The sequence below is a fragment of the Pituophis catenifer genome, unplaced genomic scaffold (assembly GCF_029215685.1).
Source record: "Pituophis catenifer annectens isolate HBS135680 unplaced genomic scaffold, rPitCat1.0.hap2 SCAF_4, whole genome shotgun sequence".
Taxonomy (NCBI): domain Eukaryota; kingdom Metazoa; phylum Chordata; class Lepidosauria; order Squamata; family Colubridae; genus Pituophis; species Pituophis catenifer.
Genome location: NW_027256884.1, coordinates 115,517,474 through 115,647,422, shown reverse-complemented (window position 1 = coordinate 115,647,422; position 129,949 = coordinate 115,517,474). Strand labels below are relative to the sequence as shown.

The window sequence follows — 129,949 nt, the reverse complement described above, 5'->3', positions numbered from 1 at the left end:
TGGGACAGTCTCTTCTACTGTGTTCCCTGGATCCACAATTGTGGCATCTAAAGGCCTCATTATATTTATCTTGAAAGACTACTTTCCTAAAAGATTTGTGTTCTGTTTGGTTACTGGAACGATTTTTTCTTGAATTGTCTTCTGCTATCAATTTGTTAGATAGACTTTCTATTGATAAATATCCCAAATTAATGGTATCTAAGTGTGACATAAAGCTATCCCATGATGGATCAAGTGAATTGATAATAACACTTTTCATTGTTTGATCTGAAATCACTTCCCCCCTCAATTGCAACTCAGCTCTTATTTTGTTTAGATGTATCAAATGCTCACTTATAGAAACCCCTGGTTTCACTCTAGAAGAAAAGAAATCCTTAGACATTCTTGTGGTTGTGGCTACGCTATCGCTGTGAAATAGATTAAACATGCATTGAATTATTTCTGATACAGTTAGGTTTGGTTTGATGCTATGATACATTGCAGGAGACACGCTAGAAATTATTATGAAAAATGCTCTATGATGTAAACAATCTATTTTTAAAGTCCAAGGTCTTCTTGGAGGACTAGTTATAAAGAATAGTAAATTTTCTTTCATGAAAATAACCTGAAGCTGTTGGTACCACTCTTGTAAATTAATGCCATCAACTCTAAGTTTTGGGAAGTCACTGGGTAAGTTCCCCACATTATTTTGTCCATTACTTACAACCTGAGGCAGTCCGTGGTCTCTCAAGTGCAGGAAATTACAGAACGGCATTGGGATGCTTGTAACGAGTCTGCGCGGTTCTCTGGCCAGTTCAAGTCTTTCGGGGCCGTCTACGTAGTTTTGCACATGCGCGTTGCTCATTTCTTCTTTGGCGCCGTTATGGAAGGTTCTCTCCATTTCAGCTCTCTCGATCCGCTCCTCTTCAGATGAGTCGGTCTCTGGCTCGGTTTTTGGGGCTTTGGTGATGGCGACGGTTCTTCTCTTTCTCTTGTGTGCGCTGGCACTCGATTCTGTCTGCGGTGTAGGACGGAATCGGCATGGCTCTCTGGGCTCGGGTGTCGTCGTTTTCGAAGTCAGGATGGGAGCGTGCAGGTCTTGAGTTGTCGGTTTGATTTCTTGCTTCTTCGTTGATGTCTTGGAAATTTTCAATCTTGGCCCAAAAGCAGCAAAAAGCGTTTTCATTGCTGACTTTACTTGAGACTTTGTTAAATCGTCTTCACTTTCTGATTTTGATTCATCTGAAGAGTTTGAGACTTCTTTTTCACTTTCTTCGTCTGATAGCGTTTTTCGCGCCAGAAATTTTGAACTGAGCGTTTTGATTGGCTCTGCTTCACTCTCTTTTGAAGTTCGTTGAAACCAAGATGGCTGCCATTCAAAATTTCGCGCGAGGTCACATCTTTTCTTTTTTGCAACTATTTTCTCAGTAGTCATTTCACTCACAGTTTTTTGATCTTTGGGTTTTTCTTTAATGACGTTTTTCTCTCTCGCTGCTCCGCTGTTCCTCAGCATCTCTTGGAGGTCCGCGATGAGGCTTTCATCATTCTTTTGGCTTTTTAGTATCTTTAATATCTCTGACCTGAGTTCGTTATTTTCTATCTCAATTTCTTCCTGGTCGTTATTTTCACTCATCAGTTCTTCTTCTTCTGTGGTGTATTCTTCGGATTCTCTCGAAATCGCATTAGTGGATTCGTTGATCATCTCTTGATCAGTTTCTATTTCTTTGCTGTAGGCCCTGGTGTTGGGCCTATCTTTCTTGGACATTTTTAATTACTTATCGAGTCAATTAACCATCCTCTGCTACCAGCTTGTTGCAATATTTTCAGGATCAGACTCAATAAAGATAATAGAAGTTAGAGATTTAAATATATTTCTCTTTAATCATAATAGGCATTCTATATTCGCTGAATATTCAAGATAGAAGCAAGGAAAATGGGGAGGATGGCTCCTTATATATACAAGGGGTGGAGCCAGGAATGGGAGTGGTAAATTATGAATACATTAAAGTCTAAAGAATAAGTTAACCCCTGATGTTCCATATATACATTATTTACATATTAGAGAATAAGGCATTTACATCTGACAATTATTTACTTAAAACATACAGTTGCCCATCTTGTAACCGATCAAAAGTTAAAACATGTTAAAGTTAAAAGTTAAGACAGTTAAAGCATGCTGTCTGATTTTCACCGATCAGGGGTATACCCCCTGTGAGACCTTCCACCCTGGTTTGGAAGCTCTCACAACTCAATAAAGTATGTTTTCAAGATGCTGAAACGGGTCAGGAATCAAATCACTTTCCCATTTCTTACAATAACAGTGCTATGTCAGACAGATGCTGATTGTGGGAACTCTGGATCCAAGCCAGTGTTTTCTGTAGCAAAATGCCGGAAATGTGGAATTAGCAGGAAGCATAACTACAGTACTCCCTGGATTCAGACTATTTATGAGATATGAATGTGCTCACAACTTCAGAATATTTCTGGGTTGCTGGCTTTCAGATTACCAATTAGTTTATCTTCATTTGGCTTGCTATGAATCTTGTTCTATCACTGTTTGCTTTTGTCACCTTCAGACAAGATTAATTCAATATCCCATAAGGGGGACTATAAGCAGGGGACATTGTTCCATCTGCTAATTGATTTGAAAATATTGTTATATTTCAGGTCACGTAAATTGCTGCCAGTTTGGTACAACTTTGGTTAGATCTTAATTTTATAGGCTTGAGAATTTAAGGATTCATCCTGGGGAAATCTGAGTCAACTAGCTAAAGACACATGTCACTACTGTATCTGCCTTCGATTATGTTCACTTCAAAATAAAAGGTTTTTCAAAAGGAGGCATAGCTAATGTATTTAAATAGAATAATTGACTCAACAGAACATTAGAATATTTTAAATAATTTTATTTCTATATCGTCAAAAATGGGCTGGATTTTTTTTTTTTTGGTTAAATCTTTAAGCAGAGGCTGGATAGTCCAATGGCAGAAGATGCTGTAAAAATGATTATCCTACATTGGGAGAGGGCTGGATTGAATTATCTTTCCAATTCTGTTATTCTATTAATATTTAGGCATGTTGAAAAGATGGGCCTTCATATTTTTGCTACAGTAAAATATTTTGGAACTCTTACTTGTTTTGCTTTCAGAACAAGCACAGCATTTAAAACAAAACAAAACTGAGATTTCCTGGCACAGTGTGCATAGTTTTGGGCACCTTGTTTTGTAGCACTTCATAAATTTTATGAAGTGAGAAGGAGAGTGAGAAAGAAAAGATAAATCTGCAATTAAGTTTTTTATGTAAAGGCAAAAAACCCACAAACCCTTCTTTCTCTTCAATGCCAGACTGTTTGAAGTATCCCACCTGATTATCTTCTAAATATTTTTTGGATTTTGGCTGGGCTTCTATTAATTGTACAGTCCACTTGATCCACAGTCCTCTATCCTAACAGCCCTTACAGGGGTGTCAAACTCGGACTGGATGCATCATGCACTGGCCACCCTCACCCCCATTTTAGCAAAGAGGGGGGAAGTCATAATCATAATCATAAGTTTATTTGTCAAGCATATATAAGATAACAGGTAAAAGTATAAACATAATTTGAAGACATGAAAACAGTAAGTAAAAAAGGAATATTAGGACAGAGATGGTAGGCACGCTGGTGCACTTATGCATGCCCCTTACAGACCTCTTAGGAATGGGGTGAGGTCAACAGTAAACAGTTTAAGGTTAAAGTTTGGGGAGTTTGGGGAAGAAACTACAGAGTCAGGTAGTGCATTCCAGGCATTGACCACTCTGTTACTGAAGTCATATTTTCTGCAATCGAGTTTGGAACGGTTTACCTTGAGTTTGTATCTATTATTTGCTCGTTTTATTGTTGTGGTTGAAACTGAAGTAGTCATCAACAGGAAGGACATTGTGGCAGATAATTTTATGTACCATGCATAGGTCAGACAGAAGTCAGCGTAGTTCTAAGTTGTCTCAGCCCAAAATTTGGAGTCTGATGGCATAAGGTATTTTATTGCGGTTAGAGGAATGGAGGACTCTTCTCATAAAATATCTCTGGACTCTCTTGATTGTATTTATGTCCGATATGCAGTGCGGGTTCCAGACAGATGAGCTGTATTCAAGAATTGGTCTAGCAAATGTTTTGTATGCTCTAGTTAGTAGTATAACATTACCAGAGAAGAAGCTATGCAAGATTAGGTTAACAACTCTTAATGCCTTTTTGGCAATGTTGTTACAGTGGGCTCAGGCACTTAGATCTTTAGAAATGAGTACTCCTTGACAGAGTGAGGGTCATCTATAAGGTCATGTCAATCTAATTGGTATTTTATGTTTTGATTTTTTTTGCCAATGTACAAGACAGAGCATTTGTTGGTTGAGATTTGAAATTGCCATTTGTTAGACCAATCTGACACATAGTCAAGGTCTTTTTGAAGGGTAGTTGCATTGTCGGTGCTGTTGAATAGTTTAACATCATCAGCGAAGAGAACACAGTTGCTTTTAATATGATCACAAAGGTCGCGATACATCACGTGACAACAATGTGACGACGCGAGTTTGACACCCCTGTTGTAATGGAATGAAAGCATTGATATAAGTAAGATAAGCTTCTATCACTGCAGAAGAACAAGTTGAAAATCTCCTTCCCTAATGTCACAACATCAAGGTCATCTCTGACATACTAAAGCCTCAAATATATCATCACAATTACAGGTAATCTTCATTTAACAACCGTAATGGGGACTTTGTTGCTAAGGGACATGTTAGTTAAGCAAGACATTATGTGACCACAACAAATGTAATGACTTTTGTCTGCAAACATTAAGTGCGGTCATTAAGCAAGACACGTTACCACAACCTGCAATTTTATCGCCAGTTTCTCCATTGATTCTGCTTGCCATAATATATCAGCTGTGAATTGCATAAATGGCAGTCACATGCCTGGGATGCTGTAATAGTTGTAAACTCTTCCCCCATTGTACAGCACCTGAATCTTGATCACATGATCCCAAAAGGACAATGCAAAATTTGTAAATGCGAGGTCTGATTGTAAAGTTACTTTTTCACTGCTGTTATCATTTTGAATGGCTGCTAAACAGGGCAGTTGCTAAGCAAGGATTACCTGCTAGTTCTAACAGTGATCAAGAAAGGGGTTAAGTTCTCTACTTCTCTACTTATGGTCTAAAAGCAGCTTCTATAACACTTGAAACATCGTCATCCTTTGGATGTTATCCATGTATACCATCAACAATCTTGCATGCCTGCTTCAGTCAAACTTCAGCTACCTTTGATGTGCCTTCAATCTATTGTTTTCACATCTAATGCCCTGAGGAATAAGGGCAGTAGAGCGTTTCCTCTTTCTGAGGGTTTCTGGAATAACTACTTTGCCAGATCTGAAAATGGTACCTTTTCTTTCTATATTGTTTGAACAGGAGTGAAAACACCCTCTGACTTGAGTGGTAAGCTGTAGCTAGCTCTTCTGCCCAATTATGGTAATTTCCTTGCACCGCGTTTGAAGTTAAGGACTATGTAAATTGTCCCTTGCAATAACAGGTGTGGATTCACCTGCATTTCCTGCCAACACCCTCTAAGTGCCTTTCCTTGCCCTTTCCTCTCCTAAAGAACGGGAACAACCAGTCGGAGAAGTGAACACACCCTCAAAGTCTTCCTTACTCAGTGGTTGAGCTGGCAGCATTGCAGGGTCTGAGTGGGTGGATCTCATGCAGAGTACATGATCCATGCTTAGTCACTTATTTATTTAATTTTACTTCGTAGGCTTCCCATTCCCTAAAATGATCAGGATGGCTAATAGTGTTAACGTGGAACAAAGCATCAAACTCTTTAAAAATACATTTTTCAAACTGAAATAGACATATATTACACCATATTAATGGGAATAATTATTACACAACTATACTTACTAGGGTTGCACTAAAAACTGCATTTTTAAAAAAACTTTCACAGATTTTGGTGAAATTGTTATGGATGGCATGCACAGTTCAGGCGCATAGAAAACAATGATCTTTCCATAGGCTACAGGTTAGCATGCTTAGTTAAATCTCATGGACACCCACTATGACATAGTTCTTCCAATAGGGCCTTTTTAAATCAGGAATTATCATTTCTGTAGTGGCTGCAAAATGATGGCGCTGCCTAATCAAAGAGTAGAAAAAAACAAAACAAAACAAAGCAGTGTTTATCTCAGCATATAACAGAATACAATAAGCTCACAACTACCATTAAAGAAAATTTAAGGTAACTGAGAAAGATACAAAAAAACAGGAGACTTTTACCTTGAAAGGAACATTTGGAGGAAAGGACAATTTTGACAGACAATCCCTTAAAATTATTTCTATAGAATATAACGTTTCATTGACAGCTAAAGAATAAGGAGCATGCCTATCAGAAGCGCAACTTCATCCAAAACAGGCTGAATCACTGATCTCAAATTCAGTTTTCTATTTATCAATAATATCTTCATCTTTGGTTTCATTTTCTTTGGATTTAATTCCAGGGTGGCCTCCCTTGTTTAGCTAATTGTTGAACACAAATATCATTCAAGGGCGCTGTTGATTCCTTGGAATTGAATATAAACAAGAACGGAGCTGAGTGATATCAGATCCATCACAAAACTTCAGGCAACCTCCTGTAGGGTTTCATGTAGATGCTGAAACAGTTTGAGGACAAGACAAAAACCCTGGCACCAGTGCCTTCTAGATGACTGACAGATAAGCTTGAACCACAGGTGTCCAGTACAAACTGCAGTGACACAAAAATGGCTATGTGGTCATAGCTGAACCCCTAGTCTTTTGTCCTTGCACTATAACATTGCATGCAAATGTTGTGATTTGCATCATAATGATGCCACACATCATTTGTCATGTTTCCCCTTGCCCCTGTGCAGAGGTCTATGATTAAAACCTTTGTAATAAAGTACCTCCAAAACCCAATTCCACAAAGCAGTTCAGAAATAACAGAATAAGAGAGTTGGAAGGGACCTTGGAGGTTGCTGCAACCATTCTTCATATGTTTTAACCTCCATCTCTCTAATCATCTTTGTTATTCTTTTCTGCACTCTTTCCCGAGCCCCAACATCCATTTTTTTCTACACTGAATTTCATTTTGTTAGATAGGACCCAGTATTCAAGTCTGTAGAGATCCATCTGGATCTTAAGCCTATCTTCTACAGTGTTGGCTATTTCTACTAGTTTAGTCTTGTCTGAAAATTTGATGAGTCCCCCTTCTATTCCCTCATTGAAATCGTTTATGAAGACATTGAAATGTACTGGACCTAAAATGGAAACTTGGGATACCCCACTGCTTCCTTCCATGTAGATGTAGTTCCAATGAGGACCACATTTTGAATGTGTTTTGTCACCATCAAATCCATCTGATGGTGTTACTGTCAATGCCAGATTTTTTAGCTTATCAAGAAGTAGGTTATGGTCTACTTTGTCAAATGTCTTACTGAAATCCAAGTATATTATGTATACTATTATGTATACTATGCATTTATTTTTAATTTTTTGAAAGTTAGGAAAGATAAGTTCCAAATATATTCAACTTTTTACAAATATTTTGGGAAACCTGTGTGACATTTAGTGGCACCAGATAGCTATCTACCAGTTCTATTTGTTCTTTTGGCAGGTTTCAATGCCATCTATTATGATATCTAGATGTACTTCATTGGTTGTGAAGGGCATTATGTTATGGATGTTTTCTTCCTTCCAGTTTGTGTTGGTAGAGGGGAAAGAGACTGAGTCCTTGGTCTGTAGGGTTTCTCATGGCCTGACAAACTCCCCATTTTTACTTAATAACTACATGAGGTTGCTAGGTGAGGTCATCTATTGTTATGAGGCAGGTATTACTAAGTAGTTGATGATGCCAGCATTATAGCTTGACCTTGGGCAAAACAAGCAATACAGATGAGGTCCTGTCTCTAGGGATTATCAGAATCTGGATAGGAGAAATAAACTTTGGCTCATCTTCTAGCAAGACTGAATGGCTGTGGATTCAAGGACTTTCTGATTCCAGGAATTTTAAAGCTTTAGTTCTTGATGAGGTTTGTATTTGCCCAGCCTTATATATAATTTGTCGCTCGTCTTGGACTGTCAGCAATTGGACTGCTCAATGGGCCTGTAGGTAGATTTGTCTATCATGCCAATTATAACTTTTCCTGGACTGAGGTTAGCATTGTCTGAGGTATTTTTTGAAAGCTACTTCTTTGACCTGGACATAGGTCACATTTATCTGATCGCTGTTTTGGTGTTGGGTCTTCCCTCTGTCATCAGAGGCCATCCTTTTTACCCACTGTGAACTATTATTTTCCTGGATTGGAAGGCTCTTTTCCTGATCAATCTCCCCCTTGTCAACCTCCCATTCAGACTATTATTATGGACCCAGTCTGAAAAACCACTTGGAAGCTACAGTGGGTACATACTGTTATATAATTTTGCCCATGTCACATTATGTCAGTCCTACCTAGAAGGTAGACCAAACTAAGAATCAACTGTTTGCAAAATGTGGTTGGCAGCCCTAGGATATCCACAAGACCCTTTCGGGGCTCTGCAAAGTCTAATAAATCAATACTTTAAAATTTCTCCATTTTAATTTTTAACATTGATAGATATAACCATTACAAACCAAAGGTCTTTGGGGTCTTCTATCACTTTTAAGAGTGCAAAGGGTTTTTGAAACCAAAATCTTTTGAGACCACTGCTCAACTCTAAAGTTGAGTTTCTAGTGTTCTGATCTACCTCGTAGGGTTGATTTCTACAACCTCCCTCGTGTGCATTGTATGCAGTTTTTTGTTTTGTCAAGGGGAATGCTAGCAGTCTTGCAGTTATTGCAGCTATGATTTGTGTTTTTTCCTCCTCCAGGTTTTAGCCTTAATTCTGCCTAATATGTTCACTGCTTAGAAATATTGTGATGGAGGCAACCTATATTGATCAAATGTGAAGGCTCTCCCCATCCGTAGAATGCTTTTCATGTTACTTTTGTTATGTCATGGGTGAATTCCTTTTTTTCTGAACTAAAATTATTATGATTTTAAAAACTTCCTGCTGTGAAAAATGATGTAAGGGGGAGAAAATAAATGCGTAATAGGAACAAGATACGATGCAGCCCTAAGAAGAAGAAAGTTCCATCGCATCTAATGCATCTTATTCCAAAACAGGAGAGACAAAGAGGTTTTCTTCGACCTAGAGCTTTCGTCGAGGGTTGAGCCCTCCCTTCTGTTACTCCGAGACCACTTGGTAGTGGGGAATATAACCCACCCTCAGCGAAGACAAGGCTGGCTTCACCGCGTTTTTCAACCTTCGCCTCCGTCTCCCCATTGAAGGGACGCAAACGGAACCTTTGTCTCCGGAACGCTTGTTCCGGAGGGGCCCCAAAATAAGGGGCGCTGAGGGGGGAAAAAAACCCAAAACACTTGTTCCCATGGTAACCGCTGGCGCGTCTAAGCGCTAAGGAGCGACTATGTCGGCTTGCGGGGATCAAAGCTCAGAGTCCCCCTATACTTTCCATTATCTCCGCCAGAAAAGCTTTCCAGCCCTGGAGAGCAAAGGCACACGGGAGCGCCTACTCAAATGGTGGGGAGGGCCTGCTACCGTTTGTCCCCTTCTCAGCAGGACTGGGGGGGGGGGGGGGAGGAAGCAAGAAGTGGGGATGTTTATAGAGAAATGGGGGGAGGGAGGTTTGGACTTCGGTGAACGGGCAAATCGCCCCCTTCGATCCTACCAAGGTGGAAAAGAGCTTTAAAAAAAAAAAGAACTCACACAAATACATCTTTTTTTTGGGGGGGGGGGCTTTTATTTTTTTAAAGTTTTACAGGCTTTATTGTAAGTTCTTTGGTCGTTCTGAGCTGCCCAGCAGAGTTGGGAGGCATGCAAGTTGATTGCACAGTCAGCCAGATGTTTAACTGGATTTGGCATTTTTTGTCCATCTATCCGGTCTTTCCTAAGGGCTTGGGATAGGCAGATACTGATGGTGTTGGAAGTATCACGGCAGGATGCAAGCTGTTCTAAGTAAAGCTGCCTTTTGCAATTGACTGGTGGTAATTTTGTCAATGTCTTTTTTTTTTTTTTTTTTAAATTTGATTTATATGCCGCCCTTCTCCGAAGACTCAGGGCGGCTTACAATGTGCTCAGCAATAGCCTTCATCCTTTTGTATATTTATACAAAGTCAGCTTATTGCCCCCACAACTGGGTCCTCAGTCGATGGTGTTCAAGTGATACTCCAGATGTTTCGGGTTTGTCACCAAGGCACCTATTACTATTGATACTATTGGGTTTTTTTGTTTTTTTGGTCAAAGTCATTCTATTTGCAGATCTTTATATTCTGTGATCTCCAAGTACTATAATGCCTGGATAGTAAATTATCTGGATAATTTATGATGCTGATGCTGATTATAATTATCATTTTGAAATAACAGTTCAAGGCATGGGCATCAGGAGATGAGTTTCTCTTTCTCTCTGTGTGTCTGTGTTTGTGTGTATGTGTGTACACATGGAAAATTGCTATAAGATTCTAGTTAGGCTCGCAGTCAGAACATCAGGTTTGGAAATGGCTACGCTACAATCAGAATTTTGATGTGGAATTGGGTCTGGATGTGGAATCAGAAGAGCAGATTCTGATTGGTACTTACTGCCTGCTTTTCCAAAACTATAGAGATATATACATTAAGATAATAATTACACTACAATTACGTAGAGCAGGGATCAAATAATTTGAAATCAATAGATTTTGATATTTTCATTTTTTCTTGCTGAAAGCACTTATTTAGCCCTCCAAAAATCTTTCTCAAGAATTACATTGTTCAGCTTGCATGTTTTTCAATTGAAGATTTATGATGGTCGATCTCTAATTTTACAAACATTGTTTACGTCTTCTGGGTTTACTGGATATTCTTTGTCCTTGTTTTTGTTTGCATTAGCTCAACTTCTCTGGGTCTTTGCTTGTTCACTTTTGAACTGTATTGATTTTTGTACACAATCTCATCTATTTTAGAAATGAAGACAGTTACCTTTTTAAATAACATTTTTTATTTTAAAAGAAAATTCATACTCTGATACTTATATATATCTATACAATTATGTTAGACTTCAGAATAAGACATTCCAAATTTAAAGATAAGACACAATGCTCAATTTTTTAATAAATAAATAAATAAATAAATAAATAAATAAATAAATAAATAAATATTGAACAGAGTGAGAACTGAATAGACTCGGGCTGTGAGAATAACCTTTTTGCTCCTATGTAACAGATGTTATGTGACAATATAAGTGGCTGTTTCATACACTGAATTCAGAAACCTGTTCTATACGAATAGTTCCCAAATTGGAATGCTGTAATTTGACCTGTTCCAATCATTTATAGAAATAATACAAAACCCATTGCACACCAGGGATAATTATCTTAATATTTTGTTTGCAGTGCTAATACTTTTCTTCTTCCTAGGCAGCTTTTGCTGTATACTCAAACTCCTTCCTTTTCAATAACTACAGTGTTAGTTGTCCATTTACTGCTTTATTAGACATCATTTATAAATTAATATTAGCATTTCTCTACAGGTCCATGGATGGCAGAATCACGGCACAGGCATTCAGTTTTGATCAGAATCTCAAAGGCTATCAACGGGATGATTTTCTAATGGTAGTTACCCAAATTTTATTTATTATTTAAAGGATTATTCTTTTATTTATATTATTCAGTGGAAACTTAAACTGGCACATAACGGGATATCCCCTCATTTTATCCTCAGAATAATATTCCTATAAATTACAAAATGACTCAAAAATAATCCAGTGAACACCATGAACGGGTGACTTGAAGCTAGATCTCTTCCAGTTACTTCATTACTTTTCAATATTAAATTAAATCATTCAGAGCAGAATGTCATGAATATTAAAATGAAAGCAAGTATATAATCAACTGTCATACCCCTGAAGGCAAGTTAAGAATTATAGTGTATACTAGATATGCCTCTGTAAACTATTACGTAATAGCAGGGGAAAATATTTGCCTTTGAAGAAAGGGACATACTGTCAGAGGTCTGTTTTCAGCTATTGTAGAAACCTGCATGGCTTTTAGTTAGCTGTAACATCAAAACTATGAGTATTTTTCTAGGTGGGGAGAAGAATTCTCTGCATGCCATCAATGGCCAACAAATGTATGTCCCGAGGCTGGCATAGATGTAATTAATAGGAAAATACTCATAGAAGGACCTTCTTTTCTTTTTAATGAACACTTTATAAATGTGTTTCTGTATATGTATGTGTATAGCAGAATATTTTCTTAGGTTTTGTATTAAGTTTGTATTGATAGATTAGATTAGATTAGATGGATAGATAGATAGATAGATAGATAGATAGATAGATAGATAGATGATTGATAGATAGATAGATAGATAGATAGATAGATAGATAGATAGACAGACAGACAGACAGACAGACAGACAGATAGATCAGGGGTGGGATTCAGCCTCTTCGGACCCGTTCAGGCGAACCGGTATTTCTGACAATCAGATGGCCCTGTCCATCCGCCCCCACCCTATCCTATCCTATATTTCCTTCTTTCTGGCTCAGCTGATTCATGCTGCATAGCTGATTTCCGTGCCTCCACTGTTCTCTTTACCGGGGCTGCCTTAGAAGTAAGCAGCTGAGCTTCAAATTGCTGTATTTTGAGTGCTGCGTGCAAGCGCGTTAGGTGTGCATGCACACGAAGCCCACACGTGTGTTCGAATCCCGCGCGCGCAAAGCCTGCACTCACAGAACCAGTTGTTAAACCGGTTGCAGCCAACCACTGAAAGAGATAGACAGACAGACAGATAATATATTTATAACAATGTAATAGTGAACTTATTAGGGCACTGTGCTTCTTAATTGAAATGTCAGTTAATAGTAAGTAAGCTCCCCAAGAAGATAGTTAATGTGTTATTTTTTTAATTTTCTGAACTCGGTATGCTCTGGGATACTTTTATGATTAGTGGCTACAAGATGTATGTAGCCACTGGACTGTTCTTTCTTTGAGAAAGGGACCTTGAGAAAGGCAACTGGACTGTTCTTTCTTTGAGAAAGGGACCTTGAGAAAGGCAACTGGACTGTTCTTTCTTTGAGAAAGAAGAAGAAAACATTTTGCTTCTAATCCGAGAAGCTCCATCAGTTCTGATGTAGGGAGAATAGAAGGATAGGTTCTGACAGTTGAGACTAGATGATGGGGGGGATGAAAGGATAGGATCTGATAGGATGGTGGTGGAAGGGTTGTAAATACAATCCTTTGGAACTGTCAGGACTTATCATTACTGTCAGAATCTATCCTTCCAACCCCCCCCACCCCCCACCCCCACTAATCAGTCTCAACTGTCTCGGTACCTATCCTTCCATCCCCCAACCATCACAACTGATGAAGCTTCTTAGATGAGAAGCAGAACATTTTTTTTTCCTTCCTCAAGGATAAAACAATCCAGTTGCCTTTTGAAAAAGCACCTTTGAGAAAATTATGACCTGGATGATTGAGAATCTCCACAGACATATGTACAAGATGAGATTTGGGTGCTCATTTTCACAGGGGAAGTTAAACATGTAGACAAATCTATATATTTTATTTTGTTTTCTTTTACTTTGCTTTGCATTATATACAGTAATCAGACTCTTGGTGATATACAAACCTATGACAATATCCATAAATGTGCATGGTACACTTCTGCGCATGTTGAACCGGGACAAACCGGTAGCAACCCACCGTTGGATCGGATGCTATAATAAGTCAATCATCTATAAATATCAGAATCACATAGGAGATTATTTTCCTATGAGCTCTATGGAACTAAAAAAGCAGAATAGAAGGCATATTATAATCTCTGAACTTCAGTGGTGGAGTAGTCTTACGAGAATACCATGGGTAGCCAAATAAACAAATAAATGGACCATCATACAAATGAATCTGGAATTCTTTGACCAGGCGTAAATTATCATATTTTAGACACATTATGCAAAAATCTAGCTCTCTTGAGAAGTCTATTATACTAGGAAAGGTAAAAGGAAAGAAGAGGATACTAACAACAAGGTAGATTACAGCAAAAATGAATGCAAATTTGGAAGTCCTGAAGGTTAGAAAAAGGTCATGCTGGAGAAAATCTATTTATGGGATACTGATTTGAAGGCACATAATCAATAGTGATTAATATGTAGGGTTGTTTTTGATCTGGGATGGGAAGCACTTTCAAAATAATAAGTTGTGATTTGGAGCTTAGAAAATAACTTGAATGTTATATGTTTTTAAATAATTTCTGTGTATTTTTATTACTGTACTCTATTGTATCAAATATTAATATACTTGGTTATTTCATAATTGTAATAAAGATTTTTTTATTCATAGAAAAATCATGCTTTTGTCATGACAAGATTTTGAAGCAAATAGCCAGATTTTTCTGATTTATAAAGAGACATGGATATATATCTTCGCATTATAGATTTCATGAGTAGAGTAATTGCAAGTCTACTCACATGAGTAAAATCCAATTTGGAAAGCAGTCCCAAATTCCAGACATTTGGAAGTTCGCAGCATCTGATAGCTGTCACCTAATTTAACATGCCTGTCAGATATTATTTCATAACAGAATCTAATTAATGACTTGTCATTGCCTCTATACTTCTAGGCTTTTTTAAATCATCCAGAGGTTAACAGCAATTTGAAATTGCTTTCATCATCTGGACAGTGGACTACATTAAGTAAGTAGAGAATATTTAAGATAAGTTTTTCTTGTCTTTTAAATCTTCTTTCAGTGTAATTATTTTTCTCTTGCAACTACTAGGTTTGTAACTGATGTTATCTCGATAACATAATTACAAAGATGAAAATGTTACTCTTAAATTGATATAGGACTATACTGGATTTTTTCCCCTTCAGAACGCTTTATTATATGCTTTAATGTTTTGGGTTAATGTTTGTGATGTTGATTTTGACTTACTGTAAGGTACTAATTCTGTTTTTTAAACAGTTTTAAAAAACTGATACCAATCAAATGGGAATGTAGTAACACCTTAAACATTAGAACGTTTTGAACCAGATTCTAGAAATCCATAACGTAGCTTAGTGTATGACTGAGTGGCAGGTCCTCAGTCCAGGTTTGTAGATTTCTTGATATTAGAGTTGATTGAGGATGTTCTGTTCTGTTCTGTTCTGTTCTGTTCTGTTCTTCTTACCAGATACTTCTTCAATTATTTTATTCTCACAACACAATAAAATTGCCTGCCTGCCTGCCTGCCTGCCTGCCTGCCTGCCCATCCATCCATCCATCCATCCATCCATCCATCCATCCATCCATCCATCCATCTATCTATCTATCTATCTATCTATCTATCTATCTATCATCTATCTTTGGAAAGGGGAAAGTGTGAACCAGGTATTAGACATTGGTCAGACAAAAAGAGCACGGTATCCAAAAAGAGAAGCCATGGGTGGAAACTAATCAAGGAGAGAAGCAACTTAGAACTAAGGAGAAATTTCCTGACAGTGAGAACAATTAATCAGTGGAACAACTTGCCTCCAGAAGTTGTGAATGCTCCAACACTGGAAGTTTTTAAGAAGATGTTGGATAACCATTTGTGTACGGTTTCCTGCCTGGGCAGGGGGTTGTACTAGAAGACCTCCAAGGTCCCTTCCAACTATTCTATTCTATTCTATTCTATTCTATTCTATTCTATTCTATTCTATTCTATTCTATTCTATTCTATTCTATTCTATTCTATTCTATTCTATTCTTCTATCATCTATCTATCTATCTATCTATCTATCTATCTATCTATCTATCTATCTATCTATCTATCTATCTTTTAAATGAATTTTCCAGTTGCCTAGGTTTGCCTCACATATTGAGACATATAACTAACCGCAATGGCTAAATTCTTGCAATTCATACACCACAGACCAACCAAACAAATTTTAGTGTAGTAAATGTACCAAACTTTTGTTTTGTTTTGTTTAAAAAAGAGCTATTGGCTTCAGGCCTGGTTGGACTTCAACTGCAATTTAAAGTATTGGTGTTTACTTATTAGTGCTGTACGTGTCTTCGGACTGGAGGAACTGTTCTCATTCAGTCAATTTAGCTGTAACTAACATCTTCAAAGATTTTACAATTTCACTCTCTAGGCATTGCCTACAACTGACAAAAGAACATTCTAGAGATGTTGTCCTGAATGTAGAAATTTCTTCTCAGATGTGTAATTTAATTTAATTTTACCTGAAATTATTCTCAGTGCTGGTTCAGTTATAGTTTTGTTATGCTGTATTTGCATTTTATAATATGTTAAATTTCCATGAGAGTTTACAGCATAAGAAGAACATTAAACTGTTTTATTTCTTTGTTCATTTCACTCATACATACACATGGAAAAATCAGGAAAAAATTCCAGTCGATACCTTTTCTTTACAAGTATTGCTGGATGCTTTTAAATCTATTTTCTTCTTTCAGCTAGCATTATATTGTTTCTTTTTGTTTTTTTTTTCTTTTCCATCTGAGCTCTAACTTAGGAAGTAAAGACATGTACTTGCTGTTCAAAAAACAATTATATGTAATTTTTTGAGTAGAAAAATACTTGGGAGTGTTTCCTGTTCACTTCAATAGCACATTGACAAGAGGCTTTTAAGATTGAGGCTGTTTATTAATATCCAGATTATATAACTATTTATTAGAATTCGATAGAGCGGAGGAGGTGGTAAAAGAACCAATGATCGCATGTGCCAAAAACATAGGACAAAATATAAATTTAGACGAATGGGAATGTATTTGGAATAAAAACTATAAATTAACAAAATCGGTAGCATACAAGGAAAATCAATATAAAATGCTATACCGATGGCATCTAGCACCTGCAAGACTAGCGAAGATTTTTCCGAATTTAAGCCCTAAATGCTGGAAGTGTAACCACCATCAAGGTACCTTCTTTCATATGTGGTGGCTATGTCCTGAAGCAAAGAGGTATTGGAACAAAATACAACTTTGGTTACAAGAACTAACCAATGATAAAATTGAATTAATCCCCAAAACTTTTCTCCTGGGGGTACTAAAAACTAAATAGGCCAAAAAAATAAGATACTTGATTTTACACATACTCACAGCTACGAGAATTGCCTATGCACAATATTGGAAAGAAAATAATGTACCGTCAGAAGGATTAATTATTCAAAAAATATTCGAATGTGCCGAAATGAATAAATTAACTTTAGAATTAAAAGAAAAAGAGAATTCAGAATACTATGCGGTGTGAGATAAATGGTACAGGTGGATTGATATTCGAAATAAGAATAAATAATGTTTAGAAGAAAGTTTTTGAAACAGGAAACCATAATAAAAATATTTATTAAAAAAAAAAGATTGAGGCTGTTTAAAAATACATATATAGTAAATAACGATAGTGCATTTAACAGAAAAACTTGACGGTCTGGTATTTGAGCTATAATTTTATAATATATGATTAATTATTACAATGTATCTATTGTCCTTCTAAAGAAGTAAAGACAATATTTTATTCTGGTGTTAATTTGAATGATAATGGGTTATCCAAAGCAATCTATTGAGGACATAACCGTTCTTAGGGCAAACACAATGGATTGTGTATGGATGATCACAATGAAACAGTAACCCTGTACTGAAATTGTGGTATACAGTATCTTCCTCTCCCTTCCCCTCCCCTCCCCTCCCCATCTCTCCTCTCTTCTCTTAGAAAAGAGCTAGGCTAGGGTTAAGGTAATGGCCTAGAAACCAGGAGACTGTGATTTTTTTTGTCCTCCCTAAGGCATGAAAGCGAGCTGGGTGACCATAGCCCAATCACTCTCTCTCAGCCTAAACCACCTCACAGGGTTTTTATCGTGGGGAAAATAGGAGGAGGGATGAGTATTATTGGCTACCTTATTTATAAAAATAATAAAGGCAGAATAAAAGCCCAATAATAAATAAAATCAGCCGTGATATTTTGCTCATGTAAGATACTTATAATGATACTGTCAAGTTAATTATTGTTATTTTCATATATGAAAATATAATCTTGAAGACCTGCAAGTGAAAGATCCATGCAGATGCTTCTTATCTTTCAGATACTAAAGTGAAAAAAGTGGACACCAAAAATATTTTGTGTACACAAGTCTCTATGTCATTTTTTGACCGATTATACTGTGAAGGGCTTGTTCGAGAAAATGGGACTATTGTAAAGTGTTTTGATGAATACCATGACGAAATTCTTATTGCAGATGAGTTGAGAAAGGTTAGTAAGTGTATTTTTACTCTCCTGCCAATGTGCACATGTTGAGCCTTGTGAGTAATTTTTATCATCCATCTATATTTTCTTAGAGTTGTTGTCTTAGAGTAGAAGTAGGAATTATCAACTTTCGGGGGGGGGGAAGGAAATAAATCAAAAATTGGTTCAGCTGCAGTTCATCAGTAGGAGGTTTTACAAATAGCACTGAGTTTACTTTTAGTATGATTATATAAGTAGTTCTTTTTGTTTCAGTGGACGGTTGTTAGTAATTAAGTCCCCTGAAATTTTGCAGAACAATTCTTTAGATTTTAGATCTTTATTTTGCAAACCACACTCAGCTGTCATGTACCTATGCTATGGCCAAGGCGTAGCTTTGAAAGAATATGGGCCAAAAAATCATTTTCCTCCAAGGCTCTTAACTGCAAAGTTTTCTAAATTGGAATAGCCAGGCTATTGCAATTGTAAACTTTCTCACTCCATTATCTTCATGGAAGCAGAGACTTTGGCAGGAAGGGGACCATTTTAACTGACCTCCTCCAAGAATCTCATCAAGGCTAGGAAAGGATATTCATCTTTTGTGCATGTGTACCTGTATGATTATGTATGAGTGAATGCATAACAGAATAACAGAGTTGGAAGGGGTCTTGGAGGTCTTCTAGATCTAGTCCAATCCCCTGCTCAAGCAGGAGACCCTACACCATTTCAGATAAATGGCGGTCCAATCTCTTCTTAAAAATTCCCAGTGATGGAGTACTCACAACTTCTAGCTGTTCCACTGATTAATTTTTCTCACTGCCAGGAAATTTCTCCTTAGTTCTAGGTTGGTTCTCTTCTTGATTAGTTTCCATCCATTGCTTCTTGTCCTGCCTTCCGCTCCTTTGGAAAATGAGTTGACTCTCCTCTTCTTTATGGCAGCCCCTCAAATATTGGAACACTGCTATCATGTCACCCCTAGTTCTTCTTTTGAATACACTAGGCGTACCCAATTCCTTCGTTCTTCATCTGTTTTAGCCTCCAGCTCCCAAATCATTTTGTTGCTCTTCTCTGCGCTCTTTCCAGAGTTTCAACATATTTATGACGGTTGCAGTGTCCCAAGGTCATGTGATCACCTTTTGCAGCCTTCTGGCAAGCAAAGTCAATGGGGAAGCCAGATTCACTTAACAGCCGGGTTACTAACTTATCAATTGCAGTGATTCATTTAACAACTATGGCAAGAAAGGTCATAAAATGGGGCAAAACTCAATTAACAAATGTCTTACTGTCATTCAGAAATTTTGGGCTCAAATGTGGTCGTAAATCGAGGACGACCTGCCTATAATTGTCTCTATCTGCCACTTCTGCAAAGACCTTTTTTGAAAGATATCTGTTACCTGCTATTTTCAAATATATTCATGTTTTTGAAAATAAAAGAGGAAGATATGAAAGACATGTAACTCCTGTTTGAGTCAATCCAAAGACTTTTATTGCTGTTAATAGTTGGAATAGTTGGACTTTATAAATATCCCTTTCTTTGCGTTGAAATAAATCACACTGTACAAAGTGTATTTGTGTACTCCCCTATATTACTGGACTATTAATCATGTTTTAGGTTGTAGCAGAAAGTTACATTAAAACCAGTTCTAGTCCAGTAGCACATGGAGCCAAAGTTGCTTTTTCCAGAAATAAAGTGTGGACTTTTTCTTTTCCATCGAAGATATAAACAGTATAATTAATATGAGCGAGCAGAAAGGGAAACAATGACACAATTGTTTTTCATCCTACCCTGTGAAGCTTTTTTGGATATTTGACAATGAAAGGAATTCTGTGCTGGATCATACCAAGCTGCATTTATCCTAGTCCTGCAGTTTAGCTTCCTTGGGAAGCTTATGCACAGAAGCTGAAGGTGCTGCTACGTCTTAACATATTTGATCACAGAGTGCTCTTATTCCTAGATTGATCGGCTATGTTACGAGGGCCTTCTGCACATAAATCTAGTACAAAATTCTCAAAATCCTTTGCTATTTGATAATGATGTGAGAGTATTTCGTTTCATACAACTGTACTTGGCAATCATATTATGACATCTTGTAAGGGCTGCAGTGAACGGATGAACGTATATGCTTGAAGCATCATGTTTTTATATTCCTTCCATTAAGAAATGTTTCGGCAACTGTTGTTTCATTAAGGGAAGGAGCCAGAAATGATTTTTTAAAATACTTCTACAAAATCAATATTTCTTCTCTCTTCAGTGAGTTTTTCCTGAACTTCTTGCTGCCCTCGTTGATATTTAACTGCTCCACTTCTTTGATAACCCAGCTTTGCAGAATGGAACAATAGGTCCGTTTGTCCATTTTTCTTCCAGCATGATCCAGGCAACGTTCTCTGATTCAACGGTGGATTATATGTCTCCTAGGGTTATAAATGTACAATTATAAGAATCAAGGGAATATATTTGTTTCAATACGTGCAATCCAAGTGTCAGTGATAACGTTTCTAGGAAAGGTATCGTTCAGAATTGCTTAGCACAGAAGAAATAGGACTCGTTTCCATCTTAACAAGTAGATTGTTTTTTCAAACACATGTACATATCTATCATGTTATTCCCTTTCAGAGTAAGCAATATTATGCAAGCACAAAAAAATGGTAAGAAATAGGTCAGAGAAATTAAAGACTGATGAGGGAGGAAAAAAAGGAAAAGTAGATAAATCTAGTTTATATCAACAACATTCAGTATCCAGCTCTGTATTTTTCTCTATATACTTGCAAACTGCCTGTGCTTCCAACCATGACCATTTATTTATTTATTTATTTATTTATTTATTTATTTATTTATTTATTTATTTATTTATTTATTTATTGGTTCGATTTATATGCCGCCCTTTTCCGGAGACTCAGGGCGGCTTACATTTGCCTTTTTTCATTGCCTTGCCATATTCCTTCTTTGTATTGAACCAAAAGTTAAGCATTTGATTTATTCTTACAAACAATGGCCTTGCATCATGCAGACAACCAGCCTTCCATCCTAGATTCATGTAAGCACTCAATGAGTCAACCCTATTCAGTTTACCACATAGTTTGTCTGAATCAACAACCTGTAGTAAATTTTCTCATATTCATGCCTTTCACAATGACCTGTCGAACAGAAGTTTGGTCTGCACATCTTCCTATCATAAAGCCGCAAGTGCACTTCTCTGATTTTGTGCATCAATATCTCTCAAAATTTTTCAATCAAAATTACAAGAAATATTTTTCCAGATGCACTTAATGACCTCTTTCCCTATTAGTTCTTTTTATTTACTTCTCGGCAAAAGCAGAAAAAGAGTGTGTTGATCTTCTGGCTCTAAGATGTCAGGATAATTGAAATAACAATGTCAGTAACACTTAGATTTATATAGGAGCTGCTGATACAGTTCTATAGAGGAAGTATTGAATCTGTCACTTGTACTTCTATAACTGTCTGGTTTGTCACAGCAACCGAACCGGACAGGTACAGATTTCAACAAATAGTTGGGATTGCAAAAAAAAACAACAACAATGGCAACCAGCCTTCCTTCCTTTGAGGACCTGTATACTGCACAAGCCAGAAAAAGGGCTGAGAAGATATCTACAGACCCATCACATCCTGAACATAAATTGTTTCAATTCTTCCCATCAGGACACCACTATAGGGCATTACAAACCAAAACAACTAAAGACAGCTCCCCCACTCCATGCCATCACTCTGCTAAACACCAAATTCCCATAGCACTGTCTTATCTCTAAGGATATTTATCCATGTAGTAGGGCTGTATTACTATTATCCTTCTCATCTTTCCTATTACCTTGCTCCTACTGGTATCTTATGACTACCACTTTGTTGGTTGAATCTTATTATTGTAGCTTATGATTTATGACGTCATTTTGTTGATTGTATGCATACTGACAGCTTATGCACCAGAGTCAAATTCCTTGTGTGTCAAATCACACTTGGCCAATAAAGAACTATTCCATTCCATTCCATTCACTCTACTCTATTCTACTCTACTCCTAGTCTAGTCTAGTCTAGTCTATTGTAGTCTAGTCTAGTCTAGTCTTCATAGTGCTTTACAGCTCTCTCTAAGCAATTTACAGAGTGCATGCCTCTTTGAAAGACTGAACATCTACCACAGAGTCATTTCTTCCTCTTTTAATCTGTTTCTTGTTCCCTTTAGCCAGATGGTTTGTAAATATATTTTAATATACATTATATGTTTCTTTCATCCTCATTTTTTCTAGCAGCCACTTTCATATGTGTGCTTTCCTCCATCTACGGCTTTTTTCACTTTATTATTCTTTCAGGCATTTTATATACTTCCCATTAATGCATTTGCACACATTTCCATGACACCCTATAATGTTCTTTTCATCAAGCAACTTCAATATATTCTTTTCCCATGTCTACTTTGCATTCCATCCGCTATTCTATTATCATTCTCCTCCAGTCTTTAATTGCCCAATCATTTTTTCTGAATTCTCTCATCTTATTCCAACCCATCCATACATGTCATTATATTGCATGTTAATGCTGGACTTATTATTTGCATTCTGCTCTAGTTCTATTTTTACTTTAGTTTATTTCCTTTCTTCTAAGTCCATTTGCCCCTAAGATATACTGTTGATCATACCAAGAATTTGTTTCACCTTCAGGGCCTCTCTATTACCCTGAAATCTTACATTGATTGTTGAAGATTTTATTAAAAGAAACAAAAAAAAAAGTGTGTGTCTGTCTGTCTGTCTGTATTTTTTTTCATTCATTTGCCACATGTATCATGAAAAGTTTTAACTTAAACCACATAGTTGAAATACATCTTTTTCTACGCAGGTATTCATCCATCAACATTCTCATTCCTAGTTCTTCAAATGCCCCAATCTGGTTTATGTTCTCTCTCATATCTACTCATCATTCAGTCAACTGATGAATAATTTATCCTTAGATGTCATTCATTCAGAATGAGGTCCAGTTTACCTAAAACTCATTTCTGGTTCTTCCGTTGTCACCATTCATTGGAAGATATTTACCACTTCATCAATGTACAGCTCCACTATTCTGTTTGCCTATATAGGAAACACTTTGGGAATCCAGGTGAATTTGTATACCTGAGGTAATTAAAATATTTCCCACCTGACTTTGCCTTTCGTTTTTTTGTTTCACCCAAGGTACTTCTTCTGGATGATTCAGACCACTATGACTTATTCAGTCATTTAGACCGTGAAGAGTTTCTTTTTTGCATCTTTAAACACCTTTGCCTTGGAGGAGCTTTCTGTCAATATGAAGATGATCTCGGCCCATACTTAGAAACCACAAAATCTTTATATAAGGATCTAGTAAGGTTTGTTCCTTATATGTAATCAATTTCCCCATCTATTTTTCAACTGTTCACCCGGATCTTCAGGTAAAAACTCAACGTTTAAATTTTTTAAAAAATGTAACAATTGTATGAAAAGAATATAAAAAAGTAAATGGATACAATATAGAATTCAGCATTTAAAGTGTCTATCCCAAGAAAATGCTTTCCTACTGCTGGAAAAAAAAATCCAGAATTTGTGCCAGGCAAGTGTCCTTGGAAATTCAAAGTCAAGATACAACAATATAAAATGCCCTAGTCTCACCGCCAATGGAAAAGGCACTTAAAATGTACCTGACAATGCCAGGTTTGGTAACTACTGCAGTTGATTTAAGGCTAGCTTGTTGGAGAAGACTCTAGGGCAGGGGTAAAATCCTACCGGGCGATTTCGGGCAAACTGCTAGGGATTATTGGCATCAGTTTGCCGAACCAGTAGTAATCACCCCTCATTGGCCCCACTCACCCACACCCAGCTGGTTGCCGCTCACCTCTTCCGGATGCTCGATATTCCACAGAATTCAATGTTAAATGCAGCAGAGACAATGCTAACTTCTCCCTCCATTCAGAATGGAGCTGCTGCAGCTGTCCCTTTAAGGTAGTCCCCAGGAGGGAGGGGGCCGGGAGGGAACCATAAAGGGAGCAGCAGTTCCATTCTGAATGGAGGGAGAAAAGTTAGCATTCTCTCTGCCACAGAATTCAATATTAAATGCAGCAGAGAGAATGCTAACTTTTCTCCCTCCATTCACAATGGAGCTGCTGCAGTCTGTCCCTTTAAGGTAGTTCCCAGGAGGGAGTGGGACGGGAGGGGGGAGCAGCTGGAAAGGAGCAGTTTTCGTGAAAGGCAGGAAAATGGGGAAGGGGATTTTCCTGCCTGTCATCCATTCCTCAATCTCAGCACAGACTGAGGGAAGGGTGGTAGGCAGGAATATTCCCCTCCCCATTTTCCTGCCATTCGTGATAAGGAGTGGCTGGGAGGGGAGGGGCCAGTGAGGAGCCCCTTGATGTGAGTGATATTGAGTTGGCCATGCCCACCCAGTCACATGATCTCCCCCCGACAAGCCACGCCCACAGAACCGGTAGGGGAAATTTTTTAATTTCACCATTGCTCTAGGAGTCCCTTGGACTGCAAGGAAATCAAATCAGTCAATCCTAAAGGAAGTCAACCCTGACTGTCAGTTGGAAGGACAGATACTGAAGCTGAAGCTCAAATATTTTGGTCACTAAATGAGAAGAGAGGGCTCATTGAAAAAAAAAATCCTGATGTTGGCTGAAGCTCAAATACTTTGGCCACCAAATGGGAAGAGAGGACTCATTAAAAAAAAAAACCCTGATGTTGGGAAGGCAAAAGGAGAAGGAGATGGAAGAAAATGATATGGTTAGATAGTGTCATCAACACAGTAAGGGTTGAGTTTAGGTAGACTCAAGCAGACAGTGGAGCACAGGGGTGGGGGGAGGGCTGGCATGCTATGGGGTCACAAAGAGTCAGTTACAATTTAGTGACTGAACAACAATAAGATGCTAGCTACACTCCCATCCTAGTTCACTAAATTGTTGAATTTTGTATAAACTAGCATTTCTAAATAAAGCTCATAAATAGTACCATGTACAACATCTATCATGGAGAACCTTACATAAATACATGCTACTCTTCAGGAAAGGCTATAGCAGATATTCTGTCTTGGTTGGTGAAAAGTACGTTCTAATTATATCCTACTTAACTATTTCAGACTTTTCTTCTGCACTTTTTCCTTTTCCTTTGTCTAATGTATTTCATGATCCCGCTTATAATGTAGAAGTTTTCTGCTGTTGTTCCTGAAAACCTAATTTGATTTTTTTAAAAATTTGATTTAATTTGATCATCTTGTTAGGAATCAGTTTAACTTAAGAGTTTGTTTTATTTTTTTTAGACCTTGGATAAATATCCCAAAGTGTAAAGTGTAAGTTTTAAGTAGCCTAGCTGACTTTATTAAAAAACTGTTTTGTATTTTTTATGAATTTCAGTGTACAAAAGGATCCTGAAACCAAGAACATTAACATAGTATCTACTGTCTTTAAAGTCTGTGCATATGTAAGTATCTTGTTAGAGCAGTATTAAATGCATAACATTTTTCAATATAATTTGAAATAAGATTACATGTAAGAGTAATGCAAACAAGTATCATCGTTATTTTTAAACTGAATCTATCTTTGGTAACAAGGTTAACAGATTGATGTATAATATATACCAACACACAAAACACAATCACACACATTTATTCACGTCTATGGAGGTTCTTAATCATCCAGGTCATGGTTGTCCCAAAGGTGCTTTTCCAAAGGAAAACTGGATTTTCTTGGTTCCTTGAAAATGTTTCAATTCTCATCCAAGAAGCTTCTTCAGTTCTAATTGACTGGGGGGAATGGAAGGATTTATATTCTTTGCAACTATCTGGTTGTTACCTTTCTGAGAATTGTTGAAGCCATTTGGAAGTTTACCTCTATCATCAAAGTCACCCGAATCAGAGGGCCAATGGGTGTGGGACTTCTTGGGATGGCTGAAAGGACTGTGTGGTAAACAGGAGATAGGTGGTGCCGTATCCTTCCACTCTGCTGAGAGAGGGCCGTTCAATTTTAACATAAAATGATGAGAATGTTATCACTTAAAAATAAATTGTATTATGCATTTAATTTTTGGAGATTATGATGATATCAGTGGTGGGTTCCTCCCGGTTCAGCTCAGTTCGGCCGAGCCGGTAGCAGTGACTATATGACATCACTGAACCAGTTCTCTTTGTTCGGGAGTTGGGCCCTCCCACCCCCACCCCCCATGTTATTCTTACCTTTTATTTGGCCCCACCCCCAATCTATTCGCTGCCTCCCGAGTCCCAGCTGATTGGCTAGAAGGAAAAAAACTGTTTAAACACTTGCCGTGGGGCTTCAAAGGGCCGCCTTACAGCTGATCAGTGTTAAAAGGCAGTGTGGTGGTAGACCAGTGCCTCCAAAAACAAATGAGTAGACCGGTGTCTCCAAAAACAAATGAGTAGACCGGTGCCTCCAAAAACAAATGGGTAGACTGGAACACTCCAAGAACAAATGGGTAGACCAGTACAGCTCTGCAAGCAGTAAAAACCTGGTAGACCAGTACCTCTGCTAAATCCTAAATAATTGTCACATGACCATCAAGCCACGCCCACAAAATAAGCCACGCCCATAGAACCGGTAGTAAAAAAATTTAGAACCCACCCCTGGATGATATCCCTATTCACTTTATATTTTTCTTTAGTTAATGATAAAAAGTAGCTTTCTGGATTAATGTGGAACAGATATGAGAATTATGTTCTGCTTATGATTTAAATATTAAAACGTCTGGGAGTTCTTAGGCTTTTTTAATGACAAATATATGAAGTGAAAATTATTCCCATTTTACCAAATGGAGAGTTAACTGTGCAACTTGATTACAAATTCTATCAAGGTTCATTTGGGAAATCTCTATATTTTATGCAGAACGCTTTTGTGTGAGGCAAATAGCCTGATTTGTGTTGAGTCAGGGTTCATCCTCATGTTGCAATAACTGCAGCACAAACATGTTTTACTAATCTTAAATGACATGTTTTTATGATACTGCTTTTGGCTCATTCCCAGTCTGCAGTGTAGACAGCTTAAAACTGTCTCAAGCTGTTACAGTTTTGAAGTACTATTTTCTCTCTTCTCAGTGTTTACAATGAATATAATACAGGGTGCTTCATTAACAATGTACCTGAGATTGGGGGTTTATTATATGGTGTTGCAGGAAAGTTCCTTCCCGTTTCACCTCACAGCTACCCTGTGCCTATCAGTCAACTTTAAAACTCCATTTGAGCGGTGTGAGATACTTCAATTGACGGAGAATGGTCAGTGTAAAAATAAAGCAATCTGGGGCACGTATCCTGACATGATTGCATTCCCATCATCTCATTTTGATTTTTGTGTTTTTGAACTGTAGAGATGAATGTATTTACGAATAAATAAGAAAGAATGCTTAATTTAGGAAAAAAAACCCCACATGGCAGGTAGGATATCCAACCAAACCATAGAAAAAGAGGAGATTTATGAATTCAAATCATATTCATATATGACTCCTTGAAGTCTCTAATGATGATAATGATTCTCTTAAGATTCAAGCTGCTTACCCACCTATTCTAAAACAAAAAAAATGTCCCATAATAAGGTAAAGGTAAAGGTTCCCCTCACACTATGTGCTAGCCGTTCCCGACTCTAGGGGATGGTGCTCATCTCTGTTTCAAAGCCGAAGAGCCAGCACTGTCCGAAGATGTCTCCGTGGTCATGTGGCCGGCAGGACTAAACGCCAAAGGCGCACGGAACTCTGTTACCTTCCCACCAAAGGTGATCCCTATTTTTCTACTTGCATTTTTATGTGCTTTTGAACTGGTAGGTTGGCAGAAGCTGGGACAAGTAACAGGAGCTCACCCTGTTACGCGGCACTAGGGATTTGAACCCCTGAACTGCCGACCTTTCGATCGACAAGCTCAGCATCTTAACCACTGAGCCACCGCATCCCATATAGACCAGTTCTAATCCAACATTCACTTAGTAGACTTTGGGATACTCATAAAGAGCACTTAAGCAATGTAACACCCTTCTATTCCCTGCAATCTGATCATGGGGGAGAACTGATTTAAGCAGAAGAAGACAATTGCCCAGTGAAGCAGGAGAGCACCTCCTTTTTATCAAGCAGTCACCACCTATTCCACAGATCAGTTGTCTTGGGACCATGTTTTGACAGATGGCTAAACCAAGTGCTTTCCATGATTATAAATCGTGACTTGGTGATTACTTTTCCTATATGAACATGATCTTGATGAGTGGGGAAATTGTGAATCAGGAATTTCCTCATTACTTTCCACCACCTTTCCCATGCATTAAGGACAGTAGCATTATGAAGGCAAACTTAAGACTCAGCAATCAGGACAAAACAATTGATGCCAGCATACTTTTGTACAGATTTAGGGACCAAAGGTTAACACAGTTCATGCAGTCGTGAGAAATGTGTAAGTGAAATTAGTTGACTGAAACACTTGTAACTTAGCATAGAACTACAATGGATAGATGAATGGACGGATGGACGGCTGGCTAACTAGATATTTACAACACGTACTGTATCTGTATGCCTGAAAGAATCTGCTAGGAATATTTTATTTTTCATTTATGAAGCTCACAGTGCAGCCTTTACAATATTAAGTTAATAGTTAAATTTGTGCATTGAGTATAGCATATTTCAGAGGAAAAGAACAGAGATCATCCAGATTACAGAGTTTGCTTTTCCAAAAGAGCGAGTTGATGTTTTCTTAATGGGGTTTTGATGCCTTTGTAAGAAACACTTATTCTGATATGCAGTTTTAAACCTTTCAGGCCAAGTTATTTTCCTATTTAATTTGCAACTCAATCCCTGCACAGAGACCACACAGAGAAAATTCTCCCATCCAACACAAACATAATCCCAGATCTGGGGGAAGGGGTGGGGAGGGGAAGCACATTCTCTGCTATCTCCCTCCATCAGGCAAAAACAAGGTTCTGGAGATCTGTTTTACCTGCATGCATAGGTCTATAACCCTGTGTGTATATGTGTGTGTGTGAGAGAGAGAGAGAGAGAGAGTTAAAGAGCCAGGCAGTTGTCTGGCTGCATTGTGATGATGCACATGCATGCAGTGTTGTCAATTTCAGAATTAGAAAATAAGTCTAACTGAAGTTTGTTTTTGTTTTGTGCCTTTGAGTCACTTTTGAGCCACTTTGCCTGGACAAGTCTGCAGTTTTCATGGCAAGGTTTTTCAGAAGCCGTTCGTCCTTGCCTCCTTATTCCTAGAGCTTCATGGCTAAGGTGGAACTAGAACTCATGGTCCCACTGCCTGCTGCCTTAACCACTACCCCAGATTGCCTCTTGAATTGAAGCTAGTGAGGCTTATAGTAAATGTTTATCACATTTTTAAAATTGTCCATCTCGCTCACATACAAAAGTGACACACAGTTTTCACTTTGAAAGCACTAGGTTAATAACTGCTACCCCCACCCCCGTAAAAAAAGCACTAAGCATGTTTAATACTATGATGATGTTTGGCAAATATATCCAACTATGGCACAATTGACAAAGCTAAAGGATTTGCAAAGTATGTTCCGCATAAAAGATGAAGTCTCACTTTCTGGCATTAAAATAAATGTACTTAAGAACTAGCTAAAGAGGTAGTGTAGTGTCTTAATAGTTTAATAACAGCAACAAAACCCTAACACCCATTTTCAGGAGAATACCAATTCATTCATCTATATACTACTACAACTTTCATTCCCATAACCTTTAGCTGGGCACCATAGGGACAACAGTTTTTGGACCAAAGTGCCTCAAATGGGCTACCTTACAGAATGTGTCCAAAATCGTGGACCCATGACTCCCATTGAATTGAAATTTGGCAAACTTTATAAAATATGACATAAAAGTTATCATAAAACAGTTTATAATAGAAAAAGTCACGAAACATTTTCTACACTGATGTTTGATTGTAGATTATATAGTAATGTAAGTACTACTATATAGTTCTGCTGTGCCAGTGGTCCCCAACCTTTTTAGCACCAGGGACTGGTTTTGTGGAAGAAAATTTTTCCATAGACTGGGAGGGGGAGAAGGGAGACAAAGCTCGCAGCCTAGATCCCATGCATGTGCAGTTTGTGTTCACTTTCTCGCCTACCACTCACCTCCAGCTATGCGGCCCGGTTCCTAATAACCCACAGGTACCTGTTCATGATCTGGGGATTGGGGATTCCTGTGCTATACGGTTCAACATGGGCTACTTTCAAGGCAGATACACCTTTGAATTTCTTCCCGAATTTTAAGAACTTTTCAAATACATTAGAAGTTCTACCATTATTGAAAGTATTTGAGGTAATGAAATAGGCCCGAAGGAATGCCCAACAGGTCACAGGTTGTCTAGTTATAATTAATAATCTAATAATATAGAATTCTCTGTTATTCTTAATAATTATGAGAGAACTAGGTCTTTGAAACTATATTTGAAGAAAGCAAGTAACAAATAATTAATGCATTGGATATGGCCAGATGTTATAGGAAATAAAATCATTTCTCAAACACTTCCTATGGGAGAAGCAATTGGGTAATAGCTCAAAATGTTGCTGACTTTACATTCTCAGTCCCCCTCTTTTTTTCTTAACAATAATTATTGCTATTATGAAGTGATTGGAAAAAATTCTGATAGCCGTGCTCTGTATGCTTTATCTAGGTTTTTATATTATGGTTTTCCAGAATGTTATTTATTATCCTGTTTTCCCCAAAATAAGACATCCCCTGATAATAAGCCCAATCTGGCTTTTAAACTTTTAAATGACAATAAGGCCAAGCGCTTATTTCGGGGTTCAAAAAAAATATAAGACAGAGTCTTATTTTCAGGGAAACAGGATATGTGCCAGCAAGTCAATTTTGAATGTTGGTGATCAGAACATTCTTCCTATGATAGTATGCCGTAACCTGGTCCTTTTGATCTTCACCACTGTAACTGAGTCCAACCACCCTTGTTGATGGTTGTCCTTTTCTCTTTCCTGTTTAATAAACTAGGTGATTTCAAAGGTGAAGTCACTCTTTTTTAAGGAAACTTCTACCGCATGAGGATTTTCCATCTAAGTGCTAGAGTGGTCAGACATACACACGTGGTGACTAAAGATCAGCTAGGAGGTAGTAAACAATCCTGATTCGTTTTGGAAGAAGAAAAAAATGATTTAGAATATTTTTAATTTTGTTAATTAAAATTGTAATACCAGGGCAGTGCTTTCAGCTAATCTAGTTCTTCTAAAGATGAGCCAAACCTTTTACATTTAAGTTTTTCTTATCTTTTTAGATTTGTGGTTAATCAGATAATTTTGTCTTGAGTTTTTAAACAAGTTTTGGGATCTTTAATTGATCATAATAAAAGTTTTAAGTAGACCGAGTTGTAACTCATGGAAAATGCTGTGTCTGTTTAGTAGAATTGAATATAATTGAGCTCTGATACTGTTCCAGGGATCTGTTGGAGTCATTGTCCCAGCTTAGGAATCACAGCCCCAAGGGCTCCTACCACTACTTTGATGTTTATTTTCCATATCATCTCTAGTTTCTCCTTCAGGCTCTAATACTTTTCCAGCTTCTCATTCTCCTTTTTCCTGATGTTGCTTCACTTGGCACTGCTACGTCCATGACAATCGTTGTCTTCTGGTCCTTCTCTACCACTATAATTTCTGGTTTATGTCTCCTGCATGACTCCTGGCAGGGAATGGGACAACTTGCCACAGCCAACTTGCTGCAGCCAACTCACCATGGCCAACTCGCTGCAAGACAACTCTCCACTACCAACTCACCGCAGGACAATTTAACAGTTCTAGTTAATTATTTAAACTAAATAAAAATTATTTTAATTTTTGCCATTCACATTTCATTCTGTCCCTCCTTTTGCATCCTTTATTTAATGATTCTATCCAACCATTTCTTTGATATTAGTGTAACTCTTGTCCCGCAGTGAGTTGCCTTGTGGTGAGATGGTCATGGCGAGTTGGCTGTGGCAACTCCATGGACAAGTCCCTGCATTTTTCTTAACAAGATTTCAGAAATGACTTGCCATTACCACTTTTTGAAGGCTGAGAGAAACTGACTAGCCTAAGTCACTCAGCTGGTATTTTTACCTAAGGTGGGACCAGAACTCATGATCTCCTGGTTTCTAATGTGATGCCTTAACCATTCCACCAAACTGGCACTTGTTTTAGTTAACTTAATAGAAATGCATTTGCAGTTCCCCTGAACTTAAAGAAAAGAATAAATGTAATTAAAAAGAATGTTACTGCACTATTGATTTATATTTTTAGAGGATTTTCTGTGTAAATTCACGCCAAGTATTTTAAACCTACTGGTAAAACACTCGAAAAGTATTAAAGGAAGGTCACACCATTAGGTTTTCTTTATCTAAATTACAATTTTCACATTGTATTTGTATTTTCTTAATACAACTCGGCACATATTTTTGACTCCTATTTCCTCATGAAATTTAAGTGATTATTTCAAAATTAGAATTAGAAAATGATTATTTTACCATCTTAATATATTCACTGCGTTATATTAATGATTAATGTTTTGTCTTCTAGGATGCAGATGGCCTTTGTTATCCTACATCCAACAGCCATGAACAAAATTTTGCCTATTTGATTGTGAATCCTTTGAATCGTCATATCTATGTTTTGTACCATGTTTTTGGAGTACCTTCATTCTGTGAGTGACTGCTCATGTTATTCAATTAATTCTGGTAAATAGAGGATTTTGTTTTAAGTATTGATTGTTGGAATTCCAATATTGTTAGAGCATTAGAAATTACTTGCAAACTGAATGTAATTGATTTTGTCAGAATGTTGTTAAATTAATGTTACCAATGCCTGCGTATAGTACTTGAAATGGGCTATTGTTAAATTAACTTACATTTTATCCTTAGACAACTTTAATAATTCTTTTATTGTAATTATAAAAATAATAAATTATTGAGCAGAAATCTTGCAATGATGTGAATTCATGTCCTCATTATATAATTTTACAATGTTATTTCTGGATCGTTTTTTGATCCTTGAAGGATGGCTAGGTGAGTTATAATTTAAAACCTTAAAACAATTGACAAAGTTTAGAAGATAACAAGCATCAAAATTAAAAGTAAGAAAAATAAGTCTTACAGAAGGCAGAAGTGGAAGAGCAATATTAACAGCTCTCTTAAGAACCTGACCAAATTTTCTAGGACATAAATATAGGCTGTTGATAGAGAAAAAAGACTCTCCAGCGTTTGTAATTTTCCTAATAAAATGAAAGAGATAAGAAAATTTCTGAAATACGGTATATGGGACAGATGTGTGGAATACATCCTTTATTTTGAGACGATTCAATTCAAAGAAAATATATATTTGTAATTCTTACAGAAGACTTCCATGAAGAAATTTACTCAAAATTTAGATTAACAAGAAAAGGAAATACTGCTTAAGAATATTATTGCAAACATGCTCCTCCTCACGGGGCTGCCTTTTCAAAGTGTCCAGAAACATTCGTTGGTTCAAATGCAGCAGTCCCCATATTATTGTGCAGGCCTAGATGTGCACGTGTCATCTCTCCTGCTGGAATTGTACATGACTGACTGATTTTATGTTTTTTTGCAGTAGTTGTTGAGGAAATCACAATAGTTGATAAGTGAATTCACGGTTAAGTGAATGATGTGGTTGTTAAGCAAAGCAAAAACTGGAAGTGCAAGACTGATAAAGCATGGTCATGTGACTGGTGAATCCTGCTATAGGCTATAAATGCAGCTGTGTCGCCAAGCACCTGAAGTTTGGAGGGGGGGTTGACTGTTGGAGCTTTGAATCTGGGTCATAAGTCCTGTTTTTCAGGTTGGTTGTAAGTTTGATTGCTAAGTAAGCAACTGCAAATCAAGGACAACCCCCTACAATTCTTTCACTTTTTATTTATCAAGTTTGTATCTCCACCCATCTCACAAAAAGTGACTCCAAGTGGTATACAACATACAAACAAAACTATACACACACACACACACACACACATATGTATATATATGTGTGTGTAACCATTGTTAAAAATGAAAATATTAAACATCAAATAATTATTCTTTTGCCTCAAATATAAGAAGTGTATACATTTTAGGAATGACATGTTCAGCATTTGTATACATTTTTATTTCAAATTCAGTCTTACAAAGTTTAATTTTAATTAAAATGTAATTTTTAGAAAAAAAGTAGGGAAGTTGAGTCCATAGAAGGGGAAGGGTGTTCCTGCCAATGAGCACTATTGTGTATATTAGCTTTAAATAGTGAGTAGAACCATCAATCACATGCAATCATCATTTCAACAATTAAATTCAAGAATAGGTTCTAGGGAGATAACATTCTGGAGTGGTTGACAGGATTAGAGGAGTGGACAAGAAGTTTACCTCTTAATTTTTTCTTGTATTTATGCCTATTTATTTTAAAAAACAATCCTAAATCTTAAGTAGTTTGTGATGTGTATCCTAATTATGTGTTGTTTGGTATTAACGTGCCTCTTTTTTGAACCAGTGTCTTTTTCGTTTCTGTTCTGTTGCCAAAAATTGGTAAGGTTATGTCCATTTTAATCACCAGGAATCAACTTGAGGATTTATTTAATCATGCTCAACTAGGGTCTATTTGCCACATTTATACAGTTGCCCTTCTGATATATATATATATGACTCTGCAAGGCTAATTAAAAATATGAAAACACAAAAAAACAATATAATAACGTAAGAAAGAAGGGAAAAAAAGCATTAAAAAACTTATGAAAAGCTAAAATGATCCCATCTAAACAATAACACTCATACAACCACAGTGCCATCTCTACCACATTCCGATGTTGTTGTTTTTTATTTTACGTCAGTTACTTGTACTTTTATTTACACCTGCGTGTTTTGCACCCGTGTTTTTTTTTTCCGACAAGCATTTCTCTTCTGCTGCCAAACGAGTCCTGCGCGGTGATTTTGCATGGGTGGCAGGCAGAACTAAATGCAGGTTACAATCAAAAGAGTTTTTTGCGCTGGTCAGGACTTGCATCCAGCCCGTTTGGACTACAACTCCCAGCACTGCCCTTGGGATTGTGAGAATTCCAAGAGCAGAAATCTGCACAACAGCAAGTGGAGTGTGTGTGTGTGGCAGAGTGTGTATTTGGGGGGGGGGGGAAGAATCGGTGACAAAGGAAAAGTGTTTCCTTTCTCTTTTCCCCTTCCTAAGCCTGATGGGTCGGGGTCTAGTTGCTATTTCCCCTTTTCTTCCAGTATGGGGGAGGAAGAAAAAATAGTCCCAACTGTCCCTCCTCCTCCTCCTCCTCCTCCCCTCTCTGGGAGGATTGGAAAACTTTTTGGAAAGGGGGGGGTGGGAGGGAGAGAAGAGAACCAGAACTATAAACCCCATGTTTCCTGTCCATATCGGCGACGGTGAATCCTGCACGGGCGGCTCCAGGAATTTAGAAAACAAGTTAATCTGGAAGCGTCGAAGAAGCAGCCGTACCAGTTAGGAAGAGAAGGAAGTGGGAGGGGAAAAAAAGAAAAGAAAAAAAACCACTACAGGCTGGACGGGTGTGGAAAGTAAACTCGGGAACCCTCCGTGGCAAAGTTCGGCGCCGTTCAATTTCAGCGCGGCCGGGCGCGAAAAAAAAAGAAGAAAGGTGGCGTCCGCGGCGGCTCCCTAAACCCGACTGAGTGGAATTAAAGCTGCTCGTCGGGAGTCGGGGCGGGCGGGCCCGCGCTGGGCGGAGCAGGCTCGGGCGGGCGTCTTTCCGAACTTTTGTTTGGAAAGGGTTGGTGCGCGAAGCGACGGATTTTATGCCCCTGGCTTCGCGTCCGGCGGAGCGAGAGCGCGGGAGGCCCCGAGTGCCCCTCTCTCGCCTGCCGGGCCCCCGGAGCCCCCCTCCCGCGGAAGACGGGCGCGGGGCGAGGCGAGGGAGCGAACGACCCCGGCTCTTGGGCATGCGGGGCGGCCAGCCCGACGCTGTTGCTTAAGCCGAGCGAGCGAGAGATCGCGGAGGGGAGACGGCCATGGACGCCGCCGGGCAGCCCCAGCAGGCACCGTCGGCGGCGCAGCCCCAGCCGTCGGCGGCTCAGCCCCAGCCTACGGGGCAACAAGCTTCGCCGCCGGCGCCTCAGCCCGGAGGGGGAGCCGTATCCGGGCCGCCTCCGGCCGGCCATCAAGTCGTCCACGTCCGGGGCGATTCGGAGACGGACTTGGAGGCCCTTTTCAACGCCGTCATGAACCCCAAGGGCGCCAACGTGCCCCACACGCTCCCTATGCGGCTCCGCAAACTGCCGGACTCCTTCTTCAAGCCTCCGGAGCCCAAGGCCCACTCCCGCCAGGTGAGGGGGAGAAGCGGGTGGGCGGGAGGGAGGGAGAGAGAGAGGGGAGGGGGTGTCTCCTGGAACTCTCTCACACACATACACACACACAACACACTCAACACACACAGATACACACTCACACCCACCCACCCCCCCGCCCGCCCGCCACTAGTGGCTGCGCTGCTTTGGAAAACTTTCCCGGGGAAAGGCGAGAGAGACGGAGCGCGTCTGCCTTTCTCCTCTACACCCCCCCCCCCCCGTCCCTTCTCCAGATTGTGCAGGCTGGGAATTGTAGTCCGGAGACATCTTGAAGGAAGGAGAGGCCAAAAGCTGAGGCGAAGGGACTTTAGAAAGAGGAGGTCGCAAGGCCAGCAAAAGCTCTCTCCCCCCCCCAGCCCCCAAGCGCCGCGGGAGTTTGCCCTGGCGGTGGGAGGGAGGGAGGAAGATGGGGAATCGGGCTTTTTTGGAGGCTGTCCCGACTCCTCTCGCCCGTGGCAATGCCGGAGGGGATTTGGAGACCCGGGGCACCTTCTTTTACTCCGGGAGGCCGGGTGGAAAACGGGAGGAAAGGAGCGCTGGAGGATGCCCTTTTCAAGTGTTGGAGGAGGAAAAAAAAAGCGGGATCTAAATCTGTTTCCAACTGCGGGAGAAAAAAAAGTGGGATCTAAATCTGTTTTTAGCTGCAGGAGGAAAAAAAGTGGGATATAAATCTGTTTTCAGTTGTAGGAGAAAAAAGTGGGATCTAAATCTGTTTTTAGCTGCAGGAGCAAAAAAGTGGGATCTAAATCTCTTTTCAGCTGCAGGAAAAAAAAGTGGGATCTAAATCTGTTTTTAGCTACAGGAGAAAAAAAGTGGATCTAAATCTGTTTTCAGTTGTAGGAGAAAAAAGTGGGATCTAAATCTGTTTTTAGCTGCAGGAGAAAAAATGTGGGATCTAAATCTGTTTTCAGTTGTAGGAGAAAAAAGTGCCATCTAAATCTGTTTTTTGCTGCAGGAGAAAAAAGTGGGATCTAAATCTGTTTTCAGCTGCAGGAGAAAAAAAGTGGGATCTAAATCTGTTTTCAGTTGTAGGAGAAAAAAGTGGGATCTAAATCTGTTTTCAACTGTTGGAGGAGGAAAAAAAGTGCGATCTAAATCTGTTTTCAACTGTTGGAGGAGGAAAAAAAGCAAGATCTAAATCTGTTTTCAGTTGTAGGGAAAAAAAGTGCCATCTAAATCTGTTTTTAGCTGCAGAAGAAAAAAAGCAAGATCTAAATCTGTTTTCAACTGCGGGAGAAAAAAAGTGGGATCTAAATCTAAACCAGCAAAGGAACATTTCCATAGCAAATATGACAGATGAGTGAAGCAGCCATTTCCAGTCAGGTCCGCTGGATGGGGCAACTCCTGGAACAATATTGTTACAACACTCCAGCCAACATGCTCATTGTGTTGGTTGTGCCTGATGGGAATTGTATTCCAACACAGCCCGAGAGGGACAGGCTGGGGAAATCCTTAAATTCAGCTTTTTGGAGGTTTGTTTTATTCAGATGTTTGCAGTTACTGGAATACTATTGAGATAAATCTGGGATTTAGGGCATCAGATTTTAATTTTATTCATTGATTATGATGCTGGTTACTATCATCCCAGACTGGGATGGCAGCTTTTTGTGTGGAGGGCTATTTTATCTCACAGTTAAAGTTTTTGGGGACCACATGATGGATAGAAAACAGTAGGTGGGGATAGTGATAAAAATGGATGTTCCCACTCATTATTTTCCTGAAATTCTGTCCCCCCCCCTTTAGTCATAAGTCCTCTTTTGTTTTTTTTTCAAGCAGCAGGCTGCAAGGAGATACTTATACCAGGGGTCTGAATTGATCTTTTGCAGATGGGTTTAAAAGTAGGTCAAAGATTTTGTGAAATCAGCCTGAGGGCTGCAGGTTTCTCATCCCAGACTAGCATGTATTTGATATTTGCAAAGTTGTTTTGGTTAAAAAAATAATGAGGATTCCTCTCCCAATCTAAATATAAATAGAGAGAAGTGAAAATTCAGAGAAACCCCCCCCCCCGCCCCCAAAATACATGGTTAGAGGAATCCTGCACGTCATGCCAGAAGGAGGTCCAAATATGGATGAACCACCTCATCCAAGTTCTGACAGACTTTTGGTGGGAGGGAACCATTTCTCGCCTTTCTTATTTTAGGTTTTTTTTTCCTTTTTAAATGTTTTGCATGTTACTGAAAACAAAAGTATAATTTATATATGCAAATTCCCAGAGTGGCATACATCTCTGCCTGTATGGAGGGTTTTTTGTGAGTGTGAAAATTGGGTAGCCTTAGATTTATGTAGCTCTTCAACAGAATTGGGAGTGTGATCACTGTGGCCCTTCTCTTAACCGCTTTGAGTTAGCCCATAATAGGATCATGAGCAGGGCTTCCCAGCTGTCTTAATATACAAATTGGATCCTAGTGGGGGAGGAGGAATTTTAAGTACCTGGGTACTAAGCCCACTGTAATTTTCTGTTCCTTCAGAGATAAGATTCAAATTGGTTGCTTGGCTGACATCCTCTTAGAAATCATTGTGGTCTTAATTCTCATTCAGTAAAAACTACTGAGTTTCTGCTTCCCTCCTTTCTTTAAGTCCTGTGGCTGAAATGGGCCATCACAAGCCATGTCTTCTTGTACCCTTTGCATTATATGAGTAAAATGTGCGTATGATAGTTGGTATTGCTAATGATGGAATGTGCCATAAATGGCTAAATAAATATGCATGTTTAGCAAAATGAAGTTTGGATTTCTTGGTGATTGCATATATATATATTGTTTCCTAGTATGATTTGCTTGCTTATTTGTATCCTATGACTATCATTAAGTATTGTACCTTATTATTCTTGACGAATGTATCTTGTCTTTTTATGTACACTGAGAGCATATGCACCAAAGACAAATTCCTTGTGTGTCCAATAAAGAATTCTATTCTATAATTTATGCCAATATAAGTGGATGCAGAAAGCGGTAAAACTGCTTTGGCTTGGGAGAAAACTATTTTATCAAATCAGAGGGCATGGCCTCTATGCAGTTTGATTCTGCATCTTTATAATTATAAAATAATGAATTATATTAATATATGATATTATTTTATAATAATATATTTTTATAATTTTTATTATTTATTTATTTAATTAAATTTCTATACCGCCCTTCTCCAATAGGACTCAGGGCGGTGCACAGCCTAAGTAAAAACAAAGCATACAAAATTTAAAAACAGTATTAAAATAATTAAATATTTTGGCCGTAATTAAAACAACCCAATTTAAAATCAATTTAAAATTTAGCTCAAGCCAGCCCAGCTAGTTGAAATAAATAAGTTTTCAGGGCCCGACGAAAAATCCGGAGGTCTGTTATTATCCGTAACTCTGGGGGAAGGTTGTTCCAGAGGGTGGGCGCCGTCACAGAGAAGGCTCTCCCCCTGGGGGTTGCCAGCCAACATTGTCTGGCGGACGGCACCCTGAGGAGGCCCACTCTGTGCGAGCGTACTGGCCGGTGGGAGGTGTATAGATTTCCTATACACTAATTGCACTGAGTTGAAGAGTTCCCTTTAAAAGGAAAAAAGTATGGAAAGCATTTTCTGTTTTCTATTTCTTTACACCCCAGAGTATTCTTTTGTTTCCCAATTTCACAGAGAGGACAATTGTTTTATGTCATCAAATGTTAAAATCATTATTCAGCATATTTTAAAGTAGTGGAAGTGATGGCTGTTGTTTCCATCTTATCCTGATTTTAGTCTGTGAAGTTGATTAGGATGTGCAGGAACAAGTGGATTCATGAATGGAAATTGGAAAATTTCACTCTTTTCTTGAATGTGTCTCTCTGGGAAGCAGACTGTCCCTTCATTTGCATCTTCTCTGTGGTACTTATAAATAGGTGGTGTAGGGTGCCATGTTGGCAGTCTTAACATTTCAAGTAGGAAGAAACCAGTCCCAGAAATATGAGTTTTTTTTAAAAAAAGCTTTTCTTGTTGTGATGAAATTCTGACCACATTAGAGATTACATTTCTTATCCAAATTTCCCTCATCAAAGGATAAAATATATACTGCTCTTTCTTCATTTTAGGAGGAATAATTGTTGCATGGTGGGGGGTTGGGCCCTTTTCATGTCTTAAAGGTAGGATTCACCATATCTTGCCTTAATTCCACGTACAGATTTATCCAATTCATGTTATCTATATTTCTTTCAGAACTCATCTTTAGGAAAAGCTACTTCTTTCCTTGTCTGTTCTTTATATCTTGGTTGTGGGAGAGTTCCTTCAGTTTTCTTCATTTACATATTTGTTACAAAAAAAGTTTATTTTTGCTCTCATGTTATTTTTTTCTCTTGAAAAGTACCTTGAATTAACTCATTCATGTTCCTTCTTTCATAGTTTGTTTTCCTTAACTCTCTCTCTGTGTGTGGGCTAACAGGAGTGGTTGTAATAGTAACCATAATACATTTTACACCCTTTGCAGACTCTGTTCTGATGGTGGGGAGTATACTTTGGCCCTTCAATCTTTCTCAGCTGCTTGTGATAATCCCTGTTCTCTTTCTTTCTTTAAGGAAGCTAATAACAGGGTGGGAAGTAGAGAAGAATTAAACCTCATGTTGAATTAAGTGATGTGTTTACCAAACTTCACCTACATTCGTCTTGTTTCAAATTTGTGAAATCTGGAACACTACTCTGAAATAGAGGACATCTATGCTTGCCCCAGCTCCTGACCACCTATTAATTTGAAAGCATGGAAATGCGAGTAGATAAATAGGTACCACTTTGGTGGTAAGGTAACACCGTTCCATGTTTCACCACACGCTTTGCACTATGGCATGATGTCATGCTGGCCATATGACTATGGAAACATCTTCAGACATTGGCTGGCTCCCGCAGCTAAGAAACGAGATAAGCACCACCCCCTAGAGTCAGACACAACTGGATAGAGGACACCTTTACCTTTTATTAAAATGCTATTCTAATCTTCAAATTTGCTGCAATGGCAGTCTTTACTATCTTATAATAAGTTTATAATAAAAAGATCCTTAAAATCCATAAAGTTAGATTTGGAATGATATAGAAGACCCAAGAACTTTGATAGCATCATTCATCTCAGTTGAGTTGAAGTCACAGAAGGTTGGGTGGGCAAGAGGGCCCCCCAAACTCCAGATAATTTATTTATGTCCTTCCTTTATTATTATTACAAATAACTCAAGATGCTGAACATAAATAACACACTTTTGTCCTATTTTTTTCCACCACAGCAACCCTGTGAGTTGAGTTGGGCCGAGAGAGAGTGACTGGCCCAAGGTCACCCAGCTGGTTTCATGACTTAAGGTGGGGACTAGAACTCACAGTGTCCTATTTTCTAGCCTGACCAGGGGTCCCCAACCTCTGGGCTGTAGCCCACTACCCGGCTACAGCCTATTTGTAACTGTGCTGCATGAACAGAGAGCCAAGTGCGCAGGTGCGTGCAGCTTAATTAATGAGAACGGCAGGCTGGTGTGCATGCATTGAGCTGTGTGCACATGCGTGTGCATGCCAGCCTGATGCTCGCGTGTGTTGAGCTGTGTGCGCATGCCAGTCCAACACTCAGGCAGCCCAGTTCCCCTCCCCCGCATTAGCCAGACCGCCAAGCCGCAAAGGTTGGAGATCGCTGTCCTAGACCAAGCTGGCTGTGCCAAATTTATTTATGTAGAGCTTCCTCCAGACCATCCCATTTGCCTCTTCTGATACTGGAATGCCACTATGAGAAAGGGAAATGCTAGTCTAAGATGCTTGATATGAAAATAGATTTTCTTTATTTTCCTGTGGTCATCAAGTCATGTATTAATTCTCGAGACAAAATTGGAAAAAAAAATTAAGTTCATTTGAAAAGCGTTTACATTCCATTTATCTTTTATTTTAAAATGCATATTTAAGTCATATTCTGTAAAATCATTTAATTATTAGCTATTGTTTATATAGCTAAAAGGAGTGAGTGCTCTTCAGTAACTCTGTCAAATATTTCTGTGACTAGTTATGTCTTTTTAAGAGGCTTTTGACAGCACGAGTACTTTAAAAGGAAATATTTTATTTGTTCAGTTGTTAGATTTATTTGCCTCCCATCTCATTTTGAAGTGACACTGGGTGGCTTACAGCCTTAAGATGCTCAAATTGTAGTTCAAAAAAATCTTTGGCTTAAGTGTTAATTCACTTGTCAGTTACAAAATGGAAAAAAACTAGACTCTTAAATCATGGAATTGTAAGTGGAGACTGTTGCTTTATCACCTTTGAACTTTAGCCTAATAAAAGCCTGACACATGCTTTCCATGTGGGCAGAGTTTCTCAGTATCTGCTGTGACAACTCTATGAAAAAGAAGTTATTCCTTATATAGAAGCAAAAATACCTCAACACAAGTATACTGCTTTTCCCCCAAATAATTCACATTTGAAATGTGAGGGACATTCAGTTTGCTGACAATATAGGAAGGGGAAGCAAATTGTTTGGTTTGGGTGAGAAATTGCTTTAAATTAAATTTAAAACATGTGAAACAGATAAAAATTGTTGCCTGAATGGTATTAATTTTGTATGTATTATTGAAAGGATAATTTAATTCTGTGTTATGCGCCTTAAAACCTACAGAAATGTATGTGTGTAGAGTATTTTGTTGCACAGGGGTGGCAACATTTTCAAGTGGCAGGCGCACTATTGCACAATTTCATTTAAATACAGTATTCAAAATTGAACACTCTCCTATGAAGGTAGAGCCAAATCCTATATAAGAACTCAAATAAATAAATAAATCATGTTACAATTTTAAAAGTCAAGTCCTTTAGCACCATCTAGTGGTTTTATAAATGCAGTAGTGCCTATAGGTGCTGCATTGTTGACCCCTTTTCCTAGGACCTAGGTAATCTACCGGGGAGTATTTACACACTAACACTGGTTAAAGATTATCTGCTGAAATGCACACTGTGGTTTCTGGATTAATTAAATCTGATAGAAATAATAAAAGTCTGGTTTAAAGGCAGGAGTCTCCTTACATGTCTGCAGTCAAGTTTTCTGATTTGCACACATCAATTGTAAAGACTTTCAGTTGTGCAGGTAGTCCTCGACTTACAACCATTTGTGTAGGGACTGTTTGAAGTTAAAACGGCATTGAAAAAAGTGACTTATGACCATTTTTCACACTTAACAACCATTGCAGCATCCCCATGGTCACGTGATCAAAAGTTGGACGCTTGGCAATTGGCATGTATTTACGATGGTTGCACTGCCCCAGGGTCATATGATCACCTTTTGTGACCTTCTACCATGTGTCTCCAAAAAGAAGGCTGGGTCTTATTTCCTTTTTACCCCCGAAAAAACGGCTAGGCCTTCTTTTTGGAGGGTTCTGATTATTGACTCACCTTGCAACGGTGGCAGCGACAGCTAATAATAGAGCTCCGGATTGATCCAAAGCTCTGTTATCAGCTGCATATGCCTTCCAGTAGGCACCTGAAGGCGAAACGGAGGCCGGGATGATGCGTGTGAGTGGGGGCAAGTGGTCTCAGTAGAAGCGGCCGCAGAAGAAGGCGAGGCAGGTGTCGGGTTGTGCAAGGCCTGGTAAGTAGGGCAGCACTGCCCCATTCCCACCCTAGCTTATTTTTTACCTGTGTGCCTTGCTCTACCCCCTGACCCTGGGGTGAGTGGGATCTTAATTAGGGCTAATTTTGTGGGTGGGCTTAATTTGATTGCATGCGCTCAAAAACGTGATAGGGCTTCTTTTCAAGGTGGGTCATCTTTTTGGAGAAACATGGTAGCAATGGAAATTTTTGGGTCAATTGTGGTTGTAAGTCGAGGATTTAATTAATTTAATTTAATTAATTAAATGTATATGCCGCCCCTCTCCAAAGACTCAGATTACCTGTATATCAACTTTAGGCTTATATCCAAATACAATTCCCCTTAGCCCTTGTTTGTTTTTGAAATTATCTTTGAAAACTCCTTTCCTGTTCAGTTGGCGAATTCACTTTGAAGAGGTTTCTACAAAATATGTTTTGTATAAACAGATGTACTGTATTTATGAATTTGAATAATACCAAGAGACAATTTCTTGCCTGTAAAGTCAGACAATAATGTATTAGTAATGGTGAATGTGTTGCTTAGCATTTAAGATTTCCTCAATTCATCATACAATAGCAAGTTATTTTCATGGTGTAGGTATATGTCTATGCAATAATATGATATGAATACTGACACAGAAAAGTTAGTAAATATGTGTTCTACTTGTACGATTTAACATGATTTGCTGTGAGCAGCTGTCATCCTTAACAATTTCCAATGCATTTTTTCCGTAGTTATCCATATTGTTAATGCGGTTTAAGAGGCAGTTTCATCTTTCTTCTTTATCTTAGTGCCTACGTATAAAAACAAATATGTTGTAATATGTTTGTCCGATATGTATTATTCCAATGTTTTAGACTGTAGTTAATACTTTTCTTAGACAATTATTGCTGTCAAATGATGATGGGAGTTTTAATCTAATAAAACATAAATGGATGGTAGAAACTTCAGCGAGGCTTATGATATGATAATTCTTTAGCATCTTTGGAAGAAAAAAAAAAAAGATAAAGTAAGCTAATTTTCCATAACTCTTCTTTGGAACAAATATGAATATATTTTTAAAATATATTCAGTTCCAGAATTCCTTAGGTCATTATTAATTTTAATATTACGGTTTGTTTTGTTTTTTTTTAAGGAAAAATTCAATCCTGTTGCTGACAGTAAGAATAGTGTACAGTTTACAAATGTGGCTTAGTATCATATACATGAACATAATATTTACATTAATTTAATGGGTTGAATGCATTTGCATTCTTCCCTTTGGTTGAAGAGTTCTTGATCCTGTGAAAGGCCCCCCCTTGTCTGGAGAAAGTTGACTCTGTTCTCACCAATTTCCTCTGCAGCCCTCCAAAATCAGCTTAGGGGGACTGGGAGTCTTTCCAGAACAGTATGGAATGTGGCACAGAGAAAAGGGTAATTGATGAAAATTGCTTCCCTATCTCTTCTGCTAGCTGAGTTCTCCATTGATTCAAAGAGTTGTCTGCAAACAGAAGGATTCCTTCTGTTCCTGGAAGGGATTGTTGGTTATAGTTCACAGCTGTGACTTAATCCCCCCCTCCTGAGATTTAAGGGAGGTGAGGGTCCTTCCAAGACCTTTTGTGCAGATGTGAAAAAAGTTTCCCTAAACAGTGTCCAGGACATCTGTTGAAAAGTGGCAGAGGAACAGAGGTGCTTCATTAGATATTTTTAGAGCTATTTCTTTTATTTCTTCTTGAGGCTTAGTTTAGAGGTATCTTTTTTCAGGAGAGTATCTGATATGCAGATGGCTACTGTGAAGAATCTTAGAGAATCTCTTTAACACATTTTCTATGGCGTAAGTTTTCATAACCCATAGAAAATGGCGCACTATCCTAGACAAAAAATAATAATACTCCTCTGTTGGATTCTGATGCCATATGTTGATAAAAGCTACGCCCTAATATATTTATTAATCACCATAATATTCTGTTGTTGTTCCTGCTCCTCTTCCTCATTGTGATGTGAAAAAAGTTGTGTGGATTATTTTCCAAATAATTTTTTAAAAAGGCAACTTTTGTCCATTTTAATTCAAAATGCATAGTAAAAGGAGGAAAGTCTGAAGAACAAAATGATTTGCCCTGCCCTGCTTTAAATCATGCTTTGCTTTCTTTTCCTCCCCCTTTAAATCTTTTGTCATCTGGAATACATTTTAGGAAAACCAGACATGTATTACTGTTTGCAATGTGGACCTCGTTTGTCCTATTCTGTAATACTGTTTAAATAGCTTTCACAGCTGTCTCTGAAGTCCTTGATAAAGATGTGGGACAAAGAAGGGAAAAGCAGTGGGAAAGGAAAGAAAAAAGGAGATTGACTCAGGTATTCTGAGCAAAAAATGAGTATTTCAACATTCTAAAAAGCAGTTATAACTATGTGGGTCCATGGGGAAAAACCCAAAATCTAAAGCTGCATGATCCCTTTATTAAGAGCAACCAGATTTTATTTCTGTTCCCTTCTTGTGCCTGACAGAATGCAGAAATAAAGAAACATTAGTGTTTTTATCCACAAGTCTGGGGAATAATTTGGCTTGTCTGTAAAATGAATGAAACCGTTTCTTAATGATTGGAAGAAATTTTCACCCTCAAAATATACAGTATAAATTTTCAGAATCAATTTTTCTAGTCTATGCAAAGCATCCTCCCAAGTTCCATAAGAAGTAACCGTAGATATCATTGATCTTTGGTAACAATAAACAAATCAACCCAAAATACATAAAAGTTCTATATAACTCAATAGTAGTGTTTTTGTAAAACATTATACAATTATTATTTCCATTCTGTTCTATTTATTACTTTGTCTTATACATATTTCAAGATTAGTGTGCAGTGCTGGGATGAGTATTCATTGGTCTTTAAAGTTTAAGTCTAGACATTCATTGGTCGTTAAAGTATAAGTCCTTGAAGGCGAACCTATGGCATGCATGCCAGAGGTGGCACGGAGAGCCATCACCAGCTGCTTTTCTGGTTTCTGGCACGCCCCGGAGCACCGGAAACTGGAAGACCAGATGGCCAGTGCACATGTGCGTGTCGGCCACCTAGTATTCTGGTTTCCGGGGCTCTGGTGTGCGCGAAGACCAGGTGGCCAGGGCATGTGCATGCCGGAAACCAAAGACCAGGTGGTCTTCTGGTTTCTGGCGCTCCGGGGCGTGTTCCGGTTTTGGCACTCGGTGCTGAAAAGGTTCGCCGTCACTGGTATAAGTCTTGTTGCAAAATATTTCAAATGAGAGACAAGTGGTTCTTTAGCATGCTGTTAATGTATTGGGTATCTATAGATTAAAGAACTGTTTAAACCTCTGTTTTAACAGGCCAGCACGGATGCAGGAACGGCAGGAGCCCTAACTCCTCAACATGTTCGTGCTCACTCTTCTCCAGCTTTGTTGGGAACAGTTTCTCCAGGCGCCCTTACTCCATCTGGCGTAGTTCCTGGAGGTACACCCTCTCAGCATCTCCGTCAATCATCTTTTGAAATCCCTGATGATGTACCCCTACCACCAGGTTGGGAGATGGCAAAGACACCTTCTGGCCAGAGATATTTTCTGAAGTAAGTAAAAGTATGAAAGATGGGGAGGGGAAAAAACGATGGTGCTGGCAGTTTTTGGAACAGCATTTGATTGAATTCTTCTCTTTTGCTGAATCTGTTCATCCAAGATGTAGAAAATTACACTGTCTGAAAAAGTTGTGCTGAAGTAAGGTGGTTACATGATTTTTATATTTAAAAGCCTAAATGATGTGTCATCTGGGTTCTTGAAGGAACCATCTTTCTGTTCAACTTTTGGTTTGCTTGTGTGGTCCCTGAGAGAAATGCCACCATAAATGTAGTTTTATTTATAGGCTTAAGTACGAATGAAAAGATTAAAATGCATCTTAGAAAGTATGAATTGGTTGTGGTGCATATGTATGAAAATAGGAGTCTGTAGGTAGGAATCCATTTTCATTTGATTATAGTCGCATGTTATACTGATGGTGAATCGTGAATGAAAGAATCAGAAGTGAGTTTGGAACTTTCTGAGTGAATGTGATTCAGGAGAGAGAAAAAATACTCTGCTAGGTGACAGAAAATAGACTTATTCTCATTGAGCGTGGGGCCAGCAGTCAGGAACGGGTTAACTCTTGTCTGATGTCCATGGACTGAGTTTGCAAACTGATAAGCTCCTCCTCTTCCTCTCGCTCCCCAGCTTTCAGACTCGGTCTGATTTGGACTAGACACACTTTTCTGAGCTGCCCGTTTCTGATCGTTAACTCCCAAATTGGTTGAGTTTGCCTCGTTTGCTCCCTGTTATCTAGGTTGAGCTTTTCCAGCGTGCATCAGGGCTGGGGGCTCTCGGCGCTGGTTGAGGGCCCCCCCCATATCAAAATAGACTTATTCATTATGAGCTAGATGAGCAGAATCTCATAAGATGCCTGAAGTATCTTGCAAAAACATCTTGGATTTTTTCAAGAGTGATTCCTGAGAAAATTGACAGATATCTCTAAAGGATGAGCTCCAGCCAATTGAGAATTAGATATTTGTCTCTCTTGAATGATGTGAGCCCAGAGAAATTATTGTGGCATAAGTGGGGGTGAATATGTCCCTGGCAGAGGGGATGGTATGGCTCAATTGAATAGTAAGTAGTGTTTCTCCCTCAAAAGACAGCAATTTCTTGACTTCTGTCTGGATATACCAGCTACTCTCCAAATCAGTATGTCTTGTTAAGGTGATTGAGAAGGATCCTGGATGAGATAGATTTTCCTGTCTAGTCTTTCAAAGTTGGGCTTGGGATGGAAATGACATTGTCATTATGGCAGGACTTGGAGAAGTGGTAGCTTTTTACTTCTTGTCTTAGTCAACCTCAGTGCCTTTCTTCATTGTATCCCTTTGCGTTATCTGCAGAGGGTGGGGATTAGAGACATTGTTCTGGGCGAGAGCCTTGCAAGAGATTGGCAGGTTCGCACTTGGAGAATTACATTTTCAGTAGCAGCTTTTCATTTTTAGGATAGTATGGGATCATAGCTCTCCTTATTATTTTGGACAGGGCAGAGTTTGGCGTGAAAGTGATGAAGATATCCCTTTCTGTTGGGAAAATTGGACTATAATTGGACAGTAATAATTTGCCGAAAATTCTGAATTGCTTTAATGATTTTTTTTTTAATTTTGTATATTGTAAGCTATCTAGAGTTGCTTGAGTAAGTATCATAATCTTGTTAAATAAATAAGTAAATGAATGAATGAGTTAGGTAATTAATGAATGAATAAATGAATGAGAGGATATGAGAAAGCAACACAAAACGGTATAGACAGTTATTGGGCTATTTGGAGACCCCAGGATGATGGAGAATAATAATTCTTGGGTAAGAATAAAAGATGATAGATATCCTTTGCTTCAAAGACATGGCTTATAAAGGAAAAAGATCTAAAAGCCACTTAGTCTATATTAAAAGACAATAATTTACAGAGTGCCACAAATGTATAGAAGTATACGGAAAAAAGATGCTTGATGGAATGAAGAGGATGCTTGATGGAATTACGAAATGAAAAAACTTTGTGGAAGGAAAAATAGATCTATGTGTAATTATTACAAAAATGAGGATTCATTTAGAGAAAGTAGCCAAGAATGTTGTCATGGAAAGCAAAGAATGGTTAAGATTGGTCAGCTATTTTTTTGCATTATTTCCATTATATTTGTCACCTTTCTTGCTGTAATAGTTTTCACATACATGCCAGTATATTTAGCCAAGTGATAACTTAAAGCTAGCAGAGATAGACAATTTATAGTTATGGTTTGCTTTTATTCCGCATAGATTCCTACAATTGCAGGAAGTTGTGCATAAATTAGTGCCCGGTTGAATTTGTTGTGTGCAAGGAAGCACTTCCGTAGATTAATAATTACCTTCCTTATAAGGGTATTTGTATTGTTTAAGTCATATCACAAGAGTGTTTGATTTGTGTGTCCTGCCTGGGATGAAATTAACACATAGAAATATTTTTTGGTAACTGCCTCATTGTTTCTTCCTTTCTCCAGAAGTTATTGATGGACTCAATACTCTTTCACTCTCTGGTTCTGAGACAAAGTGACTGAGCCAGGGTCTTCCACAGCGAGCTTCATAGCTGACTGGTGACTTGAGACTTGTTCTCCCTAGTCCTAATTCAATTCTATCCAATGCATACATTGTGTCTCAGTAGGTTTGTATTGTTTTGGTTCCCTAGGCTCAACACTTCACTTAAAAAATGTAGCCGGTATGCACTGTTACACTGAACAGTCTTTTGAGAACATTTTCTGCTGGTTTAAACTGTTTGCATCAACTGCTAATATGGCTAGTTGCAGATAAACTCTTCAGCCTGAACTAGAAACAATTTTGGGCTGTAAGAAAGTTTAGTGGAAATAATGAAAGGGTTATGGATGGGTATCCAAATGATGCAGCAGAAGGGGACAAAGAGGGAACATTCAGTTGGTGCAAAAATGTTAGAAAAAAATACAGGATACCAAGAGAGAAATAGTAAAAAGTCACCAAAAAGTCAATAAAGGATGTAATTCTAAAAAGGCTAAGGGATGATGGATAGAGATAAAATATTTTGTAATATGGTGATTGTGTTAAAAACTAATAGAAAAAAGTAGAAAGTATAAATTGGGAAAATAGCACACCTATGGATATATAATAGAATTTATTATAATTACAAATATACTAAGGTTAGGAGGTGAAAGACTATGATTAGGTATACTTAAATGTATTATTATTAACAGTGTGTAAAAATATATATTGAAATTTATAGCTTTTAAGGACTAAATTCAGGGGGCTTGGAGATATAATCTTGGGACATTAAACTTTATCAACAATTGGTTTTATTGACGTTTATAGAATATTGAGATAATGGAATTATGGTGAAACATTGAGTAATATCTAAAATATTAAATGTTAGTGATTCAGCAGGGGTCAACAAATACACTGTGAAGAAATGTTATTGATGTTTAAATATATTTATGGAGAAAGTGATAAAGAATTATAAAGAGAGAATGGTATTGTTTAAAGGCAAAGATGTGAAGGTAGAAGAACCCCAACAAATGGGGGTGGGGTGGGGGAAACAAGCACAAATTGGGAAAACAATGTTATATATATTGATACATAAAGAATCTATTATAATTACAACGAGCATATTAAGGTTAGAAGTTGGAAAACAAAGATTATGTATATTTTATTGTATTATTATTGTTAGCACTGTGTAGAAAATATATTGACCCAGTCAATACACTGTCCACAAAATATGTAAAGGAAAATTATAAATAAAACACACACACACACACACACACACACACACACACTTTAGTGGAAATAAACAGTTCAGGCCTGTTCAATTTATTCTACTTGGTGATAGGTCACACAGTTGAACAGGACATGCTCTACTTGCAGAAGAATCAGGGCATTGGTACCTCCAGTTAATAAGATTAGGTAATAGGTAATGGAAAATAGCTTTACTTAAGTCCTGGGTAAAGAATAATGGAGCAGATAAAGATGCTTTATAATATACAGCCATTATATAGCTAAATAACAAGTTGAACCCAAACAATACTGCAACCATTAAAAATCCATGATTCTAGAGACAATACAGTTCAGTGGATTTGAAGGCCAGCTTAGGCAAAATAGGGAAAGATATTTCTGAGTGAATTATAAACAATTGTGAACAAGATAAAAATAAATTCTGAAAGTCTTTTCTTGACAATTTGAGGTGGAGACTTCTACCTTTGTGAGCAATTCAGTCTTAGGAGTTTGCCATATCTATTACCTATGCTTTAATCCGTGCTTCTTGGATACAGTTTTGTTGGCGGATTCCTGGAATCTTATCACAAAATGTTTAAAATTTCTGAATTATCTAGACTACAGATTGTTTTGTCTTAAAACACATTCTTGGGAAGACCCAGAAAGGGGAATGGAACACCAATCATAATATAAGTAGTAATATTGTATTGTTCAGTGCTTACAAACATGTATAACTCCTAATCCAAAAGTTAAATCTATTCTGATAGACCTTTTTTCTTGTTAGCTTTATTACATTGGAGAGAAAAATATGTATTTTTATCTGGAGTATCAATATTTTGTACTGCATAAATAGAAAGTACAAAGAAAGTTGACTTTTGCTATGATATATTTCTGTCATGATGTTTGACTTTCACATGACCTCAAATTAATATCACCTTTTACTAGCCAGATAGACTGACCTTCTCCATAATGATCTGTACCACTGTGACTCTTAAGGATTTCCAGCTTTACATCCATTACTGCAGCAATTACATCTGTCTATCTTTGTATTGGTCTTCCTCTTCTCTCTCTTTTCATTTTTCCCATTTCATGGGCTTCTCAGTGAAGCTGTGATCCCCATAATGTGACTAAAATATGTTAATTTAAACCTAGTCATTCGGGCCTTGTGTGACAATTGAGAAATGATTTGTTCTAGGATCTATTTGTTTTGTCTTCTTGGCTGTCTGTGGTATTCTTAGAAGTCTTCCTCAACATCAAAGTTCAAAGATGTCAATATTCTTTCTATCTTGATTCTTTAAAGTCCAGCTTTCACTTCCATACAGTGTCACAGGAAAAACGATTGCATCCATAGACATGTTATGGCATCCAAATATTTTTTCCAACATTTTCTTTGCTACCCTACCAAGCACTTGTCTGCAGCAGATTTCTGGACTACCAGTTTCTTTACTGTTGATAGTTGATCCTAAAGGGCAAAAACTATGACTTCATTGTCTATTCTGTCTGTCTGTTGTACCCATTGTCATCAATATAGTGTGTTCTATATTTAACCTTAGTTGTACTTTTTCACTGTGCTCCTTGACTTTCATGACTAGAATTTCTAAACGTTTTGCATTTTCAGCTATCAGAGTATCGGAATAATAGAGCTGGACGGGACCTTGGAGGTCTTCCAGTCTTCAAACAGGAGATCCTATACCATATATAGAGAGAATGAGGTGGCTGGATGGAGTCACTGAAGCAGTAGGCGTGAGCTTGAATGGACTCCAGAGGATGGTAAAAGACAGGAAGGCCTGGAGGAATGTTGACCATGGGTTGCGATGGGTCGGACACAACTTTGCAACTAACAACAACCACAACGTACCATATAGAGTAGTATCATTGATATAATATAGGGTATTGATGTTTCTGCCTCCAGTTTTAATATTGCAGTTCTTTAAAGTCTGCCTCCTTAACTCTATATCCAACATATAGGCTGAATAAATAAAAAGAGGGCATACAGTTTTGTTTCATACCTTTGCCAACCTGAAGCAACTGGTTTCACTGTGTTCCATCCAGACTGTAGCTTCCTGTTGTCTGTATAGGACAATGAGATTTTCTGAAATTACTACTTTAATAAGGACATTTCACAATTGGACATGATCATGACAATCAAAGGCCCTTCTACAAAGTATAATAAATGAAGCTTGTTTTTATTCCTTTTTGGCATTCTTGGGCTTTCTCTATTATCCATTATGTGCCAGTAAGAAATTTTCTTGTGGATCAGATTTTTATAATATGAAATCGAATATCTGTCATTTCTCCTTCTATGTAGGGCTGTAATATGCATTGAATTATCCCAAACATTATTTTACTAATATATGAAATTAAGAATTTTTTGTAATAGTTTTCACATTATGATAATTGTCCTTTCTGTGATAATGATCTCTTCTAATCTGTTGGGGGCATTTTTCTTTTTTTTAAATTTGATTTATATGCCGCCCTTCTCCGGAGACTCAGGGCGGCTTACAATGCGCTAAGCAATAGCCTTCATTCTTTTGTATATTTATACAAAGTCAGCTTATTGCCCCCACAACTGGGTCCTCAATTTACCTACCTTAGAAAGGATGGAAGGCTGAGTCAACCTTGAGCCTTGGCGAGATTCGAACCTGCAGTAATTGCAGGCATCTGGTCTTAATAACCAGCTTAATAACAGGGTGCCTTAGACCACTGTACTACCAAGGCTCTTTTCCAGTTTTCCTTGAATAATTTGGTTAGAACCGTTACCAATTCTTTTTCTAGTGCTTGCCATATTTCTATAGATTCAATCAATTAATGTTAATTTTAGTTAATATTAATTTTAATTCAGTGCTATTATTTACTGTTTTAAATGTTGTACCTTGTTTTAATTGATTGTAGATGAGATTTGTGTAGCTTTCCAACTTGGTTATGATGAGAGTGATTACCTACCTTCATTTTCCAGTACTAGAGATTCTTATAAATACATAATGTTTTCCTAGATATCTTGGATGCTGACACTACAGAATTTTAGTGTACTGTTTCCATCCTTCTTTGATCTTTTTTTGAATCAGTTACTATATGCCCCTTGGGATCTTTAACATCTTCTGAGTTTGAACATCTTTTGGCAGATATCCTTTATTTCTTGTCTGTTTCCATTTTCAGATGTTGTATATAGCTCCTTGTCTTTTCTACCAGCTGTCTGAAATAGCACATTTCAGAGAATTGTTTTCTGAGATCTTTGCCTTTCTCAGCTTTGATTTGTTTTTTCTTCTTAGAAATTTATTTAATTTCTATCCCATATTTATTTGATTTATATCTTGAAATCCACTTTGATTTGTACTATTTCTTTGTCTGTGACAGTCTCTTTTTACATTCATCAGAAGTTTCATCTGGTCTAGAGTGCAGTAGCACTCTAGACTCCATGTAATATTATTGCTACACAGAGTGGATAAAAATCAATGATTTTTTAAAAAATAAAATCATTTTTTAAATTTAAATTGGATTTTTTTTATTTTTATCAAATTTATTTTAATAAAATGCTTTTGGAGTAAAAATCTATCTCCGCCCACCCGCCCGGACCTCATAATGGGCGATCTGCGCATGCGCAGAAGTGCGGGCATGCTTGCTGCGCTCGTGCACGTGCTCCTGTTGCAAACCGGTAGTAAAGGTAAGTAGAACCCACCCCTGATCTAGTATATATGTTTTTATCAGCCACATATTAGGCTTTTTGGTCAGGACAGTTGCCTCCTTTTAAACAATACTAATTTTTGCACGAAAGAAGGAAAGCAACCTTTTTAAACAGATTTTTTTTGTTCCTTTTTGAAATTGTGGTCCTGCTAGTGAAATCAGAACACATTTTATTATGGCTAGATTGTTTTATTATTGCTACTGAAAAGATTGCTCTCCAATCCTCAAGAGAGGTGAGTTTGGTTTTTATCCTTCCCCCTCTCTCTCCCTCCCTCCCTCCCTCTTGTTTTTTTTTTCTTCATATCTACTTCAAAGGGTCATGTTTCAGTAAGAACAATAAAGAGAGGGAGACTGGAAAGTACACACAAGTCTGGCAAACTCATCTGCATGAGCATGATCATTTGTTCCCAAGCAGACATCCAAAGTCAATGATTGAAAGAGCTGCTAGCTATGAAGGATGTGTCTTGAAGGGAGGTGGAGTCGGGGGCGTAGAAACAAACCTGGTTGTTAGGAAGAAAAATAAAGACTGTATTTTTTTTTTTTAATCTCTCCCTGGTGGGTCACATGCTATTATAAACTGGGTTTTTTTCCCCCTGCCTTTGCTTGGGGGCTGCTGTGCTTTGAGAGAACGTGAAAACAACTGTAAAAGTTTTACTAAGGCTTAAAGAACACTCATAAATCTGTATAAACTATAAGTGATTTCTGGCTTGCTTTGAAATAAGAGCTAGATAATTCAAACAAGTGATTAATTTAATAGGGTCTGTTTTTTTTGAAAATGTTTATTAGTATGTGTCAGGGTGGATTTGATTTAAATCGAGTTGATTTAAATCACAATTTAAATCATGATTGAAATCACTAGTAAAAAGGCTTGATTTAAATCAACTCGATTTAAATCATAATTTTTAAAGAGCATCTGTCATCTCTGCTACTCCTTTGACCCACTGTTGACTCACCGATAGTCCCAGTGTTGCAGAATATGCAGCCTCATGCTACATAACTAAGCTCCATTTCATGCTGAATAAACTAAATTATTTATGTATCCTAAATAGAAAACTATCTTGCGATAGATTTTTACCCCAAAAGTTTTTTATTAAAATAAATTCGATTTAAATCAAAAAAATCCGATTTAAATCAAAAAAATCTGATTTAAATCAAAAGAATCTGATTTTTTTTTATTTTTTAAAAAAAATCATTGATTTTTATCCACCCTGTATGTGTGCATCTCATACAAGATACCGAATTCTCAGTTTGTAAACTATGTTCTTCCTTGTATAATCAGTAAAATTAATATCTTTTCATTAATTGGTGTCAGGTCTTTACAGCTTGAAGACATTAACTAAAACAGTGGATCCTTTTTTTGGGTCATTCTCCCCCATCTCCACTCCCTCAAATTACCAATTGTGGCTCCATTGACTAGATCATTTTGGATCTATACAGGGTTCTGCTCCTATTTCACTACCATTGCTAAATAACAGTGATGCTTAAAATGAACGTTGGACTTACCTTGAACGTTCTTTCTATGTGCGCTGCAGGAGAGCCCAAGCATGGGTTAAATTTGTCTGATTGGTCAGAGACTGAGTTGAAATTCTTTGGCCACGCCTTCTTCTCCTGTCCGAGCCTCAGTTTTTTTCAACAAAACTAGGAACAGAAGAAGGCGCAGTCCAATTGAAGAACCGACCACTCCTGGACCCCAGACCACAACAAGCCAGAATGGGATTGGACTCTCCTGCAGCGCACATAGAAAGAACGTGCAAGGCAAGTCCAACGCTCATTCTCCTGTGCGCTGCTTGGAGAGTCCAAGCATGGGATATACCCCAGCTAAATTGTTACAGGGCGGGAGACAGATTGGTCCAGGGTCCCCTTGGCCGGCAGGGCTCTCTGCAAAACACGTCTCCCGAATGCTGCTTCCGCAGATGCGTACTGGTCTAATTTGTAATTCTGCACAAATGGAGAAGGAGAAGCCCAAGTGGCCTGCAAATCTCCAGAATCGAGGCTTGTGTAGCCCAGGCTGCTGTAGTGGCGGCACTACGGGTAGAATGTGCCGTGATGCGACGAGGCATGGGTCGGGCCTGTTGTTCATAAGCTAAGCCTTGAGCCAACGTCCAATGGTGGATGGTGATACTTTCTCCCCCATAGACGTGGGTGGAAGGATACGAATAAGGATTCTGTACGTTGGAAAGAGGCCGTGCGTTTAATGTACCTCTTAAAAGCCCTGCGAATGTCCACGGAATGCCAGCGTTTTTCACGCGGATGTCTCTGGGGCAGTGGAATAACTTCGTGCGCCCGGTGAAACCAGGTATTTATCTTTGGCACAAATGTTGGGTCTAAACAAAGAATGAACCTGTCCGGGTGAAAAATGCACAAATCCTGGCACACCAAAAGAGCTGCAAGTTTAGATATTCTATGTGCAGATGTAATTGCAACCAAGAAGGCAACTTTAAATGTGAACAGTCTGAGAGTGGTGGCCCTTAAAGGCTCGAATGGTGGTAATGTGAGAGCCTGTAAAACCACTGATAGATCCCAGGTTGAGTATCTGTGGACTGTTGGAGGTAATAAGTTGCCAGCTCCTTTCAAATAGCTGCGGACCCTTGGATGTTGAGACAGAGGAAGAGGTCCATCACCTGGTAAGACGGTTGCCAAGGCCACAACCTGGCAACGGAGGGTATTGGTAGACAGCCCTTTCTCCAGGCCCCGTTGCAGGAAATCCAGGACCTGTGGAACAGTTACAGATGTAGGGACCAGGTTCACTTTGGTGCACCAGCAACAGAATGACATCCAGTTGGTATTACAAAACCGGGTTGTCGATGGTTTCCTAGAAGCAAGAGTTGATTCGCCAACTCTTTTTGAAAGTGGCATAGTGCCAGATGGGCTGCTCTCAGCTCCAGCCAATTGATGTCGTTTAGCAAATCCTGCTGAGACCACTGCCCTTGAATCACACTGGAATTCAGATGAGATCCCCAACCGAAGAGGCTGGCGTCCGATGTTAGCACCAGCCTGGGAAGGTCTCGAAATAAGCAGCTCTTGTCCATGGCTTCCGACTTCCACCAGTTCAGGTAATGAAGAATCTGTGGAGGAATCCTGACTCAGCACAGGGAGTTGCTGCGCCCTGACCTCTGACTGGGCAGAAATAGCCATTGCAAGGCCCTGGTATGTAACTGAGCCCACGGAACTATTGCTAAACAAGAAATCATTTTTCCTAATAGCTGTGAAAGAAGCAATAGGGGCACTAACCCCAAGGTCTGCACCTGATCTACCATCTCCCTGATACTGTCCTTTCTCTCCTGAGATAGAAACACTTGTGATAACTGAGTATCGATCACCGCACCCAAATGGGTAACCCTGGTGGACATTGTCAGATGGCTTTTCTCCCAGTTCACGGAGAACCCGTGGTCCTGGAGTGTCTGGGTCGTAACTCGCAAATCCCGTTCTGCATGCCTGAATTAGGACATCGTCGAGATAACACTGCAGGCGTATGGAGCGCTCCTTCAGATGTGCTGCTACTTGGTGAAGGTTCTTGGGGCTGAGGAGAGGCCAAAGGGAAGTGCCCAGTATTGCCAATGGCGGCCTGCAAATGCAAATCTGAGGAACCTCCCTGTCTGAGACAACCCAGGATCGAATAAAGGGATTGCATTTTGAACCTCCTGTATTTTATATGAACGTTGAGTTCTTTCAGGTTCAAGATAGCTCTTTGGCCGCCCGAACTTTTAGGAATTAGGAAGAGTATGGAATAAAACCCCAACCCCCTCTGCCCCATTGGCACCGACTCTATGGCCTTGATATCCAGCAAGTGCTGAATCTCGGCATCCATCATAGCTTTCTTGGTGGAATCTCCGGGTATGGGACATTGGATAAATCATTGTGGAGGGCTGGAACAAAATTCCAGGGTCAGTCCAAGGTTTACAGTTTGTAAGGCCCACGCATCTGTGGTTGTCTCCCTCCACTGGTCGGCAAACATCTTTAACCTGCCGCCAATAGGGATCTGAGTCCACGAGTCATTTCAAACGACGGTAAGGCCGTCCCCCGGATTCTCGATAAGGTTGTCTGGATTGCGGTTGTTGAGATCTGCTCAAAATCCTGACCTGTCTTGTGCCCTATCGAAACTGTGGGAATATTGTCTGTGGAATTGCGAGGCGGAGAACCCTGCCTCAGTATTCCAAAAGGGCTGCTGCGGTAATAAGAAGTAGATCTCCTGTTTGATCTCCTAGCTGACTGAGGCAGGACCTTCCTTTTATCCTTACCTTCTACCAGGATAGGCTCTAACACCTCCCCAAACAGCTGGCGTCCTTTAAAGGGAGCAGCTGCCAAACGCCATTTGGACGTCATGTCCGCTTGCCACTGGCGTAACCATAACAAACGTCTGGAAGTGATATTGGAAGCCAGAGCCTAGAGGCAAATTTTGCCGCATTAATGGTCGCATCAGCAGTGTACTCTATTGCAGCTATCAGTTTACTGATGTCTTGTTGGAGATGGGTATCCCCTGGAGAAGCCCTGGCCTGCATCTTGGTGAAGGAATAACCCTCTGGAGTCCTGTTCTCTCTGCCACTGTGCAATTGGCAAACCATACAGAGGTGCAGTAAATTAAAATACTCTTTATGGTGCAGCGGTAGAAGGTCACCAGCAGTTTTTCATTCAGTTGTTGTTTCCTGAGAAGTCTCAGGTAGTATAATCTCTGCTGGGCCCTTTTGACCAGTGATGCAATGTGAGTGCCCCAGGTCAGGTCCTCTTTTATGATAACACCGAGAAACTTAAATCTAGCCACTTGCTCCATTCGGTCTCCATTGATAAGCAAGGGCTGGATGTCTAATCTATTCCTTCTATAGTCCACTATAAGCTCCTTGGTCTTATTGGTGTTAAGGACCAAGTTACTGTCTCCACACCACGAAAGCAACCGGTTCACCTCATCTCGATAGGCAGACTCACCCACCCACCCCCCGGAGATGAGTCCCACGGCTGTTGTATCATCTGCAAATTTAGTAATGGTATTACTAGGTGAATGGGAATGCAGTCATGAACATAAAGAGTATAGAATAAGGGACTCAACACACAACCCTGTGGTGTACCAGGGTTAAGAATAATAATAATAATATATTAAGATATAATTAGAAGAAATTATTCAACAACATATTGACTTAAAACCTGAGCTATTCCTATTGGGTATCCTTCCAGAGAAAATTAGTAAAGAAAATATATATTTGATTAGACATGTGATAACTGCAGCAAGGATAGTATTTGCACAAAGATGGAAAGCAGAGAAAATCCCTTCGGAAGGGAAAGTGATTAAAAAATTTTTAGATTGTGCAGAAATCAATAGATTAACTTTGAAAATCAAAGAAATGGAAGATACAATATATTTTAAGATATGGGGACAATTCTATCATTGGTTAGAAAATAGATATAGATGAATAATTTAATAATTAAATAAGAAAATGATATAATAAAAATATTGTATTGTGAGAGGGATGTTGTAAAAAAGAAAGAAAAGAGGAGTAACAAGAGGAAGAAGAAGTCACTGAAGAAACACCGAGATGACACACAGAATGACTGATGTATTATTATGTGTTTGTGTATAAAACAGTAAAAAACTTTTCACACACAAAAAAAGAAGAATATGAGATTTTCATGCTGTATGACTGGTCATTCTTGACTGTTAAAAATGACTCTTCAGCTATAGCAAGCAGATAAAAGTAGTACTTTGTATGGTGCTCCTGAATTATTTGGACTTGATCTGTTTTCTTCAACTTGAATTCCGAATGCAGTTTAGTTCATTAAATAGATCATAACTTTATTCACTTTTGATCGGTGGTCATCTGCAGCTACATTATAACTGATAAAAATGCAGCAGTAGTTCACTATTTGTTCCTGTGAATTCTTTTAAAGGGTGTGCCAAAAATTCATATATAAATGTTTGGGTATTTCAGTTCTATTTAGAGAGAGTTGGAAAGAAAACATTTCATGAAAGTAATGTTTCCTGGAATAAATTAGTGCAAAATAGACCCCAATCTTGAATTTGGATGAAGACATTTTCATGAAAAAGATAACCAATGTTTGAAATACGTAGGCAATTTTCTTTTTCTTTTTAATTCATTCCTTTCAAAGTAGAACCTACTTTATGCCTGAACTGGGGGGGGAAAACTATATTTAAACAGAATGGAAAATTAAAAGAACTTGCTTGGAGACTACCTCAGTAGGATTTGTCTTAGCTGCTGTTGAACATTATCTAATAATACCTATAAAGCCTGGATAATAATTCAGTATGAAATGGAGTTTAGTTATGTAGCATGAGGCTGTATATTCTACAATACTGGGATTGTTGGTAAGAACAGCGGGTCAGAGGAGGAGCTGCTGTGGGACAGAGATGACAGTTGCTTTTTAAAAATTATGATTTAAATCAACTCGATTTAACTGATTTTACTGGTGATTTAAATCAAATCCACCTTGCTGAGACAGGTATCATTTCTATTGTTATTTGGAATTTAGTCTCACATTATCACTCCCATCATGGTTTTGATCCAGGGTATGATTTTAAAAATACATGAAGCAGCCTTATTTAAGATATGCAGATCCAGTATAAATCTGGTTGGTACCTGAGTAGGAGACTTCCTGTACAATCCGTCTTTCTTGTCTTGAACTCTATCTTGAAGGTAGCATAAAGAACAACTATGTAATTAAACACAGTAAACAACAGACAAATGGCAATTTGCTATTTCCCTTTTTATTTATTACAAACAGCAATTGTTGCCCTATTCAAAATCAATTTATGATGTCCATCACTTTTTCTCCCCTTTATAGAAATTATGCTGTGATTTTCTAATTACAGCATTTAGTTTTATCTAAGAAGTTGGATAAAATTAATTTTAGAATTCCAATTTCACTTGAAGATTCTAAGGATGCAAGTTATTAGTTACTTCTGCAACTTCTGACATCTTTGTTGATGAATAAGTACTGCCAGATGCACAGCTTTTGTTTTGGAGAGCTATTTCCTGTTTTTCCATAGCACACTCGTTTTGCATATTTCTCTTATGCTGATGTGAGATAGTTGGCTATTGCACAGATGGGAGCTTTGTGAGAATTTTGTATTTGGGATCATAGTATGACAGGAAGAGCAAGACATAAAGCTTGTTAGCAAGTCTCTTCCTGTTATGACTGCTTACATAGCCTAATCTAAGTTTAATTTCATGGTTGAGACTTGCAAATGAAGCTATCGGTGTAGGAACTTAAATGAAATTCATCAAATGATTATTGAACTTTTATTCTTTTTTGGCACACAGAGCACAGTGCATGTTAATTTGGGTCTCTTTTGAAGATTCATTGTCCTTTATTAGGAAATTAGTGTTTTAAAAAGTCTAGAGGTCTACACCAGGTGTATGACGAATTGAACACAGACATATATACTACTTTCAAAATGCTTCCTGCTGGCCAGCTGTGGGTTGACATTGCGGTGAACTATGAAGTGCAGTTTTGGCTTCATCCTGCATGGTAAAAAGCAGGCTTTAATTATCAACAGATGATTTTTCAGAACTGTCTTCAAGAGAAGTGAAGTTTTTTTTTTCCTGGGTGAATTTATGTGTATTTTTTAAAGCAATCCAAATTGAATGATTTGATTTCATATTTTCATGACTTGAATTGCACATTCTTACAAAGCTTGCTTAATCATACACTATGATGAGGAAATGGTTACTGATTATCCCTGCTGTTGTTAGCAGGAAACTGTTCTTCCAAAGAGTTTGTCAACAACTTCCTTTTTTCTTTTTTCATCTGGTGTATAGCTTCCTAAATGAATATCTAGGCTGTCTTCAGTTGATGTCTGGGTTTTCTTAAAGATGTTGTTACAGTTCTAAGTACATACTAATATAGTGTTGGATTGAACAGAAGACATTCAGACAGTCTCTTTAAAAAAAGTAAACTATTTAGTAGAATAATTTCATAAATAGGGAAACTCACAGTTCTATGTCTGGAAAGGACAATGATTGGGGCATTATAGATCAGAATTTTGTAGCAAACTGATTTATGATGTATAGAAAATTGGCATCTCAGGTTAAAAGCTGTAGCCTCCTCAAAATGTTCAAAAAATAATTGTGGAGGAGTCCATAATGCATTTTGTAGTCCCATCCACTACTTTCCTGGTTCTGCTGTATTAGCAGAAAACATACTCACTGGTTTCCAGATTTTTTTTTTAATAGCTGGAAATGCTGGTTTAAACACTGTTCTCCCATTTAATATATAAGCAGCTCCTTGGAAGGTTGTGTGCCAGGTATCCTCATTGTGTGTGTATGTATGTGTGGTATTGTGTATCTCAACCCCGGATCAAATACAGGTAAACATGGACTTAGAACCATTTGTTTAGCAACCATTTGAAATTAAAATGTGCTGAAAAGTGACAATCAACCCTCGTACTTACGACTGTTACAGTGTCCCCGTGATCACGGGATCAAGATTCAGGCTCTTGGCAACAATTGCACATTTGGGGTGGTCACAGCATCCTATGGTCATGTGATTGCCATTTGCAACCTTCCCAGCTGGCTTCTGAGAAAGAAAGTCAATGGGGAAACCAGCAGGGAAAATTGTGGTCACGTGATGTCTTGCTTACTGACCAAGGTGATTCACTTGGTGACTGTGGTAGAAAGGTTTTAAAACTGGGTGCAGTCACGTGATGCCTCACTTAGTTATCACACTGTTTAACAACAAGTCTGGTCCCTATTGTGGTTGTAAATTGAGGACTACCTGTCTCAGTTCATAAAGGTTTTTAAGGAAACCTAGGTTAATGCTTAACTTAATCCAAATAATTGGGATCCCAATGGGTATGAGTCTGAAAGCATTCTGATGCCAGATAGACTCCACATTTGGTTATGGATGGGGTTAGGGTTAAATTTAGCCCAGTCAAAAGAAGTTTGTAACACGGGGTTCTCTTGGATTCTGAGTTGCTGCAGAAGAACAAATGATAGATGTGACTAGGAGAGTATTTGCAGTTACATCTTGCATGACATTTTTGACTCTTCCTAGATTGGGAAAGCCCTAGTTAGTGTTAGTAATGCATTGGTGATTTCTTGTTTGAACTGTTGCAATGTGTTGTATCCTGTTTCCCTGAAAATAAAACTTCCCCTCATAATAAACCCAATCCGGCTTTTGAGTGCATGTGCTAAAATAACCCCCCCCCCGAAAATAAGTCCTCCCTGAAAATAAGCCCTCCCCAAAAATATTTAAACACATACACAGCCGTCCCTGCCATTTCCTTTGGTTAGGGTTAGGGAGACCGAGCTGGAAATCAGGTAAGGTGATCTTGCTCCAAGCACTCCAAAATAATAAGACCTTCCCGAAAATAAGGCCAAGCACTTATTTCAGGGTTAAAAATATATAAAATAGGGTCTTATTTTTGGGGAAACACCGTACATACAGCTGCCCTTAAAGACAGTTGAAACTTTCAGTTGGTCTTGAATGCAGTAGCTTGTGTAGGCTTTAGGTATTCCAACGTAAGACCTCTAGTTCATGGACTGCGCTGGTTACTACTTAACTTCTGGATGCAATTCAGAGTTCTGGTTTTAAAGGCCTCCATGGCTGAAAACCTGGGAATTGCCTAAGCCTGCTTGGGCTGCCTACTTCTACTGGCTTCTGATTAAGGTTTGGAAGAGTAGTTTCTCTGGATTCTTCTCCCTAGGGAGTTTCATTATTAAAGACCAGAGGGACAAGACTTCTCAGTCTCAGCTCTACATTCTTTGGAGGATCATTCCCTTCCCTTGTTGACCTTTTTTTAAAGAATGCCTTTAAAAAACTGTTTTCAGAGAACCTTGTTTAGAGTAATACAGAGATAATCTTGAAGAAGGAATGCAAGAACAGATATGCAAACATCAGCTCATCCCTGAGAACGAGGAGGGAGGTAGAAAGAAACTCAAAATTTCCCTGCTTTGATTCTTGATGTAAAAACAGCAGAGAAAAATTCGGTGAGGCTGTGTCAGCCATTCCAGGTAAGCCATGTTAGGATTTGAATACCAGAAGAAGAAGAAGAAGAAGCCGTCTTTACTCTTGTAGATACAATACAGTAACAGTATCCTTGGGAGTGGGTTAATTTTGAGTGATAGTATATTATTACAGGTAGTCCTCAATTTACGACCGTAATTGGGACCAGACTTTCCATTGCTAAACAGTGTGGTGGTTAAGTAAGTTGTGGCTAATTTTATAACCATTTTTGCCATGGTTGTTAAGTGAATCAGGCTGTCCATTAAGTGAATCCAATTTCCCCCATTAACAGTGTCAGAAGCCAGCTGGGAACATCGCAGATGGTGATTACACGATCCGGGGATCCTGCAACCATCATAAATACATGCCGGTTGCCAAGTATCCAAATTTTGATTGTGTAACCACGGGAATGCTGCAGCTGTCTTAAGTGCAAGGTCTGGTCATAAGTCATTTTTTTTCAGTGCCATAACTTTGAATAGTCGCTAAATAAATGCTTGTAACTCGACTACCAGTAAGTATGTGTTTTGTGTTTGGCATTTCTCTAGTGTGAAAGCTTATTTTAAAAGTTAATTACAATGGATTTTTGTAACCTGCTTTTTAAAAATTTTCTGATTTATTGTTTTGAACTTTATTGTAGAGGTGCAGGTAAACTGTTCAGACTTTTATGTTTGGAGTTGCATGTAAAGGTTGTTGTGGCTCCGTTGCCTGAACCTGGGCTATCGACAGATGCAGACTCTGAGAGTGAGGGGGAGGAGTTGGCAAGGCCTCCCTCTCCAGGACCCTCCTCTTTGGCAATGCCTCTGGAGGACACCGAAGGCCAAACGATAGGCTCAGAGCCAAGCACGTCCCCTCAGCCACAGGTGGACAGCGACAAGGAAAATAAGTGCTGGCTGGACCCTCGCAGAGGCGCAGGGAGAAGCGTGCGCAGCAGAGGGGAAAGCATGTCAGAGATTAGCTGAGTCACTGGACCACACCCCACAGGCTATAAAAGGGAGTGTGGTGGCCATTCAGACTCTGTGACGGACAAAGCTAAACTCTGGCGAGGCACTTTGCACCTTCGGACACAACACCTATTTGCTGTGGATTTAATTACAAACTGGACTATTCAAACTGTGTGTATTTTTCTCTGTGTTATCGGAGTAAAAGTTTTTGGCAGGCAGCCACGGAGTTGCTGCCAAGTTCCTTATCACTGACATTGAGTGTTTCAAGAGTTTATTTAACCCTTGACTGGCTGGTTGGGTGTGTGTGTGGTATGGGGACAGAACAAAGGTAAAGATTCCCTTTGCACATATGTGCTAGTCATTCCCGACTCTAGGGGGTGGTGCTCGTCTCAGTTTCAAAGCCGAAGAGCCAGCACTATCCAAAGATGCCGTGGTCACGTGGCCGGCATGACTAAATGCCAAAGGCGCACGGAACGCTGTTACCTTCCCACCAAAGGTGGTCCCTATTTTTCTACTTGCATTTTTTACGTGCTTTCGAACTGCTAGGTTGGCAGAAGCTGGGACAAGTAACAGGAGCTCACCCTGTTACGTGGCACTAGGGATTCGAACCGCTGAACTGCCGACCTTTCGATCGACAAGCTCAGCATTTTATCCACTGAGCCACCACATCCTATATGGAGTTGCATGTAAATCCTAGCAAATAAATTAATTTTCTCTCTGTGTGTGTATATATATACACACACAAACACATGTACATACATATATTAATAAGTAATTATATATATTAATATAGCATATTATTGCATTCTGTTTATAGTGAAACCTAATTTTAATCCATCAATTGCGGGTAAGGGTTATGCAATGTCTAGTAAATCAGAGTATATCATTATGATACAAACAACATAGGCTTAGTCTATGGTCTGTGGCATTGAAGTTTGAAAAATTATGGTATCATTGTACAGTGTTGCTGCAAACCTCTTAATCAACACAGAAACTGAGATAAAGGAAGTGTGATTAGACTTATTTCTACCCAAGTGAGATGTTAATCTCTTTAAAGGTTTTATCTTACCATTGCAAAATATATTTGTGTTGATATGGCATTCATTTTGTTTTAGCTACTATGCAGTGATCTCTGATTACCAGCAAGCATAGGTTAGCAATTCACTAATTGTAAACCTGTGCCTTTCTTCAGTAGTTATCAGGTGAGTTTAACCACTGATGAGTTCCTAGACACATCTTTGCTTTTTTGGCAGTATAGCAGAAGTGATTTGCTATGATCTTTTTCTGAAGGGGTGGGGGGGAGAAGAGAAATAGTGTTTGAAATAAATGTTGCCACTTATTTACTCTTTACATACGTTTCTGCTATCATAATTTATGTATTGAGCAAATGTTTTGTAGATGAGCAAGTCTTTGTTATACTACACTTTCTATATCTTGCCCTAAATTGTACAGAAGGGATGCAAAATATTTTGTTTTTTGGCTTGCTACCAAACTTCTTGGCTAGAAAATGATGCACCTATAATTGTTATATGCTGCTTTTCTACTGATACAGGAATGAATAAATGTTGGCCTTTGAAGTGCTACTGAATTAGAATTTTCACTAGTCCCAGCAGATGCAGCTAATAGTAAAGAAATTGAAAGTTACAGTAGATTATGGTGAATGATACTAGATGTGATTGCCCACCTTCAGTGTTGTTCTACATATCTGTTTTAAAAGGTTATTCTTAAATATTTATTTGTTTATTGGATTTGAGTCTCCTGAAGGACTCGGGGCGACTCACAACAATAAAAAACAGAAAATACAAAAGTTAAGAGACAAATTAAAATAGAATATCCAATAAATAAGGTTAAACGTGGGAATACCAATCCAAATTTAAGATTTAAGATTTAAGAATTTAAGAGGCTACAAATCAGTTTAGAGTCAACCCAGGCCCGCCCGTTGGAAGAGCCAGGTCTTCAAGGCCTGGTGAAAGGTTCGGAGGTCGGGGATTATCCGGAGCTCCAGGGGTAACGTATTCCAGAGGGTAGGGGCTCCCACAGAGAAGGCTCTCCCCCAAGGGGTCACCAGTCGACATTGTCTAGCCGAAGGTACCCTGAAGCAAAAAGTTTTGCTGTAATCTCTTCTCTTAAATGTGCTGTGGACACTTGAAATAATGGAAAATATTTATTAAGTGTAAATTAAGTACAGTTTTCCAAAATTATTGTTCCATCCGTAGAAAGGGGCATTTGCCTATTTATGTAAATTTTCTGGTAAGCGAGGGTAGAGTATTGGTCAGCAGGGGAGGCTCAAAGAATAGACAGTGGCAGAAAGATTAGCATACTAAATAACATGCTACCTTAAAAAGATGTTGATTAATAGCCTTAGTGGGAATTACTTTGCTGTGTAACTGCCTAGAAGAAAAGAGAGCAAAGAAACAATTCTGAAGAAATACCTTCTGGATTCTTTAGGTTATATGACGGAAAGAAAAGTGAAATGTATTGTCCCTTTGGGGAAAAAAAAACAATGCTAGGAAGTAAACAGCATTGTTTGTAGTTTGTATAACATCGTTAGGTACAACTTGTTCAGACTGAAGAAGTTACTTAGATGGGCAGCGAAATGTTTCAAACCATCAAGAAAATAAGTCCAGTTGCCATGACAAAACTTCAAAACAACTCTTTCCTGGATGTCTGAAAAACTTAATCGACATATTGCCATGCACTTTGGGGAAGAACCCCTGAGGTTAGTAGGGATGTTCTACCTGGATGACTGAGAATCTTAATTGACACACTATAAAGTACAGTTTAATTACTTAAACTGTAACCTATTTTTGCCATGTTTTTAAAGTATACCATAAGTAAATATGAATGTAATATTGTTTTTCTAAGTAACTGGTTATAGCAATGATGGCTAACCTTTTCCGGACCGAGTGCCCAAAGCGTGCGCAAGTGCGTATGGGTTCTGTATGGTCTTACAGTGAAATTGATGTGCAATATCTTTATTATATACCAATGATGACTAACCTTTTTCTCATCGTGTGCTGAAAGCATGAGTGTGTGTGAAACCGTGCGTGCATGCCGGCACCCATAATGCAATGCGCGCATGCGTGCACAACCCCCCACGCTCCCCCGTGCATGTGTGTGACCCCCACCTCCTGTTTTTGGCCTAGCAGGCTTCCCTGCGGCTCCCTGGGCCCAAAAATGGGCCATGGGGGAGTGGGCCACACCCCCACGCCCTGTTTTGGGCCTAGCAGGCTTACCTGAGGCCTCCTGGGCCCAAAAATGGGCCATGGGGGGGCAGGCCGCACCCCCAGTGCCCCATTTTGGGCCTAGCAGGCCTACCTGCGGCCTCCTAGCCCCAAAAATGGGCCACGGGGGGGCACGTTCCACCCCCGGCGCTCCACCCCGACCCCTCCGCGCATGCATGTGTGACTCCCATGCATGCACATGATTCCCCCCCGTGCATTAGCTCGCGCCTCCTGCATGCAGCCCGCCCCCCACGCATCTTGAAAATCAGCTGGCTGGCTGGAGGTGCGCACATGCGCGGTGGAGCTAAACTGGGTGACAGCTCACGTGCCCGCAAAGAGCACTCTGCTTGCCAGCTGTGGCACACGTGCCATAGGTTCGCCATCACAGTTATATACAATCTCTTGAAATTTCAAACATCTTGAGTTTTTTGCTAACGAAAGCTGTCAGCTTAGTAACTGCTTTTAGAAAATTCAGACTTGTAAATTGCAGGGGTACAGAATCAGTGAGCCACGGATGCTCTCTTTCTGTCCCATTTATGATCCTGAGAGCCACAAAAGCATAGTGAATTTTGCTGGCGTGGCTTTTTGATCCCCCAATCCACCCCAAACCCTCCAAACTGGAATTAGAATGATCCATCAAAAATCAATAGTAAAATGTGTTAAGGATTGGAAGGTGAAGGATTGGATCAGGTTTATCACCTTGGCCTTGGCTGCACTTTTTCCCTTCCTTTGAATGTAGGCTTCTGTCTACATAACTAAGACGGTCCTTTGGGGAAAATAGGAGGAGGAGAGTGTGCTGGGTATGTTTGAGTTAGTTGTAAAAATAATACAGGGGGGATACAAATAAATAGAAATAAATGTTCTAAGCCATTGAGATGAGGCACCATACTCATAAAAGCATGCGATTTTGAAATGGTGGTGGGTGGGCTTGGTGTGCTTGTACCTTTTATCTAACCCTAGCAATAATACCCATAGTATTGTTGCCTACCTTTAAAAAAAATGATGTGCCTTATTTTTTTTAACAGTGAATGGTTCAGGAGAAACAACAGGCAGTGGCCTCTCCCATGTTATTTTCTGTGTGGACAACAATACTATTGGCCTCATTTCTTAATCCTGTGAGAGCAATAGTTTTTAAGTGGCATATTTTCTTCCTATCTCAAGAATGGGGGGGGAGCACATTATCTTGAGTGTGTGTATAAGCCCTGGAATCACTTCAAATATTTTTATTCAATATTGTTCACTTGTGCACCAGAATAAAAAGACACAGAAGGTTACCATTATAAATCCTTATAAATCCTAGCACTGTCCAGAAACCTGAAACCAACTGCCTAATTTTGTTAATGAAAAAAATCCCTACTTCTGTGCTTCCTACTAAAGCACAAAGCTAATTGCAAATTGGATACTAGAAGTATTATCTTGGCAAAGTGTGTGCATTCCGAGTGACTCTATACAAAGCCCCCACCCTCATTTATTTCAAGGTGGTATAGTCTGCAGCAATGTGAAACGAAAGTCAACACAGCAAGGAAACTGCGATTTTGGTAGCCCCACTTTCTTGAAGGTGGTAGTGCTTGAAGTCTCTTTATTCGGTACTAGAAAAAAAATCCCTATTCTATTCCATCCCCAGAAATTCTGTTTTGCTGGTGCCACCTTATAGGAGAGATGGGCAGCATAAAAAATTAATTAGTAAAATAAAAATAAATGTAAACTTATATTTAAGCTTGATTTTTTTTGCAAGTCATGTGATCATTGATTACATGGAAGCTCACTTTATTGCTTGTTCAGCTAAATGTTTTAATATTTCTAAGGTAGATGGAGTTATGAATATTTTCAGTGCATTTCAAATTGCAAATATACTTGATTATCTTTATTGTATGTCCCTTGGTATTTGTTTAAAAGCATTTCATCCTATTAAGATGTTAGTGCTCAGTCATGTTTACAAATTATTTTACAGTGAATAATAATAATAAATAAAATAAAAATCAGTGAAGTCTTAAAACCTTTAAACGAAACTATATATACCTATCTTCTTATGACAGTTCTTCATAAAATACTGAGATGAGGAAACCTTCTCGTGAGTTCAATCAAATTTCTCGAAGGCGCGAGGAAAGTGACGGAGCTTGAAAGATAAGACCTGCTTCTCGCCTGCCCCACCTGCCACCCCCAAATTGCATCCCTAAAGGGGACGGGTGGCTAAGGAAGGGGCAGGAACCCTGCCATGTCCGGCGAGGGGTGGGGAGAAGAGACGGCAAGGGGAGCCATGTCTCGCTCCATGTGTCTTGTTTCTCCCCTGCCCCACTTGCCACCCCTCTCGATAAAGAGATGGCGGGGAAGGGAAGCAGCCAGGCTGCTGTTGCCATTGGGGTGGGGTGAGATGTTGGGCCGTGAGACGTGTGTCTTATTTTTCAAGCTCCTTCGCTTTCCTCGCCGTTGTGTCCAGGAAAACACACTGTGAAAGAAAACCTTATCGCGAGTTCAAGAAGTTTGATTGAACTCACGAGAAGGTTTCCTTTACAGAGTGTTTCCCTGGACACAACGGCAAGGAAAGCGATGGAGGTTGAAAGGTAAGACCTGCGTCCCACTTCTCGCCTGCCCCACCTGCCACCCCTCTCAATAAAGAGATGGTGGGGAAGGGAAGCAGCCAGGCTGCTGTTGCCATTGGGGTGGGGTGGGGACGTGTTGGGCCGTTCGGCCGGTGCAAAGAATAGGGAGGGGAGGGCATGTCCCCCCTTCCCCCCCCTCCGGCCTCACCTCAACTCATTTTGGTTGGGCGGCAAGCAACCAAAGGGCCTGGTGGCTCAGCAGACTGATAGCATTGTGATTAACACCAGCTGTCTGCAATTACTGTAAGTTCGAATCTCACCAGGCTCAAGGTTGACTCAGCCTTCCATCCTTTCTAAGGTAGGTAAATTGAGGACCCAGTATGTGGGGGCAATAAGCTGACTTTGTATAAATATACAAAAGTATGAAGGCTATTGCTGAGCACATTGTAAGCCGCCCTGAGTCTCCGGAGAAGGGCGACATATAAATCAAATTAAAAAAAAAAACCCAGGGGAAATGGCGGAACTGGTTGCGTATGTGTGTAAGTAGTTGGTGGTAGGGGGCTTATTTTGCGGGGGTGGTTTATATTATCGCATGCACTGAAAAGCCCGTTTGGGCTTATTATCCGGACATGTCTTATTTTCGGGGAAACACGGTATATTCTTTTGAGACACCATTTTTGTATTTCCATACATCTATCTGTCAGCTCTAAATTGTCCATCATTTCGAAAAATATTATGAGCCTTACGAGGAACAGTTATAATTCTTCTCATTCAGCGCCATTGTAACTTTGCATAGTGGATTCCTGTACTGTCACCCAGTAGTTCTGTGTAAGGTTACTAATTCACTTTTAGGAAGGTGTCTTTAGAGACACCACATCTGGCTGATGTGACCAATCTGAATTCACAGACTTGGTTAGGTGGATTCTATAGTTTTGCCCTGTTATCTGGAAATTTTGAAATCTTTGAACAAGAGGAAATGCATAGAATGCTGTCTGTAGTATAGCCATTTCCCCTTTCTTTGTCCTGGCTCTTAATGATTGTTTATGTGACCAGCATTGTTAGATATACTCTGTGTGTATGTGTGTGTCTCTGTGTGTGTATCACTCACTCACTCACTCACTCACTCACTCACTACTGCCTCTTTTCCACCAAAGTTTCAGTTGATCTGGTCTGATTGATCTTAGAAGTGCTGTTTTTATTTGTTCTAATAATCTGCAGCAGTACGAAGATAACCTAAAAGTCATGCTGATTAATTCTATAACATTCTATTCAGTTTGAGGCCAGTTTGATTAATTTTAAGCACTGGTAGTGTGTATAGCAAAGAGTTGGACTTGAGCTAATGTTTTCTGTCTTTATTAAAATCCACAATTATATACTTTGAGAGAAGGGGAAATATTTCAACACTAAAAGCCAACCAGTTAGATCAGTTTGCACTTGGATGATTCATCACTAATAAATTACAGTTACTAATAAATAAAGTGAAACAACTTTCAGATCCGAAATCTTACGCCAAGCATTTGCTAGGACTAAAATGATTTTCCAGAGTTCATAACCTAATTAATATTTAATTATTCATATTATGCCTAGTGTGGCAAACATACCTGTGTTTTGCATCTCTGATGCCTTGAGGAATGCTGGAAACTGATTTCTCTGCTCCCTTTAGTATTTTACTATATTTACTTTCAAACATTCAGGGAACCTATGAAGGATGTTGTTATTCACCATGCATAACTGCAAGACTAAAATATATAAAGTAGGATTGTAAGATGTATTTAGTTGGTTGAATCAGACCTTCACACCCTGCCGACCAGTGGTGAAATGTAAAATTTGTTACTACCGGTTCTGTGGGCGTGGCTTGATGGGGGGGGTAATGTGACTGAGTGGGCGTGGCAAACTTTTTTTAAAAAAACTTTTAAAAGCATTTTTTCTACGACCTCTTTGGCCGAAGAGGTTGAAAAAAAATGCTTTTAAAAGCCTCTGACGATCAGGCAACTCAGCTGGGATTGTCAGAGCCTTTTAAAAGCATTTTTAAAAAATCTTTTACCACCTGCTGCCATCGCTACCGGATCGGGTGATCCGGCCCGAACCGGGAGCATTTCACCCCTGTTGCCGACCTTCCCATGCATTGGGTTATAATTTCAACTATTACTGTCAGTTTTACTGTTGACGGTGCTGAATTTGGACGAAGGAAAGTATAGAAGACATACTTATCAGGCACCAAGTTGTGGAACGTATAGGTAGAGAACAATTTCAAGTAGAGCTAAAAGTTAAAAAGGAAACTCACAATCCTGTCTTTCAATTGTTAGAATCATTAAAATAGCATTTATAAATAGTGCCATCCAGATGTTGACAGGCCATTGTTTTGAAGAAGAAAGATATGTATTTAATACTAATGCAGAAAATAATTAAGACGTTGATGTGAGTAGTTGTAGAATTTCTGCATTTTGGAAACTCAGAGCTTATTGCCCAATTAAATATTTAAATTAGGTTCAAGAAGCCATCATTTTATTACTACTGTTGCTTGGTCATGAGACCTTACATATAAGATCTTGCTCTATAGCAGAACTGGGAAAACTACATCTTAAGAAATGTAATTGCTCAATACTGATGGCTTGAAATAAGTTCTACATGTGTTTCTGCATTCTGATCCTCCAGTCTATTCGCTATTCTTTGCTCTTCACTTTTTATTCTAGACCAGAGTCATTGATTTATACTTCATGCATCGTACTCTCACATATTGTTTGCATAGATTTTTCCCTCCAGTACATCCCATATAAACGGATGACTGTAAATTGTTATGACTTGGTTATTAGTGCAATGTCTAGTATTTGTTTCTCTGCCACTTGTCTTAATTCTATCCATATTCCTAAAATATTGGGCACAAAGCTATATCTGTCCAGATGCAGAAACTTTGGAATTTAGCTAAAAGGTAGAACTATATTTAAGATCCCAAAGCCAAAGCAGTAATAGTAGTCTCTTCATTTTCCCTACTCCTTGAAACCAAGAAGAGAATAATGGCAATTTCAAACAGTTCAGATTCTATGCTTTGTATTGATAGAGGACTGTAAGCCACCCACAGTTTCTTTGAAACAAGATAGGGACTACATCAGTGGTGGGTTCCTCCCGGTTCGGTCCTGTTCTGCCGAGCCGGTAGCGGTGACGATATGACGTCACCGAACCGGTTCTGCCTCCCCGCCCCCCCCACCCCCACGTTATTCTTACCTTTTATTTGGCCCCACCCCCCAATCTATTGCTGTCTCCTGAGTCACAGCTGATGGGCTATAAGGAAAAACTGTTTAAACTCTTGCCGCGGGGCTTCAAAGGGCCGCCCTACAGCTGATCAGTGTTAAAAGGCAGTGTGGTGGTAGACCAGTGCCTCCAAAAACAAATGAGTAGACCGCTGCCTCCAAAAACAAATGGGTAGACCGGTGCCTCCAAGAACAGATGGGTAGACCGGTGCCTCCAAAAACAAATGAGTAGACCGGTGCCTCCACAAACAAATGAGTAGACCGGTACAGCTCTGCTAGCAGTTAGGAAAAACTGTTTAAACTCTTGCCGCGGGGCTTCAAAGGGCTGCCCTACAGCTGATCAGTGGTAAAAGGCAGTTTGGTGGTAGACCGGTGCCTGCAAAAATAAATGGGTAGACCAGTACAGCTCTACAAGCAGTTAAAAGCCTGGTAGACCAGTATCTCTGCTAAATCCTAAAGAATTGTCACATGACCATCAAGCCACACCCACAAAATAAGCTACACCCACAGAACCGGTAGTAAAAAATTTTAGAACCCACCCCTGGACTACATGCATACATATATACATACATACATACATACATACATACATACATACATTTTTGTAGCCTGGGGTTGAAATGAGGGGTCCTTGGTGATTTCCGAGCTTGGTTCAGGAAACCCTCTTATGTGCTCTGTATTTTTGTCATCTATAGAACTATTGACAGAATATCATATTTTGTTCATCATATTTATATTTTAATGAAATAATAACTTCTCCATTTGTTAATAATTATATTTTGTGGGGAAATGAAATTGTTAATACCTAACAAGCTAGAAATATGCTATCAAGTATGTTTATTTTGTCCTGATGGATAAAATTACTAGGATCCAAGTAAATTAATAATTTCCAAGATATATTAAAAGTAACTGTTCTGTATAGTAAATATTGAAGGTGTTTGCTTTCAGAATTAAATAAAGAAGGATTTATGGTACTTCAGCCTGAAATTCTTTTTACTATATTATTATGCTTGTAGTAGTAACCGCTGGTGAGATTTCTTGTGAAAAACTGACTTCCATTATAGTATGAAATTAATAAACATGGCTTTAATTTGTGTAATGTAATTGTAGTCTGTTATGTCTATACTTTGTATTGACGATTCTGGAAATAGACAAAAGCAAATGTCTAAAGAGGGTAACCCAGATGAGACATTTTTATATGAGGAACTGTAACAAGATTACAGTAGTCAACAATAAAGCATTGTGAAGAGAGTAAATTAAACTTGTAGATTTAGTGAGCTTGAGAACAAGTCCAAGCATGTGACTTTATAAATAACAATTTCACAACGAATATAGGCTTGGTAAGCGGCCCATAAATCTGGGCAAACAGCCTGCTGAGCGTTTCAATGCCAGCTCTGCCAGCTCTATTCTTTGAACTGACTACTGATGAGAAAATAAAGGAAAGCTGAAATTAAGCAGGATTTTGTTGACAAAAACAATTTTAGACTCCTCTTCATGAATTTAACCTGTGTCACTAGTCTTTTCTATCAACGAGCATGGGATCATTAGATTAAATCAAAAGTTCAAAGGATTTTGATAAACAGGAAAAAGAAATACAGCACAGGTGGAATGCAACAGGTGCCATATCTCTTATAACATAGTAAAGCAATGTCATAGAGCGGAGGTGTCAAACTCAAGCCCTGGGGGCCAGATCCGGCCCGCAGCGTGCATAGATCTGGTCCACGGAGTTGCCCTGGAAACAGCGAAGGACTGGCTCACGGTGCCTTTGCCAGCAAAAATGGGCTCCCGAGCTTCATTTTCGGCTGCGATGGCCTCCTGCAACCCTCTGCCAGTGAAAAAAGCTCAGGCCACCACAGAGCACCCCCAACGTGAGTGATGTCAAGCCGGCCATGTCCCCTTGAGGTCAAACACAACCCTGATGCGGCCCTCAATGCAATCGAGTTTGACACCCCTGTTATAGAGCTATTGTGTTATTCCAAGTCTTTTATTCCAAGCAAAGGGAAAAATGTAGAGAACACAATCTGGATATGTAGACAGGTTATGCTCTTTCCTACGCCCTTCCCCTCTTCCAAGTATAATCGACAGGTAGGTAGAAGAGATTTGGAGGAAAGTACTTGTATGCACTCTTTTCTGGCTTCCCTAGAAGCTTTGCAGAGACCCTCTTTTTCCTTCTTCAGTATTCTGTTGTTCTTCAACAGTAGAGAGGTAAGAAGAATTTACTTAAACAGTAGTAGAACTGGTAATTATAGGTTGTTGTGTGTGTGGGGGGGGGTTTCTGTAGGGTTAATAAGGGCTTCTGCCCAGCACTGTTTCATTTGTAAAGTTAAATATATTTTCTTCCAAGTCAGCTGCTTACCTTCTAGTGCTTATTTCTTCTGTTCTGGAAAAAAAAAATCAGGGCAACTGTAATACGAGATTCATGCTGAGTAGGAGTCAGAGATATGCCTTAGAACAACAGGCCATATTAAAGGACTGAAAGTCAGCTCTTTGTAAACACTGGGCTGTGGTTTCTCTTGAAAGGATCCATGAGAAGTTGCTGCTATGTTTTTGTTTTAATAAAATCAGTCAACTTCATCTGTTATTCTAATTTTTAAAATTAATATTTGAAACATGTTGTGGGTTGGTAGTTTCTGAGCTACATTTTCCTATAAACTTATTTTATTTCAGATGGGGGAGGGAGAGTGGAGGATTAGCTAGGATTTGAATGCATCTTTATTAAAAAGGGATTGGAAGAATTATATGGAACGTTTGTCATTTCCTTTCGAATGGAGACCCAAATACAACACGTTATTGAAAAGTACGTTGAAGGCCGAACTAAAGGAGATCAGAAAGTGTTTTTCAGTGATATATGAGCTGTGAGTCCCAGGCTGATTGCAGGATTGTAGTGAAAACTGCACAATATTAAACATGGGGAGATTTTGCTATACTAAACAGTGAATGGTTTTCTAGCTGAAAAATAGTCATACTGAAGGACAGATGTGTGTGGCAAAATGGACAGTCATCTAGAGATACTTTCTTTTGTTAACTGAAGTCTTCTTGTGCTTTTCATTTATTTAATAGTACAAATGGAGAGAATTTTTGGATCCTGCACTTTAGTGTTTGCATGAACTTAGTGAGATAGGGAATGCCTAAATTGGACGGATGGATGGATATGTATATCTACCACTTAAAACAGAGGTGTCAAACTCAATTTCATTGATGGCTGCATCAGGTTGTGTTTGACTTCAGGAGGGCCAGGGGGGCATGGACAGCGTGGGCATGGCCAGCTTGACATCACTCATGTGGCTGTGGTGGCCTGAACGCTTTGCCAGTGAAAATGGGTTCCTGAGCTCCGTTTTCGGCTTTGCCGGCCTCCTGAAACCCTCTGCCAGCGAAAATGGAGTTCAGGAGGGCCGCGTGCAGCCCTCCCGAGCGCTCTTTTTGCTGGCAGAAGCACCTCGGGCCAATCCTTTGCTGTTTCCAAAACAGCCCTATGGGCCAGATCTAAGCAGGCCAGATACAGCCTTGAGTTTGACACCCCTGACTTAGAATATTCAAAATCAATCTGCTGCTTTATATCCCATCCCTGCATATATTGCCCATTTTGTAGAAAGTTAGTGTGAATTTGTCTATGTTCTATCTGTTTTCTTTAAGAGTCATGTTCATGATGCAATTTCTCATGCAACTTAACTTTCAAAGAATAATGATGACTGCTTTCTTATCGTTTTAGTGGGCATGCATGCTATTCCAATCACAAACAATGCTGAACATCATAAACCCCAAAATTGGTACATTGGGTTAAAAACAATTCAATAAAACTAAATTAGTAATGCTACACAACCTACATACAGCACTGCAAATTTTTATTTACTTGCTTAGGAAAGCAAGGTTGTGGTTCTTCAAAAAATTTTGGGAGCAGAGTGTTTTAAAGGGGAGTGCTGTGATCAGGTGCTTCTTGGGTCCTGTCACATGACATTGCTTAATGGATGGGATCCAGAACATGCCAACTTCTTCTGATCTTATAGTACTGGCAGAAACAAAGGGAATAAAAATAATCCCACAAATAACATTACAGGTAATCCTTGACTTGCCACAGCAATTAGGATCAGAATTTCTGTCACTAAGCAATGAGGTCATAAAGCTTGACTGCATCACGTAGTAACAACAATGCCTATAGTCCTGGTTGCTGTTAACCAAATCCCATGATCATTAGGTAGGGCAGCTTCCTTCCAGCTTCCCACAACCGAAGTCAGTGAGGAAGTGGGCAAGAAGTGGCAAGCTCCATGCCAGTTGGCAGGCAAGTGAGTCAAGAGGTTGTGAAAGAGGTGCGTGGGAGAGAGGGCACAAAAGGGTGCATTAGAAGATAGTGAGGGACATGGGCATACATGACTGGCCAATGTGGCATGAGCACAGAGGAGCTAGGGGAGGGTATGCAGGTAGAAAAGACTTACTTCTGGAACTTGTGACTTTCCCTGCAGCTTCCTCAGAAAGTCAGTGGGGAAGCCGGTGTTGTGATCCGCCAGCAGCATGCAGAGCTGGCAGCGGAGTCGGACAGTGAGGAGGCTGGGGAGGAACATGGGCCAGTCCTGGAGTCTGGGGAAGGCCCAGATTGATTTGTCCCCGTACCCACACACACACAAACACAGCCAGCCGAGGGTTAAGGAAACACTTTGGAACGCACCCAGGTCTTATCTCCCACTTGGCAGCGATAGACACACCGTCTGCCAAATGCCTTTATTTTCACAAACAGAAAGATAAGGTACTTAACGTGCAAAAAGTCCAAGCAGAAATAATATTTCTCTCCGCAGTTCCGGACAAGGCTTTAGTGACTATCCAAGGTTTACTTTTGTTCTATTATATAGTCTCTGGGGTGTGGTCCAGTGACTCAGTTCTAATCCCTAGCACGCCTCCTAAGCTGCTGCAAACGTTTATCACGCCTTCGGAGGCGTGCGTCCAGGAATGATGTTTCTTCGTCACTCTGATCCGAGCCAGCTGTCTCCCTACTGATCTCCTCTCCCTCGGCCGGCACCTGAGACAATGCCAGAGGGGAGGGGCCTGGAGAGGGAGGCCTGGCTGGCTCCTCTTCCTCATGCTCGGAGCTTTCTTCCTCCGATGGGACAGGCTCAGAGGGTGGGGCCACAACACAGATGAGGGCTCTGCATCGGAGGCAGAGATGGGGCCAGGGCCATCTGGAAGTGAATGCGCGGACTCTGGAGTCCCCAGAGTCAGACAGCAGAGAGGCAGAGGAACAGGAGGAGCCTATTCCTAGTGCATGAATGCGCAGAGCTGCCAGAAGGCAAGAGCAGCTAAAGCAAAAGGGATGACTCTGGAGTAAGGCCAGGAGATGATTGGCCCCTCCCATAAGGCTTAAAAGAGAAACAAAGGCACTTGGGGCCTTTTGCAGGAAAGCAACATTGCTAACTCTGTTTCCAGTTGGCGTCTCTTGTTTGTTTCTGAACTTCGTGGGGCTTTGCCAAGTAAGGCCTTTTGCAGGGTGTCAAAGAAGATAAAGGTTGGTGATTATCCCGAAGGACTTCTTCCGAAGGACTTGTTTTGCAACTAATTGGGACTCAACTGGGAATGAACGTAATTCTCAACTGTTACAATAAAATAGGTTTATTTGGGAATAATTGTGTCTTGTAATGACTCAGTAATCCTAGGTCACAACAGCCGGCAGGGAGCATTGCAAATGGCAACCACATGATTGTAGGGCTGCAACTAATCATAAGTGCAAACTAGCTGCAAATCACATGGCTGTGGGACTGCTGGGATGGCCAGAATTCCAAGGACCAGTCATAACTACTGTTCTTTTAGCACCGTCTTAACTTTCAACCTTCAACTGAATGGTCATAGGTTGAGGTCTATCTGTAATCAATATGACAAAACTCAGAGACTATCCACTACCAGACGGAATAAAATCACAACACTTGTCCCCAATACCTGATAAATGTGTTTTAATGAGCTTTCTAATAACTACAGAACAGCAGCAATTGAGAGGACTGCCTTCTGTGGTCCTTTAGATGGCATTCCCTTAGGGAAGGTTCCTGGAGGAAGCCTATTCTTCCAGTTTTTGTTGGATAGACAGATGATATTTGGAGTTAGTAGGTAGTTCTGCAGGGACTGAATAGTAAAAATGCTATTCAGAATTTTCTTCTCTATTTCTATGTCTTAAATTCTTCCATTTTGAAGAATTCAAAATAAAGCATCTAGTAACAGGCAGTATAATATTCCACACTTTTTTTTTAAAAAAAAGCAACTTTATGCGTTTGTTATCTTAATCTTTTGATAATACATTTGGTGCTATTGTGCCATTACATTTTTTAAAAAAGGTTTCAAGTGAATATTAATAACTGCCCATGTTTTAATTAATATTCATTATGATATTGATAGCTTTACAATTTTTGCTATATTTATTATACCTAATAAATTCTGAATGTTGTGGGCATTGATAGACAGAAATGCATAAAGGTTTGTCATTAAAACATAAATGCCTTATATACTGTAAAGTTGATCACAAGTGAAATATTTGACTTAATATATATTTATATTTAATATATTTATTACTTAAATCTGTCTTCTATAATTATAAGATACATTTATTTTAGGTACCTATCTAAATGTTTAAATATTTCAATACTTCCTCTCTGATTTAATCGTGTGTAATGAAGAAATCCTTTTATTAAAATTAACATTGTTCTAGGAACACAAACAAGTCAGGGAATAACTACCAGTTGGCCATCTTCAAGATTGAAACCAATGTTTGACAATCTGTCAAGTATTCTAAATGTTACCCTAGATGGCCCTACTATGAATTTGTATATGTGCCAGCAGGATTCCGTTTGACTTGAAATTAAGACCTCACATAACATACTGTATTTTTCAGAGTATAAGACGCATCTTTTTCCCCCCTAAAAGAGGGTGAAAATTTGGGTGCGTCTTATACACCGAATGTAGCTCCGTCCAGCCTCTGAAACGGAGGTTTCAGAGGCTGAAAAAAGCCCCTTAAAGGGAGGTTTCAGAGGCTTGAAAAAAAGCCTCTTAGATGGAGATTTCAGAGGCTGAAAAAAGTCTCTGAAAGGGAGGTTTCAGAGGCTGAAAAAAAAGCAAGGTGCAGAGCTCACAACCAACGAACCTGTTGCTAAAGTTCACCTCTGGGAACAGCTGATTGGGGATATTCTGGGAGGCCATCCACCCACCAATCAGCTTTTTTCTTATTTTCCTCCCCAAAAACTAATGTGCGTCTTATACTCTGGTGCGTCTTATAGTCCGAAAAATACGGTATTACACTTTTATTCTTTTGAAATATTTCTGAATTTCAAAAGCAATTTCTAAATTCTGCGACTTGTTTTTCATAACACACATCAGCAAAAACTCTTGGACACTCTGCATTAATTTTGCCTGTGGCTGCAATGTTTTGGAGCAGATTTTTTTCGGGACTGTATTCATTGCTTATTTTTAAACTGCTCATTATAAAATTTCATATTGTTTCACTTATGTGGTATTTAACACTTTGTTCTATTTTGCTTTAGTCACATTGATCAGACAACAACATGGCAGGATCCAAGGAAGACTCTCCTTTCCCAAATGAATGTTACAGCTCCTACAAGCCCTCCAGTGCAGCAGAATATAATGAATTCAACAAGCGGTAAGGAGAAACCAGCCAAAATTCTAGAGAATTGCAAGAAGTTTAACTTTTAGTATATATAGTTTATGCCTATCATTTGTCATTATTGCTGAGATTTATTACTGAAAATGGATGTTACACAGATTGTCTTCCATATAAGCAGAGGTGGTATTCAGCCGGTTCAGACCGGTTCTGGTGAACCTGTAGGGCCGACAATCAGTTGGCCCCGCCCACCAGCCCCCGTTCTATCCTGTCCTTTATTTCCTGCTTTGTAGCTCATCTCAATCGTGTGGCACAGCTGATTTCCACCCCCCCTCGCTGTTCTTTTTACCGTTGCTGACTTGGAAGGTAAGCAACTGAGCTTCTAAAGGCTCCATTTTCAGCCCTGTGCGCAAGCGCCTTAGGTACACCCAAAGAGCGCGCTCACCAAACCGGTTGTTAAACCGGCAGCATCCCACCACTGCATATAGGTATTTATCAAACAGGTACTTCCTATGAGAAATAAAACAGAAATTGATGAATAGAAAGTGCTATGGCAGTGGAGGAAGTAAGCTTGAATTTTTTGAAACATTCTAATTTTTAAAACAGTATATGAGGATTTGTGCAAAATGCCATTAGTACCATATTTTTCGGAGTATAAGACACTCCGGACTATAAGATGCACCTAACTTTTTTGGGGAGGAAAACAAGAAAAAAAAAATCTGCCTCTGCCTCCTTGCAACAAACAGCAAACAGTCTGCTTTAGTTTCATTTTCAGCACAGACTGATTAACACAAGAAAAAAAAATCTGCCTCCCAGCAATTTGCCTCCTTGCAGCAAGCAGCGGAGGCCCGCGCGGCAATAGGCAGTGGCAATCCCTGCAGCCTGAAACAGCTGAGGATCGGGGGGACCGATCCAACCAACAATCAACTGCTTGTGGTAATCAGGCGATGCTGAAGCTGAAATGGGCTGTTTGTTGCTTGCTGCAAGGAGGTAAATTGCTGGGAGGCAGAGGCCAAAGGGTGGGAGCCAGTGGGTGGCCGGGGCTACATACGGTGTATAGGACACACCCAAATTTTCTCCCACTTTTAGTGGGGGAAAAGTGCGTCTTATACTCCGAAAAATACAGTATACGCAAGTCTTCAATATCCTCTTCCTAGGCTTTGCCTTGTCATGTTGAAAACTTTCTCAGTTTTGTTTCTTTTATATCTCAGTGCATTTATTTCTTATTATTTTGTTTGCTATGACTTCATAGTGGCTTTTATTGTCATTAGTTTGTCATATATAAATACATCTTTAGTTTGTCATATGCAAACATCAGTATTTTCTGAATTCCATGTTGCCAAGTGATTTAAGCAATATGGAATACATTTTTATAGCAAAGGTATGTCAAACATATACATGTATGTTCTTAAGACCATGCTGTAGCTGTGGAAGGCAGCTTAGTGATCTTGAGAAGAGATGTAGCTGCCTTAAATGGGTGCCTACAGTTGTTACATTACTGTTTCCTTGTGCTTCAAAGCACTATTTTTACTTGAGGTATAAAGTACCACACAGTCCTGAGAAATTGAATGGACTAGGTTTTGGATTGGAGGAAATCAGACTGGAGCGTACAGGGGGAAGTGTGTTACTTCTCCCATTAGATTTTGCCATCCAACTCTTTTTTTCTAAGCTTGTCTTTGTCTTGTCGTTCCGGCCATCTTTTTAACATTTTAATAATTAATTTTCTGCCTTCAAAATAATGTTCAAAGTTGCTTACAGGTATATAATACACAAAGAAAATAAACTGTAAATGTGCAGAACATTTGAAATAAAGGATAAAGTATACTCTACAAAATAACAAACTAGAGTATTGAAGCAAAACGAACATTGATTTTTTTGGGGGGGGGGCAACCTGTGAAGGAAGAATTCTTTTGAATGAAGATGGGTCCCGGATTTCTAAAATTGCACTTTTTACAGATTCTGCTAAGGATACATTAATAATTAGTACAGGTAGTCTTAGACTTAACGACCACGATTGAACTTCCATCGCTAAGTAATGTGGTCATTAAGTGAGTTGTACCCGATTTTATGACCTTTATTGCCAGACAGACAGACTGACTAAGATGAAATGGTTTATTTCTGCCCCTGCTAGGATTGTGAATTAACAGGCAGTCAGAAAACTTGGCTGGAATGTATAATTTTCCCCAGTAAAAATATAGTAATATCTAATATCTGTCTGCTACAAGTTTTTGTCTAGTGAGCGATCTGAAATAATTGTCTTTCCTTGAGAGAAAAGTCCTGCATTATTAATCTGTAGCTTCCCCATTCATTTTGGTAGATAAAACCCAAGTTCTCAATCTGAATGATAACTAAATGGGTCTTAATAATCCTCATCTCAGCCCATATCTTGTCCATTTGAAATAAAAATGTAGACTTTATTAAAACATTTGTATGAGCAAATACTTTTATGACTAAGAAAACAGGTGTTTTATTCTAAATGATTAAAGGTTTGTTCCATGGGCCTATATTCTTCATCTGCTGCTTCTCTTTCCTAGAAGATTAAGAAAAGATGATAGTATTAAAAAACATACATGTTGTTCTACTGTTATTTGTTCTATCGGCATGTTAAAGGAAAGACTTTTATGTGAGAACATTGGTTGTTTATATGATAGAGAAAGAGTTCATTTAAAGTTACAGAAAAAGATGTTTACGGAAATCTCCAGGGATTTTTTAGCAAAATAAGTGTGTTTATTATTATTTTTTCTTTAAAACCATGATTTGAAGAATGGTAAAAGTTTCACAGTAGTAATTTTTGAATCTGTCTATGCAATAAAACACTTTGCTGATCTGAAAGGACATTTTTTGCCGAGGAGTAATAGAGATTTGTAATTAGTCATACTTCCTAAGCTTGGTGAAAAATGATAATTATGGGTATCTAACAATGTGGAGAGAACACTGCAAATTATTCTGGTGGCAAATGTAGTCTTAGCAACACACTGTTTCATCTTGACCCAAGATGTAACAGTGAGACATGATTTAATGGCGTTGTATGAAGTTCAGAATTGTTTTGTGAAAATAGTGTTTAGTGTTTAGTTCGACAACATACTAATCATAAGCAGAATTAGTGGTTGAAAATAGGCAATTCTTCAATGGTTTTATTTTATTTACAGTATATAAGCCACTCATCTCAAGTACATAACTGGGCAGCTCACAACATTAAATGATATATCGGTTTTGTGCAAGCCTAATCTGGCATTAGATGATATTCGTATATTTACAGATTCTGTCCTGAAACATGAAAGCAAAAAATAATAATAATTGCTATTTGAACTTCACCTCATTTTTATGGAATTGCTTTATGGTATTTTCTAAGCAGAACAAGGTCAAATTTGGCATTCTGGTTTGCTTCTTTGTATTTGCTTAGATCAGGGCAAAACGTATGTGAAGGGGGAAGAATATTACTAATGTGAAATGCAATACATTATCCTGGATAATGTATTGAATTTTTTTCAAACCATGGCTTATTAAAGCAGCATATGAGATGAACTTCTGACCTAGATAGATGCAGGCACAGATACAGATTTTTAACACGATAGACTAGCGTTAAAAATAATAAACAAGACTTCCTACAATTAGGAAGCAAGGTGCTGCACTGTAGCCCGAATATTTAACAGTTGAAAAAGTTTGAGGATGGCATGGGAAATAAGAGTTAAGAATATTTGCCACAGTTGTTTTGGATGAAATTATAGTGGTTTAGCAATTTTGTTTATTCTCAAGCTACATGGTTTGATAAAGAGTTGGAGTAGTAAAACTAGCAGAACTCTGTCATCAATTATTTTTTTTAAAAAAAATACAATATTTTCAAGATTTTATTAAACAAAAGTGAAATGAGCAAAGATTTTGGCAGCATAACTTTATTCTCAATGTTTTGAATTTTTCAAAAAGTCAATATTGCAAATAAACTTTCCTATTTTTCTACTCTCTTCATAATCTTCCTTTTATTCTCTCTTGGTTGGCCTTCCCAACTTAAAAGAGTTCATTCTCTCTGTTTTTCTTGAAATAACATTGAAAGTTTGTTAGCTAATCACTTTCATTTTCTACATAATTTCCATAGATTCTCATAATTAATGTGTGTTTTCTATTGAAGCTTAGTGGAGCATGTTCTACTGTGATGTTTCAATATGGAACATTAGCAATGCTCATTAAAACAGGACATTGCTGTTCCCAGCTAATAAACAAGTTTATCCCTGATTAATGGTTTATATAGTTCTTTTATCCGCTAATTTATCTGTGGTCTTACCAAACCTGTGAAAACTACATGATTGCCCTTCCCATTCTGTAGAACAGGGACAGTTGCCCTCCAGTTGTCTACTGTAAGTTCATGATTAAAGATCAAAAAATGGTCTGAGATTTCTGAAATGATAGTTCAAAGAATCTGAAGACTATCAGGCCTTTTGCTTTTTATATAAAAGTGGGGGGGAGATTATTTCTCAGAAACTATCCAATGATTTGCCAGCCCAAAATTAGCATAAGCATGGTTAAGGTCTCCATGATGGCCTGTATCAATATATACAGCCTCTTTATTGAGTTCCTGTATTGTTTTTACATAGAACTTCCACTGTTTCCATAAAAACAATTGTACAATATAAGGAATAATGTACAAAATATGAAAAATTAACATAGCTAAATAGGAACAGAAATGTGCCCAAAATAGAGTTTTGAAATGTCCTGGAATATGAATGTTCGGCTAATTCTGAAAAAGATGCCAAGACAAAAATGAAAATAGGAATAGTTGTTTTTTTCTCATATTAAAGCCAGACAGTAGAGCCTGGACTTATAACTATCCCTTTTCATTTTCGCAATAGGAAAAAAATTAGAATAATTAAAAGATGGGGTAAATTTTAGGGCATTTTAATATATTTTTTTCACTCTAGATATTTGAAACGAATGTTTTATTGCAACACAGCTATAGTATTCTTCCTTTCCCTTAAAATCCTCAGAGCCATGATATGCTAAAACAATTAGTTTCATGTGTGCTGTGTTTTATGTAAAGTAACTGGGGTTTGTTTCTTTTCTTTTTTTTTAAGTTTAGCTACTTTTTTCCAGCAGGCATAGCACAGCCTACTATGAATTGCTTCCTTCTGTGTTACAGACCCGCTCCCTGAAGGATGGGAACAAGCCGTGACCCAGGATGGAGAAAGTTACTACATAAACCATAAGAACAAGACTACATCTTGGCTAAATCCAAGACTTGACCCACGTTTTGGTAAAAGTTCCTGGCACTTAAAATTCTTACCTCCACCCACCCACCCACCCTTCCCTCCCACTTAAATTAAAAACTAGTAGCTGTAGCCAGAGACTTGGCTAATGATTTTAAATTAATTGAGAAATTCACCCCCTCCCATCTTGATGTCTTGTGCCTTTGCCCACTCCTACTAACAGCATGTAACCCTTTCTCTTCCTTGAGGGCAAGGTAAAGCTTCCCATAAACTCTCTCTTTTCATTCAGACTCATTATATTTTGATTTTCTGTTACCTCTCCCATCCCTTTTTTAGATTGGAATTTTTTTCCCACTGCTATTCTATTTGTTATTTTTATTGTATAAATATAGAGATGATTATTTATATTGCCAGTTGTTTCAAAGATAATTCAGGGTTTTTTTTATTGAACATGATGACTTAGGTGTTGATAAAAACAGAGGCTACCCAGCGTGTGTAGGGTAAAATCAACTTAAAAAGTCTAGTTCATGATAGTTTTTAAGCCTGTTTGCTTACTTAGCAAGAAGCTGATCTGACTCTGAATATTAACTTAACTTTCAAATCTTCCTTTAGATTTATGTATCGTGGGGCATTGCTTTAGATTTCTGTTCTATTGTATATAAGGCATTGTCTGGAGTATAAATTCTTGTTAGTATAATTGTTTTATTAAAATAAAGCAATGGCAGTTATTTGTTGTTTAAGCTATTATTATCAGTCTTGTACTCTGATCTAAGAACTGCAGAGTAGATTTAAAAAAAAAGTACACATAACACCTTTCTTCAAAATTTACAACTTCCAATTCTGTATAATTTTCTTTTCATGATAAGTTCATTCATAAGCGAGTCAAGCAAACCCCATTAGAACAAATAATGTCACAGCGTTATTTTTTTTACTCCATCGAGGACCAAATAATTTTGGGGGAGAGCTAAAATACTAGCAATTAATGTACTATTTATCACTTTGTATTTGATCCTTTCAGATGAATTTTCTTGATGTAAAGATTACTGGAAAAAGTTAGGTTTTGATTTTGTTTCACTTTAAAACAACCGCTAATGCAGGGGTAGCAAAATTATGCAAAAGTTTCAGTTTTGCCCAGTGAAGAATTAGAAATTTGCAACATTTCTTGTGTCCAGTGCAATCCTGTGTATGTGTATTCATATGTTAATCCTACAGTGATTAATTAGGCTTCCTAAACTGTGTCTTAAAATTGCTGCGAACTTTGTTTGGAATTTAAGCAGTCAAAGGTGCTATGCCACTAATACAGGAAAAAGTAAAGAAATTGCAATAAAATATTAGCGTATGCCTCTTTCTTTAATAAGAACACTTCCATGCAGATCTGCAGCATAGCTGAAGTTTCAAGAGTGAAAGAAGAAAAAGAAATATTCCCTTCCCATTAAAATCTTCCCATTCTTTATTATGTAATAAGAAAAGAAGACCAAAGGTTTGAGAATCTTAATTCTCAAACCTAACAGACATATGACTATCATTATAACTTTTAATTACTACTATTATTATTTCAGTCAAGATGCTATAATAGGACTTACATTTCCAATTTTTTCATATAACAGCTCTGTCAGCTGGCCTGAATTGACTGATAGTGAAGAACCATGAATCTCTCACCAGTTTTAGTCCTATACTTTATTAACAGATAAGCACCTGGCTCTAAATGGCAGAGGCGGGGCAGCTTCCAGAGAGTTGCAAAAGAAAGGTGTTTTTTCCTTTCTTTTTCCAGAAATATTTCAAAAGATATGGGTAGGGGGTGGGGGGAAAGAGCTGAAAACTCTTATAGCACATAATTCATTCTGTTACCATGGTGTTCTAGATCCTATGAAAAGTCTGGAGTTATCATCTACTCCATATACAGATTGTTTTCTTTTCCGTTTTCTTTAAAATTATCACTCACATCTTGTCACATTTCCAAACATCCAGGTGCACAGAAATACTATGAACATTTTTTCCTTCCAATCCTCGCACTGTTCATATTGCTGGGTTTGCAGGTGCATGGGTTCAGGTGATGCTGCAGTTTAGTTGTCACAATGGGTCTGTAACTGCTTGATAATACTGAAGGCTACTTAGCAGGATGGAATAGGAATCACAGCCCACAAATTACTTAGTAGTTCTATACCTCTGTCTTACGTCATTTGAAAGCATTGTTCTGCAAATTTGGGGGGTTCATGTCATCTGGCTGAATAATTGAAATTACGGTAAACTGGAGGAGCTTAATGAAAACTTCTACTGCTTGATAATAGCTTGAATAATTATCTCAACTTTCTTCAAATTGGACAAAACAATGTTTAAAATGCTAAATATTTCAAGGATTATATTATTATCTGTTCACAACAGTGTGAAGTCACAGATGTTTAAACTGGTGTTGGCCTTCATGCACAACACCTTCTAAGACCAACAACCTACGGTGTCGTAATGTGATGTGTAATGTAATCTAGGGGCTGTTTTCCAGAGAGCAAAGAAGCAGCAGAGCTTCTAAAGTTTGTTCAGCAGAAAGAGGGTTAAAATGGCTTCTCTGTGGCTATTCCCAGAATATATCAGTAGTTACGCCAGTAGTTGCTTTAGTCTGGCAAGATTCTGTCTATAGGTGAAGAACACTAAAGGAAACCACTCTTAAGTGTTCAAGCCACAATGGCGCAGTGGTTAGAGTGCAGTACTGCAGGCTACTTCTGCTGACTGCCAGCTGACGGCAATTTGGCAGTTCAAATCTCACCAGGTTCAAGGTTGACTCAGCCTTCTGTCCTTCCTTGGTGGGTAAAACGAGGACCCAAAATTGTTGGGGGCAATATGCTGACTCTGTAAACCGCTTAGAGAGGGTTGTAAAGCACTGTAAAGCGGTATATAAGTATAATAGCTATTGCTATTGGAGCTTTGCAAGCTGTGCAAGCCTTGCTCCCATAAGACGACAGCATTTATTTGATGGGGCTTGGAGTGCACCCATTCTGCAGATGGTGCCTTTAGACAGAGATACATTAGTGTCTAAAGAGGAAAGTTATAGATAATCCTGTAGATAATGATTGTACCTGAAAACATGGCTTAATCTGTTTCCCATAAATGTATACAGTTATTATACCTAATACTATATGATTTTCAAAGGCAAATTAGAAGTGTGGTTAAGTTTTTTCCTAAAGCAAGACTGCCTGATATTTGTTCCTGGCAACCTAGGTTGGTAGTGGATACTTTCAGGTTTTTATTGCAACCATAAGATTGCTTTTCAAATGTAGTTGTGTTGAATACATACTCTTAATTTCCAATTTTGTATGTATGTGCTTTCAGATTCGTCTTGACTTAGTGATTGCCGAGATCAGTGATGGCTAACCTTTTTGGCACCAAGTGCCCAAATCAGAACACGTGTGTATGGCCGTGCGCACCGGAAACCTGAAAAGCAGCTGGCCAGAGTGCGTATGCCTGTTTTTTGGCAGTTTCCAGGCAGTTTTAGGCTGTTTTTCGGGCCAAAAAACAGCACAAAACAGCCTGGAAAATGGCCTGATAACAACCCGGAAAAATGGCCCAGTTCTTGGCCATTTTCTGGCTTTCTGGCGCCCGCGAATACCCAATGGCCGGTATACATGTGCATGCCGGAAACCAAAAGAGCAACTGGCAATGGCGCGCATGCTCACAGAGAGGGCTCTGTGTGCCACAGGTTCGCAATCACGGGCCAAGACTAATCCCAGCAGTTTTCCGTGCAAAATTTCATAAATGGCTTGTGGGTCGAGGGTGTTAAAAATATTATTAATAATAATTTTTTTATTTTAAAAATGAGACCTTGAAATATTTCCTGAAAATGTAGTCAAAGAACAGTAAACAATTGAAAAAAGATTTATCAATTAAGCAATACTATAAAATGGAAGGGCCGTTGGTCCTACCTAAACGCCGATTCTCTTCAGCTGCGGAATAGTCCAGGAATGGCTTGATACAGTCTGATCAGCCTGGAGACTGAGTCATAATTTTTTGGCCACCCCTCCACGTCTCTCCGTCAGGCCCCAGTTTTCGACTCAGTCATCTGATAGAGACATCTTTGGCAGTTGCTCTTCAATCAATCCATTCCTGGAAAATGGAAAAAAGGCCATTTTTGAGCTTAAAGCCACACAGCTGGTACCCCAAAACACTGGGGTAGATGCCATATAAATTATCTTTAGGAGAATATATCATTGATTGGGATCAAGCCTCCCAAAGGGGCTGGGATAGGAGGAGGTGGACTCATGTGGGATAGTCTTTCAATCAAGCTTATGTTGGCTGGCAAATTTTCAAGAGTTGAAGTCCACATATCTTAAAGTTGTTGAGGTTGAGAAATACTGGTATAGGAGGTGGTCCTTCTGAGATTTTTCATGATGATTTTAGTCTTGACTTCAACCTGTTTTACTATGGGAAATGGTCTATATTTGGAATTGGGGAAGGGTACTTCTCCTGGGAAAGAATGGATGAACTGCTAAATATCATATTTGAGTTGTTTGTTGATGATTTGTCAAAACATGTCCTGTTGTTGTTTTTTGCTCTTTTTCCCCCCAGGTAATTATTCTTTTCATTCATCTTTTCTTCTTCACACACTTTACTTGTGAGACTTAACTAAAATTTATCTGCAAATAAACAAAGGTCACAAATACAAAATACATCCTTCAGGAAGAAGTAGGGTAGTACTCAATGGCATTACCTTATGTGGAGGGGCATAACTACTTGTCTTAAGCATTCCATTATTTCCTAAGATTCTTAAATGACAACATCAGTTAAAATAAGATCTTCAGCATCTAAAAAAGAAATGCATATTACTGTTTTATTTTTGAAACTGCATAGTTTCCCTTTTTGGGCCCACTTTCTATGCTTAGTCAGGACAAGTTTGACTAAATGCCAGAAGTTTCTTTTATTATTATTTTGTGGTTGGGCTTTTAATCTGTTCCAGGTGGAAGGAAAGGAAGGAAGGAAGGAAGGAAGGAAGGAAGGAAGGAAGGAAGGAAGGAAGGAAGGAAGGGAGGGTGGGTTATTTAGCTAAGGAGAGCAAGAACAGAACAAAACCAAATACAAGGGCTTCCCTGAACTCTGATGGCAAGTGTGAGGCAGGCTGCTTTTCAACAGCGAAAGGAGGCTTCCTTGAAAATGAACATTTTGCTTATGATAAATGTATTGCAGATTTCTGTGCCAAGGAAATTGTTCCTCTTACAATTTCAGTTATATGAGTGCAAAAAAAAAAAAAAATCAACATTAATTGCTTGTATAGTGATTTGGTGAACTTGTACAGAAAAGGGTGAAGTATGCCTACATTGCCTGTCCCCTCTGTTAGAATTGCTTGGAGTGATAAAAGAGGAATCATGAAATATTGCAGTGGAAGGATTAAATATTAGAAATCATTCCCTCATCCCACCCCCACCCCCCCATCCTGAGGGAAGAGAAATTTGGGATTTAACAATTTAGAAAATGCTGGACTTGTCGATAGCAATAGCACTTAGACTTATATACTGCTTCACAGTGCTTTACAGCACTCTCTAAGCGGTTTACAGAGTCAGCATATTTCCCCCAACAATCTGGATCCTCATTTTACTGATCTTGGAAGGACGGAAGGCGGAGTCAACGTTGAGCCGGTCAGGATCGAACTCTTGGCTGTGGGTAGTGAGTTAGTTAGCCTGCAATACTGCTTTCTCACCACTGTTCCACCTCGGCTCTTGATGTTGTTGAACATGAAGATAGTGCTTTAGATAGAAGTTATACATCTCTAAATATATTGGATAGGAAAGGTTGCTTCATCTCCCAAAAGCATTATTTGTTTGACTGCCCTGTATATCTTGCTTCCCCTCCTTCTTCAAAAGTGGTTGCTTACAATTCTGTGTTGAAAGTAGAAGATTCTGAAGTTTACTTATGAAAACTTTAAAATCTGTTGGATAGGAATAAATAATTATTTATTTAATAATGCTTATAATAATTATTATAATAATTTACATTTACTGATTTACATCTACTAACGTGCTAAAAGTAATCCCTGCTGAACCTTTGGCTTAAGAACTAAGGAAGAAGTTAACCATCAAAGTAAACAGAATTAAAGGACCAGGACCTATACTGCAGAAACAGTCTGTTGCAACACAAGATTCAGAATGTAATCAAAATAAGCAGCTACATTAGATATCCTATTGTTCAAGCACTCTGGAAATCAAATGCATTGAGTTTTGGCCATCACAGAGTATTTCTTCCTCGCCAGTTAATGAAGTAAAAACACATCTGCTTTTCCTTATATCAGTTTTGCAGAACTCAAATATCGGTAATGAAATGCAGCATCTTGCTTGCATTTTCTATTCAGTTCAGCTTTTATGAGAAAGTTTCCAATTGACCCACTGTGGCTCTTGACAGGCAGATAGAGAACTTCAAGCAAGTTTTTTGTCCAGAGTTTTCCGTATAGCATAGCACTAATAGAGAGGCGAAGGCATAGCTCTGGAGGACGGAGGAAGTGGGAGTAGCAGAAGTAGAAGGAAATGGAGGAGGAGGTAAGCAGGTGTTAGCAAGCAATGTAAGTATATGTTTTGGTGAGTAAAATATGCAGCAGTATGCACACAAGTTCTTACTTGTACATCCCTTTTCCTGAAGACCTAAACTGGCGTCCAGTGAGCTTTTGGGAGCAAAATAAATAACAGGTATTCCTGTTTTAGTGCTTGACAAAGTAATCCTACGGACACTGTATTCATAGAGACAGTGATCAGGGTATTAGTCTAGGTAGACTTGATCAAACTTCTTTGACAACATTACTCAAACAAATTCAAAATAGGAGAAACAGAAAGGATAATGCTTTTGGTAATGTGTGTAAAGGGCCATATTCTCAAGTAAAATAAGTGTCCAGTTTTAATTGGGAGCCACACAGATTTCAAGCTATGATGGGCAGCTCTGTACATTTTAAAAATAAAACAAATAAATAAACAACCATCATATTTTCAAAGCTAAGTTTCGGATTTGTAGAACTTTTCTAAAACTTTGATAGTTTTGAGAAGAGAGGATGAACTCATTTCTCTCTAGGGATACAGAGAAGATTTTTTCCCATCATGACCGTTGACTCACAATCTTCTCAGCATCTCTCTATAGCAGGGGTCTCCAAACTTGGCAACTTTTAAGACTTGTTGAAGTCCACAAGTCTTAAAAGTTGCCAAGTTTGGAGACCCCTGCTCTACAGACTGGAGGAGGAATAGATGGAGTTCTGTCCTTTTTGTATTGGACAAATGCAAAATGGCACGAGCGCCGCTTGCTTGATATTTTCTCTAAATTATGCTTAGAAAACTAGATAACTAGAACTAGATGGGTTCGCGTCTCTCCTTTTTACACTCAGTAGTTATTCAGTTGCATACTTTGCTATGACATCTGAATCACAAAACAAGTGTACGCTTCTCTTCTGTACCAAGAATTGAATGCATAATTAGAAGTGTATTTTCCTCTCTTCTTTTATTTAAAAATATATTCCTGAAAAGCTTTATGATCATATTTTAAGAATACTGAGAATTTTTAAAAATAAGTTACTTATACACACACACACACACACACACACACTTGTGCAGGTTAATAATGGTAATAAGACATGTTAGTATTTGTTAAGTTTTCAAATAATGTAAACAGTGAGTTCTTGGCCTTAATGGTGTGGAGATTCTGAAATCATGAGCATCTCTAATAAAATCTCGGGATCTAAAGAAAAATCAACCCATGCCATGAAGGGTTTCACTGGTGGTAACCAACATATTAAATTGCACCCAAAAGCAAAACAGTAGCCAATGCAACTTGCAGAACATTGGTGTAACATGGGCCACCCTAGAGGCCCCAAGAACTGCCCACATCACTGTATTCTGCATTAATTATAGTTTCCAAATACTTTTTCAAGGGTAGCCCCATGTAGAGTACATTGCAATAGTCCAGATGTGAGATGACCAGGGCTTGAATGACTGAACGCAGGGACTCCCAATCCAAGAAAGGATGCAACTGGCGTACAACATAGTTTCTTCTAACCCAGACTGCCACCGGCTCTTTGAGCAGAAGTCGCAAGTCCCAGGAGAACCCCAAGTTGGATACCGGGTCTCTCTGAGGTAATACAACCTAATCCAGAATTAGAGATGCTAAACTCCTGGATCTCAAAGCTCCGTGTACCCAAAACCACTTGGTCTTGCCAGAGTTTAGTCAAAGGCTGTTGTGTCCCATCCCGACCCTCATAGCCTCCAGCCACTGCAAGAAGGCAACGACAACATCACTTGGCTCACCATAGAGAGTTCAGTACCATTCGCGTATTGATAAATACTTCAACTTATGGTGATGTATAACTTCATCTAGCGGCTTCATACACAAGCTAAAGAGGAGTAGAGAGGAGAGTACCAATACCAAGCCCTGCGGCACACCACAAGGAGCCAAAGTGGATTGGATCTCTCACTCCTATCAGCACCACTTGGGACCAGCCTGGAAGAAAGGAGCCAGACCAGCACAAAACTGCACTGCTCAACCTCAAACAGTGACACCAAAAGGATACCATGGTCAATGGTATGGAAGACTGCTGAGAGATTAAGGATGTTGGTACCACCCCCATCCCACTCTCACCTGAGATCATCAGCAAATGCAACCAAATGTTCCTGTCCTGTAACCAGGCCTGAATCTTGACTGGAAGGAGTCCAGATAATCTGTTCCATCCAGGGCCCTCTTCAAGCAACCACCTTCTCTAAAAATGGAAAGTTGGAAACTGGACAAAAATTGTCCAGGCAGGTGGGGGTCACAAGATGTTTTTTTTAAAGAAGGGGGCAAACCAGAGCCAGGAATGTCCATTCCTGCAGTGAGGAATTAATTACTTCCTGAAGCCATCTGGTGGTCACCATATGGAAGTTATCATCAACCAGGATAAAGATCTAACTGACAGGTGGTTGCACTGACAGCATTGGGGACCCTACCCACTTCATCAAGTCCAGCAGGATCAAACTGTTCCCAGGTAACTAGGTAAGACCTTTCCCCAGACATTTCACATAGACCATCACATACGAGTTCCAACTGGGCACAAATCTGAGTGATTTTGTCCATCAGGTATGGAGCAAAGTCCTCCATGCAACCATGAAGATAATCATTCGGAAACACACACACACCCACTCCCAGAAGGCACCACACAGTCCTGAACAGAGCCATCAGGCGACACTCTGGATGCAATAAGGGGCATAGAAATGTTGATGTTTCACCACTCATAACTGCCACAAGATGGGCCTTAAAGGCAGCTCTGTGTCATATCCAATCAGAGTCCTTCCTCATCTTCCTCCAGCGGCGCTCTAGATGTCTCTTAACCCTTTTCAAAACCCACAACTCCTCTGTGAAACTGTTACTGGAAAGTCAAACAGCTTGGTGATAAATTATATTAAACTCTCTCACTGAAGGCTAACAGGGAACCAGTTTTTAATTCACTTATGCAAGTAGAGATACTCTTATATAGAAGTAAGATCTGCCTACTTTTGCTTTGTGTTATATCAAATGACTAACATGAAGAAATACCTTGTTTTTCCTTGCTGTAGGTGTATATTGTCATAAATACTTAAGAAAATGTATTGAAATCAGTACCCCTCCCTTCGTTTATATGGACATGGGAATCCTGGAGAACATCTAATTGAGTATCTAAAGCCAGCATAGTCTTCCATTTTTCTATTGAATCTTGTGCCTTTTAAGTTTGCCCATAATGTATAAAATGTGAATGTTCAAATAAAGAGCCTTTTCAGTTCTTTATTTTTAAATAGACATAGCATTAAATCCTACCTACAACTTAACCAGAGTGTAAAGCCCTTTGAACATAGTTGGATTTAGTTCTAAAGAAACATGGATATACTTGTTTATGATTTGGTTCTTTGTATTTACTAAGTACTGGTAGTTAAAGAGTTTCCAGGGTCTTCAGATTTATTTTTTTTAAAAAAATAAATACTGTACTGTTGCCTTTTAGACAGAATGAGTAGGGTATATATAATAAACTGGATTTTGATAATTTCAGAAGGATAACTCGATAATGTACTGCATTAGAGCAGCAAGAAGGCGTCTAGACAACATTCTTTCCTAAAATTATCCTTGTTAAAAGGCATGGTGGTTTCATGAAACTAAGATAGATAAACAGTGCATTACTAACTTGTTCCCTTCACTTCTTCCAAATCCCTTTTCCTCCTAAATCCTCTGTGAAACAATGACTTGTTTTCTTTTTGTCTGCCTGTGAGGTCTTTGGTACGTATGGGTGTAGAACCCCATATTTAAATACTTCTCTGCTACCCAAGAAAAAAAAGAACAGGAAACAGATAAATCCAAATTCTAGTAGATAAAGGACTACCTATTTACTTTTTCCCTTTCCTTAATTTAGGCACCATTTAAAAAGAGGTTACGGTATGTTTTGAGCCACTAAAGAGGCATTGAACAAAAAGAATCCCCGATGGGAGACTTGTACAGTTGAAACTTAATTTGTATGGTTTTTCTAGACACTCACATTCGCTCCTTTCCTCTTCAACAGAATTATTCTCTCCTGTTAATAATGTTTTAAAATAATGTTAATAATCTCTTTAAAATACGTTATTTTTCTATTTCACTCATGGATTGAAAGTTGTAGCGTTCAGTGTCACTGCCCAAAGATATTTGTTAACGTTTTTTTTAAAAAATGTTTGTTTTCACTTTATTTATTTGTTTATTTATTTCTTGCCTTTTCTATTAAAGGCAAGACAGTCCTTGAAGTTTCCTATTATAGAGATAGAATGCAGAGGCTGAGTAGCACTTTTGTGCCTTTATTTCTCTTTATCAGAGATTTTATTAAGAGACGCTGTGCTCATAAATGTTAATCATTGTATATCTTAGACCTGGCTTAGAATCAGTTGAGAGAGTGAAAAAATGTTTGGTTCTTATTGTCACATGCCTACAAAAAAAGCTTCATTTTGATTTACAGCCCAGTAGAACTGGTTGAGTTGTCTGTTTACAACAGAAATGGAAGCTGGGCACATTTTTCTACATGAGCCTACATTAAGAATATTTTATTTCTGTGACCTAGGAGAAACCCAGCTGACTAAAACATGTAATTGGAATACAGCTGTTTTGCCCAACTGCTTGGATAATTTAAATAGATTTTGAGAAGGTTGGCTATAAACCAAGTTTATGGAGTCTGACCTGGTTTTTTTTTTCTCTCTCTTCAGTTGCTATTTTGAATTCAATTTAATTCTTCCTTTAATTAAGCCATATTGTTCTGCTTGAAATAATATTGGAAATAATAAGGGTATCACTAAATATTAATCACATAATGTCTGCATATATTACGGCCGTGTTCTGAGGACTTCCTTGGATACACAAACTAAATTTTGTACATATATACTGATACTATGATTTCAATTTTAAACTCTCCAGGATTTATCTTTGTGCAGTATTGGCAATCTCTTTGAAATTCCGAGAGAGACAGAGAGTGACAGACAGACAAACAGACAGACAGACAGACCCATCTGGATGGCCTTTATTAGAAGTATTAACAAGACAACTTTCTTTCCCTACTCATCTAGATTTTCCTCTGCAGCCTGTGAGATTTTTTAACATTATTATCCCTTCAGATTTAAACTTACGATGTGTGTTGGTGAACTCAAAACATAAATTTGCCTTTTTTCCATCTCATGTTAACATTATTGATTTGTATAGGTAGTCCTCGACTTATGACCAAATATTGAGCCCAAAATTTCCGTTGCTAAGTGAGATATTTGTTAAGTGAGTTTTGCCCCATTTTACAACCTTTCTTGTCACAGTTGTTAAGTGAATCACTGCAGTTGGATTTAGTTCTAAAGAAACAGTTATTAAGGAAACCTGGCTTTCCCATTGTCAGATTTCAAAAAGTATTTGACTCCAGGACACTGCAACACGGTCATAAATATGAGTCAGTTGTCCAGCACTTGAATTTTGATCACATGGGGATGCTGCAATGGTCATAAGTGTGAAAAATGGTTGCAAGTCACTTTTTTTCGGTGCTGTTGTACTTTGAATGGTCACTAAACAAACCTTTGTAAGTCGAGGACTACCTGTGTTTGCCGCTCATCTCACTGTGGGGCTACTCTAGTGTTAAAAATAGTAAACAAGATATATTTATACTTGCAAATGGGAATTCTTACTCTATTTCATTTCTGACTTCTCACTTCCTGTTCTCAATGTTCTTTAATGTGAGGAAGCTATTATATTTGGCCCTAATTCTCCCTTTATTAAATCCATTAAGGCAGCGGCCTCCTACCTTTTGGGTACTAGGGACTGGTTGCATAGAGAGAGATTTTTCTGTGCATCCCATGATTGGGACTTCGCTTGTTTGCCCAGCCCAGTTTCTGGCATGGTGTGGACCGGTGCTGGTTCACAGCCTGGGGTTGTTGGGGTCCCCTGCATTAAGGCTTGTATATTCCAAAATGTTAGGATTTTGGGGGATAAGACTGCTTTACAGTGCCTGCTCTTTTGTTTGTTTCTACAGCTATGAACCAGAGAATCAGCCAAAGCGCTCCAGTGAAACAGCCACCGCCATTGGCCCCCCAAAGTCCTCCCGGCGGAGTCCTGGGAGGTGGCACTTCCAATCAACAGCAACAGATAAGACTGCAGCAGCTGCAGATGGAAAAAGAAAGGTTGCGACTGAAGCATCAAGAACTGCTTCGGCAGGTGAGGCCACAGGTTAGAAAACACCAACTTCCAACTCTAATACGATAATTTGTTGCTTATGCATGAGTGGCGTGCTTTTCAGCAGTGCAATTCTAGCAAGCATCGATAGATAGAGGGAGTCGCAAAATCGTATAACTTGCCCCAGGAGGCGACAAATCAGACTCTTCGATACCTTTCGAAATATTTCTTTGTGACAGTTTGTGGTGCTGGGCTGTTTCTGGCATGGTGCTCTTTTCATTGCTGATAACTCTGCTTCCTGGACAACTTGCTGAGTAGCTCTGCAACTATATTAATGCTCTGCATGGTCAGAGCTCATCTGACTGAATTTTCCAGCTTTCATGATGGATGGCATGTGTGAATTTGGATCTGGTCTTGCTGTGTTTGTGAAGAGTATTGAAACTTTGGCCTTTGTGTAAAAAAAAAAAAAGCAAACCCAAAGCTGTTCCTTTTTTTTTAAGGACTTGACGCATTGTTCCATTTTCTGTCAATAGTCACCAGGGGATTTTGGAAGTTGACAAGCAAGGCCTAAGGATATTGGCCCTGTTACCTATCTCAAGCATCTAGAACTTAAATATAAAAATATTTATCTTTTTAGGTATCATAATTTAAAAGTCCTTGAAGAATCCATGCTCCGCATATACCTAAACTGTTAAAAAAAGCCATCTAAGCCTGTTTCTGTTCAACAGATCTTGTGGAAGTGAATTCCATAAAATAATGAATTTTAGGAAACTTATCATCATAGTATTTTACTGAGCCGTCTTCCATGGATGTCGATTCTTGCAGAATGCACCTGTCAATATGCTGATTACATTATGACTGTGTGCTTCATAAGAGAGAAAATGAAGGGGGGGGAATTCATCCATGTTAGGTAATGTTTATATGGTAGCAGTAACATTAGTAACTCTCAGAAGAGAACTTTAAAACGGATTAACCCAGGTCTTTTACTTCAGTTTAAATTTTGTTCTTTTAAACCAAAATACTTTTCTTAAACGCTTAAATGTAAGCTGATTTGTTGCTTTTGCTTTTTTTTTTTTTTGTAACCCTGGAGGTATGAGCCCAAAGAAACAATGAAGCTTACTTTCTAAAACCTTTGCTCTCAGCCATTGCTCAGCCACTGTCCTAGATCTTTTGCTAATGATTGATTAGCTCCTTGTCTCCAGTGCTTTGCATCATGTTTTGTGAGGGTTGTGGAGCATTGCAGATTCCCTAACTGCTTTTGGAGAATCTTTTTAAAACCTCTTTTTCCTTGCTTTTTGGGTGGTGGTTCTTGCATCAGGCAGTATTTTCCTTTTCTTGGAGATCACTTCTTCAGGCTTTTTGCCTTCATCATTCCTTGCTTTTTCTGCCCTTGTTCTAGAGGCAGTTAGACTTTATACTAAAATAATATTTAAAGGAATAAATACTCCATTTAAACTGGATCTTTATGGGATATCTCCTTTAAAAAAAAATGAGTTGCCTCTGGACAAGTTAAAAATAACAGCTTCCTAAGCTGAATTTTCTGAACTTTGCCTATAACTGCTTTGCTATTAATATCGAACAAATTCAAATGCCGCCAAGCCAGCATGCTTTTAGAAAAGGCTTCTAATTTGGGATTTCTTTTCTTCGATATCTTCTTCTCAAGAAGATAACTAACTTCAAGCCAGGCAGTGTCCAGACTACTTCTTTTTGTATGTTTAAGCAAAACATGTTCATGTGCTCTATAAGCACTCCTAAGCGTCTTATTCCATTATGCAGCAAACTTTGCCATCTCTTAACCACCTTATCCCTTGTCATCTGTGGCTGCTTTAGGAACTTCCCTCTTGAGAACCTTAAGAAGATGATGAGTAAAGTCAAGGTAGCCTAGCCATCCCTGTCATAAGACAAAAAAGTAATGTTGACCCATCTTATTTCTTTTACTCTTAGGCGTTGCGGAATATCAATCCCAGCACAGCAAATGCTCCAAAACGTCAGGTAGGCTCATAACAAATGTTTCAGCAAAATAAGAAACATTTTCTTTTGACTTAGATCAGCTGTGCAAGGTGCTTGGGTTTCATTTGTATTTTAATATACCCCGGCATGCCTAAAAAGCAGCTATGTGTATCTCATAAGCTTGCTTTTGGTATGTTTAAGAAATAATTGGTGGTTTCATAATGGATACCTTCACTTGCTCTGTCTCCCCATTCCTCCAACACATATATCCACAAACAACTTCAAGACGGTATGGTCATATTTGTCATTGCTGGTTTCAGGGATCCAAAGAAGGTGCTTAGTTTTCTAGTTCTCTCTTAGATTTGTGTAACTTTGAATTTCTAAAGCATGTAAACTGGCCTTTAAAGCTAAGGATTCTGTTTCAGCTTCAAGAAGCTAAGTTGCCTCAACTGTTTTTTTTTTTAAACTTGGCAGCCAATCTTACAAATGTTCCTTCTGTAGAAAATAGGCCTAAAATTGAATATATCAAGTCCGCTGAATGTTTTAAAAAGATTTTAAAATTACGTTAACTGCCAATTCTCATTTTCAGATCTGCTGTGCAAATAAATATGTCACATTTAAATATTACCTCAGAGAAATCTTGTAATGGCCACCCTGTGATAATAGTGTTTCAAATGTTGCCAACTGAGTAGCTGGATAATAACATTGAATCTTATACTGGGCTATTTTAGGAATGAACCTCTATATGGAAGAATTTTGCTACAGCATTTTGCTGGAAAATGTTTTGGGGTAAAGAAAATAGTAACGTACAGTTTCATTCCATCTGTCACATTTCTGGAAGAGTGTCACATTTTTATCTTTTCAGAAGCCTTCAGTAATATCATTATGATTTATCAAAGTTCAATTGATTTCAGTTATAGCCAAGGCAAAATTAAAGCCTGGTTATCTTGGTTGAAAATAAGTACTTATTCCTGGTATTGGATTAGGTTTTGTGTTTATCATATTATTCCTTCTGCCGTGTGTATAGAAGCTGGCAGAATTAATGCAATGGTGCTATTTTAATTTTTACAGACATCCCAGTAACCAACTTTGTTTTAATCAGTGTTTGGACTGTGCTGTTTTTGTTTATTAGAGATGTTTTATTTTTCTGCATGCCATACACATATAGCTAAAAATAGCTAAATATTTTGAATTTTAATCAGGGTGGATAAAAATTTAAAAAAAATTAAAAAATGGATTTTTTTTAATTTAAATTGGATTTTTTTTATTTTTATCAAATTTATTTTAATAAAATGCTTTTGGAGTAAAAATCTAAAAATAGTTTTCTATTTAAGATACATTAATAATTCAGTTTATTTATTTATTATTCAGCATGAAATGGAGCTTAGTTATGTAGCATGAGGCTGTATATTGTGCAATATTGGGACTGTCGGTGAGTCAACAGCAGGTCAGAGGAGGAGCTGCTACAGGACAGAGATGACAGTTGATCTTTAAAAATTATGATTTAAATCAAGCCTTTTTACTAGTGATTTAAATCATGATTTAAGTCGATTTAAATCAAATCCACCCTCATTTTAATATATGACTTCGATGTAAAGCTTATTCAAAAATCATATTTAAAATGTCTTATTAGTGGTTCTTCATTAAATTCAATGAAGTATTTAGTAGGATATAAAAAGATTCTGGATCATGTAAAAATTCTGGATCCTATACAGCTTCTATATTAATACCTTGGATGAAAATCAGGGAAGAATAGCTATCAAATCTGCAGATGCCAAAAATTGGGTGGGATAGTTAATAGCTTAGAACAGAGGTTCTTGTAGTAGTGTTTTGCCCATGAGTGAAACCAAAGATTTCCATAGAGATAGTAGGTAGCCAAAAATAAATGTTAACTACCTACTTTAAAAATTATGTTTATTTACTACATGTTATACGCCCACTTAATCCAGCAAGGATCAAAGTAGCTTACATCAATAGTCACACAGTGAGAGTATGCAATATTAAAATAGCAACAATCATTACCAACAAGATGGAGAAGAAGCAGCCTGAGGAACAGCAACAACATCCAACCTATAGGAAGCTTTCCCTCATCACTGATCTATACCAGGGTTCTTTGGAAAAACCAAATTGTAAGAAGTTTCTCAAAAAAGAGGTAAGATGTGAGCCAACCTAATCTATTTCAGATCTTAAACTATATACCAGAGTGATTTTCAAGGTGCCCACTAAGATTTGCACAAGCAGTGGTGGGATCACCCGATAGGGAGCCACAGCAGAGGGTGCAAAGAGCCGCAGGTTGCTGACACCCACTATAAGCAAATCAAGGGTTGTATCAAAACCTACTGCCAATTGCCTAGACCAGGGGTGTCAAACTCAAGGCTCGGGGGCCGGATCTGGCCTGTGCGGTGCTTAGATCTGGCCCATGGGGCTGCCTTGGAAACAGCAATGGACCAGCCCGCGGTTCCTCTACCAGCAAAAACGGAGCTCAGGAGGGCCGCGGGTGACCCGAGCTCTGTTTTTGCTGACAGAGGGTTTAGGAGGCCATCTCAGCCAAAAACAGAACTCTGGATTCCATTTTCACTGGCCACAGCGCCCTAGACACAATTGACGTTGAGCTGGCCACGCCCACCCAAAATCAAGCACAACCCTGATGTAGCCCTCAATGAAATCGAGTTTGACACCCCTGGCCTAGACCAAAGTAATCAGATTTTGGAAACTGTAACCCCTTTGCCCTTAACTTGCTTGCAACCTTCCCAGATGGCTGAAAGCCGTTGTTTTAAAACCCTGCTTTAAAATACAAGTTTTAAGTCTATAAGTTAGAATTTTCTATCTCGATAAGTTGAAAAAAACTTCAGAAGTGGAACTAGTTAACTAAAAGATGTGTTGAAAAAGAGACTAATCCATCAGGGACACTTTAATTTGGATTTCCGAACTGAACAGTACATAAATTACTGCTTCCTATTCTAGAATTCCTAATAATAAATAATTGAATACAAATGTTTAAACAGATTCAGCAGAAAGGTGTTAGCATCATGCAGTGGCTTCAGCAACTCAGCTATAGAGAAAGAAAATGTGGTTAACTTAAAGTCTTAAGAATACAACTTGACAATTTTTAATAAATATTTTTTGAAGAAGTCAGAAAGAAGAATAATGGAAATAATGTACCGTCTTGATAGATACAGGCTTATAAACCTGGAAGACTATTTAAAAATGCAGTCTGAAATGACCATAGAGAGTACAGTCCACAAAGGATGCTATCATATTAGTTGGTGTAATAATATATAGCTCAGGTAAGACCTTTCTGGATATGGCAGTTATATTAAATAAATGATTTGCCTTGATCTTAAACTGATCGTTTGAAATAACTGAGACAGTTGCAGATAAGTAACTGGTTAGTGGAAATAATCTAAGGATCAGTATGATAGACGTCTTTGCAATGTTCTTAAATTTATTCTTAAATACCATTTGGGGAAAACAGTGCTAATTTGCACTGTTCTCCTTCTGAGACCAACAAATCAAGCCCAATTTATATGTAGTTAAAACCATTGTACTCGAATTATTTCATGCACCAAAGACCTAAACTTCTCTTTATTAAACTCATTATGTTCACAACTCTATGCTGTTGTGAACAGTGAGACTGTGTGCTCTGTCAAGATTTTGGTGTAAGACTGATCTCATCTGTGTTGAATTTCCTGGCAAAATGTGTATTAATGTTTTTAATAAAAGTGCGTATGATCACAAGTCTGTTTGTGATGTTCCATCTTCTCCAATGTGGCTCAACCTTTTGCCAGACCTCAAAAGCACATACTACTAATTCCACATCGCAGTGCTATGTGTTGACTGTGGGAGGACTAATGAGAGGGATTCTTGAATACTAAGTATTGTATCTGAATACGGAAGAGTTGGTTATAGAAGTATTACAGCAGGCCATACAGAATCCTGATTTATACAGGTTTAAAAAAATAAACAGGGTATGAAAAAACTCCTGTTGTAGCTTCATGCAAGATGATTGGTCCAATTAAATATCTACAAATGGTGAAACTAAGTCCTGGGATAGATACTTATTAATGTCTCATATTATTTCAAAATCAATGTGAGTAGGACAAATGTTGGACTCAGGAAATGCTGCAATGTGATTAGGAGATAGCCATCTGCCTGATCTTGTCTGATTTCAAAAAGCTAACTGAATTACATTTACTTAGTAATTGGATGTAGGATCAAGAAACTGCAGGATTATAAGTAAGACTCTGGAATTGAGATTATCTCAGAAAATGGCTTTGGTAAACCCATTCCATATTACTGCCAAGAAAACTACATAGACCATCAAATCACCAATGATGGAGTTTGACTTGGATATTTTATATTTTTTTTACCTAATTAAAAAACAGCCTTCAAATGTTTGCTCGTAAATGTTGCCGACTCTCAAGCAAAAGAATGAAAAATAATCTACGTAATCTTAATTGTTACTATAATTACTTGCTTGAACCATTGGTTACTTTTGTTCATAATCTCATTCTGGATAAACTTCTGAAAGTTTAAAGTAGGATTCTTGACTATTTATCTGTCCATATTTATTTAAATATGTAATAATTGGTAGAAGCCAGCAGTGTCTTAGTCTTCTTGGATTCCAGAGGATTACAAACTTAATCTGAAATTAAATTTTTCATTTTGTGTTCTTACTTTTTTGCTATCCAAAATATGAAGTTGGATTACATAAACTCCTGTTTTAGGGCAAGATTCCTTTATGGTTATTCATAACATTGTGAGTGCGTACTTTTTAGTATATTAGAAGCAATAATCTGACCACTTCAGCATATAATCTAATGAAAAGTTTTGAGAGCTCACTTCAGCAATGAAACCATTGTAGAGAAAGTTGGTTCAGATGATATGGCAGCAATTAACTTCTAATTATTACTGGGAGTTGCTTACTTGTAGAAATATCCGTGTTTCCCTGGAAATAAGATTGGGTCTTATATTAATTTTTGCTCCAAAAGACTCATTGGGGCTTATTTTCTGGTTAGGTCTTGTTTTTGGGGAAATAGAGTACTACATGCATCTGTCGGGTTGACGATCTTAACGGGGGCTTATTTTTGGGGTAGGACTTATGAGCATCCTGAAAAATCATGCTAGGGCTTATTTTCCAATTGGGTGTTATTTTGGGGGAAATGGGTAGTAATATCAAGGCTGCAGATTCATGTGAGATCACAGGTTCTTTTGATTAAAAATAACTTAGATTAATGAGTCAAAGCAGTAGTTGATAACTAATAGCTCGTCTAACAGAAAAAAACTTGCCCCAGAATACCTCAAAGCTGCATAAATGGAACAGCCCTCTGAAGATTGCAGTCCTGGGTATCTCTTTGATTCCAGTACATAAGCCTGTTTTTGTCATTGTTGCTTTCCTCAATTCCACCCTTACTCATTTTTACCATGTTCATATTCAGTCAGATCCCACTCTGTCTATGTGACATCTGTTTGGTCACTTTCAGGGCCTCTGGAACACCAGGACTAGATTGGTGTCAATGTCTAGAAAAGCCTCTAAAAATAAAAGGGCCAACAGCCTAATAGATTTATTTTGGCTTGAATCTAAATATTCTTTAGCCTGTGGAAACTATGAGTCTTCCGTAGTTCAGCTTAAAGTCATTTGAAAGATTCCATTCATATTTGGGGACTCTATTCTTTATACTCACTTGCTTCTGATTGGTAATATTAACGTCTGCATTGATATAAAAAAAATAAAAATTATAAAAATGGAAACATAGCCATGGTAGTTTAGAATTTGAGTGTGGGTTTTTTTTTTTAATTCAGTAGACATAGCCACCGAGTTACCAAGCAACTATGGGCAACTAACAATGTCAAAAAGAAAAAAAAATCAGTAATAAGCCAATAAATCAGTAGAATGCAGAATAATTCACAGAAAAACATTGAAACATTCTGGCAGCTCACATAATATCATAGCTCAGGGTTGAGGAAAGAACCAGGACTTCAGGTACCGAGAAAAAGTGTTGCACCAAAATAATAATGTTTTCAATTTTAATTTGGATTCCTTATCTGTAATTATTACAGGTAGTCCTTGATTTATAACGGTTCATTTAGTGACCATTCAAAGTTACAACATTACTGAAAAAAGTGACTTATGACTGTTTTTTACACTTATGACTGTCGTAGCATCCCCATGGTCATGGGATTTACATTCAGATGCTTGACAACTGACTCACATTTATGACAGTCGCAATGTCCCAGGGTCATGTGATTTCTTTTGTGATCGGAGAAGCAAAGTCAATAGGAAAACCAGATTCGCTTAGCAACTGTATTCCTAATTTAAGAACTGCAGTGATGCACTTAACAAATGTGGCGGGAAAAGTCGTAAAATGGACCAAACTCACTTAACAAATTGCTCACAACATAAATTTTTAACAACATAAATTTTGGGCTCAATTGTGGTTGTAAATTGAGGACTACCTGTACTAGCTCTTAACCTCTTTTTTTTTTTTTTTTTTTTTTAAGCTACTTTTAATTTATGGAGATTTCTCTTTTGCAAATACTCCTTTTTTTCCACATAGAACTTTATTTTCATCTGCAACTTTTTTATATTCCAGAAAATACATCCCAAATAAATAATGTGCCAGTACAATGATGTTGTTATTGTCCATGGTATCAGAATCTGAACTCTCATGACACATATTACATTTATGGAAACTAATACATATACTTAATAGATGTCATTTATTATTTCCAATCTTGAATATCTCAGTTTGATAGAGTTGGTAAATAAATAGGATATGTAAAAAATCAAGCAGTATCAGAAATCTGTCACATATTATCTGTTCTATATTAGAAGGCTTAATGGCATTTACAAGCAAATAAATGAATATAGGGGTATGATCTATAAACAATTGTCACAAACACATAAATTATTTAATAATTATGTTGTTAATAGGTGGTTTTGGAATTGTATTTGTATTCCACAATTGATACTGTGTTTTAATCTACACTGCTCTCCAGCATAACCCTATTGCAGTATTTGTCACTGCCAAATATTTGCTGATTTAATAACTAATCTTTTTTGAAGTCTTTGGATTTGATCCTATAAAACATCATTATAAAATACAAAATTTTCACACTGCAGGGACAAAATGTTAAAAGAAGGTTATTATATATTTCAAGATTAGCAAAAAAAAAAAAAAGAAAGATGAATTTCTGACTCTCAAAAAATAGCATTTAAAGTGCAGTTGGACAGTATTCAAAAGTCTAAATTCATCTTTACAGTAGCTCCTTTATGGATTTGATAGATTATTTTAACTTGGTTTATAAAGTCATGTGTTAAAAATTATGTACAAAACAAAGTGTTAAATCTTAATTTTCTTAATGCCATTTAGAAACTTTTGACTTCCTTTCTGTTTTTTTAAGTAATGAGGAAATAATAATTACCAGGCAGATTTTTTCCAGACTTCGTATTCAAACATTAACTAAAACCTGAATCCTTTCAGTATCCTTTTGATTTATGAATTAAAATATCAAGTTTCAAATCCTTGCATTGGATTATATATTATATGTTAATTCCATGATTAAGAAATCATATTACAATGCTTTTTTATTCAGCTGCCTTTAAACCAGAACGGTCTGCATGTTTTGTTCCTATCCAGTGTTATCTTTTATTCTGCAAACATTAATTTCACGAGGATCTTGTTGAACATAGTGGGCAATTATGAATTACTTTTTCCTTCTTGGTATTGTGTAAGTTAAAAGCCATGTTAATGTTTATTAAGAATGAAGGTGAGTAATATTTGAGGAGCCATTGAAGGATGGTGTCTCACCATCCCCATTAAACCTGTTGGTGCACATCCCCATTTCTAAAGCTGCTGACACCACCGGGTAACTTCCTACGTTTCTGATGGCAGAACTTTGGCAAACTTCCCATCGTTCAAACTGGCCCTTCCCATCTCTTAAACTAGCAAAGCAAATCCCTTTTTAACTTCATAAGAACTTGAAATATCTCCTGTGTCGTTACCAGTCACATTGTCTTTGACGTGCCCATCCCTCCTGTTATGTCTCAGGTTCTTTTCCCTGCCTCGATTTATTTTATTTTTTTCTCCAGCTCCACCGTTTAAGTTGTCTCTCAAATTATTTGTCACTGTGCCACGATAAGGAGTGTGTATGTACAAAAAAAGGAATCCCGATGGTAAAAATGTGAGGTAAATGGATGAGAGTTGAGTAATAACACAATGAGTTCTGATGACTCTGATCAAAGGCTTATTTAGTTCATCCTTCTGTTCTCGCACCTGCCAACCAGATGCCTCTTGGGAAATTTAGAAGTAGGAGATCAGTACTTTACATTAGTACTTTCCCACTTACTGTATTTTTCGCACTATAAGACGCACCTGACCATAAGACACACCTAGGTTTAGAGGAGGAAAACAAGAAAAAAAAAATCAGACAGAGCCTGAGAGGACCACAGATAGGTGTCCTCTCATGTGCCAGCTTTGCCTATTGACTCCTGCATTGCGAAAAAGAGACAGAAGAGGCAGGCAATGACAAAGACAGAAGAGGCGGGGTTCAGCACTGTAAAAGGACCCCGCCGCCGAGACCCAGCTGCTATTCACCAAAGGACCAGCTCCATTTCCACACACTTTTGGGAGAGGGGAGTGCGTCTTATGGAGTGAAAAATACGGTAATTTCCCTAACAGCTGATATTCAGGGGCGGACCTATGTGACTGATGTTGGACGTAGCCTATAAAATGCCATGAGTACCGTAGCAATAACTGATGACTGGTAAGAGACTTGTCCTAACTTTTGAAACATAGGTTAGCACCAAACAAATAGCACCAAACCTTGAATGTGAGTTATGAATACAGTCATTTCTTAATTGGCAGGAATTGGCTCTCCGTAGTCAGCTTCCCAGTATGGAACAAGATGGCACCCAGAATCGAGTATCCTCTCCCGGAATGTCTCAAGAACTCAGAACAATGACCACAAATAGCTCAGATCCCTTTCTTAACAGGTTAGTGGCAGTAGCTACCAGTGGTTTCATTTCACCAAAGCTAATGATTTTTCAAATTCTGTTTGGTTTCTGTAATCCTCTGTTTGGGACTTTGGTCTGTTCCAAGAACCGCAGCTGTAAAAGGATCTTGTCTTACAGGGCAAATCCAGTTCATTCTCGTATTTCCCCCACCCCCACCCCCACCCCAAAAAAAGCTGAAGATTGAAATCTGTGGAAGTCAACTGTTCAGACTTGTAGGAAAGATTTCTCTTCAAAGTTGTAACGTGTTCTCCCAGGCACAAGTCAATTGGTGCAAAGCGACTCAGAAAACCTTTTCAAAAACTAGCCCTGAATTTGCTGTGGGGCTCTCTTAAAGGAGTTTGCATTATTCCTGATTTTAATTTTATTCTTTACAGCACTGACATACAGGAAATGGTGATAGGATTTAGCATATCATATTACAAGGCAAGCAGGCTGTTTTTTTCTGGTGTTAATTTGTGAGGCCTCTGGTTACTAGTTAACAGGGTCATGTGTTTTAATGCTTCTAATTATTGAATAGATAAGGTTACAAATGGGACATCAATGCACGCAAACAACTGAAAAGAAATGCTGGCCATTGTTGGTTACTTAGATATTGTTTCATTCCAGGACTGGAGTCTTATTTTTCAAATATAAGTCGACCAACAGAAGAAAATTACTGCTTTTTAATGAAATTTGCCATTTCTCCTTGCCCTACTATCATATAAATAATATTTTCAGAATTTTCTCAATGGCAGTCCTACAAAATTCTAAATTCAAGTATAAGGACTACCATAACTAAACTCTGAATATATCTGGTGCCCTTGTGAATGCTATATGTCTTTGTATGTTATAGTTAAAATGTCAGCCATTGTGGAACAAGTGCATTTTTAAAATACAGGCTATCCTCGACTTACAACCACAAATGAGCCCAAAATTTCTTTTGCTAAGCAAGGCATTTGTTAAGTATATTTTGCCCCATTTTACAATCTTTCTTGCAGTTATTTAATAGCAATAGGAATGGCACTTAGACTTATATACCACTTCACAGTGCTTTACAGCCCAATCTAAGTGGTTTACAGAGTCAGCCTATTACCCCCAACAAGTTGGGTCCTCATTTTACTGACCTCGGAAAGATGGAAGGCTGAGTCAACCTTGAGCCTGATGAGATTTGAACTGCCAAATTGCAGGCAGGCAGCAGCAGAAGGTTGCAGTACTGCATTCTGACCACTGCACCACCGCAGCTCAACTTGTTTGTCACATGAATCTGGCTTCCCCATATACCTTGCTTGTCAGAAGGTCACAAAAGGGGATCACATGATCCCAGGACACTGCAACTGTCATAAATATGAACCAGTTGCTAAGCATTTGAATTTTTATCATGTGACCACGGGGATCCTGCAACAGTTGCAAGTGTGAAACAAAGTCACAAGTCACTTTTTCAGTGCCGTTGTAACTTTGAACTGTCACTAAACGAACTGCTATAAATCGAGGACTATCTGCACACTTTTGCAGTGGGGCAGTCAGCATAATAATGTGTAAACTAAATTGCATTTTTGTTTGTTTATGCAAATTTGATACTGCTTCAGTCAATTGACTCGAACCAGGTTACAGACAAGAAATACAAATTAGAAACATATTTAGATTAGAATTCTCAAGAACACATGAGCAAATTAGAAGGCATTGCCAACTTTTTTTAAAAAAATGTTGCCCTGACGGAGCTCTGTCATTACTAACTCCTATGAATTTATTAATTTTTTTTTTATTGAGAGTCACACAGACCTATTTACCATTTTAGAATATTGCAGCATCATAGCATTCCAGAAGTTATATGTGGTGGCAGCAAAGATTAGTCAAGGTTGTGGACGAAATTTATTGTGCTGGGAATGGATGCCACATGCTGTACTGTATGCTGCATTGTGGGAATTGAGACCTGCAGAATTGAACGTTTAAAGAATTCTCCTTCATAGACTTGTTTTAATATGTGATTTTACGAGGAGAACATCATTGAACCCTGATTGTGAAAATGAACGCTTTTGATGATAAATGCTGGCTGTTCTTTCCATCAGTAACTTAAATTAACATAACATTTCCCTTGCAGTGGAACATACCACTCCAGAGATGAGAGCACAGACAGTGGCCTCAGCATGAGCAGTTACAGTGTTCCTAGAACTCCAGATGACTTCCTTAATAGTGTTGATGAAATGGATACAGGTGAGGGTCATTTCCTTCCAGTTGCTGTCTGGCTGATGCTTCTTGTACCTTGTTTAACCAGCAGTAAGATGGAGGGTGGGGGGTGTTGGTTGCAGTAGAATAGATACTAGTGAGACAGTGGAATTGTTAGGAGACAAAAAGGTACATTGACATTAGTTTCCTCAGAGAACAAGGAATTCAACTATATGTCTCACAGCATTTTGTCCGAATCTTATTGTTTGTAAACGGGGGGAAAAAATCCCTTTGGATTTGTAGTGATTTTGACAGCAATATTGTATTATGTCTTCTTTAGTTATGTGCTCAAATATGACTTTGAAAAGTTCATGATGACGTCTTTAGTTTAAAATGGTCTGGATATTTTTGAGCTGCAAATCTGAACCATTTCCTAATTTACTGCTGCAGAAGTTCTGCAGCCTGGCCCCGTGGTTTCAGTTTTTAAAGTTCCATGTTTCCCTTCAGATTGATAACAAACACCATTAAAAATTATTCCGACTGCAATCATGCAGTTTATAGTGTTGTTTATTTAATCCTTTTATATTATTTATAAAACAATTTTTTTTAATCTTAATCTTGAAAATACTTCCAGAATGTCCTACAAGGTCAGTCATAAGACAGTTGCTGTTTTGCAATACAAAACAACATCATGCTAAAAAGAAAGGGATGGGAAAAAAAACAAGTAGAGGTTTTAAATTGATAACTCTCCTTTTAAGGCAGACGGACCTTTTATTGTGGGCTGCTGGAAGCTTCAGAAGAGAAACCTCGCTTTGATTTTTCTCTTTCTTGAGCAACAGTTGTTGAACGTTATCTCAGAATGGATTGGCAGTTGTTCTTGGTATCAGTAGATGCCTTCCTTTCGTCAAAGGAGTTGTTCCAGTAGGGGGTCTCCATGATTTAAGATGTTGTGCTGATGCTCCATAGGGTGGGGGTGGCTTCAAATTATCAGTATTAAGAGCCACTTAAATATATATGCTTAATGCCCTGCTTTGCATTCATTGTGTATCTAGGTGACACTATCAACCAAAGCTCCATCCCCTCCCATCAGAACCGTTTTCCAGACTACCTTGAAGCCATTCCGGGGACTAACGTGGACCTTGGAACACTGGAAGGCGATGCAATGAATATAGAAGGAGAGGAACTTATGCCAAGCCTACAAGAAGCTTTGAGCTCCGATATCCTTAATGACATGGAATCTGTGCTGGCAGCCACCAAGCTAGATAAAGAAAGCTTTCTTACCTGGTTATAGGGGCCTCAGGGAGATGGAATTTGAAATCTTTGAAGGATCTAAGGAGATAAGACATGTACCTTTGTTGAAAACGGTATCATAAAGGCATCTTGGCTTATGATCAGAGAGGAAAACATTTTACTGAACAAAATACTTCAGATTTTGACGATCTAATGTTTTGTTCTTTTTTTTTTTTTTTTTTTTTTGGCCAATCGCTGCTGTTATATCGCTGACCTCTTTCACGTTGACTCTGAAGAATTCTGTTGTTGTTTTTTTTCTGTTGCAACTACTGTTCAGCGTGGTGGTAATGGACAGGGAGAGGATGGAAAAGTTGGGAGAGAAAGAGAGAGAGAGAAAGAAAGAGACCAGCTATATTTCTGGATTATGTCTACCATTCCTTTTGCCCTGCTTTCTGTTTGCTTGTCCTTTGCTTTGACTAAGGATGTTGGGGAGCTTCAGTTTTTGTGTGTTGGCAGAAAAACAAAATAACCCTTAACTGGCCCAGCAAGCCAAAAATGACATGTCTGATAGGGGGTAGGATGGCGGGGGGAGGGGGGGGGGAGTCCATACCAATTTAGAAATAAAGTATAAAATGTTTTATTGTTGGGCACAAATCATCAGACATTTTAGTGTTGGATACAGTTCTTCATGCTGCTTGATCTATATTGAACAATATATTGGCATATTGACACATGCCAAGGACGGCTGTTGGATTGTGCCCACTGGCAGCTTCTTAATTCCCTCAGTTAGTTTGCTCACATTTTACAGCATCATAAAGAAACCCTTTTATACAAAAACATGGGTCGTGATTGTTGCCTCTTTAGCTTGTTTTCCAAATTTTAGATCTATTTTTAATTATAGCAGTAGATTAGAAAAGGAACTTTTTCTGGTTCTGTTGTATGTATTTGTTGTTTCTGTTTTAATATTTTTAAATACCGTTAGTGAAATCTAAACTTCCTGACTTTACCTAGTCTTATTTAAGTCTGAATGGGTTTTTTTATACTAAGCTAGTATAGCCAGTTAATATCAGTAGTTCTATGTTTTACTTACAGCTTTTAAAAAGATAACCTTGAATGTATTCATTAGATTAAAGAGCCATTGGCTTAAGTTTCACCCCTATATCCAGAATTCAAAGAAACTTCCTTTTCTTGCAGAATTCTTTACCTAAATGTACTTATTTCGACATTAGTCTCACATATTCTGGAAGGAGTTTTTAAAGTTTCTAACATTTAACATTTAAAATAAATTTAAGAATGGCCAACTGTCTGGCTTTTAACTCTGAGCTTTGAACACAGTAAACCTTACACTGAGTTTTTAATTAAAGGACAGTTTTCGTCATTGTTGGAGAGCTTTTTAATTTTGATGAAATTGTTGACTTGAGAATCAAGTGTCCCCAATGGAAAGAAAATGATGCTTTCCTGTACATGATACTGTCTGCACTGTCAGGTGAGTTTACAATATTAGCAATGGAAACACTAAAGTTAAACTGTATCAAAAGCATACTGAAAAGTAGGTCTATTGTACACTTAGAAGACTAAAGATATGTGATAGATAGCCACATGAGCATGTAGTTGGCCATGCATTTTAGTTGTAGCGATTAGCACTGAAGTCAGAGAGTGAGTATATATCTATAACTTTACTTTTAGCAGGAATGGATTATTCTCAAAGTTGTCTGTAGCAATGGTGATATTCCGAAGAGTATTTTTAATGAACAAAATGCCCATGTTGAAATATAAGCTATGATGCCTTTTTCTTTTTCCTTTAAATGCATTGGCACCGATAAGTGCCTTGTAGATCTGTCAACATTCCCATTAATTTGTTGCCTTTATTGCAAGAGTTTATAATATTAACCATCAAGAAAAGTTTAAACCTGAAATTCAGTATATAATTTTCAGACTAGGACAGGGGTGTCAAACTCAAGGCCTGGGGGCCGAATCCGCCCTGCGGGGTGCTTAGATCTGGCCCACGGGGCCGCTCTGGAAACAGCAGAGGGCTGGTCCGCAGTGCCTCTGCCAGCAAAAACAGAGCTCGGGGGCCCTTTTTCTCTGGCACAGTGCTTGAGCCACCACAGGCGCCCCCAACACGAGTGACATCGAGTTGGCCACGCCCACCCTGGCCACGTCCACTCCGGCCCTCTGAGGTCAAACACAATCCTGGTGCGGCCCTCAATGAAATCAAGTTTGACATCCCTGGACTAGGACGTGCTTTTTTAAAAAAAATTGGACGGAGTCCAGTTCTTTGCTGAAGTTGGTAAAAGTTATTTCCATTTGATGTCTTGTGAAGCAGGAAATGCCCTCTCCCTCGGGCACCACCTGTTCACCCTCCAAATCTGCTCTAAAGAGATTGGCTCTTTTGGGAAAGATTTTGTGGGTACATGGAAGAGAAGTCAAGAAGTGTAATGCTGGGTTTCAGCCATGTGTCCCTTTTTAGTTGACATGAGGATGAAGTTAAACAGTTGCAGCCCTGAGTTTTGTGTATGCCGATAAGCCACAGCTTAACGAATTATTTTTCTTCTGCGATGCCATATCAACCTCCAAGTAGGTGAACATGGGAATGGAGTCATATGAGCAGATTCTCAGTCCCACTAAGAGGATTCCTCTGTTTTTTTTACTTCCCCACCCTTTCCAAGAAATACTTGAAAGCCAACTGAACTTAACTACAAATTGATTCAAATAGTGTTCCAAACGGGAGAAAGGGTGAGAAATTCTGAGGTCTTGCATTTGGTTGGGTTTTTTTTTCCATACATGGGAGGACCATCTGTCCCTGTTTGAATATCAAATCGGAACTTCTGAATTCCTGTACCCAGTAATCGTTCTTGGTTGCTTTACTTGGTTACAGCTTTAAAGTTGGAATATTTTTCCCCCTAATTTTTCCTCCTTGTACACTACACTACACAGCTCAAACTATTTTTGAGTAGCACTGCTAGAGAAGTACTTACCTAAAACTCACTTTGAATTTCTCTTAACACTAAGCCTTTTGTACAGTACTCTAGTTACTCTTTAAGCCTGTTTATTAGGTGAGAAACGTGCCTTAGCAATCACTCTGTACTGTTGGCAAAAGAAAAACAAACCAGATGCTATTACACATTTTTTTTTTATTCAAATCTATTGTTTGACAAAGTGGCTTACTCTTTTTAGGGTATTGAAATGCGAAAGAAAAAAAAAGTGTTATAGGTAGTATTTTGTATTGACTGGTGTATATATTTAAACAGATTTACTGTCCTAACTTTATGGCTTCTAGATATTTTTTTATGTACCGTGTGTTCAAAATGCAATGAAAGCTTATGAATTCTTGTGTATGTTTGGCAACATGCTTTGAAAAAAATATACTGTTTCGATAAATCATGTGGATTCACAGTTGTACCAATCAGTGTTGGAGCTCAAGCAATGCAAAGTTAAGAGCAATTAATGGTACCCTATCTTTTGCACATATGGAAAATCCATATTAAATGACTTCACTTGCAATCATGGGTGGGGGGAAGCACGACTTTTTATACAAGATGTGGATTCGTCCGTTTGTCTAAGGTGATACTTTTTCCTTTGGGTGAAGAACTTCTATATTTTAAAACGTTTTCTGTTAGAGAACTCTGAAACACAACTCTCAAATATATATAGTTATAAATGTTATATTTTCTTTAGGTGTAAGAGCATGCCTATGTTAGATACCGTAGTAAATCCTGTTACATTATTTTCTTTTATGTAATAAATTTTTCACTGCTTTTTTTGTTTTGTTTTACATGATATAAATATATACTTTGCGCTTAACAATGTGTTTGTTTTATTTTTTAAATATTTATATTTTTAACATTAAACACATCCTAATAAAACATCCTAATTAAACACATGCTAATAAAACCCTAATATGAGCGAATTTGCACCCATAAACTGACAGGCAATTTAAAATAATGACCGGGGGGGGGGTGTTTTTGGTTTTAATTTATAATCATATTCGAAGACAACAATTGGTGTATATTCTCAAGAAATCCAAGTAATTTAAGAAATGTAAGTTTGGCTGGCAGGGTTAAACAAAGCAATCAAGGTGGTACTTTGTGCGTTCAAAGTAAAATGGTTTTGCAAAGTACTTAAAGGTTTCCCTCGCACATATGTGCTACTCATTCCTGACTCTAGGGGGCAGTGTCCATCTCCATTTCAAAGCCGAAGAATCAGCGCTGTCCTAAGACGTCTCCGTGGTCATGTGGCCGGCATGACTAAACGCCAAAGGCGCACAGAATGCTGTTATCTTCCCACCAAAGTTAGTCCCTATTTTTATACTTGCATTTTTTACTTTCGAACTGCTAGGTTGGCAGAAGCTGGGACAAGTAACGGGAGCGCACCCCGTTAAAGCGGCACTAGGGATTCGAACTGCTGAACTGCCGACCTTTCGATCGACAAGCTCAGCGTCTTAGCCACTGAGCCACTGCATCCCTTGCAAAGTACGTTAGCATGAGCAAAATATTCTCAATGGAGGCATGAAATCTGCCACATCTTTTAGAATGATTGTGTAGCTGCTTCAAAGGGCATCCTGTTTCCTACACCTAGATATGTGTACATTCACAGACAACATTTCCAATTTATTTATTTATTTATTTATTTATTTATTTATTTATTTATTTATTTATTTATTTATTTAATATTGCTATTAAATAAAAACTGCTGGGCTCAACTCCCATCCTGACTCAATTGTAGGGGAAGAGCCAGGTTTCAATGGACTTCCAGAAGGCCAGATTGGGGAGACCCTCCATATTTAGGGGAGGTTGTCTCAAGGCAGGTGCCACTCCTAGGTCCTGACAAATGACATTGTTTAATAGAACCTGGAAGATTCCCAGATTATTTGATTTCTCCCTCAAATAACCTGACCCTGTGCTATGTAGGGCTTTTAAGGCTGATAAGAGGAACCTTGAATTGCACCCATATAGAACCAGGAGCTTATGTGTAGCTCCTGCAGCAGTGATAGGACAAGCAAACTGCAAGGCATCCAAAATTTTGTATTCTGGATCAGTTGAAGCTTCTGGGTGGTCTTCATTGCGTCATGAAGCGCACACACACACTTTAGCTGTGAGTTGTACATTATATTTAAATCCTTATGGCTTGTACATTAATAGCTGTGGAAGAGTTACACGCAATTAAAAAAACTTGGATCGGGGAGAGGGCTTAATTGCTATTAAGAAAAACTATTTTGCACAGGATGTATTGGAAAAGGTTGCTGCATTAATTGAGAAACAGAGCGGAAAATCCACCGTTTTTAAAGTTCTGGATTATAAAACACATCATTCATGCAGTGTGTTTATTGCTCGTCTAGTCTGGAGACCTACAAATGCATTTCTGTCTCAAAATATTTGTTTCCAATTATTTACTATCTTAATATTCCTCATTTTCTAAAGATAAGCATATTGGGTTCCCAGCCTTCCCAAATCAAATCTTTTATTATAGTCATTGACCAACATAAGGAGGACAGGCTACCAACAATTCGTAATTTTTAAAAACTGAAAACAATTTTTTTAAAAAATCACAACAGCCTAATTTTGTGCATATGCGCTATAAAACGAAAAATCAACTTTTCTTTTTCAAAGCTTATCCGCATATTTTCAGCGAAGACAAGGTTCTGTAATTCATAGTGTATGTGTAATATATTGTATATTACACATAATGTTGTAGGGTCGAAGAACTTTGCCTATATTGCAATAGCATTGTGAGAATCATTCCAACAGTGTTTGTGACAGCACTATATTATATTTATCCTATGGCACCTTCACATCACGTTTCAATAAAAAGATAACGCAAAATATGAAATATAAATGCTAAAATATTATAAATGTATGACTAGATTACAGATATACTTCTATATTTGACTAATCTTGGTAACTGGGCTAACCTTTATGATTAGAGTCCTGAAAAGGGCCTTTTGTATTCATAATTTAGGATAGTGTCATGTGATATAACCAGGAGATCGCTAGAATTAACTGGCTGACGTATCTCTGTTTTGCCTTGAAGTGACTGTTCTGTTAAGTGTGACAGCACATAATTGACCGTAGCTGATTTAGAAAACAGGTTTGGACCTGGTTAGTACAGGTAGTCTTTCACTTATTTGTTTAGCAACTGTTCAAAGTCAGAACAGCACTGAAAAAAAAATTGACTTGCAACTAAATGTCTATGGAGATTCTCAGTCATACAGCTCGTGGTTATCCCAAAGGTGCGTTTTTCAAGAGGCCACTGGACTTTCTTGTTTTTCTTTGAAGACATTCGCTTCTCACCCAAGAAGCTTCTTCAGCTCTGACTCAATAATGGGGAATGGAAGGATTTATACTCCTTGCAGACAGCTGGTCTGGTTTGCATTCTTTTAAGAGAGTCGTTGAGGCCACCTGGAGGTTTATCTGTGTCCTCGGGATCACCGCATGGCTGGGCTGTTGAGAGTTCGCAGGGGTTCGGGAGAACCTCTAGCTAAGATTCTGTGCAGTTTGGAGAGCCCCCAAATCCCACTCCTGGCTGGTCCCACCCACCCCTCCCCTCCCAGGAATGTCCACACTGCCCTTATTGGATGTAGGTAAGTGCAGGGTGCGCATGGAGACTCAGGGAGGGTGAAAAACGGGCCTACCGGAAGTTCAGGAAGCCCAGAAATGGGCCCATTTCTGGCCTCCAGAAGGCCTCCGGAACCTGGGGAGGCCATTTTCGCCTTCCTGGAGGCTCGAGGAAAGCCTCCGGAGCCCGGGGAGGGCAAAAATGCACACACACACACCCGCCATGGTGCAGGAGGCCGACTAGGCCACGCCCACCATGGCCACGCCCACGCAGCAACCGGGTAGAGAACCTCTTGCTAAATTTTTTGAAAACCACCCCTGGATCACCAGTGTAGTGAAACTTCTTGGAACTGCTGAAAGGACGGTTGAAGGCTAGAGATGGACAATGTCATATCCCCCTCTGTTGAGAAGGAACAGCCCTCTCTCAGCAGGGGATCTCTAGTCTAAAACACATGTCAGTTGCCAAGGGTCTACATTTCATTCACGTGACCGTGGGGAATACTGCAACAGTTGTAACTGTGAAAAATGGTCATAAGTCACTTTTTTCAGTGCCATTGTAACTTTCAACGGTCACTAAATGAATTATTTGTAAGTCGGGGACTACTTGTACAACACCTTAAAAAAAAGTCTAAAAGAAATTGTTATGCCCAAAGAATAAAATGATTCAGCCGAGCTAAAGGGAGATGTTAACATTAAATATTTTTCTGTTTCAAGGTCTTTTTTTTTTTTTTTACAATGGTCATATTAAATAATCTTGCATTCAAGATTATTCTGAACCCTGTGGCCTCCTCTTGATTCATAAAGAGGGGCATTAACTTTACTGGAAGAACGTATTAAATCATTTGAAAATTTAACAAGAACTATCAACGAAACAAAACCTATCAACCAATTGCGTGACTTAATATCGAAAATACCCTAGTTCAGGTTGACATTTGCTTTTGTTAATTTGGAATAGGAACTAACTTGAAAATCTGTCCTTCTAAAACTCTTCGTCTGTAGACTACACACCCCTTTGCAATGCTCAGATAAACACGCAGCCCCTGCTTACAGCTGTGTCAGAAAAGGAAATGAAGAATGTCCTCAGCTACTTTGCTGTGAGCAACTTAAAAATGCCCAGGCAAGATCTTGCAATCACATTATATGCACAAATGCGCTCTTCCGATGTGTTTCCATGAACGCAATCAATTCCGTAAGGTGTTTTTAGAAGCACTTCCGTAAGTTTGTTTTAGAAGCATTGCTCTTCTCATTGCAGGAATTGGGTATGTCTAGTTTAATAAAACTTTAATAAAAAGGACTAGGGGTGACATGATGGCAGTGTTCCAATATCTAAGGGCAGTGGTGAGATTCAGGCAATTTAACAACCGGTTCTCTGCCCTAATGATTTCTTCCAAGAGCCAGTGTGCCAAACTGCTCAGAAAGTTAACAACCGGTTCTCCCGAAGTGGTGCGAACTGGCTAAATCCCACCACTGTCTAAGGGGCTACCACAAAGAAGAGGGGGGGGTCAATCTATTCTCCAAAGCAACTGAAGGCAGCACAAGAAGGAATGGATGGAAACTAACCAAGAAGAGAAACAACCTAGAACTAAAGAGAAATTTCCCGACAGAACAATTAATCAGTGGAACAACTTGCCACCAGAAATTGTGGGTGCTCCAACACTGGAGGTTTTTAAGAAGGGACTGGACCACAATTTGCCTGAAATGTTATAAAGTTGGACTAGAAGACCTCCAAAGTCCCTTCCAACTCTGTTATTTCTATTACTCTTGTTACATTCATTTGGAGTGCAGGAATTCTTTTTCCCAGATAGTGCAATTCTATTGGAGTAGAAACTATTTAGTATTAGTAACTACTAATACTAATCACATTATCTCTCTAAGCACTGCAGGAATGAGATGACAAAAAATGTAGCTCAGATCTCTTCCATCAGTATGTATGAAATTTGGCATGCTTCGTTTTTCCCAGAAAGTTCTAGTTTGCTTGCTAACGTTGTCCTCTTACTGCGATACAATTTGCTTTCTCCATGCAAGTCAGAGGAAAATAAGACTCACTTTTTCCTAAATCTATATTTAGCATTAAAATCAGACTGGGCTGTTTTTGGAGTAATTTGTATTGGATATGGCCATTTCTCAAGCTCTAGACTAGGCGATCCCTGTGTATCCAAAAGAAGAAAAATAATATAATTTCATGAGCATTGTCCATGACCGATCCTTCTTAACTTAGAGTCCCAGTGCTGAACTGGGTATGATTCATCTGTTCTTGGCAACCTCATATGTTTTGCTATCAGTGAAAAAGAAAGTTTTCCAGCCAATTTGTTAGCGCTGACCTTTGGAAACAGTTGAATTTGGTTTCAGTGGGAAAAGGCATTGAGAATGTAGTGACTTTGGATGACCCTATTTACATAGTAGTATATAGAGAGTTTACATAGGAGTTTACATAGACAGATATATGAAGAGTATCATTCTGTGTGTGATATAGAGGTTTCCCTGGCACATAGGTGCTAGTTGTTTCCGACTCTAGGGGGCAGTGCTCATCTCCATTTCAAAGCCAACGCTGTCTGAAGATGTCTCCATGGTCATGTAGCCGGCATGACTAAATGCCAAAGGTGCACAGAACGCTGTTACCTTCCCACCAAAGGTGGTCCCTATTTTTCCACTTGCATTTTTTACGTGCTTTCGAACTGCTAGGTTGGCAGAAGCTGGGACAAGTAACGGAAGCTCCTACCCCAACTTTCCACTGAGGACAGCCAATGTTCTCTCCAACTAGCGAATGGAAACATGCTAAAAAAAAACAAACCCAAGAGCCACTTGGCCTACTCTCCACTTGTTCTCTTACCATAATTGTTTTGTGTAGCAACAACAACCAGCTGACTGTGCAGAAACAGAAAATGGATGGTAGCAAGATGCCTTAGCTGCAAGCAAGTGGGGGAAAATTTGTAGAAGATAGACAATACAGAACTTTTCACTGGTGTTGAGGAAACGCTGCCATTTTTGGAATAGCAGTTCAGCTCGCGCAAATATATTGATTAGCTAATGCAGTTCAACCAATAGAAAATTAGCTTAGTTTCCCCAAAACTCCAGGAATTGTGGGGAGAGGCAGCAGTGTCTGTTGTAAGATCAATGCAGTCCCCATATTGAAAGAAGTAATGTCTCTGGACTATTTAAAATAAGTTAAATCAATAACATGATTCCTATTGTCGTCTTTTCTTTCTTCTTTTCTTGTTTTTCTAAGGGAAAAACTCAACTGCTTTGAAACCCATCAAATTTTGTACTCAATGCCTTTTGATGCAAAAATTTTGTCCCAATATCTTTGTTTGACACTCAATGCACAAACTAGAACTTGATGCTGCCTTGTGACTCACATTATTCCTTATGGGAAAAAATGTGTTTGGTATTCATCATTTTTGGTACTCATCATGCCTCCCAGAACCAATTAATAATGAATACCGAGGTACCACTGAATGCTTGAGTGGCAGCTGAGTGATTTCTGGGACTGCACCAAATCTGGAGATACTCATTCATCACTTTCAAACCTTCGCTTTCCTTAATAATAAAAATATCTACCATACGTATATGCTAAAATAAGCTCGCAAGTTATGGAGGAGGCAGATGTAATCCAAAATTGGTCACTGCTAGGATTTCTGATTCTCTACTTAGCTCATGACCTTTCTACAAACCCAAGTATATGAGAAATAACTTAAATTAGTTCAAATAGGCAAATGTCCTAGTCAGCTTGATTGATTTAAGAGTGAATAGCACATGTTCCCCTTCTGTTTTTCTCACCTCTTTGTTTTGCATTTGAATTGGGTCTTAATCAGTGGTGGGATTCTGCCGGTTCAGACCGGTTCAGGCCTACCGGTAGCTCCAGTGATTAGCTGTGAGCGAACCGGTTCGCTCCGAAGATCAGCTGGGCCCGGCCACCTGCCCCTGCGCTATACCTACCTTCATTTCCTTCCTTTGTAGCCCAGCTGATAGGCGCGGTAGAGCAGATTGCCACGCCTCATCTTTTTACTCACTGTGGCTGTAGAAGGTAAGCTTTGGAGCTGATTTTAGTTGTACTGCGCCTGTGCGGAGCGCCTGTTTGGCGCGTGTGCACAGCAACCTTATTGTTACAACCGGTGAATCCCACCACCGGTCTTAATAACTAAAATATCATTTTACAGGCACAGAGGGAAATCTGGGTGGTTTTGGGGATACGGATGTGTTTATAGGAAGACTTCCAGATGTTGGCATTCTCCAGTAATTTGAATACTTTTGTGGGAGCCTGGCATCTGCAGTCCAGATGTCAGCTAAGCCAATAAATTCTTGCAAGGATTTGCTCATTGTCCAAGGGAAACCAGCATGAGCAGCATGGAGATGAAGACCCAATATTGTGCACAATGTGATGCTAAAAACTCCAACTCTCTATGCTAAGGGGTGTGTCTTCCCTTAGATCCTCCCTTTTTCACCACTCCTTCTTCTTGGTAACATCCAAAAGTGCCTCATCCCCAAAATGTTCATGTTGCACTTGAGATGGAGCAGCCAAAAAGCTTCTGCCAAAGATCCTGGATCAGACCAGTGGTGAAATCCAATTTTTTTTACTACCGGTTCTGTGGGCGTGGCTTGGTGGGCATGGTGTGGCTTGGTGGGCATGGTTTGGTGGGCATGGCAGGGGAAGGATACTGCAAAATCTCCATTCCCTCCCCACTCCAGGGGAAGGATATTGCAAAATCTCCATTCCCATCTCACTCTGGGGCCAGCCAGAGGTGGTATTCGAACTATTCAAAATTTCCACTACCGGTTCTCCAGAACCTGTCAGAACCTGCTGGATTTCACCCCTGGATCAGACCAAACACATGGGCAGGCTGATGCATCTGGTTGAAGGACCACCAAGTTATAAAACTCTGGCAGAAGGAAATAGGCTGTTGAAACCTACTCCAATGAACAGTTGTGCTGCTGGGATGGGCAGGTGGGCTGGGGAAATGGCATTTTGGAGTTTACTTCAATTTATCTTTGATGATTCAAAGTTTTCTTTCAGGGGCTGCAGTGAGAATTTGACATGTATGAAGGAAGAGGGCAGGAAATCTAGCTTAGAGATTCAGAGAACTGCATTGCAGGGGGAAATGTGACCATACATTTATATCATACCAACCGAGATTGGACCTTGAAAACGTGACTGTTTGGAAACCTTTTTTTAAACAAATCAGTTTCCCAAACTCTAATTGTGCAATTTATTTCAAAGACTCAAGGCCAGGAAAAGGCTGGATCCTGCTAAGATTGCCAGAAAGCAAAGGTGAGCCAATTTGGCCCAGTGGTTAAGGCAGCAGGCTAGAAAATAAGAAACCGCAACTTCAGGTCCCTCTTTAGCCATGAAAGCCAATTGGGTGATCTTGGGCCAGTCCTTCTCTCTCAGCCCAACCCACCTCACAGGGTTTTTGTGAGGAAAATAGGAGGAGGAAGGTATGTTGGATATGTTTGCTGCCTTGAAATTTGTGAAAATAATAAAGGCGGGAGAGAGAGAGAGAAAGAGATATGATAGATAGATAGATAGATAGATAGATAGATAGATAGATAGATAGACAGACAGACAGACAGACAGACAGACAGACAGACAGACAGACAGACAGACAGACAGGCTACACTTCCAGCTACATGGCATAAGAGGAGATTACAGATGGTCCTTGACTTACAACAGTTCTTTTAGTGACCGAAGTTACAACGGCACTGAAAAAAGTGTGAACACCAATTTTCACACTTATGACCTTTTTAGCAGCCCCATTATCATGTAATCAAAATTCAGACGCTTGGCAACTGGTTCATATTTATGACGGTCACAGTGTTCCGGGGACATGTGATCATTTGTTGCGACCTTCTGACAAGCAAAGACAGTGGGGAAGCCAGATTCGCTTCACAACTGGGTTACTAATTTATCAAGTGCAGTGATTCACTTAACAACTGTGACAAGAAAGGTCGTAAAATGGGGCAAAACTCACTTCACAAATGTCTCGCTTAACAACATAAATTTTGGGCTCAGTTGTGGTCATAAGTCGAGGACCACCTGTATTATTTCAGAAAAAGATACCAAGCCAAAGATAAGCAAACAGGATATACAGACCTTCTTAGGAAACAGGAATCTTTAGGGTTGTCATTCGTTTCTCCTCAAGACTTTAACTCAGTACAGTGATACCTTGGTACTCGACTGCTTCAAAATCTGTTGAATTTGGTACTTGTTGCATTTGATGCGAAAATGTCGTCCCGGTACTCGTTGTTTGTTTGGTGCTCGATGCACAGCGATAGGAAAAGGGGGATGGCAACGGAGACCAAAAAGGAAGTCAGCAGAGGTAGGGAACTATGGCCCTTTTATGACTTGTGGACTTCAACTCCCAGAATTCCTGAGCTAGCCATGCTGGTTCAGGAATTTTGGGAGTTGAAGTCCACAAATCATAAAGGGGTCATTTTTTCCCACCTCTGCTGTAAAACTAAGAGGGGGGCGGCCACAGAAGGTAGCCAGGAAATCAGCCATCTTGGAAAGGTCACTATAAAAGGAAGAAGGGGGCCAGTCCCAGAGGGTAGCCAGGAAGTTGGCCATGTTGGAAAGGTCACTATAAAAGGAAGAGGGGGTTTGGCTGCAGAGGGTAGCCAGGAAGTCGGCCATGTTGGAAAGGTCATTAAAAAAGGAAGGGGTTTGGCCGCAGAGGGTAGCCAGGAAGTCGGCCATGTTGGAAAGGTCTCTATAAAAGGAAGAGGGGGTTTGGCCGCAGAGGGTAGCCAGGAATTCGGCCATCTTGGAAAGGTCACTATAAAAGGAAGAAGGGGGCCAGTCACAGAGGGTAGCCAGGAAGTCGGCCATGTTGGAAAGGTCACTATAAAAGGAAGAAGAGGGCCGGCTGCAGAGGGTAGCCAGGAAGTCAGCCATGTTGGGAAGGCCACTGACATAGGAAAACAGACAGACAGGAAGTCTTTCCCGGTTGGAATGAGGGAGCATGTGATAAATCGCATGATTTGTTCGATACTTGTCATTTTTACTAGTCATTGTGCTTCCCGGAAGTAATTAATGATGAGTACTGAGGTACCACTGTTTCTGAAATGTCAAGGCGTGTCAGATATCTCAATATTTGGTGTTTTCCTTATGCTCCTGCTTACGGGGGAGTTCATTTCAGGGGACAAAATGGGTGGAAGAAAAACAAATTGCATTTATTTTGCATTGACTTAGAATTCAAAAAAAAAAAAAAAGAGAGAAAGGGGATGATTTTTATTCCAGAATCTCTCAGAGTCCTAAAAAGGCCCTGCAACAAGTAGAATAAGAGAGGAACTAGTGAAATAATAAAGAGTTTGGCATCAAGAGAAAGAGGGACAAATAGTAATAAGGCAAAATCTTTTTTTTTTTTTTTTGCATGGTGCATGATGAGAATAAAACTGGAGAGCCATTTTGGTCTAGTGGTTAAGGCACCAGGCTGGAAGCCAGGAGATGGTGAGTTCTAGTTCCACTTTAGGCATAAAAACTGACTGGGTGACGTTGGGCCAATCTCTCTCTCTTAGCTCAACCCACCTCACAGGGTTGTTTTTTGTGGAAAAAAGAGGAGGAGGAGGAGGATCAGGGGTGGGTTCTACTTACCTTTACTACCAGTTTGCAACGGGGCCACGCTTTATAGCCCTTTAGCTATAACAATGCATAGTAAAAGAGGCCTATCATGGTCCACCATCAAAGAGTCAACAAAGCGGCAGCAGGAACACCTCTGTAAAATGTGTGTGTGTGTGTGAAACACCCCTGAACTGTTCTCTCATCAGTTTCCCTCTGTTCTTGGAAGTTAAATTTGAAGTCCCAGGAAAACAAACAGGCTTAGCTTGTTTGGCAGGAAAAAAATGGATAGTGAAAGTGACAGCCTGCCTGAGGATAATAAGCAGCTGGCCCAGAAAAGCATGCTCAGACCTGAGGTTTCACCTTTGGTTGCTTCTTCCTGATGCGTTTGTATATCATTAAAGCACATCTCCAGGCAAGGAGAGGGTGTTCTCTTGGGGGCTGTGGCTAGCCCCTTCATGCGCTGTGCGTCGAAGACATGAATAAATAGAGAAACAATCAAATACGATGCAACTCAGGGCAATTGGAACATTTGTGGTGGCTTTAAAAGCTATTTGGGGACCAGCCAGTGAAATAGACCACACTTCTTCAGCAGAGAAATAACTAAACTATCTTGAAGGAATTGAGGGAACAAGGGAAAGCAGAGCAGCGTGGAAATTTTGGAGTCCAAATAGGAGTCCCTTCTCACTTCCCACTGAAATTTGATGGTGCAGTTGGTTGCTAAGATTTGATGCATTATTTTATTATCATCTTATTCCATCTGTCCTTCTGTCTGTATCTATCTATCTATCTATCTATCTATCTATCTATCTATCTATCTATCTATGATTTTTATCCCGCCTTTATTACTTTACTAGCTGGACGCCCGTGCTTCGCTACGAAACTATGTGATCGGACGTGATAAATTGACATCTAAACCTTGAAACTTAATATAGAATGTGTAACTCTCTAGCATCAGAGCGTGTTAATATAAGGCAACTGGCAGTGGAACAGGGGGGGAGGGCAAGTAGAATGTCCCAAACCGCAGGCCGGATGAGTCACGTGCTGGCCATGCCCATGCCCGGTTTAGCAAACGGATAGCATCAGAGTATGTTAATATAAGGGAACTGGCAGTTGGGACAGAGTTCCTTTCAGGTAGGGAGGGGGAGTACAACGTCTAACTCCTTAGCATCAGAGTGTGTGAATATAATACTGTATATGAAATACTAATGATCT

At 38.8% G+C, this 129,949-nt stretch overlaps 2 protein-coding genes across 7 annotated transcripts; both read left to right on the top strand.

Annotated features, from left to right (window-relative positions):
* Positions 1 to 9,462: 9,462 nt before the first annotated feature.
* On the top strand, positions 9,463 to 32,864 carry CFAP300 (cilia and flagella associated protein 300). The gene is made up of 7 exons (XM_070943983.1): positions 9,463 to 9,575; positions 11,560 to 11,641; positions 14,646 to 14,718; positions 18,083 to 18,249; positions 23,398 to 23,570; positions 25,587 to 25,653; positions 32,733 to 32,864. Exons 1-7 carry the CDS (start codon positions 9,463 to 9,465, stop codon positions 32,862 to 32,864), a joined length of 807 nt encoding a protein of 268 aa, XP_070800084.1.
* A 3,082-nt stretch (positions 32,865 to 35,946) lies between these two features.
* YAP1 (Yes1 associated transcriptional regulator) lies at positions 35,947 to 114,802 on the top strand. 6 transcript variants are annotated; one of them, XM_070943978.1, is made up of 9 exons: positions 35,947 to 36,493; positions 47,380 to 47,615; positions 82,398 to 82,513; positions 87,606 to 87,719; positions 100,151 to 100,332; positions 102,235 to 102,282; positions 111,108 to 111,235; positions 113,334 to 113,446; positions 114,451 to 114,802. In XM_070943978.1, exons 1-9 carry the CDS (start codon positions 36,179 to 36,181, stop codon positions 114,687 to 114,689), a joined length of 1,491 nt encoding a protein of 496 aa, XP_070800079.1. In that variant the 5' UTR covers positions 35,947 to 36,178; the 3' UTR covers positions 114,690 to 114,802. The 6 variants fall into 6 exon arrangements, with proteins under 6 accessions (XP_070800079.1, XP_070800078.1, XP_070800082.1 ...); XM_070943977.1 differs by having other exon boundaries at positions 100,151 to 100,344; XM_070943981.1 differs by lacking the exon at positions 87,606 to 87,719.
* The last annotated feature ends 15,147 nt before the right edge of the window (positions 114,803 to 129,949 follow it).

Excerpts from the sequence above, each read along its gene's own strand:
- CFAP300 (XM_070943983.1), top strand. The coding sequence starts at position 9,463 with ATGTCGGCTTGCGGGGATCAAAGCTCAGAGTCCCCCTATACTTTCCAT. Across the intron at positions 18,250-23,397 it reads TTGCAGATGAGTTGAGAAAG|GTACTTCTTCTGGATGATTC; the intron begins GTTAGTAAGTGT and ends GTTTCACCCAAG. Across the intron at positions 23,571-25,586 it reads TTATATAAGGATCTAGTAAG|TGTACAAAAGGATCCTGAAA; the intron begins GTTTGTTCCTTA and ends TATGAATTTCAG.
- YAP1 (XM_070943977.1), top strand. The coding sequence starts at position 36,179 with ATGGACGCCGCCGGGCAGCCCCAGCAGGCACCGTCGGCGGCGCAGCCC. Across the intron at positions 36,494-47,379 it reads CCAAGGCCCACTCCCGCCAG|GCCAGCACGGATGCAGGAAC; the intron begins GTGAGGGGGAGA and ends CTGTTTTAACAG. Across the intron at positions 82,514-87,605 it reads TATAATGAATTCAACAAGCG|ACCCGCTCCCTGAAGGATGG; the intron begins GTAAGGAGAAAC and ends TCTGTGTTACAG.